Source organism: Falco rusticolus, chromosome 2 (genome assembly GCF_015220075.1).
Source record: "Falco rusticolus isolate bFalRus1 chromosome 2, bFalRus1.pri, whole genome shotgun sequence".
Classification (NCBI taxonomy): domain Eukaryota; kingdom Metazoa; phylum Chordata; class Aves; order Falconiformes; family Falconidae; genus Falco; species Falco rusticolus.
Genome location: NC_051188.1, coordinates 39,429,099 through 39,573,277, shown reverse-complemented (window position 1 = coordinate 39,573,277; position 144,179 = coordinate 39,429,099).

The window sequence follows — 144,179 nt, the reverse complement described above, 5'->3', positions numbered from 1 at the left end:
GATTTAATTTCTGCTTTTCCTAGGACATGAGTAAGTTATATCACTGATAGACAAAACTATCCTACTTATAATTTACAAAGCCAATGAAGATAACATAAATATCTATACGCCACAGCAAAGGAGGGAAAAAATCACTATTTAACTGAACTGTAAGTATTTCTGCCTTTGCAAGCAACTTGCACACACACCAGTAAGCAATATCCTCTAGCAATTGTGTCAAAGAAAATGAAAACAAATGTCTTGGTTTTGCTGACATTTGATCAGACTAAATGAATTAGGTTTGTACACACTTAATTATATTTTGCCGACATGTATAGAAAAACTTGTACACTCAATGGAAAATGCTTTGTCCCTTTTTATTCTTTGGATTCTTAACATCTGCCTAAACCAGAGGAAATGCCTGATTTTTGAACTTTCATTACATTTAAACTCTATAGATTATTTTGGTCTTCCAATTGACATAATACTAGGATAAATATATGCAACACAGTTAAATGGTTTGATTTTTCAAGTTCTCTATTAGGAATTATTTTACAAAGTGTGAAGAAGATTACCTGTGAAACAACAGAAATTATGGCAACTTTTGTAAGCCTAAGATATCATGGTGAGTTGGTATCCTCCTTGGGTGCTAAATATAATCTTGGGAAGAGTAAACAATTACAGCCAGCTAGAAACATTCTTCCTACATGGTGGCTTTGCTGGTGTTGATTTAATTCTTTGGAGGCATTTATGCTAGTTTCCTTTTCATTTCTTTGAGTTTTGTGGTCTCAGAAATGATAGAATCACCTAGTCAGGCTGGAGACTATATGCTACTTACAAATTAATAATTCTAAGTAGATTTATAAAGGTATTGTTTTAGATTTTTTTCCTAATTATATTTTTTTTCTGATTAAAGCCAGATTATTTTTAAATAAATGTTATTTCTTATGGCAGGGAATCATGGAACTTCACTTATACTCACTGTTTATCAAATATAAACCTTTCAAGAGTTATTTCAAATGAAAGACAATATCTTATCACAATACTACAGAAATAAAATCATCAGTACATAAAGTTTAGTGTAATTATAATAGTGTTTAATTATAATTGCTTCATGCAAAATTTATTACAGTAATGACAAAGAAATTGCTTAGTGTTCTTGGTCAACTACATTATGTTATTATTTCAAGTGATGCACATGTTTATACTTCATAAAATTCTCATAAACTCCACATAAGCAGAAGCCAAGCTTTTGCTTTGAAAACAAAACAGAATACACTCATCCATCCTAGATAAAGTATAGTTACTTGCTTCAGGAACTCCCAACATGGCAGTTTGTTTTTGTTTGTTAAAAAAGGTGGAAGACTGTACTTGTCAACTGTGACATGAAATCAATAATGTTATTGAAAAAAATACCAGAAGAAAAACTTTCAGCAAATGTTTAAAATAATGAAAACATTGTAAAAATCTTCCTACCAGTTAATAACTTAGAGCATAAATACATATGAAAGACAGCATTAGGTTTGTCAAATTTCAGATCCTACTTGGTTCTTCTGAATATAGATGTATATCAATAATCCAAAAGTAGAATTCATATGGAGGTATATCATGACCTGTCCACAAACTGCTTTTTATACTTTAGATTATACTTGTATAATCCAGCACCTGAAATATTTTATTGACTAGTCAAGCAAAAGAATTAGCAAATTTTTGTTTGCTTGTATTGAAGTATGTAAAAAAAAAAAAAAAAAGGAATTTGTGCTGTACCATTTAGCTTAGAGAACTCATCCTTGATCTATTCGAAAAGATTGTTTCAGACTAATTTTTTCTAGCTCACAAGAAAGCACTCTAACCTCCAGACTCTAGGGAGGAAAAACAGCACATCCCATCCTACTGCTATATAGATTATCAAAGAATGGAGACCGAAGAAAATTGAGAAAGATGATTTTCTATCTTAGTGGACATAAACTTATAGGAAATAATTTCATATTTCTATGACTTTCTGTTCCTTTTAATTTTGGCAGAAAACATAGAAACAAAACCCCTAATTTTTGAAGTTAGGCATTTTAATTCATCTTAAATGTTACGTTATAAGTTATTTTTTCCCACCCCGAGCTGCAGCTTTAAGTAACACAGATGTTACTATAAAGTTCTCTATTCTTATACTAAAAATGCAAGGACAAGACCAGTGTTGCATCCCAAGGTAGTATTTTGGGACACTGGATCAGATACACAAATTTTAAAACTCAGTGCTAAACTGTTTGAAATCATGGTAATTTGGATTTGTGCAGGACATTACTTAACTGACTTCATGTGTCATCCTAAACCTTGCAAATACAATGGTTTTTTTGGCATAGTTCAAAGACTTTAGGATTTCATCTTGGAACTTCATAGAGTATGAAGTATCATATTCCCAAGCAAAGAAATATTACTAAGAAATATTAATAGTTTAATCTTATGTTAGCATACCTATAAAATAGTGAATAAAGTACTGCTGTTATTTCACTGGTGTTGTTAACTAACAAGGAACCAGAGCACTTTATATAGGTCAGGGAAGTCACCAGAAAACTATCAGCTCAGTGCAGCCTTCACATGACCCACTCCTACTCTTTCACATGGTTGCCAACAATGTTGCAACAAGTCCAAGGTCACTCAAAAGAGATTTCAGGGCCCTGGGAAAAGTGTGGAAGGATTCAAGTGCACAGGTAGTATATTCCTCAAACTTCCCAGTAACTGGGGGAGACTTTGGTAGTAACAGGCAGGCCCAGGACATCAACTCCTGGCTCCAAGACTGGTGCCTCCACCAGAATTTAGTTTGTAATAATGGAAGGGTCTTCAAGACCCAAGGTATGCTGGGATCTAACAGAATCGACCTGTCCCAATGGGGGAAAATGCTTCTTTGCTTGTAAGCTGGTAGGACTGATTGGGGATGTTTCAAACCAGGATCAATGGGGGAAGGGGATACCATCAGGAGACCTGAAGACAAGTCAAGGGTTGGCATGGAACTGTCTGAGGGTGGCAGTGCTAATGGGAGCATTTACACTGCTCCAGGGAACAAGGAGGACGTGGGAGCATATCTGAAGTGCTTGTATACCAACGCACAAACGCAGTAAAAGAAACAAACAGGAGGAACTGGAAGTGCTGTCCACCTTCCAGAGCTATGATATCATTGGTTTTAGTGAAACTTGGTGGAATGAGTGCCATGACTGGACTGCTGGGATGAAGGGCTATGGGATGTTCAGGAGGGATAGGCAAGGCAGGTGAGGTGAAGGTGTTGCACTATAAGTAAGGGAGAGGTTTGACTGTACAGCCCTTACAGTTAGTGATGATGTGGTTGAGAACCTGAATGAGGATTAGGGGGATGGAAAACAAAGCAGACGTCATTGTGTATATCAACTATCACTCACTCAGCTAGGGTGTAAGCACTGATGAGTTATTTTGTAAGTGATTAGGAGAATTCTTTGGATTGGTAGTCCTTGTCCTTATGGGAAATTTCAACTTTCCAGAGATAACTGGGAATATCATGTGTCTGTGATTAATAGGTCTTCAAAATTCCTGAAGTATGTTGAAGATAATTTCTTGTCACAAGGACTCAGTGAGCTAATTAGCAAAGGTGTACTCCTAGACTTGTTGATTGTGAACAGAGATGGACTTATGGGAGACGGAATGGTAGGTGGCTGTCTTGGCCACAGTGATCGTGAAATGGCTGAGTTTAAAATTTTCAGTGTCATGAGAAAAAAAGTCAGCAGAGTTGCTACCTTTAAGTTCAAAAGAGCAATATTAAGCTGTTCAGGGAGCTACTTAACAGTGTCCCATCCTCTGGGAATCTGCTTTTGTGGGCTTAGGAGTCCATGAATACTAGTCAGTTTTTAAGAACCATCTAAAATGAGCAAAGCAGACAATCCCATAGTGACAAAAGTCAAGCCAGCAGGGTAGAAGACCAGCCTGGCTGAACAGGGAACTCCCTGTGATGCTCAAGAAGGAAAAAGAAATTATATGATCTCCAGAAGCAAGGTCAGGCTTTGCAGGAAGATTACAGAGCTGGGGTTTACACGTGTAAGGAGAAAATACAAAAGACCAAAGCTCAGCTGGAGTTGAAACTGGCCAGTGCTGTGTCAGGCAACAAAGACAGACTTTTTAAAGTAAGCTAATAACAAGAGGTCATTTATTGAGAATATTGGACTAATACTTGATTAAGACGGTCACCTGACTAATGGGGATGAAGGAAAGGTGGAGACATTTAATGCTTTTTGTTGATTCCCCCCCCAATCTTTTATATTAATTAAATTAATGTCCTGTCAAACTAATTTAATATTATTCTATGATAAGGTCACCCACCTAGTGGATGATGGGAAGGCAGTGGATGTAGCTGGTCTGGATTTTAGTAAGGCTTATTGAATAATGTCCCTCACAGTAGCCTTTTAGACTAGGTGTCCAGCTGCAAGATGAGCAGGTACATGGTGCGCTGGGTGAAGAACTGGATGAACAGCAAGGCTCAAATGGTTGTAGTGAATGGGCCTACATCTAGCTGGTGATCAGTGATGTTCCTCAGGGCTCAATCCTAGGCCCACTTCTGTTCAATAAATAAGCAGAAGTTAAATGCACCATTATAATTCAGGTGCTGTTTCTGCTCTTGAGGGACAAGAGGCCTTGCAGAGGGATCTGGAATAGACTGGAGCATTGGGCAACAATCAATGGCATGAAATTTAACAAGACCAAATGCTGGATTCTGCACCTGGGATGGAGTAATGTCAGGCATAAGAATAAACTGGGAAAGAAGTAGCTAAAGATCAGCCCTGCAGAAAGGGATCTAGAGGTGCTGGCTGACATCAGGCTCAATATGAGTCAGCAGCATGGCCTGGCAGAAAAGAGGGAAAACAGCATCCTGGGGTGCATCAAACACAGTATAAGGAGCTTGTCAAAAGAGGTGATTATCCTGCTGTAGTCAGCATTGGTGCAGCCTCACCTTGAGTACTGTGTGCAGTTCTGGGTCCCACAGTCTAGGAATGATATGAAAGTCCTTGAATGTGTCCAGAGGAGAGCAACAAAGCTGGTAAAAGGGCTGGAAGGCATGTCCTATGAGGAGCAGCTAAGGACTTTATGTTTTTCTACCTTGGAGAGGAGACTGAGAGGTAACCTTATTGCTCTCTGCAGCTTCCTGAGGAGGCAAAGTGGAGATGGAGGTGCTGAGCTCTTCTTCCTCTTATCCATCCAGTGATAGGATGTGTGAGAATGGCTCAACGCTCTGTCAAGGGAAGTTTGAACTGGACATCGGGAAGTATTTATTTACTGAGAAGGTGATCAAACACTGGAACAGGCTTGCTAGGGAGGTGGTTGATGCCCCAAACCTGTTAGTGTTTAAGAGGCATTTGGACAATTCCCTAATAACATGGGTTTAGTTTTTGGTCAGCCCTGAAGTGGCCAGGTAGTTGGACTAGATGATCATTGCAGGTCCTTTCCAGCTGAACTATTCTATTCTATTCTATTTCTATTTCTATTCTATTCTATTCTATTCTATTCTATTCTATTCTATTCTATTCTATTCTATTCTATTCTATTCTATTCTATTCTATTCTATTCTATTCTATTCTATTCTATTCTATTCTATTCTATTCTATTCTATTCTATTCCATTCTATTCCATTCCATTCCATTCCATTCTATTCCATTCCATTCCATTCTATTCTATTCTATTCCATTCTATTCCATTCCATTCCATTCCATTCTATTCTATTTTATTCTATATTCTATTCTATTCTAATTCTATTCCATTCTATTCTATTCTATTCCATTCTATTCTATTCCATTCTATTCTATTCTATTCTATTCTACTCTATTCTATTCTATTCTATTCTATTCTATTCTATTCTATTCTATTCTATTCTATTCTATTCTATTCTATTCTATTCTATTCTATTCTATTCTATTCTATTCTATTCTATTCTATTCTATTCTATTCCATTCCATTCCATTCCATTCCATTCCATTCCATTCCATTCTATTCTATTTTATTCTATATTCTATTTTATTCTATATTCTATTCTATTCTAATTCTATTCCATTCTATTCTATTCCATTCTATTCTATTCTATTCTATTCTACTCTATTCTATTCTATTCTATTCTATTCTATTCTATTCTATTCTATTCTATTCTATTCTATTCTATTCTATTCTATTCTATTCTATTCTATTCTATTCTATTCTATTCTATTCTATTCTATTCTATTCCATTCCATTCCATTCCATTCCATTCCATTCCATTCCATTCCATTCTAAAATTGTATGGTGTCCTGAAAGCTCCCTCATATTTTCTGCTGTGAGGTTGTGATTTATACTAATAGGGCATATATACTATACCCCATAAGGCAGGTTCTTAGGAGGTGAGGCTATCTGAAACAACCCTGTCAATGCTAATGTCAGTAAATTATTTTTGCCTTCAAAACGGGGTGGCAGCATGAAAACTACTTGTTGAGAACAACTTGTGGGATGGTCTAATTGCCAAATGCACCTGTGGTTTGTCTGTTTAGCATCCTTCCCATCTCTGGTACAGATATTGTTATAAAAATAGATAATTGTGAATAAGTTGTTTATGACATGAAAAAATGTTGTCAAACGTAGCACCCGTAAGTAGTTAAAAATGTGAAGAATTAGGCTTTTAAAATTAACCAGCTTTTTTTATTTACTTTGTTTCTTTTAACTGCATAAAACATGTAACTTAAAGCAGTCCCATTTTATAGATTCACATATCATTTATAAAATTTCATACAGTTTATTTCTTAATTTCTGCTTGCTTCTGTTTTCAAATGAAGAGATATTCTGTCTGTCAGTCTCTTCTTTTGTCTGAAATTATTTTAATTCCGTTGTGTATATCAGAGATCTGCATTATTAATTAAAATTATCATTAATAATTTAGCTTGTATGTTGCAGGGAAAAAAACCTGCTCAATTTACTTGTCTTGAAAGAAATCAGGATAGAAGTGGTTTATTGATTTATTAACAACATGTAATTAACCAGCAGTCAATGAACTACACATTCAGGACCAATACCCTAAAAAACTTTTCTGTAACTCTTTGCAGGAGTTTCTAATCCCTCCCCAAGATTCACACAGAACACCACCACCTCCCCCACGCTGGGGTAGATGCAGACGCTATAGATTTTTGTGCAGCCCTGATGAACCCTAGACATCACTAATGCACTTGCCAGTGGGAGAACAACCCACGATGCCACACATATACACCAGAGGTGTGGGTCCTCGTGTCACACCACTAGCTGAAGTGCAGCTGCTCACAGCAGCTTGCAGGGATGCTGTAGTGCCCAACCTGGGCAGGGGTTGAAGTGCCACAGGGTGACTTCTGGCAGTGTCGAACCAGGTTTGACTGCTGCTCAGGCACCCTCTTCTCACTCCCAAGGCTGTCCTCACAGCACAAATTGTCATGCTTCTTTCATACTTTCCTTCAAACCGACTCCCTCTTTTCTCAAAAGTCCCCTGGTAAACTGATTAATGCAGCTGATGGTCATCTTAAGAAAAATCCATTATAGTAAAATTTTTTGTAGTGTTACCAGTTGGGGGATAAAATTTCTCTCAGGGAGCTTTGGGTATTTCCCCTTAAACATTTGAGCTTTTTTGGAGTGAAAAACAACTGCTCCAAGTCACTTCTTAGTAGTAAAGATGGCATTTGATATTTTAAACATATATGGAAGTTTAAAAACACAGAGGAGTTATAGGTCTTTTTTGCTTTTCAAACTACAGAAGATAGGATTCTGAGCAGTCTTGCCCTTTGTAGCAACTAATATTTCTAGCTCTAGAGATAATACATCTTTCATCTAACTTTAGATGCCTACACTACAGACATATGAACCTAAGCTAGATTTCATACACTCCCTTATCATCAACAGGGTCACTTTTAGATTGTGATTCTTCTGACCTACTTTTGATGCCAGTTTAGGATAAGATGAATCCTCCTCTAACAGTATCCATTTCACCTTAATGAGTACAACTGGATTGTCTGTGATTGACTGGCTCTGATACAGATGCCTAAACAAGATTTTGTTAATTTGCTTTTTGGTCTTACCCTGGATATCCCTGAATAGTTCCTACTCCCAGCCAAACTAACCTCTACAACAAAGATGTAGCAATAAATATAGTCTATGTAAACAACTATTATTTGTTTAGACAGCTAACCTAGTTTAGTAGTAAGGGAAACAAGTGGTTCTGAAGACCACATGAAGCAAGGGGGAATAGAAAGTGAAATCAGGTCTGCAAAGCACAGAGAGGTTTTTATAAAGACTGACTGATGAGGTAGGGGAGAGGATACAAGAAAACATTACAAAAGAAAGTTCCAGCTTGACCTCACCAAAGATCAGTATTGAGACTCCCATTAAGCAACATAGATCTGGTTGAATGTCACCCAGCCACAGCTTTCCTTCTTCCTGGTAAACATGGGGTGATCTGAGGTATCCTGTACTTGATAATAAAGACATTGTTTCTGTAAGGGTTCCCTTGTCTGCCTCTTCAAGGGTCTGACTAGTGAGTTAACTGAGAGCATTCCCTCAGCTGGCTGGCCATGTGACTGGGTGGGAACTGACATCACTTGATGTGCAATCGGATGAATTGTATGAATCAAATTGGGCAAATGTTCTCCCACCCCCTGAAAAGAAAGGTGGTTTGGGTTTTTGTTTTTTGATATTTTTTTTTGAGGGGGGGGGCTGTGTTGTTTTTGTTGTTGTTACCATCCTTGCTTTTAGCACTTATGTTATTACCATTTTCTTTCGTTGTGTGTATCATGAAACCATAAGAACAAATCAGAACAGTGTCCTACACACTTCAGAAACATTATTTTCTTCATATATTCACTGTTTAAGCACAAACATAACATGCAGAAAATAAAGCTACTGTTAATAGTCCTATTCCATGAATATCAGTTTCTTAGTTATTTTCTTTGCTTATTTCCATAGGTCAGTGTCAGCTTCCATCTCTTACTTTGCAACACCCACAAATAATGCTTTTATTACAACTTTCCTGATAGACATAGTTAAGCATTTTCCATACTGTTTTTCATCTCAGGCAATTTGATCACTGTAGGGTATGTCTAAGTTGTACATAATTTTTCAAGCTTTGAACAAGGAAATTTACATGACAGAAAGCAATCTTGCCTTAAACTATTAAGAAGAAATAAGATGCAGTAAAAAAACATTCCCAGTTTGTTTACTGGAGGATAGTGAAGCAAACTGAAAAGGAACCATTTATGCACTTCAGTGTACATTCTTTCCTCAGATACTTTCAGTCACACTGAAGGGAGACTGAATCAGTGCCACTGATTATTCAGTTTTGTGTGTCAGGTAAAACATAGCAGGGGGTGAAATGAATTCATCTTTCTGTCTTCAAGTGAACTAAAAGCAATTTTAGTCTTCCCATGTGGTCACTTGAGGTGCTTGTCATGTTCAAGCTAATGATATCAGGCACCCTCATGTTGTTTAAGTATTCATGAAGTAATTAAATTCTCATTAACATATAAATAAAAGAAAACTGAAAACAAGTTTAGGAGGCACCTAACATCTGTTCTAATGCTTTTAAGTATTAAAATGTGCCACATACAGAAGGAAAAGTGCATTCTGTTCAGGGAAGTATTTTGCACAGTTATTTATAGAAACTGTAATTAAACTGATTTGGCATATTAAGTAAAGTTAACAGCAAAGCATTATTTAGGTAGTTCGTGTGCCTCTGCCACCTAAATAAGGAATTTAAAATAGGAAAGGGAGAAGTAAAATTAATTTTTTTTTGTTCTGAAATCCAGATAAAATTACAAGAACAAAACAATTGGAAAAATTACTTTATAGATTTAGAGAAATGCAGAATCTCACACTGCAGATATATTTCCAGCTGCTCATCCAAAGTATATTGGTGGATTTTTTTTTGAATAATAAAAAGTTAATGACATTTGAAAAAAACCTACAACAGTTCTACCCAATGATTCATAAGATAACCATTAGGTGGCTGCAAATTGTGTGTAATGCACAATTCTAACATGCAACCTGAGACTTTGGTTCAGACACAACCTTACACTATAAAATTAGTTTGTCCTTCTATCACTAAGCAATTTATTCCTTTACATATGGTATTTCTTCTTTTTCTAAAGAATATTATAAGAAATATATTTTACGTATGAGCAGCATGTGTACCCACTGTTCCATACTATGCCACTGTATTTTTCTGTATGATAGAAACAGCCAAATAAAATTTAATAATCTTAAACCATAGTTTGAGACTGGTAGGCTGGAAAATGGCAAAGGAGGTAGAAGAATCTTTGATGGAGGAATCTTCAAAATAAGTTAAAATAACCATTTCATCAGACGGAGGCAGCTGTGGAAGAATGCATTTCTGAGAAGTAAATCTTCCAAATATATCTTTCAAGTGCCATGTACGAGATCAGTTGCATTCTCTTTTCTTTGTAACAACCTCTGTCTTGGCTTTTTTTGTAATCTATATTAAAATGCATTCTGCAATGGTATTAATTCATTGTGCTCTTATGACACAGTAAAATGTACATAAGAGATGTGCTTGTATTATCCTTACTCTTAATAGAGTGGGATGTATAACCTGAGAAATTTAACATTTTTTACTGTTTATTTTATACCATTCATTTCAAAAAACAGTATTTAATGACTTATTCAAATTCCACACGCCTACCATAGTTTCTCCTCAATGTGATCCCTACTGAGGGAAATGTATGCCAATTACGCAATGTGTTTGATGCATGCTGAAAAGGATGTATTGCACAAAAGGGCACACAGACCTACCTGAAAGAAAAAGATAATCTCATTTTTTTCTGTTTTTAACTATGGCAGACAAAAGACAAGTAATTTAAAAATAGCTGCAGTCAGTTATCATTACACACATAAACAGCTATTAATTCTTTTATGAAGAGTGCTATTCACCACTGGTAAAAAGAATTACAAGCAACAAGTGAAAGTATTGTCCTCTTTATTTGGTTCAAAACCTGTTGGTCAGCTCAGAGCAGTGCCAGACAACTTTTATGATTGGCAGAGAATAGCATTTTCTTAGGCATTATAACTGTGAAAAGAAGCCATGTGCTAATACAACATAGGAAGAAATCATATATCCCTATTTGTCCAAAACCCATACTACAATGAAGCCTGGATAATTGCAATCTTACACTGGTAAAAATTAATGAAAATCTGATTTGATGATTTCTGAAACAGGAACTAAGACCCAGTTCCTACTTGCCTACAAGATAAGGAAATTAAACACTATGAGGCTTGCTTCAGAGAATGTCGGCCCCAGAGCAATTATCTGTGCTTATCTAGGTATCCCTACTGATCTTAGATTATCTCACAAAACACATGAGATAAATACTGCCTAAACAAACTCTAATCTTTTTAGGAAACTGAAATGAGGATCAAACTGAGGAAGTCTAAGTCTGCATGAATATAGAGCACCAATACTGGTATAATCTTTTTGATGTGGGGGTGGATAGTAAGCATGCTGTTGCATGTAGTACTGGTCCTAAATTACAGCTTATGTCTTATTTGTATCAGTCAAACCACTATTTTAGCAATCTTGAAAAGGATTTCATTCAAAACTAAGGAATGCTGATTCCAGGGCTGAGTTCCGATGGAGAAAAGATAGTAGATTCAGTATTTGTTGGCCACGCTGGATATGTTTCATAAAAATGCTACCAGTATCATTAAATGAAGACATATTGGTATATATATATATATAAATTATTTAGCCATACTGTTGTATGGAAACAAAGTCCTGAGAATTTACAACTCTTTCTAACAACAACAACAACAACAAAATAAAATAATAATTAAAAAAAAAAATTCTCAGTTGAGTTTGCTATTAAAGACTCGCGTTTCTTTAGTGTGTCTTACACTGCCAGAAACAGTTACTTTGAACTTTACACTAATTGGAAGGGAAGTCATCAGTAGATCAAACTGATTATTCAATTATAAATGTACTTTTCTAAATAAAGAAAATCTCGTATCTTCACTTGACAGTCTACACTGTACTTGGAAGCTCACACCCTGGCTTTTTTCCAGACAACTCCACATTTCTCTGGTATGTAATTTCCAGAGTGAAGTAGCTTTATGCATGTGAATGAAGCTAACCCACACCACACGTCTTCAAGGTCATGACTTAATATTTTTTATTGCTGAAAGTATACAATTGCTTCTTTCTGAAATGGAACAAGGTGTGGCAGGGTATAAATATCTTTCAACATTTCTCCATGACAGGCATCCTTGGACCAATTTTAAGGACGTTATGTTCACATAAACGATAGTTTCTATTTTTTCAAGCAGAGAACATACAGGTATCAAACGTTTCATTTAATTTTTGCTGTCCATTTAAATGATTGGTCTAACTTTAGATTCAAAGCATATTCAGTTTGCATGAACTCTCATGAACCAAAAAAAACATATTAATTTTGTAACTGAACAGTAGAACCACTTGGCTCCATACAGTTCTGTAAATATTTGCAGTTCTTTATGGTACAAAACTGAAAAGGAAAGAGAATTAGGCTATAACTTTTGAACCTCAAATCCATGATACCAATTATTGATGAAATAACCATTGTTTCAGAGCTATTTGGGAGCAGTACAATAATTTGCTTTCCTACTGCCTAATGGAGCTGCAGAGTAAATTACAATGAGGATGAAAAGTTGTACAGAAAGTGGTGATGGAAGATATTCGCATTATGATCAAGCACAGGTTCTGTCTAGATACTATTAATGACAATAATTTTATTCTGATAACTTTCACACAATTCCCCTGGCCTTGTGGGAGACTTAATAGACAATGCAACAACAACAACAAAAAAAATTTCTACCTTCAGCAATAATATTTTCTAAGGATAAGAGGGAATATGAAAAAGGCATAGCTTGTATGCTTTTTTCCCAAGTGTTTTAGTTATTAACCAGATATCAAACTAGCATTTATTTAGTGTTGGCAAATAGTACAAAAGAATTAACAATTTTAGGAAGGTTATTGAACCACCACTGTGGTTATTTTTATAAAAGACTGGGAGTGATCAGCTGTGCTTATGCTCCTTGTGAGAACAAATACAGTAACAATAACTTAACAAGTTATGATTAAAATAAGGTGCATAGTTTTATTCTTTTTGTCACACTATTTTTTTCTGAACTGGAATAAATCACTACAAGCAAAGCATTCAGGGTGTGTAAAATTAAGCACCTACATTCACATTTGATCCAATGGAAGATTATTGCCTACAGTGTATGATTGCTATCTAATGTCCAATGTAGAGGATGATGGGGTAGTCAATCTTCTTTTCTTGTCTGAAAAGGGTTACTGCTTGAAATACTAACTGTACTGGTCCCATATGACTCTTTTTATTTCTTTCACATTTATCACCTATATATTCACACATTCTGTATAATCTCAGTGGAAAGAATAAAGGACATTGAGAGGGAAAGTCTTAATAAAACTATTCCTCTACTTGTTAATTATTTCAGTTTGGATCATGATTTTTCAAGTTACCCACATTAACAATCCTATTACATGACCAGCCTGTGCTGGCTACATATTTAATCTCCACATCTTGGCTTTCCACACCTAGATTATCTTCCAGTCAAAAGAGTAAAAAGAAATGACTAAATGAGATTATAATCCATTAATAACACTTGTGCACCACTCTCTAACGTCAGATGCTGGAAGAACTTTGAGGCCACACCTCAAATACTGTGTTCAGTTTTGGGCCCCTCACTTCAAGAGGGATATAAATGTGCTGGAGCGTGTCCAGAGAAGGGCAACAAAGCTGGTGACGGGTCTGCAGAACAAGTCTTATGAGGAGAAGCTGAGGGGACTAGGGCTGTTGTTCGGCCTGGAGAAAAGGAGCAGGCTCGGGTGGGAACGTTTATTGCTCTTTACAGCTACCTGAAGGGAGGTTGTAGGCAGGTGGGAGGGTAGGTCTCTTCTCCCAGGTAACAAGCAACAGGACAAGAGGAAATGGCCTCAAGTTGCTCCAGAGGAGGTCTAGATTGCATATTAGGAAAAAATGTATTCACCAAAAGGGTGATCAAGCACTGGAACAAGGTGCCCAGGGAGGTGGTAGAATCATAATCCCTGGAAGTAATTGAAAAATGCATTGATGCAGTGCTTAGGGACATGGTTTAGTGGTGGACTTGGCAGTCCTGGGTTAACGGTTGGACCTGATGGTCTTAAAGGTCTTTTCCAACCTAAATTATTCTATGATTCTAAGAGAATAGTAGTTTAACTCAATGATTTAAGATGCCAGAAACTGAGGCAGGTTTGAAGCTTAATAATGTGGATTGCTGTTTATGATGCTGGTGAAATTAAGCTGCTGTGTCTCAATTTGACAGGATTTGGGAACATCTGCCAGGGTTCTGAGTGCAACCCCTGCTTCTAGGTGTTTGGCTGGTTAAGCCCAAGGTCAGTTTCTTTGTGGATAAGATCTGTTGTGAAAACAAAACAAAACAAAATAACCCACCAAAAAATCCCCACACAAACAAAGCCCATGAGGGCTTGTCTCTCCTTCTGGAGCTGCTTGAAGCTGAGGTTTTCCTTTTTGGTCCCACCTGTGCTACACTTCGAGTGTGCCACATGCATGTCAATGCCTGGTTGTGTACCACGTTGTTTACCCTGACCCTGATCCTGACCTTCTGATATGGCTTCCATGCTTGCCAGGTGATCAGTGGTCTGTACATGACCCTGAACTCTGTCTCAGGACCTGATCTTACCCTGGATTCGCTGACTTACCTTCTTGACTCCTTATCAGTGAGGCCACTGCTCCGCTCACCTCTTTTCACCTCTGGCTGCCAGCTTGCCTCCCCTCATGAAGCAGCCTGCCCATGATGTTCCCTCACAGGACTAGGTTCTGCTTACCGCATTCAACACATAACAAAGGTCATTGTTTTGCCTAATTTATTTGGTGGTGGGGAGCATGCATTTTCTTTCACTACATCAAAGAAAATTTTGTTCTCTCTTCTTTCTTACCTTACCAAGGGTCTAGCAGTCCCTTGAAACCTGCAGAAGATTGCCAAAACCATGTCCTGGCTAGGATTACATCTATTTAGATAATAAAATTCCTTGAAGTACCATCATTTGCTGTATGTCTATATGTAGAAGTCCCTCTTTCAGGTAAAGTTTAGTTTTGGAGTGGTTGCTCCAAGCTGTCAGGCAATTCCAGCAGGAGTTGGAGACTTAGCTAATGGAGGCACATGTGGGAGGGGAGTTGCACATCACCTCTTCCTCAAACTCACCTTCAGTTTCCAATACAGTCTTGGAATCCATGCTGGGATCAAACGGATACAAACCTATACAATGAGAAAACAAAGCACTTAAATAACTTAAGAGTTTTGGAGTGATAATATCTTAAAAAACCAAACCAAAACAAAACAAAACAACCTGTGAGTAAGATAATTCTTCCTGAAAATAATTACTTTTTTTCATATAATATTTAAATTAATCAATCAGAAACAAATACGTTATCTCAGTTGTCCACATTAGTGGCACCAAAATAGCTAACATTCAAAAAAAAAGTGAGATAACGGACCATCAGTAGAGCAGATTCACCAAAATTGTTTTATTCTATTTTAAGCAATGAATACATTTTTCACCAATTACCAAAGGGAAGTCCTTTACTGAAAACTTCAAGTCAAGACTGGGTGCATTCTTAAGAGATTTTAAACTCAAACACAAAATGTGGGGACAAATATTAGAGCAATTCAATGACCTATGCTATAAAGGCAGTCGGAATAAATATTCCTTTCTGGCCTTAGAAATGGTTTGTCCATAGAAACCAAAGTAATTTAATAAATTATTACCAAATGTTAAGAAAGCACTAGATAATTAAATAAGTGCTAGGATAACTACACAGTATCAGGTAATCTGATCAGGTCTTTTCTCCATTCCACTGACAAAGATTTAGGATATTAGAATTTCTCACAGTTTCAAATATAATGTTGATTCTTCCCTGATCATGAAAGAGAGCAAAAAGATAATATATTCAATATTTTTATAGGAGATTAATGGATTCCACTACTGGAACACTTCTTATCTTAAATGTCTTCTTCATTAACCTAACAAGTCATTATAGAATAAAACAAACCAATTTTTAAAAAAGTTGTTCATTCTTACAGAAGCTTGTTTAATTTCCCCTGTTTCTCTGAGGCTCCAGATAATATTATAGTATCTTACCAGTTGGAGAGCTATTGTGTATTAGAGGATACTGTAAAGATTTAAACCCAAAATAGCCCATGAACCATAGCATAAAATCAGAGAGAAATATAATAATAATAAAATTGTCTAATTGATGAGTAGGAGTACTTTGGATATTTTTTTTAAGAACATTATTTATGTTTTACCAGACAGTGGAAGGAGAAAAAGGTAAAATAAAATCCTTGAGGACAAAGTATCTATATATTTTTAAAATTATTTATTATTATTATTATTTCATCAAGATATTCTATGAAAAGGTTTATTGACCTTAATCCCCAAGTCTCTGGCAGTACACAGATTAGTCCTAAGGACTGAGGTAAGTAAAGGTAAGACAAGCATAAGACGACCAGAGATCTCTTTGTGATGCATATAATTCTCAAAGCGATCAACCAAAAATATCAAGAATGGTACAGAACTGAACAGAAATTCATATATCCTGTTCGCTCTTACTAATGGAATTCATAGAAAATCTAGTCCGCACCTTTCACACATAAATGAAGGAAAAAGATTAAATGCGAAATTGTATTTAGTTAAGGTCACAGAAGCAAAATCATCTGTAAAGTATGATGATGATTATTGTTGATTATTTCCAGCGTAGCAAAAGTGTGGCCAATAATTTTTCTACCAGGAATTCAACAATTTCTAGTTTTTATCTTAAGTCACTGGAGGTGGTCTTTATTCCTCTGGAGGTGGTCTCTCTTCCTCCTTTTCCCATTGGAATTGAATAATGTGGTTTTTTCCTATTTTTTTCCCCATAGTCTATTTGTATAAGACTTAGCTGGGGATAGTCTAGAAACATTCTTTTTAACCTTTAAATAACTTATTTCTTTATTTAATTACTATGACATCAAATATCTCTTAGGTATTAAAACAGCGTTCACACATGCCATGTACCACAGTATTTTCAAATCATATTTGATTTTTGTATGATTCTTTGCTTTTATATAAAGGAAGTAAAATTAAAAATCAACTCTATTTAAATTATCTATTATTTTAATGTATTAATGAAGAAAACTGTTTCATTATTGATAATGTGTAAATGTGGCTGAACCTATAACACACGCAGTGAGATTAAATTATTGGAAAGGACCTTGCAATGTCATCTATATTGTAGCTATATCTGAATGTTTGGGGTTTTTCACCTCTATTCTCTTATAATGTTGTATTATTCAAAATCAAATTACATGTAAAATGTACTATGGATCTGAATGATTTAAAAAGGGAATTAGAGACATATTGTGTCTAATTATCTAAATAAGTGAATAGGAGTTTTAGATTTTTTTTTAGTTGAAAAAAATCCATTAGCTGTTAAGTGACTAAGAGTATAAATTATGTTTGTTACAGTAACAATGAAACATCAGTTTCCTTACTTTTCTTAAGATTAACATCCCTATTTAACTGAAGTCCTTTTATATTACACAACAAACACTTTCACAACAAACACTTCCTCTGGGCAACACATACAGTCAAAAGGAAAAATACTCTCATTGCAGTTTGGTCATTTTATGAGTTTATAAAAATACAAAGAATCTGCTAAAAGCAGACGAAATAGTTCTAGGACTTTTTACTGATCTGTAGCTTCTGGATGATTCTGGTAGGGAGTATATTTTTTACTATAAAAACTATAAAACAGAACTTGTGTATATATGAAGCTGATCTATATCCCCTGGTATGGCTTTTAGAGAAAACTGAGTTGATCTTCTTTATTAAGAATGACTTTGATATACTTTTATTATGCTATTTTATTTACACATTATGATATTATTTTCATATGAATACTTCAGCTATATTGGATTTATGCTACAGTGATATATGTTATCATCTAACAGTCTACTAGCATATGTCAATGATTCTTGCAAGAGATTTCTTGTTCCCAAATGCGGTAAGGGTAATTTCACATTTTGCTTATATTTTAGACCAGACTTCTACCTACACTTAAGAATCCCTCATTTCATTGACACAAGCAGTGCCTTTTCTATAGATGCTTACTTTCTAAAACTAATTGAAAAATTTATTCTTCCAAATTCTGGAATTCTTAACTGAGTTTACTGACACATAGATTAAAATTTATTTCTTGAAATAAAGAAAAAAAATAAAAGGTTTCTTGAAAACATCTACACAAATAATTACTGGGTGCTCTGCCAATAACAGAAGAGGAAATATAAAACTAATTTTCCTATTCTGCTGGAGGATATTTTTAGCTGCACAAATAAGCAGCTTTACTATTAGTCTCTTCAGTAGAGTTAGAACAAAATGTTAGAATGTATTTATCAATCATACACTAGATGCATTTCTAGTGCACCAAAGGAAGGACTAAAAGGAAGCTGAAGGATTGTAATCCACATATGGGAAGAATCAGGTAATCTTCTCAACAAGATACTATGAAATAAAGGTTTTGAAAAAATTGTGCCAAAATAAAATTTACTGCAGTCATAGCTGATATTATTTTAACAAGTCTGAGTGGCAATGACCACAATATCCCCCCAACCTACCCCACCCCCTCAAAAACCACCACCAACAAAATTGCACTTGTACCTCTATTCATACCATTCCCAGGATTTCATTCTACCAGTACTTCAAAAGCAGTCAACTTTTTAGATGTTGCTAGACTTTATTACTTCAATAAACCACATGCATCTTGAATACCTGATTTTTTTTTTTCTTCTTCCTCTTTATAAATCCTGGATGGATAAAAATAGCCAAATGTTATAACTATCACTCCTCATAGGATTTTAAGAAATTAGAATTAAAATCTCTTAACAAAGCATTGATCACATGTGTGTCAACATGGCACAGCAACGACCAGCAAAGAAAGTCTATAAACTAGTATTTAAAGAATTCTGCAGGCAGATAGATGTTGTGAGTTTAAACTCCCTTGAAGTAAAGAGTTTAAAATGGAGTGCTGCCATGAGGGTGCCTACACTACATCTGGCAAATATTCCATAGCACAGAAAGGCCATTTATGAAATTAAGAATAATGGTAGTAGATTAATACTTTGAAATGCAAAACCTCAGTAGGGTTTTTCTTTAGGATCAATATAACAACACTGAAAGGGAGATTTGTCTCCTACTCTGATACTATTACATTATCCTTCATTGCTAGATTATGCCAGTGTTCCTACATCTTTTACATTTTGTACAGAAGACAGCATGTATTTACTGAAATAAATTAAACTATGTTTTCATGGTATGACTCTTCCCTGAAATTCTGAAGAGCAAAAAAGTCAGCTATATATGATAATACTAATGATTCAACAAAAAGAGTTTTAAATAAATGGAGTAGATACAATTATTTCATCAGCTAATAAAATGTTGGGTTTTAATGAGTTCATTTTTGCAAAAGGGATGTAACAATCCCTATGTTTACATTGCTTTACACTCAGTCTTTAAAAAGGCTTTTGTGTTCTCTCCTTTTTCCAATAAAATTTTAAATCTCCTGTGTTTACAGAAGGTACTTAGTAATATATAAAATTAAATGCCTCAGGCTATAGCAATATCTTTTTTTTCTCTGTGAAATGGCATTCATACTTTGCTGATGTGTGAAACATGAAGAAAAATTGAGACAGTAACTAGACTGTAATCAGACTTAATCACTCTAGTACCAGAAAAGCATAAAGTAATTGTTACTTAAGTTCCTCAAGAAAAAGACTTTCAGATAGCCAAACAGCAGCAGCAGAAAGCTTTGAGAATTAGGATTTATGTGAACTAAATAATTTGCCTAACAGTCAGGCACACCTAGTTATAAAGTTTACTTGAGAAGGGGTAGTCTACCTCAAGAAGAGGTAACTTAACCATGATGTGGTTGGCCGCCTTTGTTGCAGGGGCATACTGTTGATTTACATTCAGCTAGGTCCACCAAGTGCACTCTTTTTTCCCCTGAGAAGCTGCTTACTGTTGCATGGGTTTATTTCTCCCTATGTGTAGGACACTGAATTTGCTTTTGTTAAACTCCATGAGATTTCTGTTAGGTCTTTCTTAGTAGCAGTCCTGTCCTTCAATATATGGATCATTCTGATGAGTTTGTTTTCACCCTCAAACATGCTAGGAATACACTCCATCTCACAGTTCAGGTTGTTAATAAAGACATTAAACAATATTGAACTCATTATTGACCAATGAGAAAGATTAACTGATTTCTTACAAGCCCCAAAGCTTGTTTCCCAGCCAGTTTTCTATGCATTGTATTTCACCACTTTGGCCATGAATATATTATAGGAGACCTTGTTGAAGGCCTTGCTAAGTCAAAGTATAGAACATCCACTCTCCTTTTGCACACAAAACTAGTTGTGTGATCACTGACAGCTGTCAGGTTTGTCACACATGATTTTGTTTTGCTTAATACAATCTCATTGTCCACAATTACTTCAAGTCCTTGGAAATGGCTTCCAATTATATCTGCTCCATGATTTTCCTATGGATTGAGGTTAGGTTGACCAGATTATAGTTTCTCACATCATTGCCCTCTTTAAGATAGGTATATTTGCATATTTCTAATCATCATGAACCTCCTCCAATCTCCATGACCAACGGTAATATCGCATTTTTTCTTTCAGTGGCATTTTCCAGCTTCCTCACTACCCTGGTATTTACCCCGTCTTGTTCCAAGGGCTTTTGTATGTCTAACTGAACACAGTGGTCCCTGACAGAATCTTCCTCTACCATAGGTAATACTTCACTCCCCTAGAATCTGACAGTAGGATCAATGACCCTCAGGGTCTGAGGACAAAACTTAACACTAAAGATTGAGGCAAGATCTTAGCATTTTGTATATGCCTTGTTGCTGGTCCTTTGATGTATGGTTGTTGTTGCCAAGACTGCCATCAGTCTTCATACACTGAACAAATTATACTTATTTATGAGTAACAGGTGTAGCTTAGCAGCTTCCCTAGCTGGCTCATCATGCATCAATAAATTTTCTTTGATGTTCTCAAGAGATCACCCTGCCATGTTAGCCTAGCAGATGTCAGGATCATTACAGTTCCTTATGAGAACTGAGGCCTGAACATGTGAGGCATCTTCCAGTTCTTGAAAGAAGTTTTCTTCAATTTATCTTGACCGTGTGGTCTGTTGCAAATACCCACAATTATGTCACTTGTGTTAATCTCTTTTCTGGTCTTTTTTCTTACCTTTCTGATGTCCCTGTGGGTCCTAAGGTGGACAGCATATCTTTGTAAAGAAGTGAGGTAGTAATGCCCCTGGTATCCCAAGTTCTTCTCTGGGAGGAGTTAAATACTGGCGGTTTCTTTCTCCTTAGTCTTGGGGTCTGTTTAGGGTTATTTTTGTGTCTTTTTTATAGATTCCCAGCTAAAGCTTGAAAGTTGTACAGTAGCTTTCCCCTGCCTCAGATGAGAAAGATTATTGTTTGTTATGCTGTGATAACATTAGGATTTCATACCACATGTGGTATTCCCAGGACATAAGACACAAAAGGCTAGGCAATAGTCAGATACAAAACTTAATATGCACAAGTAGTGGAGAAAAAAATAGTATTTGTTAGGCTGAAATGGTAATTGATATGTTAAACGTAAGGAAAAAAAAACGCCAAATCAAAGCTACCATGTTTGGGCTTGTACCAAAAAAGGATTTAATTTCATAGGTGTTGCAAGGTTCAAATTTTGAACTCTAGTGTCCAAAAAGTCACAGCCGAGATTCAAAATTTATTTCTTTTTATGTTGTTTTGGGTTTTTTTGTTTGGTTTTGTGGTGGTTTTTTTTTTTGTTTGTTTGTTTGTTTTTTAAATCTGTATAGACTAGAATAAATTGTTCCTGAAGTTTTTTTCTAGGATTGGGGAATGGCTTTGGTTTGGGCTGGCTTTGGGGTTTTGTTTCTTTGTTTTGGTGTTTGTTTGTTTTCTTTTTTCTTCTTTTGTTTTTCTTTTAAGATGGAGAGGAGGAGAAAGGAATAAAGAAAGGAGGCTGGTTTGTTTGTTTGCTAGTTTCCTTATTTCTAAATAAAACTTCCAAAGAATGGAGAGAATGAAAAGAGAGCAAGAGGAAGGGAGGGAGAGAGGGAGGGAATTTGGCAAGTAAGCAGGAACAGAGAAAGAGAATATATCAGAATTTACTAATGGATTGGACAAATGCTATATTTATCCCTGTGTCCTACTTCCTGTATTTACCAGTAGGATTTTCTGAACAGTATGTTGCAGTGTAGAATCGTCTGTTCGTATACTTGGCAACATGAATTAATTGGTTTTGTTGCATTTTTTTTATTTATTTATTTATTTAAGGGAAAATGCTGCTGGTGGTGGAATTTACATTTTGAGAAAAGAGGAGGAAACTTGATGCAACCTATTATAATCGTGGATGCTTCTGTTGTCACACAAACAAGAGGCTTCCAGGCTTTTGCATTTAAAATACATAGGAAATCAGTGTCTGATTAGCTTTGCATATGCTGCAAGCATTTCACGTTATCTCCCTTCCTCTCTTCTGGGGAATGCCCAAGACTGAGAGAAATCCTGAATTCTAAATTAGTAATTCAAACAGAATCTTAAAATCAGATCCTAATAAAATCTCTTTTATAAATTTTGGACTATTTTATTGGACAGTTATTTTTTTTTTCAAAAATGTTTATTTCCTTTGTGTCCATCTTTTTCAACATGACAGATTGAGACACTATTAATTGTATAGAAATGAAAGCTGCAAAGAACTAGCAAGCCAAGTACACAGAGGCCAAAGAGTCCTTTCCCTGGCAAGGGACATCATGCAAGAGCATTTGGAATAGATCCTTCTTCCTGCTCATGTTTCTTTTTATTGTTTAATGGTTTTCCAGTTGAAGAACTGAATGATAAGTAGTTGGCTTGAATTTTAATAAGAGCTCTATGACAGCAATACTAAAAGTTTCATTGCTGTGTGACTGTAATCACAAAAAGCCCTTCAGTGTTTGGGCTGTCATAGAAATAATTATTACTACAAGATATTTTAAACCCACTATTATTAAGTACACAGTTTAGAAATTTTACTAGAAGAAATACCACAGGATTGGACTCAGAGCTTTGAGTTCTGAGATTGAAACAAACTCACAAGGGCTGTGCTGTTCTAGTTTCATACTGCTTCCACCAAAGTGGTCTGAATAATTTTTATTTCCTTGCAAATTGCATTGATATAAATAGTCAAATCCAGTAAAGGATTTAAATGAATGTTTCTAGGTCCCGTATTGTGATCTAAAATCCCTTGATCAGTCACTGCATAATGCTAGGGGTACTTACATTCCTTTATATTTACTCTTGATGGAATTAAACTTCTGCACATGTCCACAGTAGCATTTAGTTTTGATAGGTATCAAACTGCTTAGGCTCTGTTATACAGCTGAACCTGAGCAGGGCCAAAATTATCAAAAAACTCCTTTTCACAAAGATGTCATAAATAGTATAAAACCATATAGAATGGTTTGGGCTGGAAAGGACCTTCAAAGATCACATAGTCTCAATCCCCTGCCATGGGCAGGGACACCTTCCACTAGACCAGGTTGCTCAAAACTCCATCCAATATGGCCTTGAACACTAGCAGGGATGGGGCATCCACAGCTTCTCTGGGAAAACTGTTCCAGTGTCTCACCACCTTCACAGTAAAGAAATTCTTCTTCATATCTGTTGCGACGGAGGGAAGACACAGTCACTCAATATGAGTGATCAGCAGACTTTGTTTATTGTCTCTTACAGTCACCTTTTATGCCTTCTTATAATTAGCTCATACATATTACAAAAGTTAAGCTCATTATTGGTTAGTTGCCTAAATACCAAGCCCACCCCTAGTTTCTCTTCTGTAGTTTTCTGTTCCCACCTGCAACATTCTTTTCCCACCAAAATCTTCCTGTTATTGTGTAACAAGGACAGCCAAAGACAGTGTATTTTGCTTTACTTCAGATAAGCTGAGAGCGATGTGCATTTTTGTTCAGCCAGCTGGACTATGTCTATGTGACCCTTTTCAGCTAGCCAGTTATCCACAATTCCCCCATTTTTATTTTGGGCGACATAGGCCCGGTTGACCATTTTCAATAACAGCGTTTTAACACAGGAAAATACACAGCCAACTTATAAAATCTCAGTTCAGAAGTATAATTCCTGAAATACTTGAAAAATAAAGTTAGCTTGAAGCTTTAATTTAGATGCTCTTTCTGTTCCAGTGATATAAAAAGTTTAAAAAATTCAAAGGTAATTTTAAAGTTCTGAACATGGACTAATGCAAGCTCAAAACCCCAAAAGAAACCAAACTGATGTTTGACTAGGAATATTTGCAAATATTTTAGTGGAAAATCCCTGACCATTAACAATTTTCTGTCCAAATAACAACTGCCCTTATGCAACCAACCAGTCCATACATTTTCTGAAGAATACCTCATTGATATCAAAGAATTAACAAAAGGAAAAAATTAGTTCTAAGCTATATCCATTCATAAGTGTTTTTTTCAATAGTTACCTACAGATTTACACACTAAGCCATAACGGCTTGTAGGTGATACACACAAGAAGAGTACGTTGCTTATCTGTCTGAATGTCTATGCTAAATTTGACAACTATGCCACAAGCCAAGCCTACATGGGTGCTGTATGTTATGCACGTTCGTTAACAAACAGAAGTATAATAGACAAATTCCCAAGATCTAGTCCCCAACCTAATTATATTATTTTGTAGCCAATTAAGGAAAATAACACAAATGTGCATATCTACATGTGCACACACCTTTTAGTTCAGAACCGATCTGTGATAAAAGGCCTTAGCCTTATGGCATCATCGAATCTTAACGAGTACAGTAATGAAAAATGCAGTCTTAATGTAAGTGCGATTTATGCTGACCTTCCCTCAAATGCTACACGTGAGTATTTTTCACTCAACTGCCTCAAGTTAAAATAGTAGTATTTGTTAATATGTATTAAAAAATCATTAATTCTCTCCAATAGCAGTTGACTTCCATAACACTATGTAAGCAAAAGAGGCTTAAGATGGGTTTTCTGAATACTAACAACTTATTTTAGACTGTCTAAACTCAGGTCTTGAAAGATTTCACTCTGCCAGACGTAGAAACACTGTTGCACTCCAGTTGTGATATCCCTTTCCCCAAGTTGTCACATGCACATCTCGCTCAAGCAACATTATTGTCAAAGTTTCTCTCTGCTACATAAAAGCATATTGCACTTGTAGATATAAAAGACAGCACCCTTACTTAGATTATTACCTTATTACCTCATAACTCTTAGTATACCTTGTATCTCTGATTTAATCACTTCAAAAAGTCACCAGAAGCAGATAAAACCACAGCCTCAGACTAAACTACACCTTAACTGCTGATTCAAATAAAGGCATTCTCTTCCACATATGCCTAATGCTTACAAATAATTTTGGCTGGTTTTGATCAAAAAACTATTATTACAATAATGATCAAAAATAATAATCCCGTTTGCAAAATGCCTTTAAGCCAGCCTCCTAGTCACAACCAATTTCCACATTCAGAATACAGCATAAATACAGAATACAGAATAAATTATCTCCATCAAGGCAAAAAGGCTTCTTTTTAAACACAGAGATGTTTGCTAGTTCAAAGCAGAAACCCATTTCTTGTAGGTGACATCTGAAGCACTTTTTATTTTTTTTTTTTTTTTTGGGGGGGGGGGGGCGGGGTTGGTGGGTGTGTAATCAATTCCGTATTTTTCCTTGAGAAGCTTAAGCTGTTCCTCTTGTTTCAGGAGTGTTTCCAACTCTGAGTTGTCGAATAGGTGCGTATTTCCCAAAAATATCACACAATTCCTCCGCTGTGATTTTATACGGCAGGTTCCGAATATAGAGGATCCGATTGACCTCTGGGGGCAGCCGGATGTTAGCTCGCTTGGCCGCTTGCATCGCCATGGCGCCGATCGGAGGGGGGGTGGGTGGAGGGGGGGTGGGTGGAGGGGGGGTGCCGCCTTGGAGAGAAACCGCGGCCGGGACGGGGCCTGCCGGGCCGCACGCCGCCGCCGCGGGGGACCCGGATGCTATCCCATACGCTAATAACCCGAGTAATTCCTTTTTACAATCTATGTCCCGAACGCTCCGCTTTTCTAAAAAGCATATGAGCGAATCATACGTCACTTGTCTCTCCATGCCTTCGTCAGCGCTGTTGCAGCCTTTGCGGGACTTCGGCGACGCGTGGCCGGCGGGACCCTCTGTAGGTGCTCCCGGGCGCGGGGACTGTGCCCTTCCGCCTCCTGCGCTGCTTTCAGGACCGGTACCCGAATCTCTGTCGAACCGTGGCTCGCAGGTTCAGCCCTCTCTAGGGTCCCTGTTCGGGCGCCATTTGTTGCGACGGAGGGAAGACACAGTCGCTCAATATGAGTGATCAGCAGACTTCATTTATTGTCTCTTACAGTCACCTTTTATGCCTTCTTATAATTAGCTCATACATATTACAAAAGTTAAGCTCATTATTGGTTAGTTGCCTAAATACCAAGCCCACCCCTAGTTTCTCTTCTGTAGTTTTCTGTTCCCACCTGCAACATTCTTTTCCCACCAAAATCTTCCTGTTATTGTGTAACAAGGACAGCCAAAGACAGTGTATTTTGCTTTACTTCAGATAGGCTGAGAGCGATGTGCATTTTTGTCCAGCCAGCTGGACTATGTCTATGTGACCCTTTTCAGCTAGCCAGTTATCCACACATATCTAATCTACATCTACCCTCTTTCATTTTAATACCATGTCGTGGTTTAACGCCGGCTGACAACCAAGCCCTCCATGGTCGCTCGTGCACTCCCACAATGGGATGGAGGAGAGGATCGGAAGAGTACAAGTCAGAAAACTCATGGATTGAGATAAAAACAGTGTAACAGGCAAAGCAAAAGCTGCATGCACAGAAGCAAAGCAAAGCAAGGAATTCATTCACCACTTCCCGCTGGCAGCCAGGTGTTCAGCCATCCCCAGGAACAAGCGCTCCATAGCGCGTAATGGTCACTTGGGAAGACAAATTCCATAACACCAAATGTCCCCCCCTTCCTTCTTCTCCCCGCAGCTTATATACTCACCATGATGTCCCATAGTATGGAATACCTCTTTGGCTAGTTCAAGTCAGCTGTCCTGGCTGTGTCCCCTCCCAATTTCCCATGCCGCTCCAGCCCTATGGCTGGCAGGGCCTGAGAAATGGAAAGGTCCTTCACTTAGTATAAACATGACCCAGCAACAACCAAATCCATCAGTGTGCTATCAACATTGTTTTAATACCAAATCCAAAACACAGCACTGCACCAGCTACTGAGAAGAAAATTAACTCTACCTTAGCCAAAACCAGGACAAAGCATTGCCCCTTGTCCTGTCACTACAGGTTCTAGTAAAAAGTCCCTTTTCATCATCCTTATAAGCAAGCCCCTTTTATGTATTAAAAGTCTGCAATAAGGTGCCCCCAGAGCCTACTTTTCTCCAGGCTGAACAGCCTCAACTCTTTCAGCCTGTCTCTATATGAGATGTGCTCCAGCCCTCTGATCAACTCCATGGCCTTCCTCTGGACTCCTTCCAAGAGGTCCACATCCTTCCTATGTTGGAGGCCCTAGAGCTGGAGGCAGTACTCCAAGTGGGGCCTCACAAGAGCAGAGTAGAGAGGGAGAATCACTTCCCTTGACGTGCTGGCCACGTTTCTTTTTATGCAGCCCAGGATACAGTTGCCTTTCTGGGCTACAAACACACATTGCCAGCTCGTGTCCAATTTTTTCATCCCCCAGTCTGTATTAATACCAGGGGTTGCCCTAACCCAGGTGAAGGACCTTAAACTTGGCCTTCTTGAACTTCATGAGATTCCCATTGGCCCACTTCTCAAGCCTGTCAGGGTTCCTCTGGATGGCATTCCTTTCCTCTAGTGTATCAACTGTACCACTCAGTTTAAGGTAATCCACAAAACTGCTGAGTGTGCACTCAATGTCACTGTTTATCTCACTGCTGAAGATATTAAATGGTACTAGTCCCAGTATGACCTCTTAAGGGACACCATTCGTTACTGGTTTCCATGTGGAAATTGAGCCACTGACTGTAACTACTTGGACGCGGTCATCCAGCCAATTCTTTATCTGTCTTTTAGTCTATCCATCAAATCCATATGCCTCCAATTTAGTGTCAAGAATATTGGGGGGATACCTTAACAAAAGCTATTGAGCAGTCCAGGTGGATGACATCTGCAGCTATTCCCTTGTCCACTGATGCAATCACTCCATTGTAGAAGGGCACTAGATTAATCAGGCACAATTTGCCCTTGGTGAAGACATGTTGCCCATCTCTAATCACCTCCCTATCTTCCATATGCCTTGACATAACTTCCAGGAGGATCTCTTCCATAATCTTATCGGACACTAAGGTGAGGCTGGTGGGTCAGTAGTTCCCAGGGGCCTCCTTTTTACCCTTCTTAAAGGGTAATTATATTCCCTTTTCTCCAGTCATTGGAGACTTCATGACTTTTCAAATATGATGGAGAGTGGGTTAACATGTAAATCTCCTAAGTGCCTCAGGATCCTGGGATGAATGTCATAACCTTGGGATGAACCTCATCAATGCATCTTGTCTAAGAGGTAGCTCAAATAATGGATTTATGACTTGCTTGGATTAGTGAGTAAAGCTGAAGTTTATTCATGTCCAGGATGACCACTTGGGCTTCTGACCTGGAGGTTTCTTTGACAGCTTATCCTGAGCAGGATGTCAGAGGAAAGGTGCTGTGTCTACTATATACAGCTTATGTCCAAAACAATAAGGACTAACAATGAAGAGTCTGCTTATGACCTAGATGCTACTGTTGTGAGATCTTTGCCTTGCTGTTTGAGGTATTTTTTTTCTGCTCTATTGTAATTTAAAGTCAAACAGGCTAGTTTAAGTCACAGGTAGTATAAGTTACTGTAGATAAAGAAACATGACATAAATAGCCTAACTTTTAGCATAACTGCACAGAAAAGTGTCTTGAGCTGGATGACTAGGTATTCTTCACAAAACATGTACAGGGGTGTGTACTCAGTACATACAGGAACATTAAGTTGCTTCACAAAGAGGATCTAAAAATGCTAATAAAGATCTAGAGTTATCCAAAATGAATTGATTGTTAAGGAAAGATGTACATTTTAATCTTCAGCACTTTTTGCTCAAATTTGAGATTCAGCATGTCACCTCTATAAACTGATATCAACAGTTCTAGAAATAGGAACGTTAACATCCAGTAACAAGAGAAGAGACTACTCTTTTAGAAACAGTCTTCCCAACCTTATAGGCAATAATGTATTAATAAAACGTAGTATGAATCCAATTTTGGTATCAGCTTGACAAACGCTAACTCCCGTTTCTGTTTTTCATGAAAGTGGTATTTACCTCTTACCACAGTACTTCAGGTTAGAATGGATCATGTGTACCTGAAATCACACCTGCAAAAGCTGTGTGTCTACACAGAAACAACAATTCAAGATTCACTGAATAAAGAATCTTAATTACTGAATCTCCATGCGTAGAATGTGGACATACTCAGTTTCAGTCTTGAACCTGAAGTGTATTTGTATTTTACCCAGTGACTGTGTCATGCAGAATGCATAGACCTAGATTGAAGTCTCTGCTCTTCAGCTGAATATCTTCTTTTCCCTTCTTTTTTTCCTCCTTTCTTGATGAATCATGTTTTGTTTTATTTGCCCCCATGACAAGGCTTCAAGAAGAGAGATAAAGAACAGCCTCATATGGTTACCAAGATATCCTGCAATGTAATTGTTAAGACATGTTATTGTGAGGTTGAAAATGGAATTCTAAACTTTTCAGATAGCAACCTCATAGCCAGGGTGAATGAACTAAACACTAGAAACCATCACTCTTATCTTAAAAGAAACATGAAGTCTGTATTTAGGATAGTACTTTCAACCGTGAAGGCCAGTTAACTGAAGTTGTCACCTTACAATCTCAAGATGAGTCAATATAGAGCATGACAGTTCTTGCTTTACAGCTGTGGGTGAGTTTCTGTACACCGTATCATCGTATATCTGTACACTTGCTGGAATCTCTTTCTGAGCTGTTGTGTTTACCTCTTGCCAAACGTAATATAAGAAGCCCATACACCTAATACAGGGCTCTGTAGTCCATTTCAAGGAGTAAACATTAAAAAAATTGATATGCTTGCAATCTCAGCATGTGAGTGTGCTTATAAAGTAGGTCTAGTTCAAAGTAATTTACTTAACTTCCTAATGACAAGCAGGTTGCTGCTTATCCTTTTGTCCTTTTGTCTTTTGTTTGTCCAGTCGTAGGCAAATTTTGCTTCTATCCAGGCACCTCATGTTCAGGATGGTAAGGATAATTACACTGCAATTATTTCAGGTAGGCAGAGACTAACAACCCTAATTATTATCGTAGGGCCAGTTGGCAGAAACCGAGCATGAGGACATTCAAGTGGGAGAGAGAAAAATAGCTTTCTGGGGGAAGCTGTCAGGTAAAAGGTTCTGTACAGTCTAAGGTGTGCAGAAATCTTGATATTTATTTTCCTGTTGTTTTCTACTTGGAATTTTGTATAAGGGAGTACTTGGAATACAGCCCTTCTTTAGGGACATTGAATAAATGTTCAAAAAAGAACTGTTTTTTGAACAAATTAGATCCACTGCTCTGTAAAGCCAATCAGAAATTATAAAGTAGAAAAAAATTATAATTTTGTAATGAAAATGCAGTTAGTATATGTCAAACATTTTTATTATTTTTTTATTATTACTCTGTGATAATATTTTACCCTAGTTATTTATTAACACTGTTGTGGAAAAGCCTGTATCACTGTAATTATTGCTATATCCTATTTACAAGCAGGCAGCTATCTGTAAGAAATTAAATGGGTTGACTTCCTATTTTATTTCCCCCACACATGCAGATGGTTCCTTTTTCCATACTACTTTTCCAATGGTGAACGATAATCCAGAGTACCTGTTTCAATCACTGGACATTAAATGTTTTAAAATACTTATTTCTTGTGAAGTTTCATCCTGTCACCTCCTGATCACATCAAAACCTGAAGTCTATTGAATGAACAGGAAAACTCAGAGCATAAAGATTTTTTTCATTATAAACAAAAATGGCAGTGTGTCTCCACTACCTAAACTATCCTTTTACTACATCTTTTCAAGTGATGTGCCAGAAACTAAACGGTTAAATGAAATTTTACATTCATAAAGTATAGTAACAATCACATAGTGTGTATAAAACCCCATGTGTAACTTATGTGTTAGTTTTTTTTCTGACGGCCTATTCTTGTATAGAGCAGAAGTTAGTACATGTAGTAGCTTAGTATTTCCTGGTTTTTGCACATAATAGACATTTGTTTAACATGGCATGACAGCAGAGATTTCTTGTGAGTTTATATTTTGAAGACTAATATATGCTTTCTGCTCCTTTGCCCCTCACTTTGAATTGGTCCCAAATCCAACTTCTCTTCAGGAATAAGAACTAATTACTATGATGGTATGTTTTCAGTTTCCTGAGCATCTGTCTAGTTATCTTAAAATATCCCCAAGGTATTTACTACTTCCAGATCTTGCATCATTTCCTCTATTCCTGGCAGGGCTTCCTTTAAAAGTTAGCCCCTAAACACTACTTGACAACGTTTCATGAGTTTTTCATTCACTTTTGGCTTGCGAAGACCTTAATTATATCCCTATGAACTTCTGGCATAAGTCTAGATGCTGAGAAAAGAAAAAGGAGCAAGTTCACTTAAACAATACCCGTAATTGAGAAGCAGAAATATGAAGATTGGTAACTACATTTTGCCTAGTAGTAGGAAACCATAGTGAGATGAATTCTGCTCACAGTTACGGCATTGCAGACCTAAAAGAAGTGAATTTGATCTAACAACATTTGGCTCAGAGTGTGTATTTACAGTCTTCTCAACTTGTGTATATGATGGTAAAATAATAATTAGGAAAGGAATATAATGGCGAGTTTAAAATATGTTGTACAAGAGTAATACATGCATTCTACTCATACATGTACACAAATAAATTTTAACTGACTCCTGTGTGCATATGAAGGAAAAGTGAAATAAGCATGTGATACCAGGGTTTACGAGGAAAAGTTTATTAGTTGTGCACATGGGGTCCTGTTCAGACTTAATTTACATCCGCATCTGCAAAAATGGAAGATTTGAGGAAGATGTAAAAACAGTCCCTTTCTTCACAATGGGCTGCAAGGGAATCTCTGTTCTGGTGTTTGGAGCTCCTCCTCCCCCTCCTTCTTCACTGGCCTTGGTGTCTGTGGGGCTGTTCCTCTCACATTTTTTCACTCTTCTCTCACAGCTACTGTGCAGCAGATTCTGCCTCTTCTAAAACAGGTTATCATAGAGGCACTACCAATGTCACTAATGAGCTCAGCTTTGGCCAGTGGTGGGACCTTAGAGCTGGCTAGACCTGGCTGTGTCCAGCATAGGGAGAGCTTCTGCCATATTCTCACAGAACCCACCTCTGCACTCCCCCGCCCCCCACAATCTTGGCAAGTGAAGCAAATACAGGGTATTTGAATTACGCCATTTTCAGGATATCAGAAAAAGAGAGAAGACTTGGCTGATGGCACCTATGATATATGAATTGTCTGTGACAATAAACTAATGTAAAAATCAGTTTCCATATCATTATTTTTAATCTATAAGTCTACTTTTAGCTCAGTAGGAAGCACTGGGAAGTACAGAAGTATCACAACACCCTGCTGTGACTTCTGGTTTCTCATATGTGCTAGTATGGAGGAAGTTAAGTTTCAGGTTAGGATTTCTGAGAAAGTTTGATGAGCCTTTGAAATAAAGCTTGACTTTGGAGCTGAAATAATGCATGCATCCAGACCTGCTGCTAATGTGCAAAGCAGAGATTCATGTATTTATTTTTATTCAAACATACAATTATTCAAAAAGTGATATGAAGTTTCACTGTAATATTCAAACACCATCACAACAGTTTTGCTCTCAGACTTCCACAGAGAAGGCTACAGCTGCTATCTCTAATAGTAACCATATGAATATATACATAGTACACATTTTCACATAATTATGTGAAAAATAGAGCTAGGAAAAAAAAAATCACACAGGAATTGCTGTAAAGCTATTCTAAGCATCTGTAAAGACTAAATAAAGACATTTTAAAAAATAGTCATTAAATCCACCTCCACATAAAGCCCCGCTACAAATGGTTAATCTGTGCAATTCTATTAATCTAATATACTGTATTTTCTTTGTAAAACAGGGTACAACCTCCATTTGCAAGGAATATGTTGTTTCTTCTAGAAGAAATTCCTACAAGCACTCAGATCATCTCATAACAGTGAACAAATTAGTAGAAAGTAAGACTCACCTCTGTTGAAAGAAAAAGTATATCACCATTCATTGTGCTACCTTCTGAAATATCTTTCATGTCTGTGACTGCTGTGTGACTATCGTGCAGAACATCAAATTCCTGCCACTGCATATTAGTGACAACCTGTAATTACAGATGAATACAAAAAATTAAAACCAACTATATTATATTTTAGTACTGCTATTAAATTTGAACGTATATGTTACTGTTTATTAATTTATGTTTATTAAATATTTTCTAAAATTCTGTTTTATCCTAAAGACTTAATTATGACAGTCTATCAGCACTTGGATTGGACTCATTGATGTTTTGGTAGCTGCAAAAAAAGATGCTTCTACATGACATCTTATCTAGGGCCTCTTCACAGTTAATTAAAAAAAACAACAAAAAAAAGGATTTTAAAACATATATGACTTATTTTAGACCTTTACCTTAGAATAAGATTTTTTTTTAATTCCAGTTATCAAAAAATATGTCAAAAAATGATATTTCATCTATAACAGTATTTAATCTATAATTCCTTGCACTCATAATTGCAAATACATGTTTGTGTTCAATTTAGAAAAAAAAAGTGCCACAAAATAATGACAACAAATTAAAGTTATGTTTCCTTAAAAATGAATAATCCAGTTAGTTAGAGAGTGTCAGTGATCTTTTAAAGCACGTTAGAACCATATCTCTTGGAAATGGAACATCCATTTCAAAAGATTCTACTAGGTCACTAACCAGTCATTAACTCAATAAGCAAAGGAGTTAAGTGTTGGATGTGACCTTAACCTTGAAAATATGTTACATTAATAATTTTGTGCCTTGCTTCCATTAGAATTCATGAACTGAACTGAACAGTTGGAAAGACTTGGCTAAGGACAGCATAAACAGAACCCAGTAAACTGCAGAAGCTATCATAGTTGTTAGAAAACTAAGAAAAGCTGCAGGCGCTCTTAACAGAAATTAAAATCAGGTGATTGATATTTCATAAAAAGGTACATATCTCTGTTCTGATTTACCATTGTGCAATATCATCAGGTTAGACTCTTCACTCTGGTAAGCCATCATCCACTATATTTTTTAGGTGACGGTACAATAGTTAACATGCTGATGAAGTTAAATCAAAAGAATGAGTAGCTTGGTTTTTTTTTTTAAAAAAAAAAACAACACCTCTATTCTAAGTGGCATATGAGCCCAGATGAATCAGCTAAATCAATGGATCACGACTGAGGTTTAATACATCAGGCACAGTCTGAAAATGGGAGGGTGTCACAGCAGACTCCAAACCGTCAAATTGCAACAAGGCCTTTTACCATCTCATACCAACAAACTCTTCATACCAGTCCCTCTGCTGCCTTCTCCTCACCTCATCCAGAGCCTACTCTCTCTTCTCTTGCTTCTTCCTCTCTCTGCTTCTTCCTCAGCTGCTCTCTCTTCATTGGCTGCCCAACCACTTAACAGAACCAGCCACAGCTGCACCTTATTCTACATCAGGCAACCCACCGGCCCTAAAGCCAGCCCACAGCTGTATGTTATCGATATTAATTAATGCAGCTTCATTCCTCTACACCTTTTGTAGATGGCAATAACATCTTGTGATGGCATTGAAATTCATTTGGAGATTCAGGCTGTAGACCCTGAGAGAGGGAGCCACAGGAATCGGGCTGCCTCACAAAATGAGTATGAACCCAGCACAGGCCATGCCATCACTGAGAGGATGCAGTCCCACGGGGTCTGTGCAGAATGATGCTGGTGACAGAAAAAACATCCATCAACAGGGGCCAAGCAAGACAAAGTAATGAGTCAAGTCTTGTATCCATACAGGGTGTCCAGTCAACAAGCAGGGACAGCAGAAAACAGGAAGGGAAGCGGGACTACTTATGGTTTATAGCTAAGGTTCACCCAGAAAGCAGGACTTGAGACAAGGCTACCTGTGAGGCAAATCCCAAGGTCCATTCTGGAGACAGGGCTGAAGACAAGCTGACATACAATCGAGGCTTGGATCCACCAAGGGATCACACTTAGGACAGCAGAAGACAGGGCACAGTACACCTAAAGCATAGTTCAGCTCAGATCTGAGGGCCTGATCCTGAGCTTAAGAGGTACTCCAGGGCCTAAAGGTAAAAAGATGGGAACAGAGGACCCCAATGAGGTTTTTCAGGACACTGAAAGCCTATTAATGACATAAGAGTTCTGAAAAGATACTACAAAAGTCTCTGTTAGCTTCCAGGAAATAACTACCAAAGTCCCAGCACAGGTTTATCTCAGAAGATGTAAACAGAAAAGGAAAATGTTCCCCTTTTTGTTCAGATGCCTAGGGCACAAAAATGCATACTAATGCACTCATGTATTTCCTCCACAGTAAGAAATTTTTTAGTCATAAATATATGGTCAGCTTTGAAGGAACTTTGGAGTATGTGAAGATGTGTAAGCTATTTAATATCCTGAAATTGTTTTGTATTATTTACTCATACATTCTTCTAAGTAAAAACCAGACTTCTTATCTATGAATGCATGACCTAACAATTAGGGTAGAATCGTTCTTATACTTCTCTCCATTATGTCTCTCTGCCTAGTCAAAACTTAATTATTCATGCAAACAGAAAGAATGAATATTTTTCCAACACACAATTATAGTTGTTTTCACTGCAAAAATTTCTGAGAGCATTTTTGGTGTGCATTACAAAAAAAGAAACAAAAGAGTCTGAATATATGCTAAATGCACTTCTTTAAAAATTCAGACGAACATCCATAGAGATTGCTTTGCAAGGGATTCTCTAGAGAAGCTGATTTCAAAGCACATTGAACTAAAAAAAAAAAAAAACAAAAAACAAACAAAAACCCCCAAAACTCTTTTGGATTAGGCCCTACATTCTTTACTTGTTCATAATGCATTTTTTGTGTTACTGCAAAAAAAGTCACAGAGCAGACAAACCTAGGAACCCAGCAGTCCAGCAGTCTGTTACTCACAGACAAGATTTATATTAGGAGATGCTACCAGCAAGCAGAAGCTACAAGTGGAATCTAGGACAAGTTAACAACTAATGCTATGAAACAATATAACAAGCCAAGGAAGATTTTGCTTTATATTGCTCTCCTTCTATTTTATTAAAATATTCAAATGAATTGTCAGAAAGAGTCCTAAAAAAGCTTTTGCTTAATTGCATGAATATGCACTCTTGCTTGGAAAACTGTCACACACATTTTCCTCAGATGTCCATTCTAAAAACATGTGATAGCCTGTTCTTAAAATCTCAGGTTGAAATGTGTTTGAATTATGAGCTCAGATTATTAGTTGAAATCTTTTCTTTTTCCTTTTACCTTACACATATTAATTGAAAAGCACTTTAAAAAATAACCAGAATCTGGTGATATCCCTGGTATTCACAAAAGACTTCCCTGTTTCTGTGTCTCATCCTGATTTCTTAAGCTCAAGACTGAATTGGAGAGACATTTTTCTTAGCATCACTAGGATTTAACCAAAGCGGATGTAGTGATATTGCTTTGTACTCACACCCAAAATATCTTGTGAATCTGGCAAGATCCCAAGAATGTGACACAGCTGTCATTATAAGATTTGTCCTTTATTTTTTTGACAACAAAAAATCGATATATCTTCACAGTATCCTGTTTACTGTCAATAACAAAAAAAGAAAAGTATTCTTTTTCCACTAAAATAATGTTAGAACAATTTTTGAAGAATTCAGCATGGATTACTATAAACACATGTAAATGTTAATGTACAGTACTTTCCAGAAGATGTGTTATTATTATGACACCTCTGGGTAATGTTACAGCCTTGAAAAAAACAGTGAATTTACTTTTTTGTGCATATTGGTTAAACTGCACATGATCACTTCAATATTTGTCCCTAGTCACTTCTTCCCCTTCTATTCATAATTTCACTGTAAGTTAAAGTAAGGGAATTCCTTGGGTGACTGGGCTGAATGAAGTTTACAAATAAATCTATCACTTCTTGTGACTGAAAAAGTACATGTAATTCTACACATCTAGTGCATGCATTAGGTTTCTCCTTTCATTCTTGAATTAATGTTAGACTGGATGTTTAGGCTCATATTTTAGAACCATCAAAAGCATTTTTTAAAAAGTCATGATTGAAATGAACACCACTTTTGCTCTTGTCTACTACTCCTTCAGAAGCTTATATTGGACAACTTGAAGTGTTTAATCTCTAACAATATACTATTCCTGTTGGCACACGACCAGTACTGTTAATTGGATGAAGATGTGCCTGATTTTCTAGTGCACTGTATTTGAAAGGAGACTAAATTACTTTTTCAGCTGAAGGACATAGACAATAGGTCTGGAGTACGTAAATTTGGTGCAGCAAAGGAAAAATCCATACTATCCATTCCCAATAGCTTTTAGTAAAAGGGTATTACAAATATGAGTGTTGAAACACAGGTGGCAAAGGACTAGAAAGCAGCCGCATAATTGGAATCAGCTACCAGCAAAGGGAACCTGCGGTGGGTGAATAATGGCCAGGCAGTTTCCATTTGCAGTGCCTAATAAAGGCAAACGGTAGTCAAGAGGCATCCTTGTACTGTTGTCACTTCTTATCTGAAATAAGGAAACATAACATGGATTCAAGTATAGAAATATAAAATGTGTTCATATTGTTAAATACTTCCTTATCATCCTTTGCTGTATTTCCTATTAAAATATAGTACTAGTCAACAGTATGCCATTAATAGCCCTGATATGAAGATACTGCTCCATGTATTTCTGTAGCCAGATTTTTATGCCTTTGTCTGTAGTTTCTTTGTATTCAGGCTACGTGATACTGACAGAAATGTATAATGATGTTTCTGAGGCTTCCTATAAGGAATATAAGGAATTACCTATATGGCAGTCAATAACAGTTGTTTTACTTATCAGTCCAATTTCACTAGAAAAGAATTATTGTTTCTTACTAAACAACACCTTTTCCAGACTTTTTTTTTTTCTTTTAATTGTAAATGTATAGGTATTAAACCTCTTGCATTACCTATCCCTGAAGGAGGTCATAGATATGACAGTTCAGCACAAATTAATGTGTTATTTCAATCTGCTTTTAAAAATAAATTAACAGAAAAAGGAATAGAAATGTCTAAATATATGGGAAGAACAGCAAGTATTGTACATAATAGGACTGAGTGGAAAAAGAGCTTTTCTAGTTTACTTCTGCAAGGAATTAGCCCAGTCTTTTGTACAAAAATATAGGTTGTCTTTCTATGGTACTTGTTTGTGATTGCTACTTAATACAGCACAAGATTAACTTTCTCATGAGCATAATCACCCGGCAACACATGCTTCATCGCCTACAGTAAAAGCAGAAAAAAGTTTTCCACAATCATTTTTATGGTTCTAGTTATTTTTTCTTACTTAGGATTTGTATAATTTTAGATTAAAATTACTTATACTTTTTCAACCAATAGAGGTACATATAGCACCATCTAGAGATATAAAAGCAAGTTTTTAAAATGAAGCACTGTTGAGCAACTAGTACACAAGATGACTTTGCCATTTACAATTACTGTTCAAACTATATTTTTAAATTATAAGCTGTGAGAAAATCACACATTCCTAATTGAATGCAAATACTTGTTTAATGTTGATTCCCCCTGCATGACTTTTCCAGAAATACACTGATTGAGCAGTTTCTGATTATTAGTTGCATTCTATGGCAAATTATTTAGATAATGAGTAGATTACACAGTATTTAATGACATTCTTAAAAGCCCCTCATGTTGAGTAGAGATATTCAATATCCCTTAAATAATATGTAGGACAAACACAGAAAATCAGTCTGGTAAGTTTTACTATGTAGTGTTATTCCACTTAAGAAAGCACTCCTTTAAAACACTTCTGCTAAGATCTATAATCATGCACTCAGACACACTATCATTAAAAGTATTTCAGATTCCTGGAAGATTTTGATGTGGCCATTTTCAAAGGATGGGGGTGGGGAGTGGGAGAAAAAAAAAAACAAACAACCAAGAAAAATAAAAGAAAAATAAAAAAGAGAAAGATTATGTGATTTAAGACTAGCCAACTTGCATTGCAAGCAAGATTCACAGTCATCTAATTTTGTTCAGTGAAGAAATCAATCACTTGCAGCTTTATAAATCATGTCTATAACTACTGTATCCTAATAGTGATTTTGACTCTCTAAGAAGCATGTTTGCTTTATTTTTTACTGTAGTCAGTGGATGATAGGAAAATGTAAAGATGAGGATATGGATTTTCAAGAGATTTTTTTTTTATCAGTGAAGGAGACAGATGAATGGTCTATTACTTTCTTTTCCTGCCTTTATCTGCTGATTTTCTTGATGAGATACTTCAGCCAAGATATTTCAGCACAACTCTTTACCTGAAAGAAAAGTAAAACAGCTTGTGAAAAAAAAAAAAAAAAAGAAAAAAATACAAAACATATATAATTATAAAATTTTGCCTCTAGGCTAAGGTGATATTTGAAATCCTACTGCTGTGCCAAGACATTTTTAGCTGTATTAAATCAAAAAAGCAAATCTAAAATAAACTAATTTTTAATATCATAGTACAATAGTCTCCAAGTCCTTTCCTACTGATATACAAACAAGACTAAATACAAGGAAATTAGTGACATTATATGAGTGCAAAATGAGCACACTGAAAGCAACATTAGACCTGAGTATTTACAGGAGGAAAATCTATATTAAAATTTGAACAATAATAAAATCTATTAAAATTATTCAATATATTGTAAGGATACTGATAAGAGTTAATGACCATATTTCTACAAGTCTACAGCTATCTCCTGTAAGCAATAGATAAAAAAAGGAAGTTTAGCAGAAGAGCCGAAAAGTGGTAGTTGAAGTGTATATGAAGGTCAGATACAGATTACTGATGTTTTAAAATCTATTACTTCAAGACTCTTCTTTTTGTAAAATATTATTGTCTCAGTAATATGTTATTGACACAGAAACACAGCACAGCACTGGCAATGAGTAAAGGACAGTGTTTTGAAATGAAAGTTGTTATCATCTTTACTTGATTACATCCAATATTACTCAGGCTATATACTTGAAAGTAATTTACTTTCCAATATTTTAATCTTTGACCCTAATTTAATGAGATTACTGGGATTCCCAAGAATAGTTTCCAATTGTTAATATGATCATGGAATTGATTTAGAAAAGCTTGTGAAACGTTAAAGGTAAAATTTTACTTATCTTGAACTATTCACTATTCTTGGTTCAAGTAGTTTGGGACATACTTTCAAGGGAAAAAAAATATTAAATCAATGCAAAAGAGAGCACTAGAAATCTTCTAGGTTTCTCCTAGGAGAAAACAACTCCAAAGAGTGATTCATATATTCTTTTAAGCTGGGTAGAATGACTAATATTCTAGATGAGTCAGTCAGTCCTTCTGTCTTACATTTCCTCTGCTCTTCTCTCCCTATCAAGGTATGTAGATCACATATTTGCATTATACACCTTGACTGAGATCAGGTTAATTACACTTATTACCAGACTCATGATTTTTCATGACTGTTTTACCTTGTTTTTCATGAAGTTACTAAAACATGAACTTGTACTAGGTTAGCCTCCACTAAGTGTGATGAAAATTAGCTAGTATCTGCATTACAAAAAAATAAGGAATCCTGAGGGTCAGTGTGGTAAATATTCACTAATGCCCTGAAACAAGAACAACAACAAAATAGTTAGAATATTAACTATGTATCTATCTTTAGTATCTAAAATCTAAAAAAGTAAAATATTAGCTTTAGTAAAATGACTTGAAGAAGTGCACAGCAAAAACATCTTTAGCTTTGATTCTAAGGTGAATTTTAAATAGAAGGGAAAATTCACCTTGCAGTAACACTATGTCTTTTTAAAAAATGCAAGGTAAACAACACTTAAATTATGGACTGTGTCTTTTTTGAGCTCTGTAGGTTGATCACATGCAGTAAACATTAGTAAGTCCAATTAAAAGGTGCAGAAAGTGCTTTTTCTTATAATTTGTCTTATGATTTTCAACGATCAAATACAACAAATAACATAAATAAAAGTTACTCTATGACCTCCCTTTGGAGCGCAGAAGTGTTGTGTACAGAACATATCAGTATGCAGTTACAGCAGGCCTCATTAGTTTGCCATCTGCCATGGCGGATAGATGCTAAAGTGTTGTTATTGCAAGGTTCATTGAGCAGTAAAATTATAATATTTTTTTTTAAAAAAGTATTTTAAGTAAAAATCCCTTGAAAGAAAACAGCTGCCAAATGATGACTGAGGTTGTGATCCCATTAAAAAGAAAAGACATCAAACAAATGGAAGAAATTTAAAACCAGTCACATCAGCCTTAGCTCCTCACTCCTGTAAGAATGCTAAGTGACTATAGACATGAACGAGGTAACCTTTTCAATAAGCTGGAGTTTTCTTCAAGGCAATATTTAAATGACACACAAGACAGTATGTTTTATCTCAGTTATTTTAGTTCTAGCACATCTTCATTGGCTAAACGGTAAATTATTGGAACTGTCAGAAAATTTCTGGTTGTGTCTCATTAAAGAAATTTTTTCTGGGCTACTTTCATTTATCATCTGTTCCAGGAATTCTACATGAAAAAAGGAAAACTAATAACTTCAGGGAGTTTTGTGAGTTTTGATAGTTGTCCAAAAATTGTAATGGTGAAACTGTAGGGATAGTTTCAGAAATATTTTTTTTGAATATAAAAATATAAATCACATTTTTCACTAACAGACTATATATTTGTCCATGTATAAAACATTCATACCTTCTGAGATCATCTTATCTTTCAAATCAAAGGTAAAACATTTTCCTTCTAAATGGAAGTTCCAGCTATACAACTGGGTTTTGCTGATTTGCCAGGAAGTGATGAATGACATACTGTGGCCACTGAACTTTTCTAAATGTTGACACATGAACATCAAATTTTCTTAGGCAATCTATCATTAGCATGGATTGGGATAACCCTCAGAAATTTAGAAATAGTTTGAAGAGGGAGTCTTTTACTACATTTATGAGAAACCCACATGGATAACTTTCCAAAGAGAAGTTCCAAGGGAGAAGACAGAAAAAAATTCTCCTACCCAGATATATATAGCTAGAAAAATTATGAAGAGTAATAAGTAAGCTTCACAGTGCAGAATGAAAAATAGATTATGATGCTTCCCAACTCAAAGATCTAGATTTTTTTTCATTTTTTTTTTTCTTCCAGAGGAAAGGGCACATATTTATTTTGAGCACAGGTTAACAGAAACAGCATTTTGGATTATGAATACATTATATCTGTATTACTTTTACAAGCAAAAATGTTACCTGCCTTACATTTTTCTAAAAGAACACCAATGCCTCAATTACAAAAAACCAAAGAACCAAAACAAACAAACAAACAAAGTCAAAAAATTAGAGTCTGAGAATTACAAGTGATATTCTTGAATACAAAAATATTTAGAATAATTAATGGTCACCATGTAGGTGCCACAATATTAACGTATTTAGATTTTTTAAAAAATATTTTTTAACTTTGCATGGCTCGGATAACAAAGGGGTATTTGTACAATTAATAGAAACAGCAAAAACTAGATGATCTCCTTACCTCAGATGTTAGAACACTAAACAGTGCCCAGAAACATTCTTGGGCACTGGAATAGTATCAGCTACACAGCTAACTTCCAGTTTTCTCTCGCAGATTATTTTTAGGAAATCTTTCCTTTATTGAGTTGTTTTGTCTCTTTTTGAATATGAGATCACATGACAATTATGGACACACACAGAAAAAGAAACAGCTCCATTTTATTTTGCTCTATAACACAGAGAGTTGTTCCTCCCATTTTAGTGTAATATGCAGTTCCCTAGAGATTATTTGATAAAATAAAATGTAATCATGGTAAACAAATATAGTAAAAATCTGAATGCTGTAGAGTTAAAAGAACAGCTTTTGTTGTTTGTTCATGTACTAAACTGCTTTTGTCAAAGTATAAAGTTCAGTAAATTAATGTAATAAGCTTTTAGTAAAAATATACAATTTTTTCTATCTCTTTTTGTCTCTGATATTTATTTCCTAATTAAAAAAATAAATAATCAAATATCCTCTTCTTCCTGACTGCTTTCTTACTCCTGTAGTTAACATATGGCCTTAGTCAGTGTTTCCTACTATGTTGCTACAAGATAAAATTACAGAAATAGTTTTAGAGTTCTACTAACTATCCCAGGTGGTTAATGTCTATGCTTGAGGACATCACAGTACTATCAGAATATGGTAGAAGCTATTCTAAAACTGTGCAGGTTTTTTAAGTAGCTTTTGACAAATCTCATACATACCATACATGATATTGATGTAATCATAAACATGAAATTTAAAGTTTTATTGTTACTGTTACAAAATTATTCACAAAAAGTGGATTAAACTAGAGTTCAACCAAATTGTTTTCTGATACATTTGAATTATGTTATTTGCTTTCTGAGGAATTATTTGGAGGTGCTACTTTATATGTTAAACATATTGCATTACATTTAGGTAATCTCTGGATATTGATATATAAAAGTGACATATAAGGAATGTTAGGGAATTATTTCAGATGTTAGAAACTCTTAAGACATCATGCTAAAAAATCCTTGCAAAGATAACTTTTTTCCTTCCACCCCTTTAAAGAGGATATTCATGGACTAGACATTTGGGCTGGAATTAAATTAATTTAATTTAGGATAAAATGAATAGCTAGATATTCCTCCTTTCCCCAATATTGAAAGAGTATGTTTTAAATCCCTAATTTTATGGCAGGAAACATTGGTTAATATTAATAGCAAAAATTATCCATTTTTTCAGTGCCACGACTGATACTTGAGAAATAGCTTGAAACATTTGAGAAAGAAAAAATAAAATAAATGAAATAGAAGTGCCTGAAAAATAGAGTGTACAATGTATGTCAAGATACATACCACATGGCATCAAGACACAGTGAACTGGTGGGTAGAGATGTTTTAGAAGTAGAAAGTACAACTGAAAGACAAGTAAAAAGTTATTATATTGTACTGTATTCTGTGTTCTCTTCCTGAAAATGAACACAGCTCAGCAATTCAGGTCCATTACATTTTTAGATGATCGCTTTACATTAAAGGTATGTCTGTAACCATAATGGTAAGTATGGATGGGTAGCAATCAGAGAAAGGATCAGACTTAATATACAACAGTAGCTTGAGCTCCCAACCATAAACCTGAAAAAATTAAACCACATTTTCTGCACTCTGTGAGCTAATTTTCCATGTTAACAGTAACCAGCCAGTTAGTTTGGCAAACACTTTGTTTAGGGGTGAAAAGATTAAAAATGCAGCTTAAAGAAAATGAAACAGTGAACAAGCAATACTTATTTTCTAAAATAAAAAGAAATTACAGTCTTCTATTCTCAGGTAATGGCTAGGCCAGCCACTTTTTTCCCTTCCTGCAGAAATATGTCATTCACAGTCTAGGAACATCAGGTCTTTCTATATAAAAAAGCTGAATGAAAGCTACTGCTGGTCTTGTGGTATAAGTTGCTTCCATGTTGCTAGACATTGCTGCTAGCCATGTTTCACTGCTCTGCCAAGCATACCTCACTACTCCTTCATTCTGAACTCCTGCTGCCATTCTCCACTAGCAATCCAACTCCTTTGTCAGGCATTTCTCACTTGTTGCTCTTGCTAGGAGCTTTACTCGAAACTCATGCTCTACTGCCTATTCTAACCAACCTCTCCAATACTGTTAACACCTCCTGCTGATGTACAGAATGGACATCATTTACCACACTGGGGTTTCTTGAATCAAAGGAAATTAACTGATTTGTGACAGCTTTTACAGGTTCAGATCTCTGAAAACCAAAATGGAACTGTAGGTGAATAAAAATAATGCTCCAGGTTCAATCCTAATTTTGAGAATGTATTTATAATAAATTTTTACAAAAAATTAGTGTCATTTATTCACCTTCATAGAAAAGAATACACCTAAGTGCTGTGAAGATCAGATGGCACTATAAACAGCTGACAGAGAAGACAGAATAATGCTATTGACTTCAGTAAGACTAGTTCTTTTCTACCAATGTTCATATTAACTAAAAAGATTAATGCTTTCCTCTAGACACTCATCACAGAAAAACAAGATGGACTCAGGGTTGCTAACAGAACTCATCAATACTAAGAAAGAAAATTGAACATGTGTATGATGTAACCTGCGAGCTGATCTATTTCTGATTTAACAGATATCCTATTTAATGCGTATCATCTGGAAATGGATGAAAAAGTAGTTTTTATGATGACTTATATGAAACCTACTAACTATAGTTTTGTGTGACAATTTTTATTTATTAGCTAGGTAATTTACAAGACAATGCAATCCTAAGAGCATAGATCTTACATGTTACTGTGACAATGTCATTATTTACACCAGAAGCAGTAACATGTTGTCCTTACACTCATTATAACTGCTCATGGATAATAGTGTGAGATCTTTTAAAAGTAGAATAAATAACGTTTCAAAGTGTACTTAATACTTTTAATGCAGCATCACCTTAGAAATTCAGCTATTTCAGTTAAAAGGTGTGTGTAGTATAAAACTGAAATGAAATACACAGCAAGTTAAAATATGTAATAATTTCAATGCAAATAGTCATATCCTAAAGTAAACCCCCATCACAATTAGAAAGTCACTGTAATGTCACCATAACATTAATAGAAAAAAAATTCTAAATGCTATAATGTGACATGGACTAAGAATAAGAACTGTTGTTTACTATATAATTATGGTATTTTCTTAAAAGTAGGACATGGTTCCTCTAAACACTTAACAAACAACAAATACAAAACAAATTGTAGCTGTCCAAAGAGCTGAAATTGTAATTTAAAATTAATGGTTAAGAAGCATGTTCAAAAGATGAAAGATTGAGGAGGAAAAATGACAGAGCTAAAGCAGACCAACTGCTGACTGACTGCCATTAGTGTCATGAATTCCCACTAAGTTTGGAATAGGAGCAATCTGTGATAAAGGTATGGTTACTGTCAAGTTGGTCTGTACCGTTGTCATTATCATGCATTCTCAATATTCTGCAAGGTAAAGTTCTTTTGTCATCATGCTAAAGTTTTGTTGCCAGCAAAATCTTTCCATGGTTGGCTAGTGTTGCTCAGGGAGAATAGGACTAAACAAGGTTTATGAAGTGTTTAGCTAAACTGATCCATCTTGTAAGTAGCCAGTCTAAGAAAAGCAATCTTTCTCTAAAGTATCATGCAGGGTTTTTTTTAACTATCTCTATTCCTGATAGCAGCATGAATTTACATCAGCACTTCCTATAATGTACAGACCACTTGCCACAGTCAGGTCTTCACAGATGAGCAGCTGTCATTTTCGGTGTAACAGAATTCATCCCTTATCACTGGACAACATATAAAAGTATATGTGCATGAACAGTAGAGTATTCTCAAACTCCTATTCAAGGATATCAGCTTTTAAAAAACTTGTTGGTCTTTCCTCTTTGCGGTCCATCATAGCATCATACTGACTGAAACTAGACAAAAAATTACGCTCTACTACAGCAAGCACAAGATACACAATGAACAGTCTGCTGTTTCAAAAACATGAAGAAAATATGTATTGCTATACTTGAACAACACTCTTCAAAAAGCTATTTTGTCACTAATAATGAAAAGACAGGAAAGTTAACACCTATAGAAAAAAACAGTGGCTTACAACAACATATAATTTTGCTCAGTTTTGTTTCTTCAGAAGTGTCGACAGGTACTTTAATCTTAGCTTGTCCTATTCCCCTTTTAAACCTTGATACCTACTTCAACATCTTTCCACTTCACTGGAAGAAGAGTTTCAGGTGGATATAGTTGCTCCATCTTTTCAATCTTGCAGGTCTAGAGAGCCTTTATAATTTACTCTGTTGCTGTGAGGTAAATACATCCTTTTGTGCAGTGGCAGGTGAGGGCAAGGCAAAAGGGAGGACGGATGGGGTGGAAGCTTCTTAATTGCAAACTCTGACAACAAATACTTTGTCTTTGACTGAATGGCAAATGTATAATAGTAGCAAGGCAAAGTCTGAAAGGAAAGGTCCTGTCTTTCATTAGTCTAACTGACACAGCTTCCAGCAAACAGCTAGGCTTCCCAGCCTACTAGCTCTTCCAGGTCTGATACAGAGGCCAGAATCTTTAAACTAAATACTGGGGAGGGGAAAACCTTGTATATTATTATTGTCTTTCTGATTCATGGGGTTATATGAAATTTTCCTTTTATGCCTCAGCAGTTTTTAATTTTCCTTTCAATTTCCTAAATTGTCTTTAATATCACCATGCTCCATGTTGTTTGCAGTTTATATTCCCTCTGTTAACTATTCAGTTTTGCAATTTGTTCATATTTTTCATTATTACTATTTGACTTGTGGCAACCTTGGAAAAGCCATGATACTTCCTGAGGTTCTGCCACTGTCAGTCTGTCAATAATGGGTTGTTTTTGCCATTATCACTTCTGAAATTTCAAAATGTCATTGAAATACATGATGCTGTGTTTCTCATATATACGTGTGTGTATATATATGTGTGTGTGTGTATATATATATATATATACATGAATATGTATCTAGCATGTCTCCATGACATTCTTTACTGAAAATCTAGTTCTTTAGGAGGCATGTGCCAAAGATAATACTAAGTGAGTATCACAATACCAGAATTCAAATCCAGAAGTAGGGGTGTCTGTCAGTAGAATCTGTTGCAAAATGCTGTGGTATCACCAGGCCACCTTCCTCTACATCTTCAGGTTCCAGAAATAATTTTTGATTTTATGTTTTGTCTGAGTGTGTTTAGTGTTATCATTTGATCCCTCTGTTCTTTTTATTTTTCAACACAACTTAGGGGGTTTTATGGTTATTAAAGAAAATATATTCTTGGTAAAAGACCAAAAATTTAGTCTGATAGCTATGTTGTTCATTAAAGAACATATGTATCACATGAGATTAAAAACAAAGAGTTCCCATAATGAAGTTCAGTATTAGATCTAAACATCAAGAGGAAGAGGAATAGATAAAGTAATCTTTTCTGACACTTTTAGCAAAATATTTGGAGACATGGTGGGGATAAGGGGAAAACATTTTTGCTAATGTTGAACCCTAAAACTCAGAATTTTTGTACTTACAGGAAAATGAGACAATAAAATTAAGCCAACTGATTTATGAAGTGCAAAAAGGAGGGGAAAAAAAACCAACAAAAAACCCCAAACCTCAAAGATTTCTGATTCCTCTGTACGTTTGTTTTACATACTTTGTGCCCAGCTTTTAATGGTGGCCAGTAAGCTGACAAAAATGGGTGAAACAAAGCTAACTGGTTAACACACAGAATCCCACTGCAGCAGAAAATAAATGCATCTGTATGGCTTATAATTAAAACAAAGAGAGAAAAAAAAAAAAAGAGATCGTCAAAGTGAAAAAGGCACTCAGTGAATAATTTCAGTCAAATTAGTCTGAAACACCTACAAATTATAAATGAACTAACCAGGATATAATGAGTAGCAGGTGGCTTTGCACCCACATATAAGTATACTAAAATAATGTGACTAACAACAGTACATCAGTATTTTGTAATACTGTAAATAGCATAGGCAGACATAATCTAAACACATTTTATATGAGTATGTGAAATGTGGAAAGGTATGTGCAGCTGTACACAGGAGATATCCAAGTGACAGAAAAACAGTAAGCTGCCAGACAGAAGAGAATTTAAGTGCAGGCAATGTCAATAGGCAGAACATGACCAGCAAAACCAAAAGCAAGGTAAGTACTATCAGGAGCAGAAGAGAACCCTTCCTTTTGGGAGAGGGAAAATAGCATAAAAACATTAAGCATATATATATATATATAATGGACAAGCAAGACAGCAATCTTGCTTCAATTGCAACTTCTTGTGTCAAAGAGTTTTCAAGCCTGATCGCCTTGACCTGTCCAACTAAGAATCACCATGGACCAGAACCATTAGTGCTTGCTATACAGCTATACAGAAGTGTCATGTTAATGAATTAATTTATTGAAATTTTGTTTAAAAGTTTAAAATTGGCCTGATATATCAGTTTTCTAAACACACCCATCACAGTCATCTCTAATGCCTTAACTGTAATTAATATATATAAAGAGACATATACAGTTATAGCACATGGATACAGAAATGTTAATTTAGCCCTTTGGATCTAATTTTTGAAAGGTGGCCATATAAGTTTTTATTATGAACTGCAATAGACATAATTTTTCAAAGCCCCCACTAACTCCTGTATTAGGTTTCTCAGAAAAGTCTGGAGCTACCATCTGGCAAACAAATTTTAAAATGCTAGTTTTGTTTATGTTTATGTAACTAAGAACTTCAGGTTCCATTACAAAGGAGATAGAGTTTTTCTTAAGTTCACATGGTTTAAGGAGGTGCATCCATATACAACAACGGCCCTACTAATGACATTAAAATTTTTGCACTCTATTATTTTCCACCATGATTATGTCAGAATACTTTTATAGAACTGCCTTGAAAGGCTGAAATGAAAACCCAGAATATAACTCACTTCATACCGCTGAACATAATCATTTTCCAAAAAGCTAAAGGAAGCAATGGTGTTATAGCAAATCTTGTAAAGATTTTCTGTATGGTGTAAAGATTGTCAATATATTTCTTCCCTAACTATTTCTTTCTGGAGAACAGCATTTGTTCCTGAGCTCTGTGGGGTACATGTATAAAACGTGCTATTTGTCAAAGCCCTAGACTTAAAAGCAATGAATTTTGTGCATAATTTTGTTTACGTGAAGCATCAGATACCAAGAATTAAACCCAAAATATTAAAATTAATAAATCAACTTATGAACATAAATTATGACCATAGAGTAATACATAACTGATAACCACATCATTATTAAAAAAGATCTCATAATTATAATGGTATTTGAATGTAACCAATATATTATAATTCTTAATCTTTTATAATCAGATTTTTCATTATTTTTATTTCAATTTCTGTATAGAGTCAAAGACTAATATAGAAAAGGAGCAACTGACAGCAAATATGTTTATAGCTGTATTTCATGTTTCAGTGACAAAACTGGTCATTTGTTTCCTATGTGCAGAACTATCAATCTAATGAGTTTATTGACTCAATCATAATATCATAGATTCATAGAAACATTTTGGTTGGAAGGGACATTGAAGATGCTCCACCCCCCCGCCCCCCACCCCCCACCATCACCAGAGAGACCTTCCACTAGACCAGGCTGCTCAAAGCCCCATCTCACCTTGCCTTGAACACTTCCAGGGACGGGGCATCCACAGCTTCTCTGGGCTACCTGTTCCAGTGTCTCACCACCCTCACAGTAAAGGATTCCCTCCTAATCTAAATCTACTTTCTTTTAGATTAAAGTCATTACCCCTTGTCCTGTCTCTACAGGCACTGCTAAACAATCTGCCCACATCTTTCTTATAATCCCCCTTGAGGTACTGGAAGGCCACTTATAATGTCTCCCTGGAGACTGAACAACAACCAGGCTGAACAACCCCAACTCTTCCAGCCTGTCTTCACAGGAGAGGTGCTCCAGCCCTCTGACCATTTCCGTTGCTCTCCTCTAGACACTCTCCAACAGGTTCATGCCCTTCTTATTTTGGGGCCCCAGAGCTGGAGGCAGTACTTCAGGTGGGATCTCACGAGAGCAGAGCAGAGGGGGAGAATCACCTCCCAAGACCAGCTGGCCACGCTTCTTTGATGCAGCCCAGGATATGGTTCCCTTTCTACACTGCAAGTGCACATTGCAAAGCCGTCTTGAGCTTTCCATCCACCAGCACCTCCGAGTCCTTCTCCTCAGAGCAGCCTCTAATCCATCCTCCTCCCAGCCTGTATTGATACCGGGGGTTGTCCCAACTCAAGTGCAGGGCCTTGCACTTGGCCATGTTGAACTCCACGAGGTTCACAACCGGATTCAGAGGTAGGCTGCGCAAAGGTCCCTCTGGATGGCACCCCTTCTCTCTAGCATGTCAACTGTATCACACAGCTTGGTGTCATCAGCAAAACTGCTGCGGGTGCACTCAGTCCCACCATCCACATTGCTGACAAAGGTGTTGAAGCAGCACTGGTCCCAGTACTGATTCCTGAGGAACACGACTTATCACAGGTCTCCACTTGGACATTGAGGCATTGACCACAACTCTTTGAGTGTGACCATCTAGTAAATTCCTTATCCACTCAGTGGTCCGCCCATCAAATCCATGTGTCTCTATTTTAGAGACCAGGATATCGTGCAAAACAGCACCAAAAATTTTGTACAAATCCAGGTGGATGATGTCAGTCACTCTTCCCTCACCTGTCAGTGCCATAGCCCCATCACAGAAGGCCACTGAATTTTTCTGGCACAATTTTTATTAGTGAGGCCATGCTGGCTATCACCAATCACCTCCTGTCCAGGCCCGGAATGGTCGGGTCTGGGGAGATTCTTTGTGATTCCCAGAGTAAGATTAAGACACAAACAAGGTCAGATGCCATAAAGAAAAGAAGTTTAATGGTACTCGCATAAAGGCAGGAAATGTAGAGAAAGAGAGGAAAAATAAAGTAGAGAGGTGCAATAGCTACCACCGCACAGAGCTGGGTGTCCCGTCAGTCCGGATCAACTTCATGTCAGGTGGGGAATTCCACTCTGTGTTAGTTGTCACAGTTCTTTTATAGATGTTTGAGAGTTGTTCATCCAAAAGTCTGTGCTCCTTCTGAGAACTGTTTTGCATAGTCTCACCGCTCACTCGGCAGTGGCGCAAGCACCCATACTGTTTTTTCAGAGAATTTTCTATCCTCTGGGGTCCGGGCGTACTTGCTGGGGTGAGGGTACAAAACAGGAGATGTGTGGTTTTCATGGTCGAAAAGGTGCAGCAATGTCTGGGTAAACATCTGTGGTTCATCGAAGCAAGATGTAGACAAGTTCTTTACAGGGTCTCTATGTTGTTTGGTGGTCAGCCAGCAATGTTGAGACAGATAGCACAATCCCAATAACATCCTTCACACCTCCTTATTCTCCATGTGCCTTAGCGTATTTTCCAGGAGAATCTGCTCCATCATGTTGCCAGGCACAGAGGTGAGACAAAACAGCCTGTAGTTCCCCAGGCCACCTTTATTTCCCTTTTTTAAAACGGGGGTTATGTTTCCCGTTTTCTAGTCAGTGGGAACTTCAGCAGACTGCCACAGCTTCTTAAATATGATGGATAGTAGCTCAGCTACTTAACCTGACAGTTGGTTCAGGACCCATGGATGCATCTTATCAGGTCCCATGGACTTTTGCACTTTCAGGTTCCTTAGGTGATCTTAAACCTGGTCTTCTCCCATAGCAGGTGGTTCTTCATTCTCCTAGTTGTTACTTTGCCTTCTGAAACTGGTGATGTGGCTGGAGCATTTACTGGTGAGGACCGAGGCAAAACAGCCCTCGGATAACTCCAGCCTTCTCCATATCCCAGGTAACCAGGTGTGCCTCTTCCTTCTGGATAGGGCCTACTTTTTCCTTAGTCTTCCTTTCACCAACAATGCACCTGGAGAGCAACAAGAAAAGCTTCTACATGTCCTGAGCTAATTTTATTTCTGTCAGCGCTTTACCTTTCCTACCCTGGTCCCTGCCTGCCTGCAGAATATCTCTATATTCCTCCCAGGTAACCTGTCTTTGCCTCCACCCTCTGCAGGCTTGCGTTTTGTGTACGAGTTTGTGTGGGAGCTCCTTGTTCATCCATGTAGGTCTCCTAGTACTTTTGCTTAACAACTTCTTTGTTGGGACGCACCACTTCTGAGCTTGGAGGAGGTGATCCTTGAATATTAGCCAGCTGTCTTGGGCCCCTCTTCCAGCCACGACCCAATCCCATGTTAGTCTACCAAGCAGATCCCTAAAGAGGCCAAAGTCAGCTCCCCTGAAGTCCAGGGTAATGAGCTTGTTGTATGCCCACTTCGCTGCCCTAAGGATCTTTAACTCCACCAGTGCATGGTCACTGCAACCAAGGCTGCCCTTGAGCTTCACATTCCCCACTTGCCCCTCCTTGTCGGTGAGATCAAAGTCCAGCATAGCACCTCTCCTTGTTGGATCCTCTGTCACTTGGAGAAGGAAGTTCTTGTCTGTATGTTCCAAGAACCTCTTGGTTTGCTCATACCCTGCTGTGTTTTCCCTCCAAGAGATACTGGGGTGGCTGAACCCCCCCATGAGGACCAGGGCTTGTGAACGTGAGGCTGCAGCTGTCTGCCTATGAAAGATTTCATCTGCTGGGTCTTCCTGGTTGGGTGGCCTGTAACAGAGCCCCATGATAATGTCACCTCTCCCTGCCCTCCCTTTAATCCTGATCCATAAGCTCTCAGCTGGCTCTTCATCCATATCCAGGTGGAGCTCCATGTTCTCCAGGTGGTCCTTGGCACAGAGGGTGACACCCCATCCTTGTCTCCCCTGCCTGTCCTTCCTAAAGAGCTCCATTTCAATGCTCCTGTCATAGGAGCCAACTTGTCATGTGTCCATGAAGCCAGTAAGATTGTAGTCCTGCAGGTGTGTGCGTGTCTCTAATTCTTCTTGTTTATTCCCCATGCTGTGTGTTTGCATAGGAGCATTTGAGTTGGGCCCCTGATGAATCTGGAATTCCTGTGTGCTGCTCTTCAGGTGCTCTCCTGCTGACCTGCGATCCCCCTCCATGCTCTGGGCATCTCTTGCCGGCACTGGCATCAAACTGGTATCAGCAGGATGGATTCAGGTTCCCCTTCCCCAGAAAATTCAGTTTAAAGCCCTTTTCACCAGCTTGGCGAGCATATGATCAAAGATGCTCTTTGCCTTCTCTGTCACGTGGACACCATCATCCCCCAGTAGACCAGGTTTCTCGAAGCAAGTCCCATGGTCTAAGTAGCCAAACCCCTGTCTGTGGCACCAGTCCCACAAACGTGTTGATTTGCCAGATTTGACTGGCCCTTTCAAAATTTTGCCCTTTGACCAGGAAGTCTGATGAAAAAAACTATCTGCATTCCAGAGTCCCATACCACCACTGCCAGGGCTCTGTAATCCTTCTTGGCAGTCCTCAAACTGATCCCAGTTGTCTCACTGGTGCACACATGAAGCAACAGCAGTGGATAATAGTCAGTGAACTCTACAAGGCTTGGTAGTCTCTTGGTAAAATCCCTGATACAAGCACTTGGTAAGCAGCACATGCCTCGAAAGAGCACATCAGGTCAGCAGTTAGGTTCCTGTCTACCTCTCAGAAAAAAAAAAGTACCTACTGTTATCACTTGTGTCCGTTTCTTAGGTGCACTGGTCGTGGTATGACAAGCAGGTTGGGCTACCTTCCTCAGCTCAAGCATATCTCCTAATATTACAGGTCTTCCCTTTTCAGTCTGCAGAGCTGCAAAGAGGTTCTGGAAGGGCACCTCAGACCCTGGGTACTTGCCATTGCATTCTTCCATTCCTCTGCATTATAGGTTCCCCTTTCATCTCTGTGCACTGGTGAGGGCTGTTTGGCTGTGGGCTCTGGGTCCCCTGCAGACTGTGCTTGGAACCAGCTATCCAATTCCTTCTTAGCCTCCACGATGTTACACAGCCTTCTCACTGCCTCTCCTACAGCTCAGCCACCTGCTGCAGGAGGTCCTCCACCTTGGGCATGCTATTTTCAGGCACGTCTGCTGCCTGTCCCTGCCCCAGGAGAAAGATCCTGGCACTTCCCGCAGCCTGAGGCCTGCACTGCAGCCTCTGCCTTCAGCAGTCTGTCTGGGTGGAGGCATCACCCGTTGCTGGGGTATATGATGCAGACTCCCAGCCACAGCCTTTGCTCTCAAGATGAACACCCACCATTCTGCCTTGAGGGGCAGGTATGATGAGTGTCCTTGAACTGCGCAGATGGTTACAGAACGGTGGCTGATTGCTGGGTTATGTGAACTTCAGGTCTCTCCACTCAGCCAGTGGAATGTCCCTCCTTTGAAGTGGCACCCTCCCTGCACGCCTTACCACACAAACTGCCAAGCAGACTGCCGTGCCCTATTTTTGCCTGTCCTGGTCGCAGGCTCCTTGTCACAGCATCCCCCCGGGGATGCCCTTTCTGGGAGGTGGGGGGACCACTGTTACTCCTGGCCCTGCCCACACCTTGTCAGCTGCTCTCACACAAGCTGCAGGCTCCTGGCAGGTCCTGTGCTTCTCTGGAATCTCCCTGGCTCAGGGGACCCCCCCTATTGCTTCCCCACCCACTATATATTGCAATCCCCCACTGTGCTGCAGAACGCATCTGCACCAGAGCTGATCATCTCGGCCAGCAGTAGGACTTCTTCTATCTGCAAAAAATTTCAAATGGTTACTGAAAAAACCAAAATGGACTATGCTAATATTAGAGTTCACCTATAATGTCTTATACCACAACTAACTACCAACACTTTATCTGCATGGAAGAATTGCAAATGAGGGTGGAAAAGTGTTTTTAAATATAATTCCTTATTCTTTAAATTAAATGATTAATTTTTATCTAGCTCAGACTGCTCATTACTGAAATTTATAATAAATCTTGTTTTTTGTGTCAAAAGCAATTATGAAGAAGAACAAGCTTTAGGATTTAAAAGGGTTACACACACACTGTAATGTACAGACACCCACAAAGGCAGTATGTTTTGAGTGCAGAGGTACTGGGTCTATATACATGTGATTTGTCACAGTAATGTTAGAATACACTATAAAGTACCTAGATACCTCTGTATAATTCCTTCTAAGAGAAATTACTTATGACTTAGAGGTCAGGCACACAGCAGTCTTAGCCTTTTCCATTCTAACAATACTTGTGTATTTCAGTTGGGAATGACTGACTTCTTTATAGCAAACTATTTATTCAAATAGATTTAAAAAAAAAATTCTGAATGTGAAAGTTACAGAATTATATGCTCTAAAAACTTATTCACTATTGAAATTATACAACTGATACTGTAGGCTAGCTTGTGATCTTGCTCAAATCATTCACAATGCAACCAGTCCTACTAACTGAAAATTTGCATGCTGCCAAAGTTAAAGATCCTTTTGAATAATTACGTTAAGTCCTTTATCACACAGCAGATTAGATGATAAATTAGGTCAGAATTTCATATTTTTTTCATTATTTTTTTAATTGTTAACAGCACTATTTGTCATCTTAATCACATGATACTCACTGTTTTTGTAAGAATCAATATTAGATATATTTTTTCTTGTTTCAATTCCTGTCTGGTGAAAGCTGGAGACAAAGTTTAGAAAAATTAAAGACTGGCTTTGCAGATAAAGTTACATCGTGTGTTTGTTATTCAGTAGTCAAAGTCAATGCTTTACTTGCCATTCATTTGACTGTCTTTAGTGCTGCTATCCTCCAGTTTAATCCTTACTGAACAACAATAACATATTTGAAAAGAAAATGTTTCTTCTATGTATGCAGTAGACTGTCTATACAGATCAAAGGTTTTGGTATCAAATATTTTATTTACACCAGCTGAGAATTTTCTGTAATTAAATGCCTTTGATCTAACATTGAAAACAAAGAACAGGGTATCTTGTTATGAATTAACTGAAAAATTCGGAAGAGAAATAAATTGTAATGTGAAGGAACACTAGAGGTGCCTTTCTGTCACAGCACTGCCAAAACTAGCCAGCTGCAGCAAGGTCTTTTCCCAACACATACCAAATTAAATTCACTAAGTACTTAGCACACCTTGCCCTAACACAGGCACCAATCCCCCATAAGGTCTCAAAGGTCCATCTGCTGTTTCTTCATACTCTTCATGCCAGTCGCTCTGCTGCCTTGTCTCTCCTCATCCAGGGCACATGTTCTTTCTCTGTTTTTCCCTCCTCTCTCTTCCTCAGCTCCTCTCTCTTCATTGGCTGCCCAACCACTTAACAGAACCAGCCACAGCTGCACCTTGTCTACATCAGCCAACCCATTGCCCCTGAAGCCAGCCCACAGCTGTATATTATCAATGGTAATTAACCCAGCTTCATTCCTCTACACCTTTTGTAGATGGCAATAACTTGTCTGTCACCATTAACTGATTTCTGCTGAGGACAGTGATGTAGTACCTATTTTTTTTGTGCTGTATGGGTGGTTTAGCTATAGCTAATGCTCAAGAGGCTGTAGACAAGTCCAGCAGTATGAACCTAAAAGTATTTATACTCAGAAATAAGTCATGTTTATATCATTTTTATAGTTTGACCTCAATTGTGAGGTGTAAATGTTACAGCTTAACAGGCATTATTTATGTGGAGAGAGGAAGCAAAGCCAGACCAGTAGTTAATGGATTGAGTATTGGTGTATTAATAGTATGACGTATTTGAAGTAGTTAGTAAGTGATGATCCTTTTTCTGCTTTCTGAGCTATTTCAGTAATATTTGGTATAGATGCTATGTGGTTTTAATGGGCTGTAGGAATATAGATTTTTCTTTTCCATTGGTTGTATTTTAAAACAGTATCCTGAATTAGTCTAGTAAGTAAGTTTATTAGGCAAGACAGATCATATTTATGACATCTCTTCTGTCTAATATGTAAGCTGGTTTTGAACTGTAAAATTTGTTTTACTCTGTGCCTTAAATATCATTCTAGCATTTATAACAATTACTTTTATTCATGTTACATCTCTCTTTAGCTGATAATTTTCCTATAATTGATGTCAAGTTACTAATCTGCAGATCTAGGATTTCCTTGGAGTTCTTTAAAATCATTTGCCATTGGCTATGGAAGTTTATTGGCTCATTCCTTTAGCACTCTCTGATGGATTTAATCTGGCCCTACTGATTCAAAACATTAATTTGGTCCAGGTATTTTCTCATTTGCTCTTTAACAGTGTTGATGTCTTCTCTCTTATGTTGTTCATGTACTCCCAGCATAATTAATCATTTTACACAAGAGTCCTTTTGAGTGAACTGAAGCAGAGCAAGTACTTAAAAATTCTACTTTTTTCATCTCCAGTGTATTTCCTTTCTGATAATTAGTGCCCTTACCTTTCCTTTTATCTTCCACTTTTTCTCTTAAGTATCTAAATAACTGTTTTTGTTTCCCTATCTATCACAAAAACATATTACTACTGAAGTTTGCTTATCCACATTATCTTTTTATAACTTTATCCTGACTTTGCTTTACCCTTGCAATAAAATGTTGCACTTGCAACAAATTCCCATCTTTGCATGTTGTAGAACTTCTACCTCCAGACAGATTCATTTCTCATTTTCCATTAGTTTATTTGTGGAACTTTCAGTTAATGTGAACCAAGTGGCATACAGACAAATTTCAAGCCTTGCAGAACAAAATACTGAGGGTCCTAAAACCGCTTGTTACTAATGACTAAGTACGGGTTCAGGGATTTTCATGAAGTGGTGGAAAAAGAGGCAGTGGACTGAATATAATGAGGATACTGGCTTTGGCAAGGGTTTGGGACAGCTATGACAGAAAGCCTCAATAAGAAGACATGGAAGCTTGAACATCAATGGACTATTCAGTCTGTTACCAACCATGTAGTTTTAGGAGAGGGAGGAATGTTATATTTATGTCGTACAAGGGACAGCTAAGTTACAGTTCAATATAGGTAAGTAGCAATAATAAAGGAAAAAATGGTAGAGCTTCAGGTTTTAAAACATGTGAGGATATATAGCAATAGTCCCTGGGCTTTCCAAGTTAGCAAAAACAAGAACAAGAAAACAGAGTGAAGAAGTGTTTAACAGATAAAATGCAACAACTCACATGAAAACTAAAAAGAAGGAGGTATACTTATTAGGAATGTAATATTTGGTTAGAATGATAAGTGAAGAGACTGCCTTTCTCTCAATATTGATCTGATTTAAATATTCATTTAGCTTTTGAAACATGAGATATCCTCTTTGCTGTTTGGCGTACGTGAAACTGGTGTGCTGCATCATATAAAACAGTACCGAATGGGATTTTTTGATTTTCTTAAAAATAATGAATGATTTGACAGAGTAATGAATAGCCATTATTTTAAGCACTTACCCATCTTTGCTTCCTTTAATTTACAAAAGAAAAGTGTCAATGAGCAAAATATTTTTAAAAAATTACTTTACCAAATTGTTTATAAGCAGTAGTGGTCAGTGTGACATTTGGTCTGTTTGTGGATTGAATCTTTGAGCAGCATTAGAAGAAAGAGATCATGAGTGTTTGTTAAATGAATACCTGTTGTTCCCTGCCAGGTATGCCCAACTCTCTGATTTACAATGACAGAAGTTGTGTAAACATCTTTATTCCTGCCTCTTATGCTTATTCAAGAACATAGCTATTTTAATAGCCTAGTAATAGGTAACAGATCAGATGCAGTTGCAAAAGCATCACACTGCAAATGGAAAAAAAATGTACAAGATCAGTTGAAAGTTGGGTGATGTTTCTTAGCAGCCTCACTAGGTCTGGCACTTGCAAACAAAGACTAACAGCCAAGAACACAGAAATTAATACCAAATTCCAGACTGATAAAGGAATTCATAATAATACAAAAAACTGGAATAATCAGGAGTATTTTGGTATTCTATTTTCTGATTAAGTTTACCTAGAAGACAGAAATAACATTTTAGAAGTACATGATAGAGTTCTTCATTTAAAAAAAAGGGGCAAGGTGGAAGTATGTAATTTCTGTTTAATTACATCCAGTTAAATAAGCCAGGTGCTAGTTTATACTATAAATACTTGCTCTGGATCAAGTAACAGAGTAGGGTTACAGCACTGACAGATGAGTGAAGAGCAACTGATTTCCTCTACCTCAATTTGTGCAAAGCTCTTGACACTGTCCTACATGATATCCTGGTATCTAAAGTGGAGAGACATGGATTTGTTGGGTGGACCACTGAGTGGATAAGGAATTTACTAGATGGTCACACTCAAAGAGTTGTGGTCAATGCCTCAATGTCCAAGTGGAGACCTGTGATAAGTCGTGTTCCTCAGGAATCAGTACTGGGACCAGTGCTGCTTCAACACCTTTGTCAGCAATGTGGATGGTGGGACTGAGTGCACCCGCAGCAGTTTTGCTGATGACACCAAGCTGTGTGATACAGTTGACATGCTAGAGAGAAGGGGTGCCATCCAGAGGGACCTTTGCGCAGCCTACCTCTGAATCCGGTTGTGAACCTCGTGGAGTTCAACATGGCCAAGTGCAAGGCCCTGCACCTGAGTTGGGACAACCCCCGGTATCAATACAGGCTGGGAGGAGGATGGATTAGAGGCTGCTCTGAGGAGAAGGACTCGGAGGTGCTGGTGGATGGAAAGCTCAAGACGGCTTTGCAATGTGCACTTGCAGTGTAGAAAGGGAACCATATCCTGGGCTGCATCAAAGAAGCGTGGCCAGCTGGTCTTGGGAGGTGATTCTCCCCCTCTGCTCTGCTCTCGTGAGATCCCACCTGAAGTACTGCCTCCAGCTCTGGGGCCCCAAAATAAGAAGGGCATGAACCTGTTGGAGAGTGTCTAGAGGAGAGCAACGGAAATGGTCAGAGGGCTGGAGCACCTCTCCTGTGAAGACAGGCTGGAAGAGTTGGGGTTGTTCAGCCTGGTTGTTGTTCAGTCTCCAGGGAGACATTATAAGTGGCCTTCCAGTACCTCAAGGGGGATTATAAGAAAGATGTGGGCAGATTGTTTAGCAGTGCCTGTAGAGACAGGACAAGGGGTAATGACTTTAATCTAAAAGAAAGTAGATTTAGATTAGGAGGGAATCCTTTACTGTGAGGGTGGTGAGACACTGGAACAGGTAGCCCAGAGAAGCTGTGGATGCCCCGTCCCTGGAAGTGTTCAAGGCAAGGTGAGATGGGGCTTTGAGCAGCCTGGTCTAGTGGAAGGTCTCTCTGGTGATGGCAAGGGGTGTGTGGAACTAGGTGATCTTCAATGTCCTTTCCAACCCAAACTGTTCTGTTATAAAAACAATAAGGTTCTATGATTGTGCCTATGATTCTACGGTTCTATGGTACTTTTAAAATTAAATGAGAACCTTCAATAATTTTCACTTTTTCTTTGAACTGTCTAACTATAATAGCACTAGCATTGTCACCTTCAAGAAGAAAGATATGCTAGTATCATTGAGCAGAGGTCACATCTTGATCAGGTTAAAGGTGACTAAAAATTGTTATTTATTTTATCTCTTTGCTCCAGAAGTAAGATGTATTTCCTACATTGCTAGGAAGTGACAAGCAAGGGCCGTGTTTTCATAGTGCATTTTAAAAGTTCTACATAAAACTGTCTAAAAAGGTGCAACGGTGCTCTAATAGTAAATATTTCTTACCCAGCAGCTTCATTTATTCGACCATTCCTGCTCCTTTTCATGTGTACACAGTGTAAATTGCTTTTCCCTGCCTTTTCTTCTAACTCATCCCTTTATAACGTAACATTTTATCCTCATCACTTTTTGCCCAATCTCAGTGTTGATCACTGTTATAAAATCTATCACATGGACACAGAAACAATGTAGAAAATTAGAAAATTAAGCAAAGACCTAAATGGACTTATGGCTGAAAGGATGGATGACAAACAGATTCCATCTGCTTCTCAACAGTATTAGATGTTCTGAGATGAATTGAAAATCCATAGTATTCATATAGTTGAATTGCTGAATCACTGAGAACAGAAATATTAGAGACTTCTCAGTTTATAGTAACACGTACTGTAAAAGCTAAGTAATAGTTTTCTCTGAAACAAAGAGCCAAGCTTTTCAGTGCCTGAACATCAATACTAATGGGAACAATGTTGTTTTGTCACTGCTTATGCTTCTTTCACAGTCAAGCACAAGGCAGCTTCCTGAATAAGTAGTGTATTGAGTAGAATTTTGGGATCTTCCAAGGGATTGATGTTTTGCACAGTTTATTTAAGAGGAAATAGGTTTTAGAACATACATGGGGCACTTTCTTGGATGACATGTATGAAGGGCATAGACAAAGCCTACAGGATTCTGTCAGAGAATAAAGGCAGACGTGTGAAAGAGCAGGTAGCAATATTTGAATGCAAATAAGAAGGTTGGAAGATTACCTATCAAAAAATGTTGCACTGGGTATTTAGGACAGATAGTAGAGAGCAGATGGATTTTGACAAAGGAGCAGATGGATTTTTGGTTGATATGAGAGGAGAGCTGTCAAAGTACCAGCTGTGGTTGAGATGGAAGGATAACCAATTAATTGTCTGTGCCCTTTTTTGGCAGATGTCAAGTTCTGCTATCTTTTGTTTACAGAGGCTTGACTCCTTGAGAACCCACAGAGGAAGGCATTCTTTAAAAAAAAATAAAAACTGGGGGTATTCTACATCTGGTACAACAAGAAAACATTTTCCCAAATAGGTGGAAACAAATAGAGAATGAATGCTCAACTCGACTATGTGAATCTTTGCTGGGTACTTCCACAGGACACCAGATAATTAAGCTGCAGTTTAATTAAGCTACTTTCTTTATATCTTGCCTTTTTTTTTCCTAAATTTGCAGGGTGTGCTTGTTTTCTAGAAGACCACAGGACAAAATACTAGCAGGCACTTTTATAACAAACCACACAGACAATGTCATGATTGTCTAGAAACTGGATAAATTGTCTAATAATGTATTAGACCCATCATTAGTAAGGCAGCAAGTTATTTCAGTGTGATGATTTGCCGCACAAGATAGTTCAGGACAATAGACACTTGTTTTCCTGGGCAGGTGGTGTTTAAAGAGTTGAAAAGTTGAACAGAATAACAAGGAATACAAGGTGGAATAGAACAATAACACATTTTCACCTTTCTGGAGCCAATTATATAGTTCAGTGAAGCAACGACTAACTAAGAATCTATTCAGGAGAACAGCTAGGAGACCATTCTTAAATGGAGAATAACTACAAAAAGGCTTAAAAATTGCTTTAGTTCAACCCTTATATCAAGATTCAAATATAACTTTTTCCTTTCAGCTTTTCTGCAAGCATAGAAAGATGATAACTGAAGTTTCATATGAGGGCTAAACACTACTATGAGTATGAGCCAAAGTCCTCTCAAAATTCCTAATTCCTTCTTTGTACATGTGCTATAAAAATGAGACAGATACAAAGTTGTAATTGTAAAAATACCTCTCTAAGACCATGCTGAACAGGATATGAAATGTATGCCTGCATAGTGTTTAGTTCAGATAAGGAGTGTGCTTTTCAAATGAATCTCCCAGGAGAGCCCATTTATAAAAAAAAATTGTATTAGCAAATAGTGTGGGGCACCTAGGAATCAGTCTGTAGAGCAGAGTAGTTGCGGCTGAGGATCTAATGTAAATACTACAAATGTTTTGGGAGTTTTTATTTCTTGGAGCTTGTTGAAGGTCATGGAGGTTTTTAATTTAACTCTAGCCTTGCCCTGTGAACAGAATGTCTCTTAACAGTACACTTTCAATATAAAGGAACCAGCCTGTAGGGCTTTCCATGATGTAAATCAAAGCTCAGTAAGTGGACAACTGGAAGAACTGTTTCAAAAATGCATTGCTGAAATGTTATAAAGTTAATAGTCATGCACTTTTAGTGCACTTTGGCTTGCAACAAGGAGCAGTCTCAGAGCACACGAAAGGAATTTGTTTTCAATGAAACTAAATTAAAGGTGTTTTACAGCAACCTACTGCATTCACTCCTGCTGCAAATGGGCAATCAATCTCTAGGACAAAAATAAAGCAAAATCAAAAACAATATCCAAAGTAAAAAAGAAGCCAAAACAAAGAAAACCCCACAAAATAGTCTCTAGTCCTGCCTGGACAGGATGCTGTGCAACCTGTTCTTAGTGAACCTGTTTTAGCAGAGGGGTTGGACTAAATGATCTCCAGAGGTCCCTTCCAACCCTAACCATTCCATGAGTCTCCGATTCTGTGATTCCAAGGTCCAAATTCCTAGCTTCAGCCTCTTTTCGTGGTAGCCTAGTAAATGCGAGTTTTTTCCCATTACTGGTAAAAGGCCATGAGCTTTGTACTGACCTAATAATGCAAAGTCTTATCTGGACTTGCTTGCCCCTTGCTCATTTTAGTTTGTTTTAAACATTCCCTAGGGATGAGGTGACTACTGCCTATTTGTTTTAAAATAAACTCTGTGAATAGCATCTATATTGAAGGCCAACAAATGGAAATAGTCATTAAACATCAAACTACAGTCCTTTCTGCCAACTGAGGTTGGGAAACACTGTTGTACAGCTTTCAGTTTTCATCGGGGAGTGCATGAGAAGCAAAGAATGTATGATACGAAAACATCTCATTGAAAGAGAGAAGGCATTATTTTTCCGTAATGAAAAAGAGGAGAGAAGGGATAGACACCACAGAGAAGATTAAATTACCTGGATAGACTTCCCCAATTCCCTTGTAATGCTGGACTTGGAATGACTATTATTCTTGTTCTGGCTAAGGGAAAGGTTGGCCAGTCTAACACAAAGTATATGTAGAAATTATAATAAGCAATGAATGACTGGGGACACAATTTTTTTCAAGAGAAGAAAATACCTTTGTTGCAAAAAAAAAAAAAAAAAAGAAGGAATATGTGCTATGTGCTTTACAGGAAAGTGCTTATGTGAGTAAATACTGAAGCAAAATGTGGTACACACATTTAATTGTCGATTTTTAAATAAATGTAAAATAAAGCTAATTTTCCAGTATGTGACCCAACAATAATTTTAGGTATAGGCACTCATAAAAGCTTAACTATTGGAAAAGCTGTGTAAAAAACATTATTACTCAAAAAACCCCAACAAACCCAACAAAACAAAACCACCAACCCCACCCTCCCACCCTCCCAAAACAAAACCCAAGACTTTTTAGACCTGCAGTTCTTTTAGATTAATGCTGGTTTATTCCTATAATGCATAGAAATATATGTATCAAGACAGGAAAAAAATCTTTATTCATACATTACTTTAATCCTCGTTTTTCTCAAAACTTCTCAGCAGGGTAGGCAGATGGGTAAGAAGCACAGGCAGAGATTTGAACAGGTCAAAATACTGGTGAATGTTCTTTTTAAATAGGATAGGAAAATCTCTGATCATCATATCCCATCATGAATTCTGTTCTGAGTCATACAGTTGTCCTTATCTATTTCACCAAGGAAGATATTAATCGTAAATGTAAGGTTCCAGTTCAGAGGAACAAATACAGGAACTACAGCATCTGGAACTCAGCTAAGCAGCAAGCTGAAATACTAGATTCAATCAGCAGGTATTCTAAACAACTCTTGAAAAACACTGTCAGAATACGGAAATTGAAAAGGGAATTTATCTAGCTAGGGATGAAACTGGAATCCTTCTTCTCTTTGCTGATGAACTAATGAAGCGATTTTTATAGTTCTATGAAAAACTGGTTGTATTTTATTGTTCTTTTAATTTTTTTTCCTTTGTGTATCTGGTATAAGATTGTCATGACTGCAACAGAATAATTTTGTGAGTTTCTTTAATTTGTGTATGGTTAAAATGCTTTTAAAATTTGTTTTTGTTTTATAATCACTTTCATATTTTTATGTTGTTGCATCTGACACAGATAACTGCTGTGTTTTTCCATCTCTTTGTGTGTGTATTACCTTGCATTGCATTCTGCTGACTACACAGCCACCAGATAGACCAAAAGTTTCAGCATACTGAAAGCATCACTTGCTTCATCACTACAGATCTACATATGTAAATTGTTAAAATTTAAAACTATTTGCTTATATGAAAACAAAATATTTTTTTTTCTGGTTCAAATAGATTATAGCCTCAATTTTTGTCTGTAATAAAACTAAAGGCAGATGTTCTTGTCACTTTCTGCTGCATAGTTAGTTTTGTTTCTACATACCTGATTTCTCCTGAAGAATATTGTTAGGTTGCACACCTGCATACACAGAAGGGAGCACAATGACATAATGGAAAGTGGGGGAGCATCAGGAAGTGCATCAGGAAAAGGACCCTCTGCCTAGCCCCTCCCATGGCTGTCCCAGAATAACCTCAGTCCCAATGTCCAGGTGTATGTGCATTTATATATTTATATTTATAAAAATATATACATACCTATAGATACATATGTGTTTCTCACTAACAGACCTTCATCAAGTTCAGCCATAGATGGGATCAGGATGAGGCCACTGGTGCTGTTCATGTCTGTGTGAAAGTTTAGAGTGTCTGTCTGTGCTGATTAGTATGCTTGATGTGGCCTTGCATTACGTACTGAATATGTCTACGATGTGCATGTCCTCAGCCTTGCTGAGCTGAACCTGTGGGCATGGAGCTGCAGGAACTTCAGCTCTGTCAGGCTGCTGGATTTGGCCTCACACTAATAAAAATCTGTTCTTCTAACATCAAATATGATCCAGAATTTTCAAGAAAAGGGCAATAAGGATATCAATGCACCATGTAGAATTGATTTTCCAGGTTTTCCTCTTATAATTTACCAATTGTCCATAAACAGATTGTGTTTTTTGCAAATTGCTTTACATTTGAAAACTACTTGAACTTCTAAATGAACACACTTCAGACTCTGAAGCTCACAATATAAAGTAATTACTTGGGAGTTTTGTCATTTGGTTGATGTTCTTTAATTTCTTAAGAACTTAAATACATGTTTTTATATTGATGATTTAGATCAAATGACTTTGTGGTTGTTTTCTGTTAAGAACCGTGAGCCATTTGGCTGGATGTAACAAACTCACCATAACAAGTGTCTGATATATCTTATTCATCATATGGGACTTGCTATATTTTTATCTGCTTCTTCACAGAATAATATAGTCTTCAAACCCTGTCACTGAATCTCCTTAAAATGAAATTAATTTTGTCACAGAAATATTTTGTTGCATCATTAAATAAATCTGAGGACATGAAATTAGTTTTCTATCAAGATTCTCACCATCAAAATATTCTAATAAATGAGAAAAAAATTAGATAGTGTAGATACAGTCAAAGAGAATTAATAAGTGATTAAACTATGACAACAGTTTAAACATATTTTTTCTTTACTCAGATAAAATTAGGATAATACTTACTCTTAAAATTATATTTCAGTTTATTTTCATGTTTTAAAGACCATTGCTATGACTGTGTGTGAACCCAGTAATAAGACTCATGTTTAAAGCACTTTCATTTAGTTATTAAAAACACAAAATGCTTTCAGTTTAGCCATTGGTTAAATCTTCTATCTGAGCAAATCTACTTGAGTGAGTGGCGTGGCTTTAGAGGGGTGGCTTTAATGATGTTTTTCCAGAGTAGCTGAAGTCTTCTCCAGAACTAAAACTGGCTTCTTGGCTGCAGTGTGGCCCACAGCTTAATTGAGCAGGCTTTAGAAGTTCCATTTCTGTTTGTTTATTTCTTTTTTTAAAATATCAATTTGAAATGGTGGTGTTAAACATAACACATAAAGCACAACACACACACACCCCCCAAAACAAAACCACCAACACTCAGAAAAAAAAATACCACCCACCCCTACCCCAAAAAAGAGCTGCCAGGCTGACAGAGTGGGTTGTTGAGTCTGGAGAAGAGAGGGCTCTGGGGATACCCTCTAGCAACATTCCAGTACTTAAAGGGAGTTTATAAGAAAGATGGGAACAGACTGTTTAGCAGGGCCTATAGCAATAGGACAAATGGGTAATGGCTTTAAACTAAATGAAGGCAGATTTAAATTAGATATTAGAAAGAAATTATTTGCTGTGAGGGTGGTCAGACACTGGAACGGGTTGCTCCGAGAAGCTGCGGATGCCCCATCCCTGGAAGTGTTCAAGGCCAGGCTGGATGGGGCTTTAAGCAACCTGGTCTAGTGGAAGGTGTCCCTGCTTATGGCAGAGTGGGGTGGAACTAGATGATCTTCAGTATCGCTTCTAATCCAAACCATTCTGAGAGTCTATGATTCTGTGATTGGCTGTTAGGGTCAAAACCAAAATACCAATCCATTTTTTGAAGCCATCCACAGTATATTATCTGAATTAGTAAGAAATCTGGCATTTTGTCCAAAGGTGATGAGGATTTTCACAATATTCACGTTATTGTGAGGAAAAGGAAGAAATATTTATACTTTCTGTTCAGTTGAGATTGTCAAGTTGCAGGGTGAGTGGGCTGCTCCAGAAGGGCTGGTGATGCAGGAACTGAAAGTGACAGGAAGGCAAGCAGGGCAGTGCACTCAGCAACAATGACAGACCCACAGCACCTGAACAAGTAGAGCAGAGTAGGTCTGGTGATGACAACCAGGGTTGGCAAACAGCTCTCTGGTTGCCAGACAAGATCACAGCAATGAGGGATGAAAGCAGGTAGTTAAGTCAGAAGGTCAGGATCACAGTTCAAACTCAAATAAAACTCCAGAACCTAAGGGAGGGGGAGGACAAGACCCACACAAGGCTTCTCACAGCTCATTCTCACACAGCTCTTTTAACATAAATCTGATCCAAAGTTACATAGGGGTGTCATATTATAGCTACCCTTGAGCACCAGCAGCTAAATCCATGTGGGAGAGGAGGGTGCAGAGCCTGTTCTTGTACTTAAGGCCATGGCAGACATTTTGAAGAGAAAATAATATTAAATGGAATATCGGCATGCACCCAGAAACTCTCATCAAGGAAAACACAATCCCAAAGAAACCTAGAGGCTCGTAACTTCTCCTCTCCCAAATTCTAGGAATCAATGCTGGGATACATCCATGTCCTGAAAGTTGTTAGTGAGAGGAAAAGTCCTTCAAGTTCCTTTACAAATGCTGAAATAGTTCATTTGCATTGGAAAGAAATCAAAAGGCCTCTAGATATCCCTTGGATGTCTGTAATGAGATCTGCCCTCATTGGGACCTTCAATAAAAGCATTGTTGCTTATTTCCCCAGATCCACTGGGGAAATCTTTTCTTCAAATCAGCATGACTTGGAGATAGGAGAGAGGCCTCTGGGAAGATTGATGCTACTAAGCATTCACACAAAACTATAGTATATTATTGCATTTTTCTTACTAGCTTTGTTACCAACCTTTAATTTTTGTTTTTTCCTTTTCAATTTTCACCCTAAAAATGCTGGTTATGGTCCAACTACTCTGAAGAACGTGTATCTTTGTAGTAATATCTCTGGTTATAGTGGTGGGTGTACAAACAATACCCTGAAGATTCATCTGGTTCTGATTTGGGGAAGTGAGGAGCTGAGGTGCCAGAAGCACTATGAAGCCTTGGGCTCATGAAGTGGTGTGTTCTTGGAGAACTATTTACTGTGCTGCATGTTTTCTCACATACTGATCAAGAACAAACTGATCCTAGGTGCTGCAGAAGAAAGAATCAAAGAGGCAATTCATATCTCTGGACAACCCCTAAGACTTTTGCAGATATTCTTTATTGTGAGTAAAAGTGGAAAACTCACCACTGATAGCTAATGTTTAAACAAACTATTTTAAAATGCACACTGAAACCAGTAAACAATATATTTTCCATATATTTGAAAATGAAAAGAAACAGAATGAAAATAAAAGCTAATTATGAAATCTTGATTTAATTGCTTAAGCTCAATTGTCATGGTTTAACTATAGCTGGCAACCAAGTACCACAGAACCACTCACTCACTCCCATCCCCACCCCCTAGAGGGATGGGGAGGAGAATTGGGGGGGAAAAAGGTAAAACTTGAGAGTTGTGATATAAACAATTTAATAATTGAAATAAACTAAAAATACGCACAATACAATTTCTCACCACCTGCTGACCGATGATCAGCCAGTCCCCAAGCAGCAACTGGCAGGCCCCTTCCAACTCCACCCAGTTTGTATACTGAGTATGGCGTCCTATGGTATGGAATATGCCTTTGGCTAGTTTGGGTCAGCTGTCCTGGCTGTGTCCCCTTCCAGTTTCTTGTGCCACTCCAATCTTCTTGCTAGCGGACCTAAGAAACTGAAACACCCTTGACTTAGTATAAATATTATTTAGCAACCACTAAAACCATCAGTGTGTTAGCCACATTATTCTCATACTAAATCCAAACCACAGCATTTTACCAGCTAATAAACAGAAAAAATAAATCCATTCCAGCAGAAACCAGGACAGACCTGAACAATGCATGGTTACCCACAGATCTGGACAAAGTCCAATGTGTACCACTCGTGTGGCAGAAATTTGTATGGAGTGCAGTATCATCATATGCCAACTTATTGGCACTAATGAGCTGGAAATGAAGTGGCACAAACAGTGGATGAAGTGGCTCACCATCTCTGGGACTATGAAAATAACACTTCTACCTCTCTTGTCTCTGCTGTGAAGAAACTAGTCCAACAACTCAATGAGTATATATGCTACTCCCCGCCTGTACAGCCCCAAAGCTCAGCTATTAACAGCAAGCAGCCTTCTGCTCAAGAGGGAGAACATACAAGTCACACACCATGGGGTACCTTGTGGTTTTACCTGTGGGACCATGGAAAGGGCATGAAGAGGTGGTATGGAAAGCCTGCCTTGACTCTGAAGGCAAGGGCACATGAGTCTCAAGGAAAAACAACCACAAATATGGTTCTTTTAGGAAAGCTGCTGCTCTGATCTCCAGTGGGCAGTTTCCTAGACAGAGCAGAAAGGCTGATTTTACTCTTGATCATTTGAAAAGGAGTTTGAATCCATTTTTGCAAGATGTAAATAGGGATGACTGTGACTGCTCCACATGACAGCCACTCTGCACCATTTGCTGCCTTGGTAGAGAATCCTATGACTGGGATTAGAGGTGCCCTGCCTCCAGCCAGGTGAAGGAGAGGGACAACTGGGTTTTACATGGGACTGTATGGATCCAATGTCCTGGCACACCAGACCCACAGGAGTATAAAGCTCTAGTAGATAATTGTGCACTGTTTACCCTAATGCCATCAAGGTATGAAGGGGAAGAACCCATCAGTATTTCTGTAGTGACAGAGGGATCTCAATATCTAACTGTCTTGAAGGCTGAAATAAGATTGACTGGGAATGAGTGGCAAAAACATCCCATTGTGACTGGCCCAGATGCTCCATGCATCCTTGATGCAGACTATCTTATCTGAGGGTACTTTAAGGACCCAAAAGCATACTGGAGAGCTTTCAGTATAGCTGCTTTGGAGACAGAGGAAATTAAGAGGCTGTCTACCTTGCCAGGTCTCTTGGAGGACCCTTCTGCTGTGGGGATGCTGAAGGACAAGGAACCACAGATGCTGACTGCTGTCACAATGGTGCACTGGAAGCAATACTGCACCATCTGAGACTCCCTGTTTCCCATCCATAAGCTGATTCACTGACTGGAGAGCCAAGGAGTGATCAGCGAGACTCGCTCACCCTTTAATAGCCCCATATGGCCAGTGTGAAAGTTTGATGTAGAATGGAGACTAACAGTGGACTATCACGGCCTGAAAGAAGTCACACTGCCATTGAGTGCTGCTGTACCAGACATGCTAGAATTTCAGCATGAACTGGAATCAAAGGCAGCCAATTGGTATGTCACCATTGATATTGCAAATGCGTTTTTCTCAATCCCTTTGGCAGCAGAGTGCAGGCCACAGTTTGCCTTCATGTGGAGGGGCATCCAATACGCCTGGAATTGACTGCCCAAGGGGTAGGAACACAGCCCTACCATCTGCCATGGGCTGATCCAGGCTGCACTGGAACAGGGTGAAGCTCTGCAACATCTGCAGTATATTGATGACATCATCATATGGGACAATACAGCAGAAGAAGTTCTTGAGAAAGGGAAGAAAAGAGTCCAAATCCTTCTAAAAGCTGGTTTTGCCATAAAACAAAGTTAAGTCAAGGGGCCTGCACAGGAGATACACTTTTTGGAAATAAATGGCAAGATGAACCTTGTGAGATCCCAATGGATGTGATCAACAGAATAACAGCTATGTCTCCACCAACTAATAAGAAAGAAACACAAGCTTGCATGAGTGTTGTGGGTTTTTGGAGAATGCATGTTCCAGATTACAGTTTGATTGTAAACCCTCTCTGTCAAGTGACCCAGACAAGAATGATTTCAAATGAGGCCCTGAGCAATAATAGTAACTCACATCCTGCTTTATTTAACCAGACGCATCATTTTTATTTATTTGTTTAGGGGGAAAATACTCTGATTTGAATTTGGCTGAAAAAGAATGAATGCCTAATCATGGCAATGTCCAGTTTAACTCAGTTCTAAGTACTTGAAGTTAAATATGACTCATATTTTTTTAGTAACAATAAATTTTATTTTAAAATATTTTAAGTTCTAAGAAGAATGAAGGATATATGCTGAGATTGCCTCAGTATTTAATGACATATAGTACAAACTTCAACAAGCTAACAAAACTCCTAGAACTAGAAGAGCTTTGAAGGCACGGTTATTGATTCATATACCCTACTATATAAACAATAAATTGTTACTTTAATCTATCATTTTGTTACAATCCATCTATGCTCCTCAAATAAATGCACAAGTAAATGAATAACCTTTATACACTCTTTGAAGCTATAACCAGCCCTCTAAAATACAAGTTTAACACAATTTTGCTATAAACATAATAATTTGTTCAAAAATTCCATCCACTCCTAATTCTATGTTATGAACTATAAATCTAAACAGCAACACAGATATGATGAAAGAATGTTTCTGCTCTTTAGGTGTGTTATTTATAGTAATTAATTAAAAAAGGAATTAGGCACATCCACCATGAGAGACATATGTCTTCATATAAATGCATAACTGGAATGTTGAGTTAGATTCTTATTGTTTCCTCTTATAAGATGAAACATAAATAAATATACAAGTATACTATAGTATGTATAATATAGTAACAACAACAAAATCAACAATAATAAAAAGACCAACAATAATAATAAAAGTAAAATACTTTTTTGAAAGAATAAAGAAACACGTAGTATGAAACTTCCAGCATCAAGGAAGAGGGATCCAAAAGTAATTATTAGCTGCATTAACTGGTTTGCATCTGTCTTAATTTGATGGATAGTTTTATCTCTTTATCTTTCCACTTACTTTGTTTGCAACATTAAGTAGAAGAAATGTTTGAAGCAAATGTAATTTAGTCATTTTTAAGATACTTTATATATATTGAACTCAGTACCAACTCTATAAGTATTTGTAGTTGCAAGAGGTTATCCTAACATGTTGCAAGATGTATAGAATGTAATTCTCAGCTGCCTTAAATGTCTCTGTTAACCATGACATTTTAACCAGTTCTCTACAGAGTAAGGTCAGGCAAGTTATGCTATGCATAACTGCATTTGAATAACTTCTTATATACAAAGCAAATGTTTTAATATCTAAATACTCATAAACATGAAGGTATCTGTTAATCCACACGGAAAAGTTTTTCATGAATGTAAGAGTGTAATGATGTATCATAAGAGTCCAATAATAGGCAATGAAGGATGAATGCAGCTGGAAAATAAATAGTTTTCTGGTCCTGATGTGATACATGTCTTTAAACATAATAGTCAATAATGAAAAACAAGCAGACATTTTAGTTCTCAGGCCTGAGATACTAGTTCTCCTATAACATTACATCAAGCTGCATGAAACTTTTAAAAGTTAATTAAATTCAACTATTTATTTTAGATTAAATGTTTATTGTACACTAAATACATAACCTTTTTAATAAGATTTAATAAAGTTAAGAAGTAATACCAACTTAATCTAGTTGCCTTATAATTAACCCAACCATGCCAGCAATAAATGTGCTTTTGCTCTGTAATTGATAAATTTAACTTGCAAAAAGCTTTAGGATTTAACTGGTGTTTAACAAAATAACTATAGTGGGTTGATTGGATATCAATTAATTGCCAAAAATTAGCATGTTAATTGGCATTTATTTTAGTATAGTGGTAGTTATCTAGTAAATTGCTAATTAAAATACTTAAACATTCCTTCTAATTAATAAGAATGAAATTATACTTTTATTACCTACTTAATTTTTAGGTAATGATATAGGAAGTAAATTTATGTTCCTTATTTATTGAACCTCAGTAGTAACAACTGATACTTCATTAGCAGTGAGATACCCATTTATCAAGAGTACATTAATATTGTGCATTTGGCATCACATGTACTCTCAAAGCTACCAAAGTCTGCATTTGCACATGTCAGTAGTGATCGGTGTCTCCTTTTTGTCATGCTTTTCTCTTCCTTCCATTTGATGTTTCTTTTTCCTATCTGGAAACAACATCAAAATGCATGCAACAGGATGCCACAGCCTGTATATACATCATCAGAATGTATATATATTATGGGGGAAGGCAGGGGCAGCGGCCTGGCCCTGCCCTGTCCAGCCCCACTGCCTCACAGCCCTGCCTGCGCCTGGCCCTCACTATGTGTCCAGGCCTGGGCCCAAGTGCCTAGCCCAGACTCAGCCCACCCCCGCCGTCATGGAAGTGCCCAGTGCCTGGGTCTGGGACTGCCCCAGTGGCCCCCTGGCTGCCCTGTCCCTGGCTCAGACAGTGGGACAGGCCCTGGCTGCCAGGCCCTCGCCTGATGGGCCCCAGGGAGCACCCTGGCTCCTGGACACTGGCCTGCATGGCCCATGCCACACTCTGATGCATATCAACATTTAAGTTCCCTGATGATATCTCAGTTGCTTGTGATGTTAAAAAAACACAAACCAAACCAAAACTTTATAGAGTGCCCTCATTTTATATGAACCGGGGAAGTGTATCTTGGTCTGCAAAACAAATACTGAAAGCTCTTCCCCTGATATGAATCTCTCGAACCCTACTGTAACATTAAAACCAAACCTGACCAAATATCTATTGAACAAGTTGTGCTATCTCAGAGAAGGACAATTAAAAAATTACTCTCATTACAGATCCTCCTTTGTCTCTCCCTTGATTTTATTCACCTGAAATACCTGCAAGTCACTACCCAGTCTCTGTCAGACAAGATCCTTCCTGTTACTCTTCCCGCTCTCTTTCCATTTTACTTACTCTTCCAGGCAGATATTAGTAAAATTATTATTTTTCCTTCAGTTTATTAAAAGCCTGTAGATTTTTTACTTCAAGAAACATTTCAGACTCGTGATCCTAAATAGTTGGGAATATCTTGCAGTTCCAAGTGGATAGCAATGTAGTATCTCCATTATGCATCTGGGCAGGAATTAAGAATTCATGGCTATCCTGAGGAATTTCTTACATCTCTCTGTCTAGGCATGCTGACTTCCAACACTTTTCTGTGTGGGATGTTTCCTCTTTGGGAAGCCATTTTCACAGATGGTCTCTCTCAATGCTCTCGAGGTTGTGTATTACACTTCAATAGCCATATACATGTACAGAAGTGCATAAGTGTTATGGAAAATGAATTATGCTTCTCTATGACAGCTCTGTAATTAAATATTTTTTCTTTTCTTATATGTATTACTGTGTTTATGCAATGTGTTCACAACTGTAATAACACAAAATATTCCTGAGCATTTACCATTGAATTTGCTCTCTCTCCCCATTCTTGTAGCTCTTTGGAGTGGACAGGTAAAAGATAATGAATGATGAAAGGAAAGGAAATGGGTTTACTTCCTGCCTTTTTATATCCTTTAATAGATAGATAGATAGATAGATAGATAAATAAATAAATAGATAGATAGATAAATAAATAAATAAATAAATGAAACAAACAAACAAACAAATAAATAAGTAAATATGTTATTCCAGAAGAATACATTTGTATATATAATTATATACAAATTATAATAATTCTAGTAAGTATTACTTTTTTATATTTCTTTGGAAATGTCTCTCATAATCATCAAAAAAACCTTTATTTTACAAAATGTTAGGTTTCTCAGCCATGACAAGTAGAACAATATGTAATCAAACTAGAAACTGAGTAGGAAAGACAAATAGATACAGTGCATTCATTTCTAAAATTATTAAGTTCTATGATGTAGATAGTATAGGATGTCTAACTAGGAAATGGTTCTTACCATTTATAAAGTTCATAAATTTTAATTTTTACTACAAAAGATATTTTTTATAAATCTGCTTGCTCATGCCTGACACAGTTCTCCTCTACAGTGCTATTGATGCCACTGTATAGATACAACTGCATATACTTTTATGTCAAAGTATTCTGTTAAGGGAAGGTTGCTGACTCAGCAAAGGGACAAGATGCCTAAGCTCCCGAATTACCAAACTCTGATTTAGTGTTTAGCTATATGTTAAAGAACGTACACAAAGTTTAGGCCAAGCTGACTCTTTAAAGTTAAGAATTATGAATGCAGGGATGTCTAATCAAGGGAGTCAGTCTTGGGAAGGACAGGGAAAAAAAATGGATGGTAGAAAGAACACCGTTAAATCTTAAGTTACGCAGACAGAAGCCTCCAAGTGAGGAAGTTCTGGCAGCAAGAGGAGACAAGTTGATAAAATTGTTGCAATTCACAGAAAGTTGGTTGGAATTAGGACAAAGGTAATTGTGGCAGTGGGAGATCGCAACCTCCAAATCAGATAGTCCCCCTAAAAGAGAGCAAACCCTCATGTGGGGAGCATGTGGAGTTAGTAAAATCCTTCAATAGTGCTATCGGAGGGTGTGCACTAGTTTGCACTAGAACTGAGAAATTTGTAACCCGTCCTATATGTGAATGAAAATGAATATGTAATACACTATGAATGTGCAAGTACTCTGCAATGTATAATGTGTACCCTCTAGTAACTTGGTGAGCACGCTTGGAGGAAACATTCTCCTGTGCTCCAAGTACCGTAATAAAGAATGCCTGCCTTCTAAACTTCAAAGTCTTTGAGGGCTTTTCTCTGCGACCAACTTTACGTTATCACTATACACTAGCAACTTGAGTGTCAAAATACTGTTCCCCTTACCACAGAAGAAAACATTATTTTCCTTTTTTACTCTATGTATATCAGTCTTAATTATAAATGAGCTACAAAAGCATATATTGAGACTGTGACAAAAGATTAAAACATCCAAGTTTTGGAAGGCAACTGATGCTGTATATGGGATTTTGTTAGTAAATTAGAATAATTTTTATTAAATAGTGATAATAAATAAACATATTTTAAAATTTTGAATTGAATCATAACATCATGTTTGTTTAAATGGGCTGTAAATCAGCCTCCATGTTTTGAGACATAGTAAGATGTCTGGTTGTTACAGAGATTTGGTCCTATTATCCAAATCTAGACTAACTACGTTAAAATTTTCTTAAAGATAATATTTTTACTCTATCAGTGTTGAAGTGATTTTAAGATGGTGTAATTTACACATTGAAGGACAAGAAAAATGGGTAAGGAGCTGTGAAGTAAGCTAGCCCTTTCCATGTTTCTCTCTTGACAGGTAAATGGCAAATACAGCATCTGTTCAACTTGGAGGGTATAAATATATTCTTCAGGCTTTGAAGTGAGGGGCCAATTTGAAGATAATAAAAGAGAAGACGCCTTAATGCAAATGTATACATCAGTTCCAAATGTAGCCTGTTGTTTTTTAAATGGAAAACTGACAGTTCAGCTTCTCCACAACACACTTTTTTTTTTAATTTAGAGATATTTTTCCATAGACTTAATATCAATATAAATAATATGCACAAATCATGTGTGTACTCACTGTCAATAGCATTATAGATGATAATTAGATTTTTTTAAAAAAATATTTTTATGTTTGATGAATCATCTCATCTAGACCAGAAAAGAAATTCCCTTTGATTGATTAGCAGTGTATTGGGTTTGTGTGGCAAGGTTTTGGTAGCAGTGGGGCTACAGGGGTGACTTCTGTAAGAAGCTGCTAAAAGTTTTCCCCATGTCTAATAAAGCCAGTGCCAGCCGGCTCCAAGACAAACACACTGCTGGCCAAGGTCAAGCCCACCATCAGTGATGGTGGTAGCACTTCTGTGATAACATACTTAAGAAGGGGGGGGGGGGGGGGGGGAACCCTGCAGAGTTGAAGCTGGAGGAGTGAGAATATGTGAAACAACTCTGCAGACACCAAGGTCAGTGAAAAAGTAGGGGGAGGAGGCGCTACAGATGCCAGAGCAAAGATTCCCCTGCAGCTTGTGGTGAAGACCACAGTGAGGCAGGCTGCCCTCCTGCAGCCCATGGAGGTTAAGATGGAGCAGGTATCCACCTGTATCCCATGGAGTACCCCATGCCAGATCCCTGAAGGAGGCTGTGATCCTGTGGGAAGCCCATGCTGGAGCAGTCTGTTCCTGAATGACGGCACCCCATCGAAGGGACCCATACCAAAGAAGTTCATAAAGAACTGTAGCCCATGGGAAGGACTCACACTGAAGAACTGGTGGACTGTCCCCTGTGGGAAGGACTGCATGGTGGAGCAGAGGAAGAGTGTAAGGAGTCTTCCCTCTGAGGAGGAAAGAGCAGCAGAAACAACATGTGATGAATCGATGGAAACCCCCATTCCCTGTCCCCCTGTGCTGCTGCAGGGCTAGAAGGTAAAGAAAATGGGGAGTAAAGTTGAGCCTGGGAGGAAAGGAGGAGTGGCAGTAAGGTGTTTCAAGATTTAGTCTTATTTCTCTTTATCCTACTCTGATTTGATTGGTAATAAAGTAAACCGATTTCCTTAAGTCAAGTCTGTTTTGCCTGTGACAGGAATTGGTGAGTGATCTCTCCCTGTCCTTATTTTGACCCATGAGCCTTTAATTATCCTCTATCCAGCTTAGAAGGGTGAATGATAGAGAGGGTTTGGACACCTGACATCCAGCCAGGGTCAACCAGTCAAACAGTTGATTGCTTTTTTTCTTTCTAACAAATGTTCAAACCTGGTGACCTTTTGGAATTACTACCAAGTATAGTCCAGAAATGTCTTTATGCAAACACTCAAAAATGTAGTATCTGGGAATGCCTTAATTCACATTGTCAAGGAAGGTACAAAGAAAAGGTACAAAAAAAATTAACAAACTGGCTGCTTTATTTATTCTATCACTTCAACTTTTGGAAGTTTTTCATGTTCATATTTGATGTATAGAATTCAGTGTCATTTTGCCTGTTACTTACTTGTGCCTTGGCTGCATATATTGTATAAGTCACTAGTGCTTGGGCCTTGTCTGGACTGATATCTCCTGCCAAGAAAAACAGTCAGATATAGTTCTTCAGAGCACTTCATTTTAGAGATTTCTTACAGGCAGGATGGATACAGTTGGATTTTTTATCCAATAGAGTACTCTGGTATTGTCACAATGTGCTTTGGCCTAGTATCTATTGCCAGTGGCCAATATATTCACTTGCTCTCCTGCCAACGAGGCCATGCCAAGGACATGAGACACCTGTCCTAAATGTTTTTTAAAACACCACTCAAATTTTTAAGGATCTTGTAACTATATCCTTAAACCCCATATTTACACTCACCTCTCATATATAAATAGGAAAAAAAATTTAGAACCAAGGATGGCTGCAAACTTTATTAGGAGCTATGAAATTTAAAATGGCCAATTCACTCTAAAGTACCTAACCTGGGGGCCATGATTGCTCCTCAGGACAAATGCCTTCATGAATGTAGATGAGGAATTGGCAATACAATATGTAGGTGCCAAGAGAACAAGTTAGGCTTATCTACTAGGGCATCTGTAGAGGTTCACGTCCAGGCATCAGAAGAAAAAAATCATGTTTATAGAACACAGGTATTGTCTCATGAAATTTGAATCTGGAGCTTAAGGACTGTAATTTTGAATTTAGATGTAAAATGTTTTGAAATTCCATTTACATTTTTTAACTCGTAATTTTTTTTGCTTCTCAGCATTTTCTGACAGATTTTTATTTTTCTACTTATTTTGCATATTCTGTCTTCTACTTTGAATACTTATTTCTAATGCCTATTTCCATTTCAGCATGTGAAAATGCATTCTTTAGGGAAGACTACAGATCTACTGTAGTTCACATTTCTTTATCTACATTCTCGTAGATTATTGTCTCTTAATCAAATTTTAGTGCATTTTGAAAATAGGTTAATGCAAAGAATATAGAGGTCAGAAGGACTCTTTCTACTGATTTAGAAGGAGTTTTAAATTGCTCTATAGATAAATGTAAAGGGAACCTGCTTGTTATGATCCATAAGGATCACTGACTAGCCAACCTAAAAGTAATGCATTTTTATTTTTCCACAAAGATGAGTGTGCAAAACCATGGAGTTGGAAGGAACTTTAGGAAATGGAGACTACCACTCTCTAGGATAACTTGTACATTAAAAGAAAGTTGTAGGCTTTTGTTGTTATTGTTGTTGTTGTCACTGTTAATAACCAACTGGCACTTGACTACCTGAAAAAAATCCTTTATTTCATTTTCTAGCCACTAGAACACACACACACACACAAAGATCATACAGCATCTTTCTGTATGTGTAGAGAATCAGTAGTGACATTAACAACAGTAACATTTGGCTGTACATGCTAGTATCATGTAATTGCTTAGTTATAGTAGAACTGGCCTAGTAAGCACTAACTAAGATTTCGAGGGGAAAAAAAATCCCCAACCTCTCTTTACAGTTTTACCTTGTCTCAGAATATTGTCTAAAGAGTTGCCTAAATAAAAAGTGGAAATTTAGATGAAAACTCAGTATCTACTCTACCTCACCAGTGATTCTGTCATTTAAATAGCTCATCAATTTATACTGAAATAAATTGGTTATCAGCAAAATAAAAAGTTTTATAGATAATAATAATGCAAAACTTGCAAAGAATCAATGGCATACAACAGATTCTCATTATTTTTGAGACTATCATTAGAATGAGGAAGGCAATTTAAGTACAATTACAAGAAAAGAACTGTGAGGACCACAATAGCAGAATTTCCCAATCTTTATTTAAATAATTTAGCAGTCCCTTAGAGGCTATGTAACAAAAATCTGTAAGCCAAACCAGTCACTTAAAGTTCAAAAATTGCAGTCTCTATTTATGTGTTGGCTGATATATCCAGATGCCTGAATTTCTGCATGTTCAAATCAACAGAGCAGCTTGATATTGACCTTGGGAATGCATTTCGTCTATCATTTAACTGTAGTGTCTGTGTACTTCTCGGGCTATTTAGGATTTCCTGAATACTGGTTATTTTCCTATATTTGTGCATACTGATTTAAATCACTGTATCATAAATAAATTTCTGAGCAGGTCATTAATAATGTCTAGGTCTTTTAAGTTTAGAAAAGTTGAACATTTTACATGAATATTACTTGGATATTAAAGTTAACCATTTATTGGAACTGTCTCTCTTTTTCCTTCTTAAACACTGAGCAGTAGTTCATATTTTAGAAACAAAAATATAATTAGTATTCCCACTTAGCACTAGATAGATATTTAGTCAGAAATACATGCATAAATAAGTTATGGGATAACTATAGTATAATATTTTATTTCTTATGTGTCTTTCAAGCAATTTTTTTTATTGGCAGGAGGGAAAAAATTGTATTAGAGGCAGTATCTCTTTACTGGAATGACTGGCAACTGGAGTGAGAAAAAACCAGCCAAGCTGTTGGGTGTGAAAGCCCTTCTTAAGGTCTGAAATAGAAGCAGTAAGTTTAAAAGTGAAATACAAGGTGATAATAGCTCAGAGTTTATTCAGAAATGTATGAGTTATGCAATGTTTGAAAGACAAGGCAGTTTATGCCGAAAAAAGATGAGAGGACGAGAGAAAAGCAAGGCAAAGAGAAAGAAATTAGAGAGAGGGTAATTATCTTCTTGGGCTGACAGAAGTTTGAAACAGAGGCAATTTGAAACACAGATAGATTAGAGAGAGGAAAAATTAATATGTAATCAGCTGTAAAACAAATTTCTAGCAGGTTCCTATATTTTGTGCTCAGAACATCTGAATCTCAGAGGGGGAGAGACTCTTTTCTGTCTTTTTCCTTTTCTATTTCTTCTAAATCTGAGAAATCCAAGATAGCTTGACTGTTTCTTTGAAAAATATTTATGCTTTGAGAGTGAAATAAGTATTTACCAACCCCCCCCAAAAAAAAAAAGCTTGTGGGTGAGAGAGAAACAATAGATTTTGGTGATGGCTTTGATCAAATCAAATAGTTCTTAAATGACAGTCTCAGGACTGGCTATTGTAGGTCTCTCAGAGGTCTATCTTGGCTGTGGAACTTGAAAGTTGGCAATAGTTCCTTGTAGTGAGAGACCAAATTAATAAATTTTTTCCTGAAACTGATGGGGAAGTAGTCTGATGTTCTCTTTGAATTGTGACATGCAGTTTATTTGTGGTCTGAGTTTTACTTCGTGGTGGGATGGCATTAGGAGTTAAAAGCTATAAGAAACTGCCAGCACTTTTAATCAATGTAAGGTCCACATTCAAACGTTGATTTTACTGACATAAATATCCATTATAGTAGCTGAAATTTTTTTGCTTAATAAGATTATAAAAAAATTACACATACATAAATGGGGAAGGGGTTTGGGTAGATAGAATGTCAAACGAGGCATTTCATTATTTTCTTCTTTCACTTAATGTACACTGTCAGATTGCTGATCTTGTATTAAAAAAGATCTGAAAACAGTGTCAATACTTTAACAAAGAGGATCAGTGTGCAAAACTGCATAGTAAGGGTAATACGCAAAGAAGCTTATGCTAAAATCTGGATTCACTGAAGTGAAGAAAGAAGGAATTTAAGAAGAAGAAATTCTGTGACCCTTAGTACCAAGGACAAACTGGTGATCTCATCTAGAGAGCTGCTAATCAATAGGCCAATTATTTGAGTAATGATGGTATTGGCTGCTCAGATCTCATCTCTCTTTTGTTAAATAAACCTCTGCCTTCACAGATAAGCTGTAGTTTTGATTTTTGGGGAGTAGGCAGTTGTGGGGGTTTTGTTCAGTTGGGTTGTTTTTGTTTTGTTTTTTTTTTTTTGTTGTTGGTTGGTTGGTTGTGGGTTTTTTGTTGTTGTTGTTTTTTAGATAGGCAGGTCATCCCAGAAGTCCTAACTGGAGATAACAGGGATAAAAATGTACTGCAGTACAGAAAGAAAAAAAAAATCAATTATTTAAGGAAAAGAGAAACCTTTTTCTTTGGGGATATTTTAGGGTTTCTTTGACCTGACACTTTATTGATGAAAGGTCAATTTAACATTGTGGCTTGGTGCAAAATATAAATTTAATGTCCACTAGTCATGCATGTCCACTAGTCATGCATATTGGTATTACTTGTATGATGCATGCATGTGTACATTTGTCCATTTGTCTTACTAACAGAAGAAACTAAAAAGAAAGGATAAATTAAACTTTTTTCATGTATAAAGCTAATAATATCAGTAAGTAAGAAAAAACATTTAACCATGAAACTGTAATGGTGATCTAGTATGAAAACAAGGAATTAGATTTTGTTCTTTTTAACTGTAAGATAATATAAGGATCTTTCCATGAGTTTGTTTTTTATGTTGAGTCTTGATAAGTTCAAGGTAATTATTACTCTAGTTTTTACTCTAATTATTACTCTAATTTAGCACAAAGGAAATACATTATCATTGATGAATATTATGGTCTAATTTTCAGCATGTATATGCAAATACAACTGTGAACATGAAACTGTAATTTGTCATGGTGCATGCTGCATGCATGGTGAAAAATCTGTATTCATAGTTAAATAGACGAGTCAAGGCAGATCACAGGAAAACTGTTCAGCAACATGTGTCTGAATCATGTATAAATAGTATTGCCATAATCTTTTATGTCCTTACATGTGTTTGAAGTGGCTGCACAGTCTTTGTTTATATGCTCCTCTACAAGATGCAACATCTTGGGAAGGAAGATTTTCACTGCTTAGTCAAGTACCGTTGTCAGCAAAGGGCTAAAAGCAAACAGTATAGTGATTTGTGGATTACTTGGGTTCTTTTTTAGTAATTGTCAGTAACTGAACAGCTGTTTCCTGTGCACACTAAAGTTCAGCCAAAAGGATTTGTCAAGCAAATCAGCTGACAGAATATTTCAATGGCTGATTCTCAAGGCAAGAGAAACACAAGTGAACTGTGTTGAATGCTAAATGTTAAGGAAAACATTGGAATAATCTTATCATTATTATGCAAACTGGAGAGGAAAAACCCTGATACAGTAATAGCCAAGTTTTGAATGAAGGTGAAATGGCTTCTTTTTTCTGTCAAGCTTTTTATCATGGATTTTATGGCTTTCAGGAAAAAAAAAAAGTCTACCGTTAATGTACAGTGAAAAATACTTCTAAGCTGTTAAGAAGCCAATAATACAATTCTTAAAAATCTGTATTTACCTAGAAAAATATTGTTCTGTTCATAGTTTAAATAATCAGCAGTAAATAAGACGTACTAGCAGTAAATAACCTACTTCTGTAATAGCAGAATCGATATTGGTCTTAAGAGCAAAATATAAATCTGAGCAACAACAGTATGTAACTGGAGTTAAAATGCAACAACTCTGCTTAAATATCTATGACTATTTCAAAATATGAAAGACACATCTCAATTAAGTATAATTATCAACCAAGATAATGGAGCTTAATCAATCACAAATGTAATAGAAATTAAAGGTCAAATCCCAAAGTACATACTAGCATCAAAAATGCTGATGGACCATAGACAGAGGGAATTTCACAATGGTAAAGGCAACAGATTGAATAGTTGAATACAATGGACATGAAAGCAAAGGCACAGATTAATCTCAGACTTCTAAAATGTGTGATTAGATTTTGGAGTGGTAAAATAATTACTGCTGTGATAATTTTATATGGTATAGTCACATGAAGAGACTGGACTGGCTATGTAGCTGAAGAAATTAACTTCAAGTGAAATAGCTGTCAAGCTATGCAGCAAAGGAAAATAGAGACTGAGTTTGTTAGAGAAGGTGCTTGTCATTATTATGTGACACCACAGGGATGTAGTAGTTACAACAGATGCCAGATTAAGTCCCCAGATTAAACATGGGGACTAATTTGCAACCCAAGTTTTAATTGAAGAAAAAACCTTCTGTTTACCAGAAGGTCAAGGGAGTAGTAAAGTGAGGTAGCTTTATTGCCTGTGGCTGGTTTTATTTTTATTTATTTGGCAGTATTTTGTCTTCTGATTCTTATTTGTGCTGTTCTGAGGATTTGGTTGTTCGGTTGGGTTTTTTAACCTCTTATTCATGTTTGCCAAGACACACAGCAGCAACATTCATTTGAAAAGAGTTATTCCACCCATGTCTTGGATTTTTCTTTTTATTCTATTGTTTGGATGAGAGCTGCATCTATAATTATTTAAAATTAAAGCACTCAATGTATTAAACTACAACTCCTGTGTAAAATATGTCTAATAATAGATGGAATGTTTTTTTGTATGTATTAAATATTCCAAAATTAATCTGATTAAATACATCTACTTTGTTATTCAGAGTATGTAAATAAAGAAATAAAATTCTATGACCACAAAAGAAGCACCGCATTTAAAAATTCAAACAAGTAATTGCTTTTCATTGACTTAATGTGAGGTGCTATTAAAAACACATGCATGATAATAAAATACTTGAATTCATTTTAGTATTTGAAAATCATGTCTACAGCCATAACCTCAGTTTGGTCATCCCACACACACACAGGTACCTAATCCCATGAGAAACCCTACAGTATCTTGGTCCGCAATGACTAGTAGATATGAAATATTGACAAGAGATGTGGGCATTAGAGGACTAACAGATAAAGCAAGAAAACCTAGGTCATATCAAATAATGCTTCAAAAAAACAATGCTACACTGAGGCAGTTGAACTAACCTCTAGAACTCAAGCAATGTAAGCTGTTTTTCATATATTGAAGAAAGAGTGAAATTGGCTGTACAACTAACACCCACAACTAAAATATTCAACAGTTCTGGACCATTTACTTAACACTTTATTTTTATAAATAAAAAGGTATTTTCAGCAAGTACTTTGTTCTCATTACCCTCAGTATGACCTTTCTATAGATATCCTTTTTTGTTTGTTTGCTTAAATACCTGAGGTTAAAATAAACATGTTACAAACTTGACTGGAATAAAGGCAATAAGAAAGTCATAGTAATGGCTAAGGATATGAAGCTGTCTGTAAATATTTACAGTATATGCTTTTAGAAAATGCATACATTCTCAAGATAGATCCTAGAGGCATAAGTAAGAAAATGGGATAAAAATGAGTGGTTAAAAAAGTGAATATTAAGGTAAAGCCTCCAGGACAACTATGTTCTATTAGTTTATTGAACCACAGAATAAATTATCTACAAGTGGAGAAATTTTGCAAAACTTGAGTCAAAGTGAGACTGGATGAACTGCTTACACTATAATTTGGTGAAGGAACTTACTAGTTGACCTAATAAATTTTTCCCCATTTCTAATCTTTGTCTCCACGGAAGGGTAATTATAGTGTATTTGTATATATCATTGTAATTATATTATTCTAAATTGATGCAACAATGCATTATTGACTAATTTTATGTACATGCTTTCCTTTCTTCTATTAAACAGTATGTATTTAGCTTAAGTATTTTTTTCCTAACACTCTTAGCAATATTCTGTTGTATCTGAATTTATGTTCTATTTGATAATGCGCGATGGAGAGAATCCTTGACCAAGGAAGTTAAAAAGATAATAACAAAGTCGTATGCATCCGTCAAGATGGTATGAGAATCATATATTCTGCTAGTGAATAGGAGAAACACTATAAAGTACTACAGGATTTAACAACTATCATTGTTATTCTCAGCATCATTGTTCATTACTACAATGTGAAAAACTGGTAAAATGTTCAAAATACAGTCCAAATTATTATATCTAGAAAAATACTATAGATCTATGTTTAAGATATATAAATATATATTAATTTTTTCAAAGCTGGTGCATGCCTACTTGGGCCCAATATCAGTTTTCAATATACAGGTAATTATTTCCAAAGTTTAATTTCAGTACTAATAAGATTATTTGTTTGTCTTATCAGAACTAGATTTTCAAAAGTTGCCTTGAAAGGCAATGACCTGGAGCTACAAAAATGATTCTTATATCTCTCAAATAGTTGTGAAGTCTGAGTATCACATAGTAGGACACCTGGTACCTCACATTCAGACTGCATATGATTTATCTCCTTTTCTATCACAACTTCTTTTTTACACAGAATATTTGTTTTAAAAACAGCAACAACAAAAGTGTGGTTTTATTTCCTTTCTGGTTCTCTCTTTCTTTTCTCTTTTTTTTTCCCCCTTTCTTTTATTCTTTTTTTTTATTTTTTTATTTATTATTTAAGCCTTAAATTTCTGTATAGTTATGATCTGGAAAATAGTCTGAAATGATATAGTACATGATTTCGATTAAATCAAGTTGTTTCTCTTAGCTATTTATAAGGGCTAGACTGTAAACCATTTATTTACAGTAATACATTGTTACTGACTTGAATATTTCTGTAAGAGTATAGTGGGTCTCTTGAGGTGAAGAACAGTATAGCACTGGGAGTAAAGGATAGCCTGTATTCAAATTAGTCTTGTGGGTGTTGCAGCTTAATGATCCTGATCTTTACCTATGTCTTGTATTAATGAATTTTGAAGTCAACAGCAAGTCTCTCGCTGACTTTATTGGTCAGAGTATATATTAGGCCTTGAACATCTAAAGCATAATTTCTCTCTCAAAACACAGTGGATATTTCAGCTTCACGTCACTGTGGTTTCTGGTAAGTAGTCATATGCTAGCTACCCTTTGGCCTTCAAAGCTCTACTTAATAGTGAATAGTCTATGCCAAAAATTTGGTATTGCAGGAAGAAAAGTGTGGTGCAATTAGTACTGAAAGCATGTCTCGTATTAGTGATTTTATTCTTGTACCACAACAGCCTGTGTGAATGTTTTAAACTTTGAACCTTGCTTACAATTGCACTCCTAAACATTTCTCTTTTTCAAAACTTTCAGCTTATCTAAGGTTTCCTTTTTTCCTTAAACTCATTTTCTACCACAATGATGGCAGGATACATCTGTACAATCTCACCTTTCTTCCTAGAAGAATATCTTTCTTAGGTTCTCACACTGCTGCATTTACTTCTGTTTTTCTTCCAGATAACTTAAACTTATAGGAAAGTTGACTGACTATTTAGGATTTTACTCTTTATGGTTTCAGTAATACTTTATATTCAATTGCTTTTGTATCCTTTTATACACTAGTTTTTTTGACAGTATCACACAATGGTTGAGGTTGAAAGGGACCTTTGGAGATCACCTGCTCTAACCCACACTCTGCTCAAGTAGGGCCAGCTAAGGCCAGTTGCCCAGGACCATGTCCAAATGGCTTTTGACTATTTCCAAGGAGGAAGAGTTCACAGCTTCCCTGGGCAACCTGTGCCAGTATTCAGTAAGTAAAAAAGAGTTTCCTGAAGTTCAGATGGAACATCCCATGTTTCAGTTTGTGCCCATTGCCTCCGGTCATGTCACTGGGAACCACCGGAAAGAGCCTGGCCACATCTCTGCATCCTTCCTTCAGTTATTTATACATATTCTTCCTTCAGGTATAAGATAGCCCCCTTAGCCTTCTCAGGCTAAACAGTCCCAGCTCTCTCAGCCTTTCCTCATATATGAGGTGCTCCAGTCCCTTAATTAACATTGTCACCCTTTGTTGGACTCTCTCTAGTATGTCTATGTCTCTTTTGGGCTGATGAGCCCAGAACTGGACGCAATACTCCATGTGTGGCCTCATCAGCGCTGAATAAAAAGGGAAGGATCACTTCCCTCAGCCTGCTGGCAATAGTTTTACTAACGTAGTTGAGGATACCATTAGCTTGTGGCAAGGACACATTGCTGACTCAGGTTCAACTTTGTGTCCACCAGGACTGCCACGTCCTTTTCTGTCAAATTGCTTTCCAGCTGGTTGGCCCCCAGCATATATTGGAGCACGGTGTTGTTCTTCTCCAGATGCAGTACTTTGCACTCGTTGAACTTTAGGAGGTTCCTGTTGGAACATACTTATTCCCCCTAGTTATTCTTGTTTCTCCTTTCTTATGACTTTTTTTCTATTTTTGCAAGTCATACACAAGTGGAAAAACTGAAACCAATAAACAGTACTAGGAAAATATACATTAATCCGTATGTAGAAGATTCAGGCATCTGAAGCTAGATGGTGAACTGTGTAAGTGAATGCAGATATACATAGAGACAAAGCATGATGTTGTTAAAAGATTTTAAAGAATTCTGAAAACTGAAAGAATCTGTAAAAGTTGTACTACAGTTCTGTGAAAGGTGTGGAGGAAGTTAATAATGTGATACTGTTCTGTGGGAGATGATGACAGTCTGTTGTGAATGACAGCCAGCTCCGTCTTCCTTTATCAGTAGTTCTAGGTTTTTTCACTATGACAACTTATATGCAGAAGTGGAAGGCATCTCTCAGCAAACATGGACTTTTTCTCATTACCACTGTATTGTGCTTTTGGGAAATAACAGAGGAGAATCTATAGCAAACAGGATCATACTGTCCTAAACATTAGTATCATATAGATATGAACATATGTATAAAAAAGTCAATACATAGAAATACTTCCACAATAGTGAAGACAGATGATTTTAGGTTGAGTGTACTCTTTTTCTTTCAGTCTTTGTGGCCTGTCTCATAATTCAAGTTAACAGTTTCAGCACAATGCTTTGTCTATTTAATCTTAGTAGTCTCCAAAGCATTAAGCATATAAACTGTGTAACTAAATCGTGAATCAGTGCTTCTATGATCTTTGAGATTATTTTGACAGAAAAAGGTTTTGGGTGGCTTTTCACATTCTATGTTGCAGATACAATTATATTTTGGCTCATATCAAGTATTTAAGGAATTCTTGTGTTTTAATGTGTAACAAGATAAAGGATAATGTTATTTAAAATTATGGTTCTTAAATCACAGTTTATCCTCGTGGATATAAAAATATGATGAGGAAAACCTGACAAGAAAATTTACTTGATGATTAAACATAATGAAAGTTTATTAAAGAAAGAAATAATGACAGAACCTAACTAATTATGGATCAATTCTTAATTAGTTATGGATTCTCTACTTAGTCTGAGCGGTAGGCCAAGACAGATGACAAGAAGCTGTAAATGTTCAAAGGGTCATGAAACCATTCCATGAATGGCTACTGGATCTTTAATCTGGAATGGCCTTACTGGATAAATATATATATCAGTTTAGTCATTAGGGCCAGGCTCAGGTTTAAGCACTAGGACATAACTGTTTCTTTTACAATTTTTAACTTTGGCTCAGGCCAACTATCACTATCACAGATAATATTTAAGACATTGGTTTGGGGACACTGTAAGGAACTGTTTCCAATCAGGCTGTTACCTGATCAGGCTGTTTTACTGAAGGTGGTGGTGTAATTTTGGCACATGTACACAGGCTGCAGCATGTCTTGGCCTTCAGATCGATAATGGTCTGTAGATTGCTTAGTTTGTTAATATAAATATAGGCCAAGATTCCACAGGCCCCCAGAAAGGAATTTTGTAGCAAGTTCCACATTCTAAACATGGATATGGCAGCCAACTCTTTAACTGGGCTGAAATCTGGAATGGAGAAAGAATTGACCTAGACTATGCAAAGTAAGTAAACATTCATAGAACCTCCCCTTACCTCTGTGTCTTGTGGCCAGCACACTCACAAGCTAAATGCAGGTATGTTAATATTCATAGTATGGAAAAGAAGCCAGAATGTGACATGTTATCAGAGCAGATACCCATCTCTATTCCATCTGCAAGAATGGAATGGGAGTTGGGTTTTTTAATGGGGTGTTGGGGGGTTGTATTTTTGCAAAGTAAAGTTCAATATCTAAAAGGAAATCACAGAATGAACGGTAAAATGAATTGTAAGACAGTTTCTACTTAACATCTTTGCCTGTTCTCATTGCAGGAGTAGTCAAAATAAGAATTTAGTATAACTCCAACTAGGATCTTACCTTCTAACGTGCACATATCCGAAAATGTTATTGTAAGTCTCTGAAATGTTAACCAACACATTAAAACTGAAATGTGAGAACACAATTTCCTAACTTAGTATGGCAATGACTCTGTAACCGTTTTAATGCCATCTCTGCTGAAACAGTCCATACGATGCTTCTTTTAAGATATACAAGTATAGAGGGTAACTTGTACTAACTTAAAAACTTAAATAACATCTTTCTGACTTCTTCCATAATTTACTTTTTACATTGTTCTTTATAAAATTACCAGTTTTAAGTGATAATAGATCAATAGTACCAAAAATATGTTGTAGTCCACAGGTAAGCTCCTGAAGTGGAAAAAAATATGGAATTCCCAGAACTGTTCAGCTAATCCACTTTTACAATGACCTAGCAGCCCAGCATTCCCTCAGAGAATAACTCAGTATCTAGGAGACAGCTGTGTTAAAATATATAAGATTTACACAGTGTGCCACCATCATAAAGACAGTTTCCAAGAAGAAAACAGCAGAGACAAGCAAGCTGCTTTTATCTATAGGCTAAGCCATAATTTTTCATTATATAAGTAGCATCTTTCAATTTATCGGAATATTTGTCTCACATTTATTATTTTAATAATTTCATGTATTTACCAGTGTTATTTATGTACATGGGCCACATTTATCAGAGGACCAAAGAGTTGTAAAATCAGTTGTTTGCTATGGTGAGCTCTTCAAAGAAAAAGAAAAGAAAGAACAAAACCTACCCTTGATCAATTTGCAAATAAGGAAATCAACTATTTTCCTTTCTCCTCAGCAGAATTTGTTGCTTTCACATTTGAGTTCTCCATATACCAGAAAATATAATTTCTTCAATCAAACTATAATTATCAAGAGTCCCAATAGAGATTAAAATAAAATATGATGGTAACACTATTTATTATATTTGAATATATGGCATGAAAAGATGAGAGTGATCATGAGTTCAGAGAAACCTGTATGAGTTCTACATTATAAGAACTGGGAAACTTAGAACAGAAAGTGTTTGTGGAATTATTCCCATATAGCAGCATATTTCAGCAAACACGACTGAGCAGCACAAGAATACAGAAAACTGAATTTATATGCTTTGAAAATGTTTCACTTAAAATCCCAGTCATTTTTAAAACTGAACTTCAGAATAAAAAGCAAAACTGTGCATCATGTGAAAAGAAATCAGATGTGAGAACTGATGACCATTCAACTCAGTTTCAACAAATTAGAAATCTTTCTGTACTAAAATAAAGCATGCCACATTGTTTGCAGCAACTAAGAACTAACAGCATCAAGAGTTTTTTGATTTCTTTAATTCCAATCCAAAGATGATGGGACAAATGCAATAGACTTCACAGATATTCTTACAGACCTGAAAAAACTCAAAACATTTATCACTCATTAACTCAGGTGTAGTTCTTATTATTAAATACACACGAACTACCTGCAATGCTGAAAATTGTTCTGACTACATGTCTTAATGGCAGCTGAGAAGGATATTGAGAAAACAAGATTTGAAATGAAGTATGAAAATCCAATCTATAAAGTGTGACTCAGATTTTTCTGGAATTCGAGCTGGAACGTTACAGCTCAAATCTATACTGAAAATAATGCAAATTGATGTCACTGAAGCAACATAATTTACTGGAGAAGATCAAGTCCTTTCTCACATATAACACAGAACATCCTATCTTATCTGTTATTAAGATCATTTTTAATGAAAAGCCTTTTCAGTAAAAATCCAAGCACCAATGTAAACAATGTTAAAGGTCCTGGTTTTGTTTTTCTTAACTAATATGATGCAAGATTATAAGATAACATGGAAATAGACATTTAGTATAAGAAAATATAATCCATTATATAATATTAAAAATTACTATCATCATCATTATTGTTTATATTTACATTTACATTTATATTTATATTTATATAATAATATGTAACTTAGGAAACTTCTGAAATATGGAACCATGAGAAGAAACAGCATAGAAGACGAGATAAACTTTTACATTATTCCTCTATTACTTAGACTGTTTTCATGGACAGAAGATATCAAAGTTCATATAGTTACCATCCAGTCCACTGATTACTATCTGCTGCTGTCATTTCATGTGCGTACCAATTATAGAAACAGGAGAAGATTAAGGGGCATCAGAAAAACTTGCAGAGCCCTAGGAGCAACAGTAAGAGACTCTAAAGCACAGGTGTTGTTTTCATCAGTCTTCCTGGTCAAAGGGCAAAATTTTGAAAGGGCCAGTCAAATCTGGCAAATCAACACGTTTGTGGGACTGGTGCCACAGACAGGGGTTTGGCTACTTAGACCATGGGACTTGCTTCGAGAAACCTGGTCTACTGGGGGATGATGGCGTCCACGTGACAGAGAAGGCAAAGAGCATCTTTGATCATATGCTCGCCAAGCTGGTGAAAAGGGCTTTAAACTGAATTTTCTGGGGAAGGGGAACCTGAATCCATCCTGCTGATACCAGTTTGATGCCAGTGCCGGCAAGAGATGCCCAGAGCATGGAGGGGGATCGCAGGTCAGCAGGAGAGCACCTGAAGAGCAGCACACAGGAACTCCAGATTCATCAGGGGCCCAACTCAAATGCTCCTATGCAAACACACAGCATGGGGAATAAACAAGAAGAATTAGAGACACGCACACACCTGCAGGACTACAATCTTACTGGCTTCATGGACACATGACAAGTTGGCTCCTATGACAGGAGCATTGAAATAGAGCTCTTTAGGAAGGACAGGCAGGGGAGACAAGGATGGGGTGTCACCCTCTGTGCCAAGGACCACCTGGAGAACATGGAGCTCCACCTGGATATGGATGAAGAGCCAGCTGAGAGCTTATGGATCAGGATTAAAGGGAGGGCAGGGAGAGGTGACATTATCATGGGGCTCTGTTACAGGCCACCCAACCAGGAAGACCCAGCAGATGAAATCTTTCATAGGCAGACAGCTGCAGCCTCACGTTCACAAGCCCTGGTCCTCATGGGGGGGTTCAGCCACCCCAGTATCTCTTGGAGGGAAAACACAGCAGGGTATGAGCAAACCAAGAGGTTCTTGGAACATACAGACAAGAACTTCCTTCTCCAAGTGACAGAGGATCCAACAAGGAGAGGTGCTATGCTGGACTTTGATCTCACCGACAAGGAGGGGCAAGTGGGGAATGTGAAGCTCAAGGGCAGCCTTGGTTGCAGTGACCATGCACTGGTGGAGTTAAAGATCCTTAGGGCAGCGAAGTGGGCATACAACAAGCTCATTACCCTGGACTTCAGGGGAGCTGACTTTGGCCTCTTTAGGGATCTGCTTGGTAGACTAACATGGGATTGGGTCGTGGCTGGAAGAGGGGCCCAAGACAGCTGGCTAATATTCAAGGATCACCTCCTCCAAGCTCAGACGTGGTGCGTCCCAACAAAGAAGTTGTTAAGCAAAAGTACTAGGAGACCTACATGGATGAACAAGGAGCTCCCACACAAACTCGTACACAAAACGCAAGCCTGCAGAGGGTGGAGGCAAAGACAGGTCACCTGGGAGGAATATAGAGACATTCTGCAGGCAGGCAGGGACCAGGGTAGGAAAGGTAAAGCCCAGGCAGAATTAAATCTGTCTTGGGACATCAAGGGCAACAAGAAAAGCTTCTATAAGGAACTGATATATTGGTAACTACCTTTAAACATTGCTTAGAGCAGAAATTCAAGTGGAACTCGTGAAAAGGTGTAATGCTCTAAACTGGAAAGGAGCTGAAATCAGCTGTTGCTGCAAAGTGATCTGCTGGTTGCCTAGCTTCATAACTACAACCAACTACAGCCACAGGATGTAATTGTTTCAGGTCTTGCAAAGGGGAGGTCTAGCTAGTGCTTCCTGGAAGAAATTTCTGTGGTTACATACGGCAACTGCTCATGTGCACAGCAGGGGCTGCTTATAATCTTTGGAGGGTGCTCGTCCTTCTTGACCACTGATGAGGACCCCCTGTGGCCACCACTCACATGTTCAGCTTGTGCAGACACAGACTATATGCACCCTTGCTCTGTACATAAATGAGGCATCCACTCTACAGCATAAAACTCAAATTCATGAAAGCTCAGGTTTGACCCCCACTATCAAAACACCCATTGGTGAAGAGGATCAATAAGACACCACTGGATCCTCAGGTGGTGATATTTCTCTTCTCTCCCCACCCTTCACCCCAACCCACCCTGCCTCGTTCCGCTTCTCCTCTCCACTCTTCCTTTTTATTGAAAGGTGATAAGATCTAGGTAAAAATGTGTGGCATGAAACTTCCTTATCCAGGTAAAGTAATCGCCATTGACCTACATTCACATGCTTTGTATTTTTTATTAATAAATCATAAAGCCATTTGGTTGGTGTTGTTTCACATTAATTCAGTCCAAGGGTATCATCAACTTGGTCACTGATCCCAGGAGGGAGGCTGTCTGATACGACTCCACTAGGATCGCAACAATAGGTACATCAGAGATAAAACAATACTTGAAAAAAAGTGGGCCCTTTTTAGAAGAAAAAGGGGGACAGAGAAGACTCGAGTTATTAAATGACTTTTTTGCCTCAGTCCTCACCAGCAATTGCTCCAGCCATGTTGACCAGGTTTCAGAAGGCAAAGCAAAAATTAGAATGAAGAACCACCCGCTTAGGAGAGGATCAGGTTCAAGATCACCTAAGGAACCTAATGGTGTACAAGTCCATGGGACTTGATCAGATGCATCCACGGGTCCTGAGGATGCTGGCAGATGAAGTGCCATCACATTTAAGAAACTGTGGCAGTCTGCTGAAGTTTTCACTGACTAGAAATAGCCTCCAGTTTTAAAAAGGGAAATAAGAATGACCCAGGAAACTACAGGCTGATCAGTGAAAGGCTAGCAAGATGATGGAGCAGATTGTCCTGGAAAATACACTAAAGGCACATGGAGAATAAGGAGGTGATTGGTGACAGCCAGCATGGCCTCACTAAGAGCAAATTGTGCCTGAAAAATTCAGTGGCCTTCTGTGATGGGGTTATGGCACTGACAGGTGAGGGAACAGCAACTGATGTCATCTATCTGGATTTGTGCAAAGCTGTTGACACTGTTCTGCATGACATCCTGGTCTCTAAAGTGGAGAGACATGGATTCAACCAGTGGGCCACTGAGTGGATAAGGAATTTACTAGATGGTCACACTCAAAGAGTTGCGGTCAATGCCTTAATGCCCATGTGAAGACATGTGACAAGTTGAAAACTGTGACAAGTGGTGCTCCTCAGGGATCAGTACTGGGACCAGTGCTGCTTCAACACCTTTGTCAGTGACATGGATGGTGGCATTGAGTGCACCCGCAGCAGTTTTGCTGACAACACCAAGCTGTTTGGTGTGGTTGATACGGTAGAGGGAAGGGATGCCATCCAGAGGGACTCTGACAGGCTTCACAGGTGGGCCGCAGTGAACCTTGTGGTGTTCAACAAGATCAGGTTCAAGGCCCTGCACCTGAGTTGGGGCAATCCCCAGTATCAATACAGGCTGGGCAGGGAATGGATTGAGAGTAGCTCTGAGAAGAAGGACTTGGGAACGCTGGTGGACGCAAAGCTCAACGTGGCCTGACAACTTACACTTGCCGCCCAGAAAGCAAACCATATCCTGGGCTGCATCAAAGAAGTGTTACCATCAGGTGGAGGGAGGTGATTCTTCCCTTCTGCTCTGCCCTCATGAGACACCACCTGGAGTGCTGTGTTCAGCTCTGAGGCCTCCAACATATGAAGGACATGGACCTTTTGTGAGAAGTCCAGAGGAGTGCCACAAAGACAATCAGAGCGTTGAAACACCTCCACTATGTAGACAGGCTGAGAGGGTTGGCGTTGTTCAGCGTGGAGAAGGGAAGGCTCTGGATGAGACCTTACAGCAGCCTTCCAGTACCTCAAGGGGGCTAATAAGAAAGGTGGAGACAGATTTTTTAGTAAGCCTGTAGTGATACTAGAAGGGGGAATGTCCTTAAACTTAAAGAGAGCAAATTTAGATTAGATATTTACGCAGAAATTCTTTCCTGTAGAGGGTGGTGAGATACTGGATGTGTTCAAGGCCAGGCTGGGTGGAGCTTTGAACAACCTGGTCTAACAGAAGGTGTCCCCACCCATGGCAGGGGGGTTGGAACTAGATGATCTTTAACATCCCTTCCAACCCAAACCATTCTATAATACTATGATTCCATGATTCTGTGAAAGTTATTTACTAGAACACTGTTGGTAGGAAAGCAGCATTTTAAGATAAAAATATTTCTAAAAAGTTCATGTTTATTTAATTTTATACCCATCTTGGTATGTTTACTCCATTATTTCTTAATTATATCCTTGTTTTTCTTGCTTTTAAGATGTCCTATATTTCACTCACTTCACTTTCTCTTCTTTCAGTGGCCATCACACTTCAAGGCGTTAACATAGAAGTCTAGGCATTTCAGGTTATCTAAATCAGCAGCTCTGGTCATGGCAGATCACAATGTTGCCAGCAAAGAAATGGCTATAAACAATGCATAAAGGGTGAAAGCCCTTCTCTTTTATTCCTGTAGCCTGCAATACATCTCCAGGCAATCCATCAGTTTACCAACTAGAAAGTACATTTCAGTTCTCCCACATTAACCTGAAGAACAGAGAGCTCATCTGAGAAATTCTCAAGTTTCCTTCTAGACAGTAAGTCAACAAATTCTCCATTCACCATAAGAAATCAATTATTAATGTTTTGATGCATGAAAGAAAAATAAAGGTCTCAGCTTTTAATAAAACATAAAGGATAGGGAAAAGGATTGTGAAAAGAAAAAAATTAAATATCTTGTGGCATGACATAAATATGTTTATGAAACATTTATTTACAAATATGCCCCATTTTTTTTAATTAACAATAAATACTATGAATTTGTGCTGAAATAAAGAACACATAGTCCTTACCATATAAAAAATGATACAACAAATAGGCATAGTCAACTTTAATATGAAGCATAACTTTTGATACTGTCTTAATGCTACCAGGCAGTCCATAGAGGAGTAACCCAACAGACTGGCCTCTTCAGCATCTTGTTGTAGTTTAAAGGCTGTATGAACATTTGCCATAGAACCATATAATTATCAAGGCTGGAAAAGACATTTAAGATCACCGAGTGCAACCGTAAACCTAACACTGCCAAGTCCACCACTAAACCATGTCCCTAAGCACCACATCATTATAGAAAAGTACAGCTGTTATGCACTGACACTCAAAGCTGGTTATCTAATTTATTGATTAAAGGACAGTATTTATAGAAAAGATTGAAGTAATCTTACCTCCATTGTGACACTGGGAACCCTGGTTGTTGCAGCATCATACAAGCCCTTCCTGATGGATATATAAAATTTACATTTTAAATATACATGTGTGTAAATTTCCTATCCATGGTGAAGTTCATCAGCTCTAATTTCACTAGTACTCTTACAAGGTCTTGCTTACAGCACTGATTCATCAGTCACTGATAGGAGTCATGGCTACAGTGTGATCTTAGCTTTGACTGGTCCTTTGGACAGTGCATTCCAATACCCTTATCTTTATAAAGCTATAATTCCCAAATGGGTGCATGTAATATATTATGTTGAGAAGATAATGCAATATGCATGCAGTTATGACTAAGTGTACATTTGTGATGTGTTGACCTTGGCAGCTTCCAGCTGCCCGCCTAGTCAGCTTCTCACCCCCTCTCATCAACAGGACGGGGAAGAAAATAAGATGAAAAATCTCTTGGGTCAAGATAAGTACATGGATATCACTTACCAAGTACTGTTACAGACAACACAGACTCAACTTGGGGAAGGTTAATTTATTGCCAATTAAAATAGATTTTGATACCAAGAAACAAAGATAAAACCTAAAATTTCTCCCCCCACTCTGCATTTTCCTCAAGCTTAGCCTCACCGCTTCGTTCTCTACTCATCTACCTCCACTTTACCCTGAGAGGTGCAGTGGGGAATGGTGAATGGCAGATAGAAGTCAGTCCATAACAGCTCCTCTTCACTGCTCTTTCCTTCTCATGATTTTCTCTTAGTCCAGTGTGGGTTCTTGTCACAGCACTCTCAAAACTAGTCAGCTGCAACAAGGTCTTTTACCATCTCATCCAGCACACTCTTCATACAGTCCCCCTGCTGCCTTCTCCTTATCTCGCCTCATCCAGGACATGTGTTCTCTCTCCTCATGCTTCTTCCTCTCTCTCCTTCTCTTCCTCAGCTGCTATCTCTTCATTGGCTGCCCAACCACTTAACAGAACCAGCCACATCTGCACCTTATCTACATTGGCCAACCCACCGTCCCTGAAGCCAGCCCACAGTTGTATATTATCAATGCTAATTAACCCAGATTCATTCTACTGCAAGTTCTCTCCACGAGCTGCAGTACTTCAGGAAAAAAACCTGCTTCTGGGTGGGGGTCCTTTACAATCCATCATTCATTCTGGGCATATCCACATACTCTTGTGTGGTCCTTTCCACAAGTTGTGTTGCAGATACTTGCTCTATCATGATTGTCTCCACAGGCTGCAGGGAAATATCTGCTCCACCATGGTCTCCTCCAGGGCATGCAGGGAAATCCCTGCTCTGGCATCTGGAGCACCTCCCCCTGCTCCTTCTTCCCTCACCTTGGTATTTGCAGGGTTGTTCCTTCCACTTTTTTTCTTCACTTGTCAGTGCCTATGCATCACTTTGCCCTTTCTTCATTGTGCTTCTCAAGACACCATCATCTCAGCTGACATGGTTGTGTCCCCTTCCAGCTTCTTGTGCCCCCTCAGACTATTTTCTGGTGGAGCACTATGAGATGCATAAAAGACACCTGACCCTGTAAGCACAGCTTGGAGATAACCTAAACATTCATGTGTTACCAACACTGTTTTCAGGACAAATTCAAAACATGGCACCACACAAGCTACTATGAAGAAGATTATATCCCAACCAAAACCAGTACCTCTAGCTTAGCATGTGTGGCGATGTATCATTTCCACTTTACACCACCTTGCATTTTCCTAATGTTATATTTGATGTCATTGGAGATCATTGCAGGACAGGTAGTCTGACAATAAGAGCAATGTCTCCAAGCTTATGTCATCTATTCAGCTTCTACCAGTGTCCAATATGCAGCTAAAATTAGTATTTGAAAAGGAATTTTAATTTTGAGTCAGTGTAGAGAGGTGTTGAGACTAGAACTCAAGAGTGATCTGCTTCCCCTCCCCTCATTGCCAAAGGCTCCAATGGGCCTGTATCATCAGATACTAGGGCTTACAATTCAAAAGGTTTATGGGCCAGTCTGGGCACTAAAGCCACAGCATGTGAGGCAGCTTGTCTAATTTGTACAAAAGTTGCTTTTTTCCTTTTTCCACAATTCAGAGTGGGCCTTTTTCTTGCATATATGATACAACAGCCACAAGATCTGTGTGAGATGGGGAGAAATTGTCTCAAATAATCAAAGATTCCAACAAGGTTCTAGACCTCAGTTTTATTTTGAGGGTTCAGCCATATGTAAGATATTTGTTTGGCCATTTGAGGCATCATGTGATGGGGTCCCTGCCATACTTTCTGTAGTTGGCCCTTGTACCTTTTTTGGATTGAACTCTCATCTATATTTTTGCATTATGTTTACAATATTGTCAAGAGTTCCTCCCACTTCCTGCTCAGTGGGCCCAGTAATGATAGTAACATCCATGTAATAGAAAAATTTACAAGCTAGAGAGATGTTATTGTCCTCCAGATGTTGTGCCACTAGTCCGTGGCAGATAGTAGGGCTATGCAAATACTCCTGGGGCAGGACAGTGAAAGTATATTGTAGTCCTTCCCAAGAAAAGGCAAATTGTTCCTGGAATTCTGCAGTAATGAATATGCTAAAGAAAGCATGAGCCATATCAGCCACAGCATGCCATGTTCCAGCTTCTATCTCAATGCATTCAAATAGTTTGGGACAATTGCAGCCATGGGAGAGGCTGCTTTATTTATTAGCTAGTAATCTACCATCATGCATCAGGAACCATCTGGCTTTTTTATGGGCCAAATAGGACTATTAAAGGGAGAGTGGTATGCCAGATAATACATGTCTCCATCAATAGTTTAGCTGAGTGACTTCAGCATGCCTCCCTGGGTAACTGACACTGTTTTGAGGCGACTGGGCTTGGAGTTAGCAGAAAAACAACTGGTGCAGTAAAGTACTTTAACCCACCAAAATAGCCTGAATTCCTAAAGAGTATTTTTCACCTGTGATAAATAAAGTTTTACCTGTCAAAACGTTATCCTCTGTTATTTATCTGGGAACTTGTCACACCTACTCAGGCAATAAATGTTGGTTATTTTTCCAGTTGTAGGATGAGGTAGGCTTCATGGAATAGCTCTTCAGAACCACCAAATGAATGTATAGCTATAAGGTAACAGTGTTGATAGTGGGAAAGATCTCTCTGAATCTCAGTTACTTCAGACCCCATATGTAAAGGAGACCTGTTGCCAGGTTTTTTTCCCCATTCTAATAGATAACTAGTGAGATCTATGATCGATGATCCTTCTGTCCCACCTGGTGCTTCTGGACATTTGCCATGCTTAATCAATCCTGATGTTAGTTTGGATATTGTTTTCAAGCACAGCGGAGATTACATCCAGTGAGATATTAGACTGGGCAGTTTCTTTCACCTCCTCCCCTTGACTATCAAGGGGAGCCAATGGTGTTATTAGATTAACACTACACATCTTTTGATGGTGTCTTTTCTTCAGCTGCTTATGTAGGTCCCAACAAGGTAGGAGACTGGCTTTCCATCAGCTTTCCTTTTAGGTATACCTGCCTGGAGGAGTGCTAAGAACACTCCCCTACAAGTTACTTTCCTTGTAGGCTTCTGTGCATCTATGATACATGTTCTTAGACTTTCCTTTTTGGATCAGGATTTGACGAATTTTTTTCCCATAGGAGGATGGCATCTGCAACAGGCTTTCCCTGGGCAGTCCCCAGTAAGACAAAATGGTGCCCTTTAGTATGAAGAGGATGCCTGCAAACCAACTGCATACCAGAGATGAATAATTTGGTATCTGGCCTCACAAAGCTGTGGGAATTTATTCCCTGCTTCACAGCCGACTCCCAAAGGTATGCCCAGCCTCCTCCACATGCTTCCATGCAACTGATTGATTATCCCAGTCAAAAGGGGAGGGGTACTGTGCTTGGAGGATTTAATCATAGAATCATTTATGTTGGAAAAGACTTCTAAGATCATCAAGTTCAACCATAATCTTAATGTTAACAAGTCCACCACTAAACCATTACATGTCTTTTAAATACCACCAGGGATGGTGACTTCACCGCTTCCTTTGGCAGCCTGTTTCAATGCTTGACAACCCTTTTGGTCAAAAAAAAAAAAAAATAAAAAAATCCTGATAACCAATCTAACCGCCCCCCGGTACAACTTGAGGCTGTTTGCTCTTGTCCGATCACTTGCTAGTTGGGCAAAGATTCTGAAACCCATCTTGCTAAAACTTTCTTTGAGATAGTTGTAGGGAGCAATAAGGTTCCCCCTGAGTCTTCTTTTCTCCAGACTAAACAACTCCAGTTCCCTCAGCAGCATCTCATAAGACTTTTCACCAGCTTCATTGCCCTTCTTTGGACATGCTCCACACCTCAATGTCTTTCTTGAACTGAGAGGTCCAAAACTTAACACAATATTCAAGGTGCAACCTTACCGGTGTCAAGTACTGGGGGACACTCACTTCCATTATCCTACAGACCACATTATTTCTAATACAAACCAGGATACTAGGCTGCCTTGGCCACCTGGGCACACTGTTGGCTTATGTCCAGCTGGCTGACAGCCAGCACCCCCAGGTCCTTTTTCACTGGGCAGCTTTCCAGCCACTCTTTCCAGCCTGTAGTGTTGTGTGGGGTTGCTGTGACCCAAGTGCAGGGCCTGGCACTCCTTGTTGAACCTCATACAATTGGCCTTGGCCCATCACTGCAGCCTGTCCAGACCCCTCTGTAGAGCCTTCCTACCCTCAAGCAGCTCAATACTTCCCACCCAACTTGGTGTCATCTGCAAACTTACTGAGGGTGCATGCAATCCACTCATTTGGGTTGTCAATAAAGATATCAAATAGGACTATCCTCAGTACTGGGCCCTAGGGAATACCACTTGTGACTGGCCCCCAACTGGATTTAACTCCGACACCACTTTTTGAGCTCAGCCATTCAGCCACTTTTTTACTCAGTGAAGGCTACTCCTGTCCAGGCCATAAGCAGACAGTTTCTCTAATAGAATACTGTGGGAAATGGTGTCAAAGGCTTTGCTGAAGTTCACAAAACCAATGTGTACAGCCTTTCACTCATCTACTAAGTAGGTAACCTTGTCATAGAAGGAGATCTGGTTAATCAAGCCTTTCATAAACCCATGCTGACTGGACCTGATTACTTGGTTTTCCTGTATTGCCATGTGATGGTACTCTGGATGGTCCGCTTCATAACCTTTCCTGGCATTGACATCAGACTTACAGGCCTATAGTTACCCATATCCTCCTTCCATCCCTTCTAGCATTAAGGGACCCAGTCCCAAAAGAAATGAGTAACACTCCTCTGAGCCCCCTTCCACTGCTCTGCAGTCACAAGATTTTTCAATAATATGCCTAATCACAGTAATTCTTGAGAGCTTAGATGCATACTATCCACCTACCCACCCTAGCCCCTGTATCCAAGATGCATAGCAACAACTGCCCCCGACACTCACTTAACTTCTGTCAATATAAATCAGCCAAATTTTGGAGCTCCATCTGTGTATAATCACACAGAAGGATCATATATGATGGGTATCTAAAGGACCTCTTTGGCTTAATTATTACCAGAAGTGGGGGTGAGGGACATCTCCCATTCTTACCCTTGGACCCTTTGGACAACTCCTCTTTAGAAGAATTCCAAATATCTCCATCCTAATAAGCACCTGGAAGCAGAATCTTATGAACTCAGGTTCAAGTGGTCCTTCTTCCCTCTGTCCACAACCTAGATATTCCTCTCCAGTGCCTCTATGTATTTTTGTGTCTGCTGTTCACATCTGGTTTTATATTGTTGCATTAAAGTGTCCCACAACCACCAGAGGCAAGTTAACAACTATAGATTTTGCAAATCCTTTTGCATTTTCCCTACTTCTACATCCTGCTTTTCCAAATGCTTTAGAATGGCAGTGGGGGTCTGAAAAGATGCTAAGTCCTTCACTTTTTCCCAAGTCACTGGGAGAAATACCTAGAGTAATGTCTGTGCTACCCATTTCCACACCTGTGTGCAAGGCCAAGTAAGCACCCACTCAGGCTTTGCTACTGCTTTTCCAAAAGAACATTTCCTACTGACCTTCTTCTGACTACTTGTGAAGTTTTTTCATTGAGGATGTATTGGTTCTTTTGGAATCCCAGTAAGAAAGGCACCAACATTCAAAGCCGATTAACTAATTTATTGTGTAATGGATGAGAATTACAGAAAAGGTTAAAATAATCTTATACCTCTCCTGGTGCTTGAAATCACAGTCGTTGCAGCATTGGATGAGCCCCTCGATTGCTCACCTGTTCTGTAGTTGCCGTCCTTTACTCAGTAAATTAGATAGGTAGGCAGCATTGGGTAATGGTATCTTTCCTACCGACATTCCAAAAGAACTGGCACCTTCTAAGTCAAAAGCATTTGCTGTAGCCGTCAATGTTGTCTATCACCTTTCTGTTATTCGCTCCACACTGAAGTGAATATATTAATTATTTAAACATAGCAATTCAGTCCTTTGCCACATCTGGACACTATAAGTCATCACAGGAATCAGTGACATTGACTTTTAATACCACTCTGTGCTCCTTATGATACCTGCACAACATTAGCTTGAAAGTTTGGTCAGAAACGTGGAGTTTTTTAGTAAATTGCTTAATTTTTGTCCTACTTCAGTACTGAGAATCTTATCATGAAGTAGTTTTGATGTATGCAAACTAGATTCCTTTTGAAAGAAATTAAATGTCATATTCACTTAATATTTTTTTCCAAACCCTTGAAATAAGATGACACACCTAGAGGGGTATAAAGTACCCCTCTATAAAATCAGGAAATTCTCCTTCTACATCTAGCTGTTACACCCATGGAAACCATTTTTTCTTTTCAAAAGCAAGGCAATGGATTTTCACACTGTAAAAATGAAAGCTTTTACACAGAAGAAGTGTAAAAATGTCAACATTTTGCATTATGGTAAAAAAAATATAGTTTTAGTAGGCAGGAGGGTGGGGTTTTAGCAAGCTCTGAGATCACTCTGAATGGTCATACTAAACTTCAGATTACAGGTTTCAAGAACATTATCTTCCATATTTTAAATACTTTGTACATTATTTTGTATTTTGTTGCAAAAATGGTAGGGAATGGTGGGTTATTTTTTTCCACTCAGTTTGGTGTCTCATCCAAAAGATGAAAAAGAGTATTAGCTGAGCTGTTGTCAGTTTTTATTGTCTATTCATGATGACTATGTTGATCGTCAGGAAAAAATATCTGAAATAGAAAATTCACTAAAGAGAGTTCTATTTTAAGTTTGTGTAAAAATTTTAGATGTATATTCACTTTTAAAAAAATGTTATTGTAGAAGCTTATGCACTAGCACAGCTGCCAACAATAAAAAGGCATTTTTTCAGGAACACTTATGAATCTCTTTGCTATGCAATTCACCTTGGAGAAGATCCATTGTTTATTTTGTGCTAGTCTACTAATTCCCATTGATTTGTCACCACTCTTTCAACTGCAGCTGTAGGTGACTGCTTTTTAAACAGTCTTCTCTTTGTATAAAGGTGATAAATTTACTGAAGACATAGAAATAGTTTATGCAACTTATTTAATTGAAAATGAGAGATTTAGCAATGCAAATAGATCTTGGCATTTTGCTCTTTCATTTCAATGATTATATATGGATACCTATAATGCCCTGGTCAAAAACATCTTTCAATGTATTTCAAGCCTCAAAAAACCCACCCCTAAACAGATTCATTTACCTTAGCATAAACAAAGTAGCAGCCTTGCCAAACTAAAATTCCAAATTTCTTGCCAATTGACTTGGAAGGGCAACTTCTGAGATAAAATAGTTGTGGTGGGTTTTTTTTTTTTTCCTGTAACTACTTTACATTCTGAGCCTTCCAAACAGGATACTAGTAGGAACCAAATGTGGCTTTTAATTGAACTTCTTAAAAATAATATGTATATTGAATATTACAACTGAGAGAAACACTTTTCAAGTGTCACATTCATGTGTCACATAACATGGAAGTTATTGAATAATTATTGGGAACAATTTTTACTCAATACTAAGCTGTGGTAGGGCTGAAATGTAATGTCTGTATAAAGTTAAAGGCTTTCAGCTATTTTTAAAAAGTCAATGCAGAAGGAACCACAGTTTCAAATATGTATAATTTGGAACTCAGGGAAAGAGTCATAGCTTTATAATTATTTTATTAGCTTCATAGAAAATACTGTCATTCAAATGAAAGGCACAGGATATAACCATAATTCTGTTCACAGAAAAATAAAACACCACTTGGAAGACTTTAAGTGGAAAGAAGGTACAGGTACCTTCTTGCTGAGGAATTGAACTGTGGATAACTGTGGAACATTGGAAGCTTGAAAAGTATTTGATTCCCCCATGAAGCTGTACAGGAAAGGAGGAAACATAAGGTCTCAAACGTTATGCCAGAAATAACCTTCATACTTCCAAACACATTTATGTCCAACAGAGGCAAGCTTTAAACTTATTTATTTATTTATTCACTTATTTTTAATTTTATTCTGCTTTGAGAACAATGTTAACTTAAAAGGATTTGTTTATGGATTGACAGAGCTGTTCATCATCTTTTAATGCTAATACCAACTTTGTTTCTGAAATTTCATTTAGAAAGGTATCATTTTGAAACCATTATATACTCTTGCCACCTGTTCTTTGACTATTATGCTAGCAAAACAGTGTTTATGACATGAATGCCAAAGATGTATTCCCCATATGTGATCTCTTTCCATTACCTCTAATTCATTACTTCTAAATACCTTAGGCTGAAATACAATCTCTGAATAGAATCTTTTTAATGTAACCTTTTTCCTGTACAATTTTATTCCTAATAACAAGTATCATATATTATTACTTATTCATAAATACTAATCTTTAAATGAATATCTTTTAAAATGGGTAACAGGAACATGGATATTTATAATGGTATCAGAAGGAATTGTCTTCGTAGGCATGTTCTCTTCAATCTTTCTCCTAAATGAACTCAACATATTGAACACTGCACAACAATTTAGGAATTGGAATGGTCAAAATTGTGGCTGACCATTGGGGACTTGCAATGCAATACGAACTATGTCTCCCGACTGCCACATTCCATTTAATTTCTCTCCTCTTCCCTAGGATTAAATATTCCAGTACTTCTAACTTGTGACCTTAGGGAGTAACTTACCTGAAAGTCAAAGTAAAAGAAGGTAGCAATTTAAGAAAGTTTAGTTACTGCAACAGATTTATAGTCTGGTGTGATGGGCAAAAAAAATGGATTTTTGTGTAATTAGGAAGATGAGACAGTGAAACCACTAGCAGAAGAAAACTGAGAATCACACATAGAAGAAGACAGATACAGCACTTTAAAAGTTATTTGAAACTATATTCTGTATTAGCTATTCTAAGCAGGGGGTACATTTCTCAATTTCCCCTGTCAAAACTGTTCTTTTTTGTATAAATAATAAATATTCTTTGGAGCACCAACTTGAAATCATTTTATTAAACTCACGTGCAGCATTTCCTTCTTCAACTTGCATTCAATTATCTCCTGGGTTTCTATGATATATTGAACTTGTGTAGAAAACTGCAAAAAAAAAATTGTCCATACCCCTCACTGTTATTACATGTGATTGGGAGCTATAGTAAACAAAATTATCTTTCCCTTACAAATAAAATCAAGTGATTGTTAACTAATATGAAAAAAAACCCACCCAAACAACCTACCCTAAATTAATTCCAAAAACCAAAACCCCAAAACAATTGCCTCTGTGCTTTTGAAATATCTAGGAAAAATACCTCAAGGATTGACATAGATTAAAACATACTCAAATAGCAAAGACTATTCCTAGCAGAATACTAAATTTGCTTATTTTATCAGTGCTTTTTTGTATTCATTTTCAGTAATTCCTTGTTTCCTTACTGTCTTAAAATTTCAGTGGTAAACTTCCTGTGTGTCAGTCAGTGTCGGTGAAGAATTCACATTACCAAAATAATTACACATTTTAGGAGCAAAGGAAATTGAGTAATCCACTGATTATTAAGGACAATTTCATAAGAAATCACAGATAAACTGATATGCCAGGTGTTGTCTTGGTAGCAGATGACCACAGGAATCATTAAACTAATTGTCATCGTCATAACCTTAGGTTAATGCATTGCTTGGAGAACAGAGGAGACCTCTGTCTTGCTATGTACTTCTACACATTTACTATGGTTTCTGTACACTGTTCACAACACAACTCAGTGTATCATTTTCTTAATTGTAAAACTGGAAGTCAAAAGTTCATTTCTACAAGTCTTTATTCTCTGTGGTGTTAGCCACTTCAGGGTGTGACTCGTGATACCAGCTGATGTATTTCAGATCTCTATCCTGAGTGTGAAAAAATGTACCTTACAAAGTACTCTAATGACTACACCACAGGTACAGCAGGGAGACCATGCATCTCTTCACCTGTCCCAACATGAGCTGAGGGAGGTTTTCTCAGGTCATTGATGAGGGCTGATCCAAATCAGATCATACTATGTTGTGTTCCTGTCCCAGTGAAGAGGACAAGGCTGCGATCCCCCTGATACTCCTCTGTTTCTGCAAGGCAGTAGGACCCTTTAGTGGCTGTTCTGATGTCTTTGCACAATTTCGCCAGTTTGCTTTACTCCATTGCATTTATATCACCACTCTCCTAGTCTGGGCATTGCCTGGGTCAACCAACTGAATGTTCCCTATCTTACCACTGATGGTTGAAACAGTTATTACTCCTTCCATCCCCTGTTGCTGGTTACCTCTTCACATTATTTTTGGGTACTAATTTGCAGGCAGAATCATTTAATTCTTCATGTTACTTTCAAGTCACTGAAGTCACTAACCTCCAGGCACATATTGTTTACAACCATTCAACAATCGTTTCCAAGGCCAGTTTTAGGGAGTCCATTCCAAATTAGAAATCTAGCTAGTAAACAGAATTAGGTGCTTTCAGTGGGAATTCAAACATTAAGTAGAGTGAAAAGGGTTCTGGAAAAACTTATGCCCCCTCATCACCTTTAGAGGAAATATAGAAGATCATTAAAACACATTTAGGCTTGCAACTTAAAAATCATTGAGATATTCAAGGGCAGACAGAATGAATCCAAGTCTTTATTAATAAAGACAAAAAGTCTTGAGATTCTGGACCGTAGCCTACACTAAACAAAGCAATGCATAAATGAAAGATGTGGTGTCAAGTCACTCTTCAGAGAATTTCAGACTCATGATCTATCCATGAGATATTTTTTAAAGTCAGCTGATTTGGAACATCTCATCTCTTTGTCTGCATCTGTATTGATGAATTAGAGTTAACTTCTAGATTTCTAGAGCATAATATATATGCCAGCCATGTCCCAACCCCCTAACAGAACAAGGCTCAGGAAATGAAGTCCTTTTTTTCTGCTTAATGATTTCTACTGAAATTTCAGACTGAAAGAGCACCACACTGTTTTCCTTTTCTGAATACCAACACATCTCTTTTCCTCACTTTTTGTTTTTTTCTTTCAAAAAGTTGGCAATAACGGCATTTTTAGGATTGAATGGACATTTTCTGTGTCCACATACATGAGAATATGGATTAGAATGTTCTTATTTTCTTTCTGCATTTTTGTATTACTTTTGCAGTCTGAGGAGAACAAAGACTAAATTTCGCTCCGTTCTTTGCAGAACATTGTTACATATAATTCCACTGTGGACCCACTACGCAAACATTCAATATACCAATCGATAAATGAAATATCCAAAACAGACTCTTTTGAAATGTAAATAATACTTTGTGCTGTTTTTGACTGGGGTAGAGTTAATTTTCCTCATAGTAGTTAGTATGGAGCTATGTTTTGGATTTGTGCTGGATACAGTGTTGATAGTACACTGGTGTTTTTGTTATTGCTGAGCACATAGTACTTATACAAAGTTAAGCCCTTTTCTGCTTATTATACCATCCCACTGGTAAGTAGGTTGGGGGTGCACAAATGGGAGGGGACACAGCTGGGACAGCTGACCCCAACTGACCAAAGAGATATTCCATAGCTAATGACATCGTGTTCAGCCTATAAAGCTGAGGGAAGAAGGAGGAAGGGGTGAGACTTTTGGAGTGATGGTGTTTGTCTTTCCAAGTACCATTATGCGTGATGGAGTCCTGCTTTTCTGGGGGTGACTGACCGCCTACCTGCCCATGGTAAGTGATGAATGATTTCCTTGTTATGTTGTGCTTGCATGTGTGGCTTTCGCTCGACCTGTTAAGCTTCCTTTATCTTAACCCATGTTTTCTCACTTTTAGACTTCCCGTTCTCTGTCCCATCTCACTGGGGGGAGTGAGCAAGCAGCTGTATGGGGCTTAGTTGCCATCTGGGGTTAAACAATGACATACTGGTGCTCAAGTATATATGGGGAGGAAGTTTAACATTTTATTTTAATACTAGCTGAAAACATATCATACATAAGCTTTCCTGTGTTCCTTTAGAAGATTCTAGTCAGAAACAACAGTAGATGTAGGGACATAAGAAAAAAAACCCAAACAGCAGCTTCCCATTTCATACTTGTAGGTTGTGCCATTTAAAGAACAGATTTGCTCTGCTACACAGATTCATTTCTTTCCCCCCACCAATGGAATTGGACTAATATTTGATAATGACTAAATATTAAATGTTTCCAATTATACATTATTAAAAACATATATAAATTAGCTGAAATGAAAAATAGGTTATCATGTCTTCCTTAAATTTTTTATCATCTCAGGTAGAATATTATCTTGCTAGTCAGTATTTGTTAACCATTATGTTGTTGCCAGGAAAGTGAAAAGCAAGCAAACAATAGCCATAATTTATGTATGGATCTACTACTTTTGTGCCCAATTGCTGTAGAGCTGCATAATTTGTGTTCTTTATGCTGGCAAGTTTTCCTAAAAACCCTTGTTTTAGAGCTGTGTTGATGGCATATAATTGCATCATTGATGAGACTGGCATAGAATAAGAGAAACTGTTGGCTTGTGCCCTGAAGAGAGAAAAGAATTAAAAAATAAAAGGAGGGGGAAAACAAAAATCAATGTTACTCAAGAGGAAAGAACAAGATGCTCTTTGAATGAGAAGCTGATTTTCAGCTTCCAAGATGTTATTGTAAAAAAATGAACAGAAGAACATGAATACTTTTGGGGGGCAGGGGCGTGGAAACCACCAAAACCCAAACACCCAGAAAAAAAATCAGTAACACCCCCCCCCGCCCAAACCTAAAACCAACATCAACATGATAAACAAATCCTCAAAAGGAACAAAATAAGAAAAAAAAAAAAAACAAAACCCAAACAGTTAAACAGCAGATTCCTATTTCTTCTATGGAGAATCATTTTTTGTTTCCTACTTTTAATTTCTCCTTCATCTTTCTTCCCTATGTTTCTCTACTCTTGCCTACTGTATTAGAGCTGTAACTCTGCACTGAGACTTATTTTAAAAAATTGCATCCTATTGCTTTATATCTCCCTTGCATCATACCTGCTTCACCTCCTTTCCTTTTAGCTCCCCTTCTTCATCCCATGCCATCTTTGTTTTAATAATTTTTTGGACTTCAAATACTGTTTTCACATGTGCTTTGGTTTCCCCAAACTTAAATAAATATTCTTAATCACCTAACCTCACCTCCACTTTATTTCTCTTTGGTCTCATACTTTTCTCTGTTTTAATATTGCTGTAATTGACTTTAGCACAGATAATTCCTTTGGGTAAATCTAATTATGAATTTTTAGCTTACATTCTTTTTGACCTATCTTTCCTCTTCAGGAAGATACTAAAGTTTCTCAGTTCTTATTTTACCTGTTCAGGTACGTCAAACAGGTCTTTTCTGAAAAATGTTTTCATAGCCCTCCAAAAAGCTTCTACAAAGACAGACTGCCTCAATGTATCACAAAGTATATTGGATTTTTATTGGGTTTTTTCCCTGCGTCTTTCTAAAATAGAGTGTAAATGATAAATTCCGCACCCCCCCGCACCCCCCTAGTTAATTGCAATTACCTATAAAACTCCATATTAGTATTGAAAAACTGGCTTATATGGAAATTTTGTTATTTCTAATTTTTAACAATGCAACACAATTGCTGAAAAGTTTCGATGTAAGTAATATCAAATCATATTAAGCTTTGGTAATAGCATATGTGCAGCCTGTTAATTTAACAATTAAATATGGATTATGGTGTTATAAAATGTAAAAAACCCCTCCAAAAACCCAATATGCAGAGACTGACAGATCTTGTTTGCTCTGGTGGTTCTGAAAAAGCAACAAAAAAGGGGAACAGGCTTTAATCTCTTTTTGAAAGTCATTCCCAATGGCAGAGAGTGATCTCCTTTAGAACAAAACTCTCTGAGCTGTTACTCCTGTAGTCAATTGTTTATCCATTTGACAGTCAGTTATGGAGGCATATATGTACTCCCTGGTTTTTTGTTATTTCTGGCACAGATCTGGATGCTGTGGATGGTCTCAGTGGTTGTTTGTCTTACAAATAACAGACACATTGTCTAAATAGGTAGGTAAATCTTTGCCTAAATTGTGAGAGGTCCAGCCTAAAGGAAGTGGAAAACATGGAAAAGAGGTCTTCTTAACAATGAAATTACACTGGGCCAATCCATATATATGTATATCTATGTACATGTGTATATATCCATATACTTTACGTTTCTATAAATTACCAAGCTTATATGAGGTCTTAATGCTTAAAAAACAAAAAATCATTGCAGCTGAACACATACCAGGCCCAAACTGCAATGGCTAGTACATGGAAACTGGAAAAATAAACTGACAAGGAAAGAGGAAATAAAACATTTAAAGCAGCATTTTGTTATTCTGACAGAAATTTCACTACTTTGCATTTTATGTACATTGAAAACGTGTAAAGAGTTGATGGATATAATCAACAGGTACGATTTCAATATTTCCTTGCTACTACTATTACTTAAATACAAAAGCTAGATCTTTAAGAAGGCTTATTTACTCACAATCTAATTAGGAAGACAACTATAGGTCTGCCTATATTTAATGCACAGGAAAGGTTGTTTTCAGTGAAAAAATAAATCTGTCTAAATGTGAATTCATGTGGTATTCCTCTGAGTGCAAAAGGAGTCTTCTAGAACAAAGACTGAAGTCATATGCAGGAGCAATGTTTGCAACACAGTGTGGACACAAGGTCATAACAGCAGAATGCACCCACGTCCTGGCACTGGTACCAATTTCTTCAGCAGTAGAAACACAGTGTGTATGTACAGTGCTGGAACTACAGTGGCCCATGGCAGACTGAATGCGAGCCCTTCCCCTTGTGCCACGCCAGTTGCTAATGTAGTTTTATTTCTTGTCTGTAATATAGAATAACCTGTGCCCTTAAAGCTGAGCCTTGCTTTAGGACACGCCAACCACATTCTCAGACTTAATGGTTTTGAGCAATCGAATATTCTATTCATGAGCAACTGATGTTAAAATACACATCTGTAATCTGTGATACGATCCATAAAACATGATAGTTCACCTTAACGTGAGACTTGCTTTGATAGGCTTTCTCTGAATGTATATGGTGGATTTAGTTTTGCAAAAGAAGACCACTAAACAATTACTCTAGCTGCTTGTTTCCAAAGGTAAAGCATTTACAGAGATGAAACTTTATATCCAGAGACCCAAATTGAAAGCCCTAATCAGTTTTAAAGAAAATTCACCTTCTATTTGATTGTTCTAAATATTACATTTTGGGGTTTTTTTCAGGCTTTTTTTGGTTTGGTTTGTTGTTTTTGTTTTCTTCAGTCTATTAAATCAGTTTTATTTTTATGGACTAAATACCAACTCTTTTACAAAACAAGAATGTGCACAATTGAAGCATGGTTGGTTAATAGGGGGGACTAATTTATCACAGGTAATAGTTCAAAAGCAAACTCTAGATAGCAAAGGAAAACCCTTCAGAAAAATCTTTCAAATATTGGATTTTGGGGCTTGTTTGCTATTTTTCAGTGCTGCTAATGTGGCTTGTTCTTAAGTGTTGCACTAGCGGGACAAAGCTCTTTTTCTGATGCAATATTTAGTAGTACTGTGGGTCAGTGGTTGTGAGGTATTAAGGTTCTGGGGTTTTTGATAGAATGGAAAAGCAATTGAAAAAAAGGTACTAGAGAAAAGGAATGGGGGGGGGGGAATGCTATCTTGAAAATTGGATTGATCAAAAAAACAGGAGAAAAAGACCCCCACCCTTTTCATCTTCCCTACGTTTAACAGTCTTTGCACTCAAAATGTATTTGATAAACATGAAAAATACTAGCATATACCCATAACATCATCACTAAATTAACAAATAGCATTGTTATTCCTTTGCCCTCGCGCTTCCCAAACTAAGGAAAAAACATCCTCCATTCTCTTGTGATCCTGACTTTCAAATCGGTGGCCATGAATGAAGGTAAAAGATGTCCTTTTGATCTGTAACTGAGGTGGGGGTTCCTAATGTTACTTTTCCTTTCACTTTTGTCTGTCTTTTTTTCTTTTTTTTCTGGTTTTTTTGGGTTGGGTTTTTTTTTTTTTTTTTGAGAAGGGAAAAAGAAGTATATGTTCATAAAGGCTACACTTGTAATGTTTATTTGCACAAAAAAGAATAAAATTTATTTTAAAAATCTCATGGTTCCTGTCATGCTGCAATAGTAAAAAATAATAAAAAAAGGAAAATAACACAATAACAACAGCTCTACTGAGAACATAATTTATATATTAAAATTTCAACTGCTATCAATTTCCTTTCTACATTCTTTTGTTTGCATTTTTTCACACACGGATGTTCTTGCATTTTGCTAATAAAATTTAATTGCGAATGCAATTAGATTTGAACATGATTGCAGGAACTCCTGTCATTCCTAGTTATTTGTGATTACTAATTGCATAGTGTGTGGGATATATTCCTATTATTTTCATTTTAGTTGTCTTCATCAGAGCTAGTTATCCTACAGTCTTTTCATATTTCTCAGAAATATTGTGATTAAGATATTGTGAATAAGAGAGGCTCATGACCTGGCTCTTAGTGATAAAGGAATATGATACTACGGCTGGAGAACTCGTTGGTTTTGGCTGAATATGTAGAAGCACACTAATGACAGAACAGTTGTATCTTGACCTTACATGATACTGGAAGTGTGGAGAACAGGAACACAATTATTTTATGAATTATCTGGGCAATAGATCAGTACAGTTGGGAGAAAGAACAATAGATACTCATAACAGCTTATTTTGCTTTAAAAGCGAAGTGGTATATGGCATAGAGTTTATTCCAGAGTGATTAACAGCACCGATGAGCTTGTCAAAATAAATTCTTAGAACCCAGTCTATGAATATTGCCTTCTGATCACATACCCATAATGGCTGCTTGATACCTTTCACAGAGTTCTGGCTTTTGTACTTAGTTTCCCATGCAATAGACTGATTATAGAGCCATAAATGTTTTAGTTCTCAGGTTATTTCAATGGCAGATTCCATTTTATTGTCATTCTGTAACATGACAGGACACTAAAAAGGAAGATATAACCTTAGATTATTTTTGTTCTTCACTTAGATGCAAGAAATCAGAGGATGCAAATTGAACTGCTTCTAGTTCACTGAGATGCAAGAAATCAAAGGATGCAAATTGAACTGCTTCTAGTGCAATGTTTTGCACTCCAAATTGCCTTAGTCCAAAGACTGCTTACCAAAATAATCAATTTGCTGTAGAAATGAGTAATCATCACTTACACAGATTATATTTTTCTGGCTTTGCAGGCAGAAACAGGAGATTGCCATAGCCTCTTTTTTTATTGTTGCGCTTTACATTTTAAATTGGTTTCATAATATAGGCAGAAGTTACTTATTCTGTAGGTATATATAATTTCCCTTGACAATGTGCTGTGTATAGAGTATGTCGATACATTATGTGGTAGGTGCTATCTTAAACTGTGACTTCTTCAGCAGTTTCAATATCACAACAGTATAGAAGTCTTCCACTGTAGCATCATTACTTCAAAAAAAATACGTTTATGCATATCTAAAGAATCTATGATATGTGTAAAAAAAATAAAATAGAATGTCCTCAATAATTGCTTTGTCAGCAAAGAATTTTCAATTTTGAATTTAATTTATGAAGTTGGTTTCTTTTCTTTTTTTCTTTTAAATATTACCAAATGTAGCATAATGTTCTTCTTATATAATTATGCAATTTGCACACTTGACATACTTTTTCTAAAGTTTTTATCTGAAACTAACTTAAAAACTTTGATCAATCCTCAGCAATAGTTAGTTAAGGGATGAATAAACAATATTGCATAACGTTCTTTTGACTCTTCTCTTGTGAATGTACTACAATCAACTGTAGCTGCAAGAATTAAAACATCTTTTTATTTTCTTTGTCCTTCATATGACTTACCAACATAAAACATGAGCATTTTCTCTTTGTTTTAATTATTCTTTATGGCCTGATATAAGACAACTGGTAATGTTATCAACTGATTAATTCTTGTATTAAATATTGCTTAGGTAATCAAGTAATGTGACAGACTCCTACTAGTTTTCACAGTATATCTACAATAATGATGCTGGTCATTTTATGAAAAATTAAATATTTTATTTAATGACAAAATGAAGCAGGAAATGTTAAATGACATATTAGAATGTTGCTTTCCAAAAGTTGCTGAAGCTTTTCTGAGTTTACAAATGGAGTGATTTGAACTGGCCATTTCATGAAATGATCAGTTTCACTGTGTGACTATAATATGTACAAATGCAAGTTTAAGGTACCATGGAAACATTTTTTTTAATTATAAATGCCTAAAAATATTGTTATAGTAGCACAAACCTAACCAAAAAAACCCAAATATTGCCATACTAAATAAAAAAATTAAACAAAACCACATTGGTTTAGTATAAACACAACAGAATCCTTTAAGTAGCTTTCTTCTGGATGTCTCAGTTTTCTGTCTGTCAAAACCTATGCATTTGGTCTTCATTATTAGCCATCATAATAGACAGGTCTCATACAGAACACAGCAGGTTACCTTGGATGTAAGTCAAGGCAGCTTTCATTTATGTGTTGAGTGCAGAAATAATCATCCCAGAATGATGGACACAAAGGAAACTTAACCAAGAGAGTATGTATGCATTTGTTTGTGTGATGTTTCAGTTAATTCAATCTCACAAGAAAAATCTGAAAAAAAAGGTTTTTCTGCAGAGAAAGATCTTCCTAAAGGAATAAACAAGTGAAATTTTCTTATAAAAAGTTTGCTATCATCTATTTCTTATGCTAATACAGTACATCATTGCACGTTTGGAGAAAAAATGAATCATACACAAAATGCAGATAGCATGTGATTGCTTACATCTGCATTAGGAATAGAAGCAAGCTCATGACAATTGCTGCCTTTTTCTACATAAAATATGAGTGTGAAGATTAAACCATACAAAAAAGAAACACAAAGGGACGTTGGATTAGATGATCTTGACCATGTCATGATCAGTGACCATGCATTAGTGGAATTAAAGATCCTTAGGGCAGTGAGGTGGACATACAACAAGTTTTCTACCTGGACTTCAGGAGAGCTGACTTTGGCCTCTTCATGAATCTGCTTGGTGAACTACCATGGGGTTGTGCCATGGCTGGAAGACTGGAAAAGGGGCCTAAGAAAGATGGTTAATATTCAAGGATTCCCTCCTTCAAGCTCAGGAGTGCTGCGTCCCAACAAAGAAGCCACTAAACAAAAGTACTAGAGGACCTGCATGGATGAACAAAGAGCTTCTACATAAACTCGTACACAAAAAGCAAGCCTGCAGAGGGTGGAGGCAAACATAGGTATCCTGGGAGGAATATAGAGAAATTCTGCAGGCAGGCAGGGACCAGGGTAGGAAAGGTAAATCCCTGATAGAAATTAGCTCAGGACATCAAGATCCACAAGAAAAGCTTCTATAGGTACAGTGATGGCAAAAGGAAGACTAAGGAAAAAGTAGGCCCTATCCAGAAGGAAAAGGGACACGTGGTTACCTGGGACATGGAGAAGATGGAGTTTTCCAATGACTGTTTTTCCTCGGTCCTCATCAGTAAATACTCCAGCCACATCACCAGTTTCAGAAGGCAAAGCAAAAACTAGGAGAATGAAGGACCACCTTCTATAGGAGAAGATCAGGTTCAAGATCACCTAAGGAACCTGAAAGTGCAAAAGTCCATGGGACCTGATGAAATGCATCCATGGGTCCTGAACCAACTGTCAGATAAAGAGGATAAGCTGCTGTCCATCATATTTAAGAAGCTGTGGCAGTCTGCTGAAGTTCCCACTGACTAGAAAAGGGGAAACATAACCTCCATTTTAAAGAAGGGAAATAAGAATGACGCAGGAAACTACAGGCTGATCAGTGAAACCTCTATGCCTAGCAAGATGATGGAGCAGATTGTCCTGGAAAATACACTAAAGGCACATGGAGAATAAGGAGGTGATTGGTGACAGCCAGCATGGCCTCACTAAGAGCAAATTGTGCCTGAAAAATTCAGTGGCCTTCTGTGATGGGGTTATGGCACTGACAGGTGAGGGAACAGCAACTGATGTCATCTATCTGGATTTGTGCAAAGCTGTTGACACTGTTCTGCATGACATCCTGGTCTCTAAAGTGGAGAGACATGGATTCAACCAGTGGGCCACTGAGTGGATAAGGAATTTACTAGATGGTCACACTCAAAGAGTTGCGGTCAATGCCTTAATGCCCATGTGAAGACATGTAACAAGTTGAAAACTGTGACAAGTGGTGCTCCTCAGGGATCAGTACTGGGACCAGTGCTGCTTCAACACCTTTGTCAGTGACGCGGATGGTGGCATTGAGTGCACCCGCAGCAGTTTTGCTGACAACACCAAGCTGTTTGGTGTGGTTGATACGGTAGAGGGAAGGGATGCCATCCAGAGGGACTCTGACAGGCTTCACAGGTGGGCCGCAGTGAACCTTGTGGTGTTCAACAAGATCAGGTTCAAGGCCCTGCACCTGAGTTGGGGCAATCCCCAGTATCAATACAGGCTGGGCAGGGAATGGATTGAGAGTAGCTCTGAGAAGAAGGACTTGGGAACGCTGGTGGACGCAAAGCTCAACGTGGCCTGACAACTTACACTTGCCGCCCAGAAAGCAAACCATATCCTGGGCTGCATCAAAGAAGTGTTACCATCAGGTGGAGGGAGGTGATTCTTCCCTTCTGCTCTGCCCTCATGAGACAGCAGCTCTGAGGCCTCCAACATATGAAGGACATGGACCTTTTGTGAGAAGTCCAGAGGAGTGCCACAAAGACAATCAGAGTGTTGAAACACCTCCACTATGTAGACAGGCTGAGAGGGTTGGCGTTGTTCAGCGTGGAGAAGGGAAGGCTCTGGATGAGACCTTACAGCAGCCTTCCAGTACCTCAAGGGGGCTAATAAGAAAGATGGACACAGACTGTTTAGTAAGGCCTTTAGTGATACTAGAAGGGGTAATAGTTTTAAACTGAAAGAAGGTAGTTTTATATTAGATATTGGAAAAAAAATCTTTACTGTGAGGGTGGTAAGATACCATGTTTCCCAGAGAAGTTGTAGATGTTCCATCCCTGGAAGTGTTCAAGGCCATATTTGATGGAGTTTTGAGCAGCCTGGTCTAATAGAAGGTGGCCTTGTCAATGGCAGGAGGTTTGGAACTAGATGATCTTTAACATCCCTTCCAACCCAAACCATTTTATGATCTTGAGTGGTCTTTTCTAACCTTAATCACATAAAATCCTTTTCTACATTTAGGGGGGCATTGTCATAAATAACACAACTACCTCACAATATATAATATACACTCTCTCCCTTGCTTGTATCTTCTAATTCTCACAATTGTAGGTCTAAGAATTGACACTCCTAATAATCTATGGGGAGGACTATTCTAGAACAGAACACAAGTGCCAGAATGAAATGCTTGTAATACATAAAAGTGATAAGTAACAGAATAGCTCATCTTATGGGTAGAGAAGGGTCTGGTTCAGTGTTCCAGGCCATTTCATCACAGTAAGAGCTGTAGTTGTATATAAATTCAGTCTGTAGGAACACAGATGGAAATTAGACCACATACTGAAATATCTGTGAGGGAGAATTCAAACACATGTAGTAAGGATAAAAACAACAAACCGACACAAGTTTTACTATAGATCTTGATATATTTGTGAACATTATGTTGAACTATAATGGAGTATGCAATTACCCTAATGATCCCTTCTAGTCATTTGGTCCCATTATCCTTTGGAGGGGACAGAACAGCCTTTAAAAAGGCTACTCTTATGGGCCACAAGAATGATCACCTACATTCTTTTATTTTTTAAAACACTATTTTAGGTCTACAAAGCAATTTTTTGTTTGAAAGTGTGCTTGTATTTGGTTTCCTAAAGTGCATTACATTTCCTTTGAACATTTAAAGAAAAAAATAGCCTGAACGTTTTTGTACTTTCACCCTGAACCTAAGCCAAAAAGGACTAGTTTGCTCTACAGTGAACATTGGTTGAGTTGTCTTGTTTCTCACTTTCCTATTTCTTTTGTCCCCTTCCCTTCCCAGACTTCTACTTTTGGCCCATAACTGGAAAAAGAATCAAATCAGGTCTCCACCGAGATCCATTTCTACTTGTAGATGCAACTGATTTGTAAATTAAAAAAAAAAAAAAAATTACCCAGAACACAGTTCTGCAACTGTAGGGTCTGGAGCTAGTGGACTGTTGTAATAGCTTTATTAAAGTCATGTAGAGCTAGCTGCTTCTCTAACACTATAATCATCTAAAATTTTAAAGCTTTCATATTAGCATATTGGGCTACAGATTTTAAATACCCCTGCCTTCTCATGTGCATTCAGCTGAGAGAATTGGTTTTTGTCCAAAGCCCTAGAATAGTGCAAAACAGATTTGTTGCTATGACACTCCTTATAGTCTGCATGGAGTTCCTTTTCCACCCACCCCCACCCTCCCTTCCATATTTATTTTTCTGTATTGTTTGAGCTCTTCAGCTCCACAGCAAGAAAATTCTGTCTTTCCAAGATGTAAGAAATCTAGGCATCATGGAAGATGTTCTCTGGAAAGGGACATCATCTGGCTGAGTGGAAAACTGTGAAATTAAAATTCAGCTCTCGTGGTAGAATAGCAGAATTTCTAAATGGAAATTTACACATTTCTTGTTATGTCTTCTCATTTAAAAATCAATTATATTTTTACTGTAAATTTCAGCAATGATAATCTCTTCTCTATATGCACTGATAGATCTTCATGTGAAATAACTACAAACATGTTGATGGTTTTCCTGTTTCCAAGATTTGGTGTTACAATGTTTAAAAAGGAAAGGAAAAGCCAATATATTTATTTTTATATAATGATTATTATTCCATCCCACCCAGACTTATCTGTATAGGTTCTCTTTACAATCAGATATTGACACATTTTTATACAAAAGTGTTCCCTATGCTGATAAAAGTATGTGAATATTCTGATTTTATATATATGCCTCTTTTATGCTACCAGATATAGCATTTAAATTAATAACATATACCTATCAGTATCTGTATTTCATTTATGAAATTAAAGTGATAGCTGTATAATTACAGTGCATGTACTTAGTTTTTAATATTAACATTTGTGATTAATTAGTACCCATTCTTAAACTGTGTAATTTAAACATTTGCTAAGAAATTAGCATACATTTATGTTTTATGAAATGATACATGACTAAAACATTATACAGAAATATCATTAAACCCCAAACTTCATAATAAATAAAGAATGGAATGAATATCATAAAATGCTTTAATTTCATACACTTGTCTTTATGTATAATAATGTATAATAATGGTGCTCTTCATCATGATATCCAGGTCATTCACTATCAACTCAAAATTTGTAAGAGAACTCCGTAAACAAGGAAATCACAAAATTAACCATATTTGTATTTGTAACTGAAACTTACAATTGCATTTGCAAAATTCTGATCTTTATAAATATCTTCAGTCCAGAACTGATTTTTTTAAAAAAATCAATGATAGATACATTATAAAATTAGTTCTTAAAACATTTTCATTTATATATAAAGTTTGATATGACAACAAAAATGTTTATACAACTAATCTCAAAAAAGTTTTTACTTCAAGTTACAACCTTATATAAAGAGACGCACCAGGTTAGTAGAGAGGCATTAATGTCCTTAAGGGAGGCAATCCTTAAGTAAAGGTCTCCTTACTCCTACTCATAGATCTGAAGTTCATATCCTTACAGTATCATTCAGTGTTCTGAATTCATGAATCACCAGATTACTGCAAAAGGCTTTGGGGAAAACACTTCCACCATGTGCACATCTGTAGTGATTTAGACTGGCATTTTAAAAGAGAAGACAGCCTGTCTATAGTCTTCAAGGGATTACATATCAAATTAGATTCTTTTAGGGATTTTTAAAGGATTTTGGGGTTCTACAAGAAAAAACTTTTCTCCTTCTCTGTGTGTACTCTTCTTGCCCTAGACTGAAAATCATCTATGTCTTACTCTCAGAGACTATACAGCAATTGCCTATCTGGAGCTACCTGATATGCTCAGCAAATTGCAAGTCTCCCCGCAAACAGGTAGCAGTAGCTTAAACCTGTGATCTGTGGAGTCAGGAGAGATTATTCAGAGGAATTTACAGATTCTTTTAGGTTCCTGAAATAGGCCAAAGTCTGCATAACACATGCCAAGTCTAGAAAACTGTTTACTTCTCTGCAGTATTTAGGTATAAAGCAGGGCTAAATGAGAATTCAAGTAAAATCTGTTTGAATTCACATGAAGTTATGGAAACAGTGATATTTTCTTTCATCAGACACTATCCAAGGCATTTTAAGCAGCCTCTCAACAACACTTCCAGAAGTAAAAGCAGTTTTCATATTGCAGCAAGTAGATTTAACATAATTGCTTCTGGCATTGCCTATTGGAGAACTATTGAAGGTAGTTCTGGATCTGAAAAAGCAGAGGAATAAGAAAAATAGCTAGTATATTTGTTCCCTGGTTTTTTTTTTTCCCCAATACTTGTGTCTGCTTTTCTACAGAGGGTTTCCACAGGATCCAGGGACTGAAGTTTCCATAGGAAACAACAGACCAGTCCAGGAACACCTTTTCAAAAGAGCAGAACTACTTTCAGCCTTGTGAAGTGGTAGCAGGGAATGTGCAGACACCTTTCTTTACATCACCAGCAGATGAAGCCTTTTAAGTATGCCCAGTTTACTTTTGGCACTTTAGCATAATGGTGGCAGACAAGAAGCATAAAGTTTTTTACCATACGAACAAAAGTTTCAGATCTGAATCTATACTTACAAACTAGATGTTTGGGGCCGGGGGGTGGGGGGGGGGGGGGGTGGGGGGTGGGGGTGGGGAAGTCCTGCTAACATGCATTTTGCTCTTGGATTTGTCTTTCCCTGAATGACAGTCCTCTCCTGCAATCTCTTTTCATATTAACTCCCTGACATGTGTGTCCACCCCTCCAAATTACCTTCATAACTTTGTCACTTACTGACCTTTCTAATCAGTAACTTACTTGCCTTGCAAAAAAACCTTAATAACTGGGGTTAATAACGGGGGGGGGGGGGGGGGGGGGGGGAGAAAAAAGAAAAAAAGAAGAAGTAATCATAAAACATAAGAGCTGACTGTCCTTGGTCTTTTCTTTTCTCTCAGTTTCCTCGCATAATTACCAGGGAGAGGTTCTATGGTGGTCAGTTGGAATGGGGTAGTCAGGTGAGAACAGAGCCAGGTAGCTGTTCTGGAAGTGCAAGTAGCCCATGTGGCTTGCAATAATTGGGATGAATCACAAGGATGATCAAACATACAAAATTGCTTTTGTATACTTCACTACATGAGAAAGAATATTTCTAAAAATGGGCAGTTGGGAATCTTTCTTCTGTCAGGGAAACAATTTTGATAAGGGCAGTGAGTTGGTTAAATCAGCTAAATTGCAAAAATTAATGAGTGTTATTTTCTGTTTAACAACATTCAACATTATTCCTATCGTCTCTACTGAGGGCCTGGATGACCAGCATAGAGGAATATAAATAATGTGAGACTTAGCTCCTGCTGGAATTAGACATGCACATCTGAGCATGCCTAGTTATCTGAGTTTACCGTTCTCATTAACAGAATGAAATAGTCACTTCTGGAGTGTTAGTAATCTACCAAATGCAAGCATAGCCTTTAGTTTGAAACTGATTGCAGCACAGAAAATTTTTCTCTTATTAAATGTAAAGGGAAACTTGGATCCTTAATTAAATGTAGCTGCAGTGTATTTAAAGCTGCAATGCTTGTAAAGCTGGGTATACGAACCCTGCCCTATGATTTTCTTATTTTTGTGTTCATAAAATAATACATGTAAACATGTACTGTAAGGTAAATGTAAAGTAAATGGCTAGTTAATACAACACCATACTTTTTCCTTTAATTTATAGCTTTTGGGTTTTTTAGGGGTGGGATTTGGTGTGGAATCATTCATTAATGCTGCAAGACTATTCCAGACCATCCTCTTTATTAAGTCATTTACCTGAAATAAGAACACACCTGGTACCAATCCCAAAGGATATTCAGCTGCTTAATGGAACAGCATGATTATGAGACCAAACACGCCTGGATATTTGTTAAGCTATGATCAGGCTATTCATTTATAAGGTAGAAAACCTACTTTTAAGCCCATACTGCAAATCAGGTAAGAAGAGGAATGAAAATCAGATCTCTTACAGCTTTAGTGAATGCCCCTTTAATCACTGATCTTTACAGGGTCTTCGCTGATTTTTGAGTACCTAATCTTTTGCTTTGGGAAACCAGATTTTCTTTTCTAAGTTCCTTTCATTATATTCCTAAAAAGCAGTTAAAATTATCCAAATCAAAGGAAAGCATTTTGGTTCTGTTTAAAAGTGGTTTCCTTCATCCCTGAAAAATTTTTTCCACTTCTTCAAGGAAAGCAAAATCAGCTTAGTTTAATTCTAGATACCTGTCTTTATTAGAGTTTAATTCAATCTTATTCATTTAGTTGTTGTTATTTGACAATGAGTATTTTAAAAACTAGTTATTCCACATATGAATTTACAGTCTTTGCAAATTCTGAGAACACAAACCATTCATTAACTTGTATCAGGGGCAGCAATTCAAACTCTGTGTCAGCAGATATGAAATAGGTTAGTTATGAGAAAAAGTCAATATTTAATTTTTCTTCTCCTCATCGTTTAGCTCTTGCTTTTATCTTCTTTCTTTTTGGACAAGTTTTATGTACATTGAAAACAAAACTATCTGAAGAGGAATTCTGTTTACACATCTTCCTTTGAAATTGTTGGGTGCCACTCAGAGCCAGGAGTTCAATAGTTACTGTTCTAATAAGAATATACAACCTGAAGTGAGATATCTGTAATGATACTGCATCATCAGTAAAGTGAATCCACCAGATATCCTATACATTACAGTGAACAATTTCAAATCTCATCTCCCTACAGCACTCAAAGTGAAATGAAGCTTAATAGAACAAATCCTGATTTTTCACATTTATTGTTATTAAAGAATGGAGCAAAGTAGTGCCAAGGGGAATAAAAGAATAAAGCTATGGCTATTCAGTTGTGAAGAAAGTAAATTAATAAAACTAATCTCATTTCTTTTGTACATGCTTTCAGTTTATGCCCTGGAGAACAATTCCCTTTACAGGAAAGAAGGGTGGGGAATGGACAAAATAGCCTATTGCTATATCTTGTCTGAGTACTGTTGACAAACTGTATGTTATCAGCAGCTATTAGGCTGCCGTAAGTTTTGTTTGAGAGGTACTTTTATGTATCTTCAACTAAGTCTCTTGGACATTTATTTTCTCCATAGATTTTCCATAATATTTGATGGAAACTTTTGCAATTCCATTGTATTGTGAAGCAAGGTTTAAATCCTGGAAGGAAGACAATGTTCATGATGTAACAGGGGTCGTGTAAGACAGACCATTTTGTTAAAGTAATCTTCATAACACATTATGTTTCAGATTCATGTGAAATATTAAGTCTATCTTAAGCTTTTCTGGACATGTGTTATCACCACTGCGTTTCAAAAAAACCCCTTTATGCATTTTGACAAACTGAATCATCTCAAGGTGGTCTTCTGCCACAAATCTAATTCTTCATTCCAGTAACCATTTGAGTGATGCCTGGTCAGATATTACGGATTTCTCTTAATTGATATCTTTAGACAGAACTGATCTGTTCTAAGGGGTACGATTAAATGGTAAAGGAAAGGTACAGGTTTTTGGTAGAAGTTTGAAACTTGATACAGGCATCCACAGAACTGATCCAGATGTGAGTTACATCCATAGCCTTTCTAGAAAAAGAAAAGACATCCTCAGGATGTCATGCAGGAAAAATTAAGAACTTTCCCATTTAGTAGATGCAACACATCTTCCTCAAAAAGCTTAGCTGTCCAACTTTATCTTTTCTCATCTCATTTTACAGAGAAAGAAGAGGCCAATAATTTTGAGTTATCACAATCTTTTTTTCAGAAAGAGAATCAGTTCTCTGCATCTGATAGGAGAGCTCTGGAGAATAATGAAATGTCTGATTCTTAACTATATTACTCAACATTTGAGCTAGGTAGGATGTATTTTGTAATTTCAGTAACTTTATTTGCAGCAAAGAACTTAAATTCTGACTATATTTTCTTAGAATATTTATGGTCAAAAAAAAATCATTTTTTTTTTCACTTATGGTGGAGAAAATTCTGAGCTGGGTTGTAAGACAACCAGATCAAATTCCTATTCTGCTTTAGTATCTTGTTATATACTAGAACTAGGTTGTAAGCAGGTTCATGTTTTCATTTAGCTGGAAAGACTCCCAAATGAAGAAACTGATAAAACTGAAGAAGTCCTTAAGGCATGACTGTTCATTTCAATAACTTTTCTTTAAAGAAAAGGTTTCCTACTACTGTCTTTAGATTGAGGTATGAAATCTGCCTGGGTTCATGTTACTGTTAGGATTATCCATTCTAAAATTCAATTGAAAATCTTTTTACGTTTGACCTCTGAAGAAGAAATAACATTTCTGTCTCCTCAGAAGAGATTAAAAAAGGAAACCAGAAATCTTTACAAACTATTCCATTCAATTCTCATCCTCTCAGTATTCCTTCACACAATTTCATGCAACATTTACACGTTTCTTGAACACTCCATTCACCTACCTGACAAAGTGATTCTTACATAATTAATTGATTAGTTAAAGAATAAATCAAACATCATGAAAGGTTTTTTATATTTGTGTATCTATACATATATATACATGTGCACTTACACATGCATATATGTATGCACATGTATGTACTTTATATATATTTGAGTGTGTGTACATACACATGCAAAGGAACATCTTTTAATTTTGTTAAAGATTTTAATTCTAGACTATTAACTTTCTATGTGTTACACTAGAAGTGTATTTTGAAATATTGTTAATTTCTATATTCTATACACTGATCTAAACCAATACAGGAAACATACCTCCATGAGCACTCACCATCTATGTTCAAATGACTCTTACATTCTACAAATACAGGTTTTGTAGTAAAAAATGTAACGAGCCAACTTAGAGTACCTACCATGTAGAACACCTTGATCTCAGCACAACAATATCAAAATCTGCCTGGAACAGGAAAGAAACAAAAACCCCAAAAATGTTCTAAACTATCTTCATTGCTAGGATGAATTAGAAAGGTAGTAACAGCATAGGTATCTGAGGTCCAAACGATTGATTAATTTAAACTGAAGATCAAATGTATGTTAATTATCTATATTCAAGGGACAGAAACATATATAAAGAATTGGTATGATTTGTTTCCAGGAATGAATTATACCAACAACATGCTTTAGTCAGAGTACATGAATACATTCTGTGTGCAAATGGTTTCTAAATTTACCTACTCTTTAGGAAGAATAAGTATCAGTAATCTATCTAGGAACAACAGTGGAAAGGCTATGATGATCATGAGATGAATGGTTGATAAGGAAACATCACCCACCTTAAAGAGAGACAAATTAAGCAAATCTTTATATGCATATGTATAAAGTGGTTGAGTCTAATTTTCTCCCTGTAAATGTATAAAATACAAAAAGAAGAAAAGCAAGCAAATAACCCCATCTTGACTTTTGGCAAAGGTAGCTGGCTAACAACTGAGTATTACTGAGAATCCGTTTTGGTATATAGTGGAGGTATAAACAAAAACTACACCAATAAAGAGAATTATATTAATTCCACAATATTTAGCTTGACTTTCAGTCAAGGCCTTAAGCCTCAGTCACATCCAGGCATACACACTGGGAAACGAGAGATGCTTTTCCACTGATAAAGGAGAACCACAATAATAAAAGGCCATCAGTATACTGAATAAAATAGTCTTTACAAATCAATGGCCAGCTTTTTTTTCTCTACAGATACAGTATATGCTTTCTAACAGAAAACCTTTACCTATGTGCTATGGACAATATTATAAATATATGCTAGAGGTCTTCATGTCCAAGAGGTCTAAAGATACTTCTTTTTTTTCTATTAAAATGTTCTTTCTTTTTTGCCTTTAAAAATGACTATGAGTAACATGATCAATTAAGCAATTTTGTACAGTTCCTTTTTTCTTTCATTAATTTGCAATTTTACTTTTGTTGTTTGTGCTTCCTGAGCTGAACATATAATCTTCCTTGTAATACACAAATGAGTGATCCAGAGAGAAAGCAAACCAATTTAAGACACTTTTATCATTTATGTATGGAATTTGCCACTATAACCTGAATTTCTAAAAAGCATCTTTCATTTATTAACAACTCATTATAATACAAAAATATTTTTCTCCCAGGTTTTTATCTAACCCCGCTGGTCAATTCACTTATACCTTATATTAGTTGTCTGTAATTAGCTAAGTGGATACACTTAATAAATAAGCTTTTGCAAAAAAAAAAAAATCCTCCCCCCCCTCCAAAAAAACCCAACCAAACAAAACCCAAACCCAAAGAGACAAGATAAGGGGAACGACACTTGAGTTAAATAGATAACTTTATATACATTGCTAGCTGCTATATATTGGGAAGGAAACTGATTGGGAAGCTATTGGGAGACACAAATTGAAAATGTGCTGCAGCAATAATTTATATTACTAACTAAAGTGGCATAAAAAAATATATATTCAGACTGTATTACTTAAATAAAAGGGTAAAAGCTTCAGCTCTGCAGCACACCGCATTAAAATACAACCTCCTTATGAAATTACCATGAAATTGAGTTGAAGCACATGCAGAACTAAACAGATTGCTTGGAAAGCTTTCAGCTACAAATCTGTTCTATTTTTCAGGCCTGCTGAAATCTCAACTGATTTCAAGGAAACTAGTTTCAATTATTTGCTCTGCTGTTGAAGCACACCATATCAAAGACTACAGAGTGTGTATCTGCAAGAGTTACTGTTGACTTGTGAAACACAGGGTATCATTTCTCAGGGCAAAAATAGGAAAAAGGAAAGAAGCAGAATATAGACCAGCTGAAGCAGAAGTTTTAACAGAGGAGAGTAAACTTTGAAAAGATTCACCAATAGTGAAATAGTGCAGTGAAATGGATGTAGACCTCACATAAATATCATTAGCATTTTCTTAATGTACTCTAAGCCTGTCCTTTTTAAGATAGAGAGGTTGAATAGAGTCGATTTTTCTTTTACTTCTTCCTAAAAAAAAAAAAAAAAAAAAAAAAAAAAAGTAACAGGGGGATTGTAGCCATCACAAGAGTTAGTCCACACACTTTCTTCTTTCTTCTCCTGAGTCCTGACTATATACTAACTACATATGTTAATTGGGCTTCAACATACAAAATGTATTTGGAATCCGCAAAGACTGAAGCTACCAACTATTTCCTGATCATATTTAACTTGTAAATGAATATTGGGGCCATATACATTTTGGGTAAAGTGCATATTTCTTCTATCCAGCAGAACTTTTTTCTGAGACAGCCAGGAGAATTATTTTTTTTAAAAAATTGTACTTACCTGTATATAGCATTGCTGTGATAGGGTCACCAGGTGGTGCTATTACACACAGTCTTACACCTCGCTTAATGTGTACAATTTTTAGCTTTAGAAAAAAAAAATAATTAGGAATTCTTATGTATTTTTTTTAAAATATTTATAGTTAGCAAATATAAGTGAGTTTTGCACTTATTGCTACGTTTCCTAAAGCTAACGCCAGTCTTGAAATAACTGCTCTATGACAGCCAAACACTTGGGATAACTTCTTTTTTTTTGGTTTTTTTTTGGAGGAAGTGGGGCATCAGGGAAAGCTTTTCCCACCTATTCATTGTGATCACATCAATTCTATCATTGCTAAACAGCTGTATATAAAACAAATATAACTATTTCCAGACTTTGCATTGAGATTTCATCTTACAGAAGAAACCATTTTCCATCACTTCAGAAGCTACCACCACTCAGCAGAAGGACAGTCACCTAGTTCACCATAAAGAATCATTAAAAAGGATATTTGACTGAATGACAGATCACATTTTTATTAACTGTTGACTACTTGCATTGGAACTATTCTTCTCCTAAAATTGCTTTCCATTTTGAACACTACAGGTTTCTTGCAATATGCATATCTAGACTCTTAAAATAAAAATCTGTCTAAAAAATGAAGGCTTATACATTATCTACGATCTTAAAAAATGAATAGCTTAGACACTTAGAAATATGTGTGTCAGTAAAGTGAGACAAACGGGAACACAAATTGACACCAGTTACACCCATAAAAATTAATGTCTGTCTACAGTTTATATTTACTTCACAATAGATTCTATGACAATGAGTTGAAAATGATGGTCATATCAGTATGAGTAAAATCCCACACGGTTTGGTATGGAACACTGGGTGCGAAAACTGCTAATAAAATAACCCTAATTTATATATGTTTCATAGAAAATTAACATCTATCGAGTTTCCAAATTAATATAAAAGCACAGAGCAGTAGTATTTAGTAGTGCTAAAGCAAAATTCTGAGCAGAGCTTTTGGTTTGTTATTCAAGTGTCCCAGTGAAAGAAATAGAGAAGAGAAAAGGTACCTGCTACATTTTTGTAATTCACAGTTGGTACGCACAGATTCCAGCTAACTGTCCATGCCTCCAACATGCTGCTTAATATCTTTCTTCTGCTGAGCAACAATACAATAGACTGCATGATATACAATCACTTTAATAGGGACTATTTGTAGCTTCCCTGTCTTATTCTTAGCATCATTCCTTCATTTATGCCTGATGAAAAGATAAATATTTAAAGGATATTTTCATAGAACAGATTTGCTAATAAGTTAAGATTGATTGACTTTATTTGATTGATTATTTGATTTTATAAAATCAATTATGTAATAGAAATATAGAAGGATAAGAAATATATTTTAATGAAACTTCTATAGTAAAAGCTGCTATAAAAATCTTCTGTACAGCCCCGTACTAAGGCCGGAGGTATTGGTCAGAATCACCTAGTAGGAATGTTTAGAACTTAGATAACAGACTTAAAATTCGAGATGATTGTTTATATGTAACCTAGGAGAATGTCCTAAAATGTCAAAATGAGAATTAATGTGAACTGGGGAGAGTCGAGTGAAGCAACCCATAGTTGCCGGCCAAGAAACAGTTACCTTAAGTGAAAGGTAATTCCGGCAGGGGGAGATCGAGACCACTGACTCATAAACCACCTACCCAAATCGTACCCCAGACCCATTTCCGGACCTTTCTAAGCTTTACTGTGCAGAATCGGATATGGGAGGAGAGTATGTTAATGATTTATGGAAAATATTGTGATTATGCATGAATACTTAATGAATATTTTTGAATGAGTTCTATAGAAGGTGTATGATTTTGAACCATGGTGTGCGTTGATCGTGAGAGGACTCACTCACGCACCCGGCTGTTAATAAAGAAGTGTCTGCTCATCTACCATCACATTGGTGTCGATAAGTTCTTCATTCCGAGATTTTGGTAACACCACTACTGTTAAAGTAAAACTTTTCCCTGTAGTGTTTCTACAGGAAAGTAGACCTGTCAGACCACCAAGATCCAGACTTGAAGCCTTTTCAGTTCAGCAAAAAATGGTATTTCTTTACTGATCAATAAATGGCAGTCTGCAATCATCAGAACACAAAATGAGTGTCTGGATTAGCAGCTATGTTATGAAAATCCAGATATCAATCCATTTTGACAGACTATTAATTATTCTTTTTAAAAGCAAATTAATTCAACTCTGTGATCCTTTGATATACGTAGTCCATTAAAGACATTTCCCCTTCTATTTCCTAAATCTATGTTTATAGAATGAATTTCATACTGAGGAACCAAATACGGTGTGTAGACAGACTTATATACCAAGCACTGAAAATTTTACCATCTGGATAGGAAAGAACAATTTCAATAGAACTTCACTTTATGTGAACCAGTATCGGAGAAAGCACAGAGACAGAAGAGAATGAATTAATTAATTTCTAAGTCTTAACACATGGTGAATGACCTTGTATTTGCCAATTCTAACCTGTTCTTAAAGACTTCCAGTAATGGCATTCCAAAATGTAAAGGTAAATTGTTTACTTTTCTGACTGCTAGAATGCTTTCCTCTAATGTGATCTTAATCTTCTTTGTTACTATTGGTATCCATCTACTTCCTTTCTCACCTGGGACACAGGTAACTGCTTTTATGTTCATATCTTTGGTGCAGTAACTGTTTATGTACATTATTCCAGATAGCATAAAGTGTGATGGCTACTTCTTTAGCTTAGAACTATAGTGGCATTTTGAATAGTTTAATATATAATCAGTGAGAATCTGGCAAGGAGTTTTGCTTTAGTCTTTGAGAAATACTAATTTACCCCTATCCAAATCAAAACTGTAGCTTGATGGCTCTGTAATGATTCCCTTTAAAATTTTAAACATTTTTTAGTAACAAACCCTTGAGAAAGGTTTACTGATCAGCTTGTAAGTCTTCTCAGTTTATAAGTCTTCTGCTGAAAATCTCGGTGAATCATGGAGATCTCCTGTGCATCAATCTACCAGGTACCAAACCGAGTAAGCATTTCATAATTTAAGCTCACAAGAGGTCCTGGGGAAAAACATGTTTTATCATGCATTTTGGAGCAATTCCACACAGGGAATGTAAGGCAATTTTTAAAGAGTTTTATTTTTGTCACATCGTTCTGCCAAGAAGGAAAGTAAGTTTCATAAAACTCTGGGGTTTTTTATTATTTATTTTTATTTAATTCTATTTTTTTATTATTTATTTTGGTGACAATAACAGAAAATAAGCTTCATAGGATACACTTTTTTTTTCTTTTCTTATTCTTTTGGCAACAGTAGGAGAAGAAATGGAAGAAGCATCACCCCATTTCCATTTGTTTCATAGCCAATACACTTAGTATATCTAATTCTTACTCATCAGGACAATTGAAATGGAATTATGTGTTGCTACAAGAAATTAGTCAGCATTGTCTAAAGAAAAAACTCTATTTTTCAAAAGAAATTTCCACTTTAGTACTTATCTTTTCCATTACCATTTCTTTCATTTATTCTCCATTAAGAACAGTCAATATCCCACGGAATGTGCAGTTTCACAAAAAAAAACAACCCATAACTACTGTATGAATAAACTAATCCGTAAAGGAGGCAGAATCACAATAACGATAGAAGCTTTCAGTACAGACCACCTAAGTGGAAAGTACAGATCTTCAAGAAAGCAGTCACTAAGAATAATCACAGCAACAAATTTTATCCAGCTTCTTTTGTATTATTACAAACAACTTTCTCTGTATATCATAGCATGTAAATGTAAAACAATCTTAATTGTATGTTAAAGCAAAAACATGGAACTATGCATTGAAATCCAGTGGAAAAATAAATTACTTATAAAAAGATTTTGAAGTTGAAAGGTAAAAATACTGGCATAAGTGGATTTTACAGGGACAAAAAAGATCCTCAGATAAAAGCCTGAAGTTAGTAAAATCATTGGGAGGTTCACCACGAACTCTGTTAAAGTGAGAATTTAAACCAATTTGATTTCCTTCCCACTGTGCAAAACATAAGGCTTTAATTTAAATAAAAATGTGCTAATTAACTAAAGTAAGTAGTGGATATAACTTTTAATTACTTTCAAGAATTTGGGAAAGATTATTTCTCTTCCACTAGACTATGAATATAAGAATACTAAAATACAAGACATTTTTTTTACCCAAGTTTCCAAAATCAACCAGGGAGTTTCCACCATAGTTCATAGTGAACTGTGCTGCTTACTGGGGGCTTGTATCATGGATTCCACAAAGACTACCAAGACTCCTGCAGTCCACTATTATCTACTGCTGTTTCATATGTGCACCAGTGAGACAGCCAGGAGCAGTCTGAAGAGTATCAAGAAGGATTACAGAACCCTGGGAGTAGTGGTACGGTACTCTGGAATGCAGGTAGTTTATGAATCAGTCCTCCCGGACAAAGGGAAAAAAGATTGAAAGGGCCAGTCAAATCTGGCAAATCAACAGATGGCTGTGGGACTGGTGCCACAGACAGGGGTTTGGCTACTCAGACCATGGGACACACTTTAAGAAACCTGGTCTACTGGGGGATGATGGCGTCCACGTGACAGAGAAGGCAAAGAGCATCTTTGATCATATGCTCGCCAAGCTGGTGAAAAGGGCTTTAAACTGAATTTTCTGGGGAAGGGGAACCTGAATCCATCCTGCTGATACCAGTTTGATGCCAGTGCCGGCAAGAGATGCCCAGAGCATGGAGGGGGATCGCAGGTCAGCAGGAGAGCACCTGAAGAGCAGCACACAGGAATTCCAGATTCATCAGGGGCCCAACTCAAATGCTCCTATGCAAACACACAGCATGGGGAATAAACAAGAAGAATTAGAGACACGCACACACCTGCAGGACTACAATCTTACTGGCTTCATGGACACATGACAAGTTGGCTCCTATGACAGGAGCATTGAAATGGAGCTCTTTAGGAAGGACAGGCAGGGGAGACAAGGATGGGGTGTCACCCTCTGTGCCAAAGACCACCTGGAGAACATGGAGCTCCACCTGGATATGGATGAAGAGCCAGCTGAGAGCTTATGGATCAGGATTAAAGGGAGGGCAGGGAGAGGTGACATTATCATGGGGCTCTGTTACAGGCCACCCAACCAGGAAGACCCAGCAGATGAAATCTTTCATAGGCAGACAGCTGCAGCCTCACGTTCACAAGCCCTGGTCCTCATGGGGGGGTTCAGCCACCCCAGTATCTCTTGGAGGGAAAACACAGCAGGGTATGAGCAAACCAAGAGGTTCTTGGAACATACAGACAAGAACTTCCTTCTCCAAGTGACAGAGGATCCAACAAGGAGAGGTGCTATGCTGGACTTTGATCTCACCGACAAGGAGGGGTAAGTGGGGAACGTGAAGCTCAAGGGCAGCCTTGGTTGCAGTGACCATGCACTGGTGGAGTTAAAAGATCCTTAGGGCAGCGAAATGGGCATACAACAAGCTCATTACCCTGGACTTCAGGAGAGCTGACTTTGGCCTCTTTAGGGATCTGCTTGGTAGACTGACATGGGATTGGGTCATGGCTGGAAGAGGGGCCCAAGACAGCTGGCTAATATTCAAGGATCACCTCCTCCAAGCTCAGAAGTGATGCCTTCCAACAAAGAGGAAGTCAGGCAAAAGCACCAGGAGGCCTGCATGGATGAATCATAAGGTGGAAGCAAGGACAGGTATCCTGGGAGGAATACAGAGAAATTCTCCAAGCAGGCAAGGACCGGGTTAGGAAAGCTCAGGCCTTGATAGAATTAAAACTGGAAAGGGATGTGAAGGGCAGTTTCAGAAGGCAAAGGCAGCGACTAGGAGAATGAAGAACCACCTGTTACAGAGAACAGCAGGTTCAAGAATATCTAAGGAACCTAAAGGTGCATAGTTATGCATCCACGGGTCCTGAACCAACTGTTACATGAAGTGACTAAAGCTGCTGTCTTATTTGAGAAGCTGTGGCAGTCTGCCAAATTTCCCACTGACTAGAAAAGGGGAATCATAACCCTCATTTTTAAAAAGGGTAGGGTAATAATGACCCAGGAAACTACAGGTTGGTCAGTAACACCTCTGTGCCTGGCAAGATGATGGAGCAGATACTCCTGGAAAATATGCTAAGGCACATGTAAAATAGGGTGATTGGTCACAGCCAACAAAATTCAGTGGCCTTCTGTGATGGTGTTATAGCGCTGACAGATGATGGAAGAGCAATTGGCGTCATCTATCTGGATTTGTGCAAAGCTTTTGACACTGTCCTGCATGACATCCTGGTATCTGAAGTGGAGAGACATGGATTCAATGGGTGGACCACTGAGTGGATAAGGAATTGACTAGATGGTCACACTCAAAGAGTTATGGTCAACAGCTCAATGTCCAAGTGGAGAGCAGTGATGAGTCGTGTTCCTCAGGGGTAAAGTACTGGGACCAGTGCTGCTTCAACACCTTTGTCAGTGACATAGATGGTGGCATTGAGTGCACCCTCAGTAGTTTTGCTGATGACACCAAGATGTGTGGTGCAGTTGACATGCTGGAGGGAAGGGATGTCACCCAGAGGGACCTTGACAGGCTTTGGAGTTGGGCTGCAGTGAACCTCGTGGAGTTCAACAAACCCAAGTGCAAGGTCCTGTAGGTCAGTTGGGACAACCCCCAGTATCTTGCCGTATAAAGGCAATACAGTATTCAAAAGGGTGCAGCAGATTAACTTTTAATAGTTAGACCAAAGAAAAAAATCAAACAGGCATTTGTTAAAAACAAAAAGGAATTACCTTCCTCCCCTCCCACTGCTGAAAATGGAAAATGTTTTATTTTTCTTTAAGTTTGTTTGTTGGTTGGTTTTTTTTTATATATATATATGGTGAAAAGTACCCTGATATTTAAAACGCTGTTTAAGAAATAATTTCCATTTCATATATCCTTGGGATATAGGAAATGCTCTGTAACCACAACTATGAAAAACTCAATTATTTTCTATTGATTCTGTGCAAGTGCAGGACAAGTGTAGTGACAGAATTCTTACTAGGCTGGTCTACATATACAGATAAACAGAAAAAATATTTCTTCTGTTTATATCTCTGAACAAGTTATATCAGATTATTATTTCTGTGTCCATACAAACCAAAACTGTAACACTGGCGTATAATGAGTATTGGTCACTCAAGCTTGAATTTTACAGAAAGGGGTAAAATGTATTCTGAGAACTTGAAAAGCCAGCTGAATATAGCAGATATAAGAATACATGGAAAGGCTAAAACCACATCTGTGCCTATGAAAAAGAAAGAAAACATTGACATGAAAACTCGTATTGTAGAAGAATAGTTGGAAAATAAGATAAACAAACAATGATAGTAGCTTCAACATTACAATAAAATGTTTTGCTCCAAAACATGATATAAAATTGGCACATATTAATATATTTTTTATATTTATTACAGAAATGTAAGAAAATTGTGGAAAAATATATTAGGTCCCACACTTAGCTTGACTAGGCTTTTTTTAACATAATTCACAATTTTTCATTAGTTTGAATTAATTAATTATGCATGCAATGCATACCTGCATGCAGAAGACACTGTCTTTGAACATACACTGTGTATTTAAACAAAATCTTATCATGAAACAACATAGTGATGTTTATAGTTGTTCATGAATATGTTGCTTTCAATTTTTATTTGATTTCCAAGAATAATATGGGATTGCCAATCTATAATCTAAGAAAGAGTAAATTATTTGACAAGATTGCAGAAACTGAGAGATGCACACATGCAAACTACTCTTTTAGCTGTAATATATATATATAATATAGATATATCATAATACGCTATATTAGAGTATTGCATTGTCATCAGATCTTTCTTGCAGTAAGAACATTTTTCCTTCCAGAATAACATCAGGTTAAAATTCATAATCAAATAATCTGAAAGAAAAAAAAATAATTTTAAAATCTTTTGATAGTCCATTATTTCACAAAAAAAAAAATCCCATAATAATTGTTTGGGATTCTCTAGAAATCTTGATTTCATTAAAATGTACTAAATACTCACTTTGACTAATCTTTTACTGTTTTTTATAAAAAGTTATAGTGATAAATTATAGCAATCTTAAGTCAGCAAGTCTTGTAGATTTACTATGAAAATATACCAAAATCTCAAGCTCAAGTTTTCAATGAAACCTGTTTAAATGAACAACTGTCTGTGTGAACAAAATATATTTTCAACGCATTGCAGTGAATATACTCAAATATATCATGTTGTCAATTAAGTATATTGCAAATGCTTTTTAACACACATAAATATATTAATATATAAATATGTATAAATATATGAGTTTTAAAAATATATAAAATGCAAGATACTATACTGCTTCTAGAAAATCTATAACTGCAAAACTACTGAGCAGTACTGCACAGACACAAACTTTGTATTTACCAAAGTGTTATTCATATAACCAGTTCTTTAAAATACTTTCAACAATTAGTAGGAAGTTGTGATACATATATGGGTGATAAACTTTGCACTTGCCAGTTAATTCTGGCTAATGGTTTCAGTCGCTAATGGGCAAATATTGCATTTGGGTTCCTAGGTGTCAAAGGTAACTTTGGGGGGAACAAAAGGAAGAACTTTACTGTGGAGACATGCTACCTGTAAAAGTCTTAGGATACGTGGATATGGTATCTCATAGAATCACTGTGTATTTTTGCAAAGGAGATGGAGAGCTAAGTAGAATTGTATTAGAAAAAGGCTAGTGAACTGACCAGGTGCTTTCCAGAGGGTCAGTCATGAGGTCTTCCCTTTAGAAGTCATTTGGAATGGCTCAGGTGTCCAGTCTTAAAAAGTTCATTTTGCTCTGCATTCCTGAACCTTTCCCATACAGTTTTGGCACTGAGAGGTAGTCTGAATAAATTATTAAAAAAAACCAACAAAGCATATGATGGACATCTCACCCTAACACTTGGATCAATTCAGACTTCCTGACTTGTGATATTTGCATTTGTGATGTACTGCTCTCACTTTGTCAGATATGGTGATAAATTTATTTTTCAACCTGTGATGTCATCACTTACAATAGCTTTCAACAAGGTTATGCCACAGTTCTGAAGTAACACACTGATGTGTCAGCAGATTATAGAAAAGTCAGTGACTACTACTAAATACCATGCTGAAACTACACAAGTGATATTTGCAGTTATCTTGGAGTCATACAGCGCCATCTCTGCCATCTGCTTTCTTAATATTGTATTCACTCATATGACTTTTTACCACCTTAAATGTAATTACCAAAAAATTCATCATCCTGGTTAGGTTTTAATGACCTATGTCTACTTTTGGAAAGCAGGTAATGGTAATAATGTGAAGGACAGTAAAATTTTTCTGTAGTTGATATGCCTTCCAGATTTCCAGTATATGAGTGATGAAGCTCTTCTGTAAATAGAATGTAATTGAATCAGTATGTATGCTGAAGCATAGAATAACCTTCTTTGTTTATAAAGTATAAGCAATTGTCCAGGTTCAATATGTATTGCGCATCCTTAACTTCTGTTATCATAGGACACCTCTGATCATGCAAAAATATTTAATAAAAATTAACTGTATATATTGGTATCTTCTTAACCTCATTAAAATATTTCCACACTAATCTAAGTATGCCCACTCTTACTGCTTTGTCATTATTTCTTCTGCCTTAAACAAGGGCATGAACCTGACTTCTTTCACAGTCTTGCTTTTCATGAAAGGATACTGCCTGGACCCACTCTGATGACAGCAAAAAGTACTTGGGAGTCTGGGATTCGGAGTTCCTCAGTGTTACTGTCACATATGAGCTGCAGTAGTTCCATTTGGCTAAGACGTGTACAGTACTATTGAAAAGGAGGTTATAATGGAAAAGCTAATACAACTCACAGTTCAGATGGAAATCAGTGACGGGGGTGGGGGGGGGGAGTAGGGGAAGAAGAAATGCTTTTACAAACTCATTATAATGCTGTGAGGGAACTGTAAAGATCAAAAAACTATTTTCTGGTACTGGGAGGCCCAGGTGAATAGAGGTGGAAGCCCTACAGGCCTTTCATAAAGCAATTAAAGATGATATGTTCATAGGGGAAAGGAGCATCTTTTATAGAGATTTTACACCCAAGTATCTGCTGTAGGCTCTGTGAGAACCATTACAGGGAAAGAAAGAAAAGGAAGCTGAAATCTTTGAAAATAACCTTTTGGCAGAATACACTGAATATTCTAGCTCTTCTGTACTCCTTGGGTGAAATTCTAGCTTTATTGTTGTAGTGACAGAAGGGATCAGTGACTACTGTAAAGCTGAGATTTTCTCCCTGAGCTGAAGCATTGAGAAGCCTGTGAAAACTCTGAATGTCTGTCCTAAGATAAATACAGCACTCTTTGAATTTATTATTGATTCCTCCATATAAATTATTTCTTTAGCAGTACTGAAAACCTTTTCTGTTTATAGTGTCACCTCAGTCACTAGACAGTGGACACATAAGTCCCACAGTTCTCAGAGAGATGTTCCAGTACTAGTTTCTCCATTTTTTAGAGAGAAGAGTTCCAGGAAGGAGTGTAAGAAAAGATCTTACCCCAAGTCATAACAGGAGTCTTCACCTGGAGTCTTCACTTCTCTCTGTTCTTCTCTGCTCTAAATAGGTCATATTCCTTTCTCCTACTTATTCTGTCTTTACTTAAAATACATTAAAAAGGACAAAACCTGGATTACAATTCTAAGACACTCAGTTTTTCAAACTGCAAAATTAAGCAGCAAGTGTAGAATTTATCAGTAAGTGATTACCTATATTTTCCTCCATTTTCCCTCCGTCACTACTTATTCTAATTGCAATTAAAATGTTACCAGTTACCTCCTAGTGTATTAGAATACTTACTTTTATTTTTCCTTGACAAGTAATTATTCAAGACATTGTTGCAACAGATGCTGAGTACCTCCTGAGGACAATCAATTAATTCCTTCTTGAAGGGAATAGGAAGTCAGCATTCTGCAAACTTCCTATGAACTTCATTCCTGATAAAGATCAACACCATGCAGAAGACACTCAATATGAGGATGGACTGAGCCACTGCTTATGTGTTTTGAATTTATTGCCCCATGATTTTGATGAGGCAACTTGTGCTTGCCTGATAACAAACTCCAAAGGGAACCTTCTATGAGCTCTGATACTGGCTTTGCATAGAAAGCTCTCTGTTCCTATTAAGCTTGAAAAGCAGAGACCTGAAGGTTGCAGTGTCAAAACAAAGAGCAGGATGTGTCTTCTCAGCTTCCACCTGTCAGACACACACTTCTGAAACATTTATGGGCTTCATTGTTCTGTCAAGTATAAGGAATTCTTGTTAACATTTGGACATAATTTAGGGCATATTTCATAAGCACAATGGTTAAATATTTATGACTAACACTCATTACTTAAAAAGCACTTCACATATACATACTTCTTTAATTATTAATAAAAGAGTTTGGACAGACCTTGTTTTTATTGCCCTGCACTTCTGGAAATTAACTTTTCATATATTTCTGTATTAATATCCTGAGGGTCTGACCATCTCTTTTTTAAGACATGAATGTTGAAATCTCTGCTCTTTTAACCCGTCACATACAAGACTACTGTTACAGAATATGGATCTAGATACAACCTGATCTAGTTGAAGATGTCCCTGCTCATTGCAGGGCAGGGTGGACTAGATGACCTTTAAAGGACCCTCCCAACAAAAACTTTTCCATGTTTCTACTGTTTTGGCTTGTGGAGTGGGGGAGCCTCATGACTAAGTGCAAAAGAGTATTAGGATATTGAAAAGGTTCAGATACTCTTATGAATATGTATGGACAGTAATTACATGCTTTCAAAAAGGCAGTGTGCACTGCAGTTATGAGGTAGAATTGATTACTGCAAAATATAATCAAACCTCATAATGATTGACATCAGTATCTAGATATATATTCTGTTTGAGAATATCCTTGCTTCTGTCTGTGGTATCTCTGTTAATACTCATCAGCCAGTTTACGTAATTCAGCATTGATTGTCCTCTGCTGTGGTGACAGGACAACAGGTAAGGCTGAACTTGCAACAGCTTATTGAAGAGCTAGGGCTCAGAAACTTCCATTTCAGCTATGAGTATCCCTAACTCAGTATCTGCTGAAGACACTTGTGTTGTAAAGTTGGGAAGACAAATAGCTAAAAGACAAGTATCAACCACAGATTATTTATTCTGTGAGGATGTAATGAGAGAACAGGACCCATCTCCAAGCCAAGAACCCTCATTTCAAACTTTATACTTCTGAAAGAGGTTCAGGATAATGCTTACCAGGACATGTATCTCTACAACATATCATCTTGTCAGCCAGTTCTGATTAATCAGCACAGAACCATGTAACTGCAAGTCACCTCATTCAGACTCTTGCTCCAAACAGGGCCGGTGTAGATCAAGTTGCTTGGATTTTCATCCAATCAAGTTTTGAATACCCTTAAAAGAAACAACATTTTCCCTTCAGCTCCTGTAAATTCTACAAGATGTTGGAGCATTGGACCATGCAGAGTTGAGTTTGCATTCCTGTGGAGGATTTCTTGTACTCAAAAGAATGATGATGCTATCTCTCACTTGAGTTCATTAATTACAATGTATGGATAAAAAAAGTCTTTAAAAAAAAATTTGTAATAATGAATCAGAGTTACAAATGATTAATTAAGACATTATTAAAATTATTATTAATTACTGTTATTTAGATACCTGAAGCAACATCTCTGCTACCTTTATTCATTGCACATATTATCTTAGGAGCAACATTATCTGGAAATTTATTAGACAAAAACATTTCTGATCCTGTGCTTAAAGATTACTAGAAAGAAATATAGATGTTCCAAATTAACATCTCCTTCCTTAATCAGGAGGAAAAGATCTTATTTCACTTACTTCATAAAAAATTTCAAGCTTGCTTGGTAGTTCTTAGGTAATGGACTATCTCACAGCATTGCTGGGCTATTTTTTTCTCCCCTTTCACAAGACCATCTTGGATAACTGCTTTAACAGGCACATTCCAAACTTTGCTCCGTTCTCAGTCTGTTTCAAATTCAAAGATGTAACTTCCTAATTAATTTACTATCAAACCCATCACTTTTGCCAAAATTATTTTTGATTCTTCAAATTCAATTAAGTTGATTTAGCATACCATTTGAGATTCTTTAAGGTATCCAAGACGTCTGTGTGTGAGTGGCAGGTTAGGAAAGATCCATGACTGGACTGCCAGCTGGAGGTGAGGCACGGTACCCTCAGGTATCTGAATGAGCTTAGGAAAGTTTTTTTAAGCACCTGAGACTTCGTGTTTAACTTCATGCTTATATTACGTAAAATCTATGTGTGGAGTGGGGTCCACTCTTCCTTAATGCTGGTTTCTACAGTATAGATATGTACATGAGAGCTAAAAGTTTAAATTGCCATCAAAGTCAATGAGGATTTAGCCAATATAGTCAATGGAGATGAGGAATTCACTCATCAGGGTTCCACTGATGAAGTGCAGGTGTCTGTTTAATTCAGTTTGCTCCTTTGCAGTGCCTACTGCTATTAAAGATACTACACAGAATCTAAAGCACAAGGAGTCCAGGCTGGGTAAAATATATTATCTGATACTACATGCTTACCTG